This window comes from Apostichopus japonicus, chromosome 22 (genome assembly GCF_037975245.1).
Source record: "Apostichopus japonicus isolate 1M-3 chromosome 22, ASM3797524v1, whole genome shotgun sequence".
Classification (NCBI taxonomy): domain Eukaryota; kingdom Metazoa; phylum Echinodermata; class Holothuroidea; order Aspidochirotida; family Stichopodidae; genus Apostichopus; species Apostichopus japonicus.
The window spans coordinates 1658007-1802185 of record NC_092582.1 but is presented as its reverse complement, the minus strand read 5'-3'; the positions used below and the strand labels follow the sequence as shown (position 1 = coordinate 1802185).

Sequence of the window (144179 nt, the reverse complement as noted above, 5' to 3'; positions counted from 1 at the left end):
CAATCAATGGGGATGAGATTCGTATTTGAATAACACTCACATAGAGTTGTATAAAACTCTGTCTGAAATTGCCAAAATCATTTGGAACAAAATCGAGGATTTTAATTGCAAGTTGATCAGATAAAAATAACACACACATAGAAACACACAAATACAAACATAATTTTATTTTGAAATCTTAATGAATTTATAGGTTAAGGACTAAACGCGTAAACAAAAAGATGGGTTTATCAATTGATGATAACAACAAACAACAAATATGAAAGAAAAAATAGCAGTGAAATATTTGTCATAATTAAACTGAGGCCAAGAAAAGAGAGAGAAATAGTGGAACAAAACCCAATTAAGAAAACAATAGTGTGATATTCTTGTTACCTTATCGTAAGAACCGCCGACAAGAAATAGCATGTACACACTTCTGACAAAATAGGGTGTTTACGTTGTGTTTTACGCTTCCCCTATACAATCCTTTTAATAGCGCTTCTTTTCCTGTCTTTGAAAGTGAAGCTGTCAGACAAATTTATCCTATTGTATTTAAATTAAGACTTTATTCACAGACCTGTCCTGAATTATTGATTCCTTTTAGGTTATCTATCTTCCAGTGATAAACATCACATATTTGGAAGGGAGACTAAATATAGATCGCACCGCTACTTTCTTCAACCCACACCACACCACACCTTTAAATCTCTCACTTCAATCACCCACTGTGCAACTCCATTTAGTGCAATTAATTGATAAGTGATTTTAAAATTAGACTCAAATTTAGGTTAAAACATCTATTTAAAGGATTGATAAATCAAAGTTTCTATCATCGGATGGCCTTATTTACTAGTGGGTGGTAATTAAGAGGCCTATAAATACAGTTAAACAGGTAATGTGAGTCTCTTCGTGACATCGAGTGTGTGTAATGGTTAAAAACCGTACTGTATAGAAGTTACCACAAACAATATATATATATATATATATATATACATCAAAACTTGTACCAAACTTGTTCTTTAATACTTCGAAATTATAATACCTGAAGGTTGCAAAACAAGCTAGCTAAAAAGCAATTCCAGGGATTGGTGAAATGAGTATGTTGAATCGACTTTAAATTATAGATTACAATGGCAGGTAGTATATCGTTCAAAATAGGTTTGTAAGAACGATGCTTAAAAGTCAGCTTAAAACGTGCCAAATCGCTACAAATTGGTAAATAATTTAACACGACCGTTGTGAACAAAATGTTGGGAAAAGTTAAAAACATGATAAATCACTATAACTTGAGTAGATGGTTAAGTTTGAAATTCCTAGAATTGGACATTTCCCCCTTTCACTATCCGATTTACTCTTCAAAAGATACAATATTTCGTTTCTATAATCATTCATAAATCTCTCAATATTAATATATTGCGCATGTAACTTCTAAACGTTTTTTAATGTGATGACGACCTACTTAAACTTGAAACTAAATTCATTTATTTTCATTTTAATAGTAAAATCTGTTTTCGATTGACCTAAACTTTTTGACTATAATTAAAAACAAACTAAACCATCGAAGTGCATGTTTTCAACGTGAAACGACAGGACTATATTTTCAATATCGTCATCTCTTCTCCGAATTTACTACAAGATAGCATTAATTACTAATATCTTATTGAGGAACAAAATTTCACTATATTGTATGTATAATCCACTGTTGTGTATATTATGCAGGGGTTAATTCGACACTAATACAGAAGATCTCGCTAAGGCTGATCAACTTTCGAAGAACTCTCGCCCCCTCCGGATAGAAACCTCGGGGGGGGGGGGGCGGAGATTCCGCATTGTCGCACTGGGCATCGTTCTGCGCAATGGAATTGTTAAACGGAAATTTAACCACTTTACTCCTAAACAGCGTTTTGCCTTGGTCGATATAACGTTTATTAAAGCACCATCCATACAGAACAAAATAAATACATAGACACTGATGATTCGACAATTACCGTTTGATGATTAAAACAAAAACAGTAGTTATATATTACAACAGAAAAATGAAGAGGAGAAAAGCTGTGGGTGTCTAAATTAAATCAATTTCGATCAAATTGACAATTAAACTCGCTTCATTTTGGCCAAATATATGAAAGTACAAACTTAAGTCATGACCTCCTTTGCAAAGTCATGAGCTTGTCATGTTTGTTTTTTCTTCAAATATATAAACCTGCATGAATATTAAAATTGCTACAAATAATTGCAACCATCAGCTATTTCAGTAACAAGAGAAACCCATGCGCCTATAACCTCACGACATTAAAGTAGATATATTGGATTATTCCCAAAAAGAACCAAGGATTAAACTAAACAGCATCATGGTAATCCATTATGAAGAGCCTTCATACTGTTTATCAGTACCTTACCAATATATTAATCCCCACTAATCCCGCTGACTCAAATCCACTTTCAGAATACAAACCAGATCCCTCTCACAACTCACCAACATCTTTTTTTTAAATTCTTTTGTTGCTATTCCATTCCATCTATTTTTCTCTTTTCTTATAGGCCTATATTTTCTTTCCTTTGTTTCTGTTTTTGTTATTTTCTTGTGTATCAGAGTGACGTATCGATCGCTCTCCTTAGTAATCTTCCAGTTAAATTATTCATATGTAAATTTACCCATTACTGTGGTTAGATTCAAACACAAATGGTAAAGAAATGTAATATGTGGTTTAATTAATCTTTCAACTAGTATTATTAGTCTTGCATATTCAAATATACAGCCGTGGTATCTGTTTTACAGTATATGCATCATTGCATCCATTAATGTTATACTTTCATCTACATACAGAACAATTCTTTGCAGACTGGATTAAAATTTTGAAATATATTTATAGGAACATTTTGCGTGGAGTCGTGTAAGAGACTATACATTAACATTTGGTCATTTACAGCAATGTTACAAACAATGTACATTCAGCTGAACATGAAGCTATTGTCTAGGGCATTTTCTTACTCTGATATATCGATTGAAGTGTGATCTTGTTCAGGCTCTTTCACACACAGGGGCTTATTAGCCTAACGGTTTATCGACTCGGACCGGTGTACCGCTGGGTCAAACGCGGAGAAGGCCCCACCAGGTTAGAAAGCCAGAAGGAGCCAGTGTTATCTTGGTCACAAAAAAAGGTGAGTTTCGTCCAAAGCGCTTATACGCACCACTTGTTTTGATTCCCAAGCGCTTTCGGGTTGAATCAGTGGAACAATATAGTTAACCATGCCCCATTCCACTCCTGTTCACATGCATGTCATACAGAGCACTGGGTGAAATTTGTTAACTGCACATTTTATTTGTGAACTGTTTGGGCAGAAGTAGAGTCAGTGAAGATAAAGAATATATGAGACCTAGCACCACCCTGCATGTGCACCATTTCTGAACTTTTAAGTTAACGGCTTCCTTTTTCTTCAAAGAACAAAAAGAGAATGTAAAAATGATTGCAAGAAACTTTAATATAGACAGTGCTCTCAGTTAGCTATTTAGTTGTCAATAGTGAATAGTTTTTCTTCTTATAAGTTACATACGCAATTATTAATCTGGACTTACAAACAGAAGGATTGCTATCTATGATGCCAGGTACAAATAGCAAATATCTCTTTTATGCTTCTTGTTGTCCTTTCATATTCTGGTATATTACAGATGGTTCTTAGACAAGACTTTCGCATATTACACCTGTCAACAACACAAGGACATGTGCAATAATAAACGTCATCATTGCTAGATGTCCCAACAACTTTTATAATAAAATATGATATGTGATCAATATATCCATTTTCTTTTCATTGTCTGTTCATCGAGACTTGTTTATCGTTTCTCGTGATGGTTCAAATTACAACTTTACCAGTAACGAATGATATATACTTTACAATTGCTTTACCCTTCCCTCCCATGCGTGTGTTCACCCACGTATGTACTTCCCACAGGTCTCATTTCGTTACCTTATTTATACCCTATCCCCTTTGTTCGCTTTTTTAATCATTAAAAGTTTAATAAACTCTTATCGCCATAAGACACACCCCTTTTCATTCTTGCGTCATTGGTTGACTCCGCCCCTGTTTTGTATCTCATTCCATCTTCACCTGATTGACATTACCTTTAAGACTCCATCTCATTCTTTTCTTCTCAATCATTTCTCTCTTGCTCGCTCTCTGTCTCTCGCTCCCTCTCCCTGGCTCTTGCTACTACCTCACTCTTAACGACCGCACTTGCAATTCGTAACGCAAAACTTTGATAAGGTTATCGTGTGTGTCTGCTACGCGTTTTTTGGGAGACGTGTTGGCAATTTAATCTATATACTTCGATTTCTGGCAGCTATTGAGATTAGCCTGTGGTTATTTAGTAACGCGAGAAGCTCCTCCGGTAAATTGACTCGTTTTGTTTCAGTTAATCTATCCCTGCAACAACTGTTTCCAGATATCTGTCGAATTTGTTCATCTTCGTGAGTAAGCTATAGTGGAGACCAAGGTCCGGATCGAACGAACGGTAGGCAACCTTTAGTGCTTGAAATTCAGAACTACCAACACAGTAAGTATACGGGAAATATTTTTGATTTTTTTTTTTTTATTTCGATCTTCTTTGGAAATAAATAAATAGAACTGCTGTGTGGATAACATTAAAAATATGTTAAATTTTATGTAATGTAGGCTAAAAATGAAAAGAAAACGGGAACTTTTTATGGGGATTTACTCGAAGAATCTAAATTAACCCTTGTAGTGAAACATTAACCGTACAACTTTTTTTTTTGTCAATAAATAAACAGTACTTTTAATGTTTAGAATTCTAGAGTTTCAAAAGGTCTAATGCTTTGGACCTGTAGTTACGACTTTATAAGGTTGTTGAGTTTTCTATATTGGGGAATCGCCAAATTAACGAGTGTCCTATGATGTCCATTTTGATGTGTGTCCTGTTTTACAGCTTAGTTTGAATAAGTGTACCTATGTCAAGACCCTTAAAGAAGGATGCCAAATTGTAAAACATTTCGTCTGTTTTTGAAATAATCCAAATGCGACAAACATCAACTCGCATATTAACGTTGTATATAAATATTCATCAGTAGTATATAATTATTCATAATCTGTAGTTATAGTAAGTACTTCTTCACAAGATATATATATCTATTGCCTTGGTTAAAATTGAGAACACCGTATCATTTATCGTCCTGTACATAACCTTTTCCTACAAGCAAGAGGTTATGATACATGATATGCGCATGTGACTGTCCACATGGCGTATCTGACTTGTTACCAGGATGTCCGCATGGAGTATGTTACTTTTATCTGTAACAGTTAAGATATTTGTCGAAAATATTAGTAAGTTTGAGTTATTACGTTATCGCATGAAGTGATGATAACAGCCATTTACAAGTTATATCATCTCATAACAAATTAGAAGTTAAGTTGAAATTCAGATGCAGAAACAAGGATCTCAAACTTAACAAACGGAATCTTAACTTAAAACGCTTTGTTAGGCTGTCATAGACCTCCTATATGTTGATCAGAACTCTCAATGATGATTCGCTATAGATGAAATAATCTACATTCGCAGTATATTAATGTCATATATACTGGTGGTGTTTCTACCAGTTATATGGTCGAGTCGTTAACGCCGCTGGCATTGGATGTGATGCAACTAGATAGGACTAATCTTGGAAGGTCGTGGGTCATTGGTCGGCCAAAGTAAGGTGGGCTTTTCATTCAGGAAATATGAATGATTTTCTACATCTTAAATCGTCTTCCAAATATTGATAAATCCAAAAAGAGCTAAAACTATAATTTGGAGAGCCCCCCAACACCACACCACCCCGACATGAGGTCTAAGTAACAAGCCGTTCGGCTTCTCCCATGCGCATACACAAGTGACAGTTTACCGTTGTACAATAAACTGCCTCTCGGGCCGAGTATATTCCATATGCAATTAAAGTCTATACATATTATTTTAGCGTTCATTTATCGTTTCTTTTGTGTTCGTTCTATAGAGTTCTCTATTGTTCTATATTTGGTTTTCCGTTGTTATACTTCATTCTCCATTCTTCTCTATTGTTATATACACTGCGCTCTATTGTTTTCCTGTTGTATCGTGTCTGAGTTTAGTCGAAAAAATCACTGTCATTCTGTACATGAAATATCGATCTTATTCACAGCCGTTCAACTTCTAAATTGTGTTTCAGATGAAAGGAATCTGATTCTTGTGATATAGGGAACACGTATTTGGGGAAAATAGGTGTTTTCGTGAGATGAGAAAGATACATAGAATGTAAAATCCATTAAAAATGACATTTCAATTTTACGGTTTGCTAATATCAAACGGTTTTAAGCAACTATATTATGTCGTTGGAATAGGCGACGAATTATTTCGCTTTTATTGATTTTCTCTCGCTAAGCAGAAATCAAGGTGGTTATGATCACAACAGTCTTGCTCGTCACGGGATAATAATTTAACATTGAAATATATTGTACAGTTTTCATTTACTTGGCACAGTAGATATTACAAGAACTTGAAAACGTCGATAAATAATAATAATGATGATAACAATTTCACGACAGTTGTACAGAAAACCTTGGGGGGGGGGGTGGATTGGGTGATAAGGGGGTGAGTTGGGGTTTATATATTTGCTACCGTTATTGAAGTAATGCAATTTCCCGGTGATAGTCAGATTTTCAATTATTATCGATATGTTCTAAACGATGAAAATTAACAGAATTATGAAACATTTTTCTGTAAATGTTATATAATGTGTTCAGAACCTGTTCTTTCATTATGCGCGTGACATCGGTCCTTTGTTAAGTTCTCTTCCAATTGGTGATGTCTTGGGAATTTTCCTTTTGAGTTCATAACAATAAAACGTAGACTGCTTTTAATAAAGCAATCCATTTGTAAAGTTCCTGATATAATTCATTGTGCCATTTGACAACCGTTTGTCTCGAGTCGCGAACGAAATGTCATGAAATGAGACAACCCACTTGGCTCTGTGGAGGAGAGGATCAATACGGGAAGAGAAATGACTAGAATTAGCATTGCTTCGTAAATGTCAGCAATCCTCGAGGACTGAAATGTATTGTAAAGATTAGAACTTTCCACAAATCAAGTCTTTATGGAGAGGCATTGACCAGGGTGTAGTTAAGTCTCGTCCGGTTGTTACCATCATACCATTAATCTTTTAGACTTTAATTTTACTGTTTTACCCACTCCATGAAGATTCTGCCCCCACCCCCCCCCACCACCGCTTACACAAACACACACACACGCACACTCGTCCATTTTATTGCGCTCCTCTTCAACCCGTTCAGTGACGTCAATCCTTGATGCCTTATGGTTGATACGACAAACTCTTTATTTTTATAAGTTTAAGGAGGTTTTCATATCGAAGCATTGTAAATATTTTACAAGTCATGACATTCTATTCATTTTCTGACATAAATTAGTTATGCAAATTATTTATGCAAATTAAAGCTAACAAGAAGGACTTGAAGAGGGTAAGCCCTCCCATTGTCCGTGCTCTACCAATAACTTATTCAAACAGCTATGGAAAATCTTTTTCCTTGTCGGAGATCATGACAATTTTAATTTTCTTTCACACCAAAAACTGGGTATACTTGAGCAAGTGTAAATATGACCGAGCTACATATGATTGAATTCTTAACTCTATTTTTATTTATTGCAATGTTTATTTTCCGCACTGGTTTCAGAATCGAAATTGTTTACACACACGTTGAAAAATGCCAACAAGAAAATAGCGGGAGCGTAATAGTTTAAACCTCCAAGTGATACTATGACGTCACACTGCATTGACAAATGACAGTTTTCTAACATGACCTTTGAACCCCAAGATGTCTTCCTATAATGGAGCAAAACGGAGTTGTTCATCATGCAGATTTCTGTAATACAAACTAAACATGATAGTTACATGAGTTTGAGTTTGTACATGAGTACTTATTTTGTCTTAATAGTGACCGCGTTAAAGAAATGAAAAGAACTCTCCTTGATCAAAGTAAAAACCTCTTTTTTTTATAATTTATTATCATTACTTTTTTTGGGAGGGGGATGGGAGGAGGGGGGAGGGGAAGGGGGTACTTCAATAAATCTCATCCATGAGCCATCATCACGAAAACTCTTTGCGTGCGCCAGTTTCCACTTATAGAAATTTAGTGTGTACGCACTTTATATTATGTTACGGTGATGGTACACGTGAATATCCATCCACGGCTATATCGTTTTGCTAATTAATAAAATAATAAATATTAAACCTTTGCACAGAACTGCATGTCAATTTGGTATAGGATATGCCTATTTCGTGGCGATTTATAAGTATAGTACTTTAGTCACAAATAAAAGTAAGCCCTGCTATCATATGAGAATTGCGCGCAAGAACTTTATAGGGGCTACGGGGGGGGGGGGGGTAGGCTGAGCCCTTTCATCAGAAGGGCAAGATAATATAATGCCCTTGCATACAAATTGTCTCTGTGCCGTCTTTTTGTATTTTGGCCTATATAAATAGAATCTTATTTAGGAAAAATATCTTCCTGCAGGTTTTTCATCTCATTCTTTCACTTTCGTATCAGTCAAGATTCAGCACATGATTGACAAAAGTCAGGTGATCAAAATTTAGAAATTAGATTTTTTGAAGGATGCATACCTTAAAATCTAGTTATACAACACAACAACAGACCACGCATGTCTGAAAATGTGTTCAAATTATGAGGTACATCGAGATGATTTGACGCGAAAAGCTTGAATGAGTCAGGTTCATAAATTCATATGAGAAATGTTACAAAATTTACAACACCAATGAGTTCTATTTACAACGTAAATCATATTTAAATGCTTTCAGCGAAATTTTAATGATTCCAGGCTACCTTGAGATTTGATACAAACATTCTAACTTTCTCGAGGTTAAGGTGAAGTTGAATAAATTTTTAAAAAACAACGTAACGAAATTACTTTCCATTGCAAGTCAAGGCAATCGAATAAACTATATGCTATGCGTCCTTAAATCACATTAAAAAAGCTTGAAATAATGCGACTATTGATTCTGTTAGCCCTCTCATCGAGAAAAAAAGAACCAAATACCAGGCACTATGAAATAAGGGTAGCCTTGAAGAATTCCAACTGAATCACGCAAAAAAACAACTACTGAAAAACAGAAAATACTGCAGAAATATCAAATAAAATGAAGTCTTGAAGACTGAAAAGAAATTTTCTATGGAATAGTTAAGGGTAAATGCACTATTTTCAGGGATACAATATCTTCTTCCGGCCACCTTTGTGCAACGTGACTTGAATTGCAAATGAACAAATGAATACAAGTAGACTATTTCACATGTACGTGATCGTAAGAGAGGCCTTTGATTCTTCCATTTTTTTAAAAGGAAAGGATTGAATCCAAGACTTCTCAGAGGCAATTTTTTCTTATTTAGAGATCATCGGTGTTATCAGGAAACATTTCTATGTCAGATGAACCTAGTCTACTTTACATATAAGAGTAGGGTCGGAGGTTGTTATGGTTACTTACAGGTCAAGTTATTTAAAGTGAGTTTAATCTGGCGGTACGGTTTTAACAAGGCTGTCAATGGGTTTGATGTATAAGATATATATATATATATACCTATATATAACCTATATATATATATATATATAGGTATGAATCAAATACAGATAATTTACAGTGCATATTGAAGACTGTTCCCTTGAACGATTTTACGTAAGATTATTCACTGTTATGTTTAGTACCTGCAGTTAATGTGTACATGTATCTTATCAATAACTTAAAAGAGTTTCTATTGTCTTGATGCAAGTAGCCAATCACACGTCAGGAGAGATCATTAAACAGAAGATGATTCATTGTTTGTGTGAAAGTACATGAAAACTCATACTGGGTCGTTACATTAAGTAAAAGAATGATGCCCATTGTTTTGTATATAAGTATAACCATGAAGGAACATATCAATCTTCAAATTACAAAAACAAAGAAATAAAACTGTTTATTGTTTTGAAGACCGTGGCTATGAACACATACGGATTGTTTACATTAAACAGGAAATTGTCCGTTGTTTTGTTGTATAGTTTTATAGTAATGAACACATACGAATTGCCGTTACCTTACACAGAAAACTGTTAGTTATTTTGATATACGTAACCTCGCAAAAGCATTCATTATGTGTTTACATTTTGCCGACGGAGTTTAACTGTTGTGAAGTTGGTACATATATAAACACTTAAAAAATATTTACATTTAATTAACAACTTTTCATTGCCTTGATGTAAAAATCCAAGAACAAGTTCGGAATACTTACATCACAGAGAACAATATTCAGTATTATGGTGAAAGTAGCTATGAAACACATACTGGGTCTTAACGTTTAACAAAAGTTAACTGTTTTGATATAAGTACAATTGCAAGAACACATACAGATTCTTTGCACTGCACTGGAGACTTTAAAATTGTTTCATATAGACCTCTAACTACATATATCAAACTCATACCGGATCTTTGACATTACACAAATAAATGACCCGAAGATAGTTTATTATGTACGCTGCATCGCCGTTAGAGCTGTTTCAACCATACCCTGCAGCTCGTAAAAATAAGTTTCGTTGATTCTAAAATAAGTTAGTTTACAGGCAGAGATCTATAGATCATCTATAGATGTATGCCCCGACCTAATTTGCATATCCCGACTAAAGTTGTCATCGCAAATATGTGATTTAAGCAAAAGTATCAACTGTTTTTCTCAAATTAGAAGAGGGTGAATTACGTACGATGGACTGATGTAAAGTACTCATGTAAAAAATGATATAATGAAAGAAAACTTACCCAAGATAGATTCTGGACACAAAGACGTAGCAACTTGATCGGCTTACACTTACATTGAAACAAAAACCTTGTGACGATGAGGGTATTACGTCGAAGGGAAGTAACAAGAGTACACGTGATGTTGGTTAGAGGTCAATGAGAGGTCAATGAGAGATCTAATATGTGTATTGTGTATCTGAAAAGAACAATAGGAAGAATTAATTATATGATTATTTCAGTGCAATGGTTTAGTGGGAAATGTATTGTTGCTGCGTAATAGAAACATTGACACTGAAATAACAACGTTTACACCAATGTATCTCGGTATGTTTTCTTTTCGTCTACTGACTATACCCCCCCCCATCCCCCTCCCCTTCCGCACTTCCCTAGACCCAACCCATATTTTTGGACTGTCTTTCTAATTCCATATATAATACCCTTTGTATAATGATTGTATTAAATCTGAAAGTAGAGATACAATGTGGAGAAGACTTTCATCGCCTTACAAGAATTACTATTCTGGGTAACGACATTGTTATGAAAAGTGCTACAATAAATAATTCTTTGTCATTTGGTGTGCAGATGGAAATTAAATATGCTTTCTTAGGTAGGGAAGGGGAAGGAGAAGGTGTAGGGGAAGGGGATTGCCATCATACGATTCGTCCGTCTGACTGATTTGTCTGCCTATCGTGAAGTCTATAAGTCTATATGTGAAATATATATATATATATATATATATATATATACATACATACATATTTATATATTCTATTTTGATATCTTCCTGAAATTGTGTCTGTCGTTGATCTTGACTTTTTTTGAGAACAGAAATATGTACATTACCGTTTTATCTCTTCTGTTGATTTCTAAGCTATTTTACTGCCACTAGACTTAGCACTGTGTGATTATGCCAAAGGAATAGTAAGCAATCGCGTAGGTGTAACTGTCGTAAGTGGGTACCCATGAGAGAAAATTAATTACGGCATTCTATGAGCTACCAAGACACACAAACACTTGTTCCAGCACACCGACAGACGTAGATACATGAGTCTTCATAATTCATTGTTCGTAAATAACAATATATGAACGGCGGTGTTGTTACTCAGTAGACAGAGACAAATATCATTAAATGTATAGTTTATGGTTTTATCTCTCACTGTGACTTGAAATAAATGAATGAGTTGAAACGACATTAATTTTCAGAAGAAAACATTCCGAATTTGCATTGAAATAAGAGGGGAGAAAAATTTGAAGATACTCCCACACATCACGGGCTTTCCCGTATATTAACTTTTATGAGGTAAAACCTCCAGGAGAAACACTAAATGTTATTAAAAAGGGGCTTTCCGTTTGGGGAAATTAAACCAAATTAATAGCTCACCAAATTGAACATCGTAAGATAACACAGCTGTCATGTACGGTATGGTACATAAATTAATGAATTGTATTCTTGCTTTGTCAGCTCGAATAAACTTTTAGACCAAAGATTTTTTGACACAATCATGCATTTTTATAAATAATATTTGGACATTTTTGTTCACTTTCTGCTTGCACATGTACTTCAAAGATAGCTACAAACTAATATAAGAATAACATGAGCTGTAAAGTGACGTAAATAATGTGTGTATATCTTTTAATCCAAATCGAAAACATTTTTTAGATAAAATAACAACCATTTGCATAGTAGAAGAATTCTACCATCTACACTCACTTAAAAGAAAAAATCAGAAGAAGAATGCGGACTATATATATACAGATGAAATAGTAACTCAAACCATGTTTTAGACATTTTCGCTGAAAGTGGGCCTTATATACGTCGATAGAAATGTGATTAAAAGATTCTATTGATAAAATTGTCTGAAAACGTAAGTTTACGTTAGAGGCTTTCGAGAGTTGGGTGAAGTCTACAGTTTTGGTTCGAGACCCTGCAAAGGTTTATATGAACCTTCTAGATACATTCTAACAGGGTGACCGGCATAGGAATAGTTATAGGATTATATGTAGGTCTACTACTAGCAAAGGTTAATCAAAAAAGAATAAAAATATCCTGTTCAAATGGCGGTCACCTTATGTGTAGGTGAAAACTACCTGGCATCAAAGCATCAAAGCAAAATATGTGAAATATGTGAAATATAAATATATATATATATATATATATATATATATATATATATATATATATATATATATATATATATATATATATATATGTATATATATATATATGTATATATATATATATATATATATATATATATATATATATATATGTATATATATATGTATATATATATATGTATATATATATATATATATATATGTATATATATATATATATATATGTATATGTATATATATATATGTATATATATATATATATATATATATATATATATATATATATATATATATATATATATATATATATATATATATATATGTAGCCGTTAGATTTTTTTAAGCTATCGTTATGATAAATGCATTGTTGTATGTGTGTGTGCGAGTGTGTGTATAAGTGATGATACAATGAAAAGTATGACAAACAGTCGGCGTAACTTGAAATTACTAATCAGTAAAAATAATAATAAAAATCGGTTATGAAATCAGAAACTCCTTGAAGGCAAGGCTATAACATCCATCCGTGTACGTTAAACACCACGCTTCATGGCTTTGATATCTATGTTCACGGCTTGTAAAATCAATGCGTTAGAAACGTTATCAAAACATAGTTTTAATTAGAAAAACAGCCATAGAATGCAGAAGGCTAAGTCATTGATGCGCGATACACCTGCCAATACTTCAAAGTCACAATTCGCGCCGCATTATCGTATCCCTTTGGGGGAAGCAGCTCGATATTCGTAAAAACGTCTGAGATTACCTAGAATATATTGCCCTTTATGTAAGATTTATTTCCAAATAATAAAAAAACATCTGTTTCTTTCGTCTTAGGGCCTGCAATATTCTTCTGTTTTCATGCTTCTTAAAGAAAGTGAATGTTTTCAGCATGTCGTGAAAGTTGATTTATCATAAAAGATACAGCAACGGAATTTAGAGAGCCAATTATATCATTTCTATAAAACGATGTTCGAAGTAATGTACTTCTGGGTTCTCCATGTTGCCATGCAACAAAGGTACAGCAAGTAAAGTTAACGGAATTGCTTGTAAAAATTATTCGCATATTAAAATATATACACTGGAATTTGTCTGTGGTAATTCTGTTAAATGTTGTTTTTTACTGGAAATCATAAATTAAACGAATGTAACCACTGTAGGGTTTCAGCGTGGCTTCATGACAAATAACTCACGGGACTGAGGGGGGCAAGGGAGGGGGCAGGGGAGGGGAGTGAAGAAGACAAGTTGAGAGGGTCTAAAGAAGAACAACTGGAAATAGATGGCGCTCTTCACTGAGAGAAAGGTATAAAACATATAATATATTCCATTGCATATTAAAACAACTAATTGACAGCAAGGTATGTCACCACTCCTAATCAGATTGCCAATGCCTGTTTTGATTTTACTGATCTTATAATTTCATTTCCTTAAAATAGCTTAAATCTCTCATTGGGTGACAAATTGGTTCATCTAACGTCGACAAACGACTGCTTCAATGCCTGTTATTTACATTTTTGCAGGATCTGTGACAAACTTTCTAATTTCATTATTTACGGGGGGGGGGGGGGGTTGTAGTTTTTTGCCTTTATACTACCTTAAGGGATATTACCCCTTATTATTATTTAATTCTTTTGGGCAAATCGATTGAAATAACCATTTATTTGAAGTTTCAGATTAATATAATTGACTAAATGAAAAGCAGAGTAATCCAAGTATTACCAATCGGCCATTTTTTAAATTCAGAAGTGTCTATAATGCTGTTGCCTCTATGCCTCGTTAATTTCTCGCCACCTCGTTTCTCTGCCCAATAAATTAATGTTACTTAACACCTGTCTAACTGGAGACGAATCCACTTCATACAGTCCCTCACCGAATAGCCTAGAAAATTAAAAATCAAAAGTTACAAAACCATATTCTCTATCTCTACCTTATGGAATGTTCTTTTACTCTCTGTTTGTGGCCGGGAATGGTGGAGAATTTAAATAAGCATCAGATATCGTGTATCAATCAATACGTTATACAAGTTGAATGACCGCGATTTGAAATGGTGGACGTGATTTCATTACTTTTAAGTCCATGTACCCGGAAGATTCGAAATGTGTGTTTGATTTTTATTTTGTTTTGTGTTTTACATTTTGTAACATGTTTTGATATTTTGATTAACAGGATCACTTTGTTTTTGCCTCTCGGGCAATTATTACTGGAAAAGAGATTAATACATGTTTTGTGGAAGGGTAAAGGTAAATATCCTGGAGGTATGGTTGCTTTTCGGACTGGATGGATTAATTACAAATAGTCCAAAAACAAACAAACGTTTTTCTAAAGAAGGACAAAGAAGATTATCCCATATTGCCTCTCAGGCGTCTAGCAATTAGCTAGAATATATTACAATGACCCGTCTAGCAATTAGCTAGAATGTATCACAATGACCCGCTGTGCTCATATGGTTTAGGCAACGGACTTGCGATCTAAGGAATTAAAGATGCCAATCTTTTCCGGGCCATTACGTTGTGTCTTTGGGCAAGTCACTTAAATATCCAACACTTTTGAATTTTAACGGGAAAACGTTACGGGCTGCATAAGATGCTCCCTGGGGAGGCATAGGGCAGAGCCCAATGAGAGGGATTCTATTCTGTTAGAGACACGGCTTGGGCTTGGGCGTACGGCTGTAGCTACTTATACCAATGACTATACCAATTAACTGTTGTCAAGTCGTGTGAGAAGGCCTTGATAGAAGACTGTGAATTCATCAACTGGAGCCAAATATATTCACCAAGTGGGCTGTCTAAGTTTGAAGCAACGTTTGGGAGATTGGGGATTTAGGATTTTCGCAAGGATCATTTTTGCTTATAAAATTATAATATATATATATATATATATATATATATATACATATATATATATATATATATATACATATATATATATACATATATATATATATATCATAATATGTAACCGATATTGTGTATATATATATATATACATACATATTTATATATATATATCATAATATGTAACCGATATTGTGTATATCTGTTGTGTGTATGTATTATTGGTAATTATACATAAATATCACTAACTTTCCCATTTTAAATAACAGAAAAGCAATATAAAATATTTACACCATTCCATTGGTTTATAACAAACAACGAATCTAAGCTGCACCCTAGAGACAAGACAGTTCCTATATAGTATGGTTGGAGTGTAAATGAATTCATAGAAGAGGAGGGGAAAATATGGAATTGTGGTGATTAATCTCGAAATTACTTTTTGCATGAATGCAACGGCCTAGTGATTTTATCACACATTGATGAGTATTTGGTTCCTTGTTTTTTTTTTTAATTCACTTAATCTGAAAATGATATTTGACTCGACATGTAACAAAACCACATTTGCCACCTGGCATTATAATATCATTCATTTCGCACAGGTATCACCTACGACAGAACGAGAAGGAGAAAAAGAAATCTGCGTATTTACAAGGCGAGCATAAAACCAGAGTGAAGAACTATCTGGCTTAGGGGTCCTGTTTTTCTAAATGTCATGGATTTAATGAAATTGTTTCAGGAAAATATGCCTTTGGCTTTGAGATATCACGCAAGGTTTCATTAAATGGAAACTATAGCTTCTACAACAGCACTGCATAGTATCAGATTAAAGTTAGAGGGATTTGCATCTTTACTTGCGGCATCAGCGTTGCTAGAGGTTCTGTGAAGTCTTGCTACATTTTATGGCTGTATGTGCATCTTTTAAAAAGTAATGCTCATGCATTGGTACAAGATATGTACGCCTCCCTTCCCGCCAAAATATGTAGAAGTCATTATGCCAACCGCCTTAATATTAATACCCTCTGCGCCCCCCTCCCCCACTCTCTCTCTCTCTCTCTCTGCGCAATACCTTCAGCATCACCATCATGTCGTAGTCAGAAGAATCACAAAGAGATAAACGCTTTACACGTAGGATAGTTTAAGATCACTTCGTGAATGTCTCGAGTCAAAATGCTTGAAGCAACTTCAACGCGGTAAATGGGTGAAATAATTCATGAAAGTACCTCTAAATACAAAATTGATGTTTTCTTATTTCGTTGTAGCAATTGTAACAGCTTCCGTAAAGGCTTGGAAGGTTAAAATTGTGTTTGAAAAAATGGTTAAAATTCAAATTTGTAAACGCTGCAATGTCATAAGAGAAAGTTATACGTAAGTCAAACGCAGTATATGATAAGTTAGGGCGATCATATGCAATTACATGCACGTCTTGTATTTTATAATAAGGCTGATGATGATGTTTTACTACATAACAGATGTGTGTTTAGTACATGATCACATGAAATGACATCATTATTAGGTACATCGTCATGTGTATTTAGTACATCGTCATGTGTACATCGTCTTGTGTATTTAATACATCGTCTTGTGTAATTAGTACATCGTCTTGTGTAATTAGTACATCGTCATGTGTATTTAGTACATCCTCATGTGTATTTAGTACTTCCTCATGTGTAATTAGTACATCGTCATGTGTATTTAGTACATCATCATGTGTATTTAGTACATCGTCATGTGTATTTAGTACATCGTCATGTGTATTTAGTACATCCTCATGTGTAATTAGTACATCGTCATGTGTATTTAATACATCGTCATGTTTATTTAGTACATCCTCATGTGTAATTAGTACATCGTCATGTGTATTTAGTACATCCTCATGTGTATTTAGTACATCGTCATGTGTATTTAGTACATCGTCATGTGTATTTAGTACATCGTCATGTGTATTTAGTACATCGTCATGTGTATTTAGTACATCGTCATGTGTATTTAGTACATCCTCATGTGTATTAAGTACATCCTCATGTGTATTTAGTACATCGTCATGTGTATTAAGTACATCCTCATGTGTATTTAGTACATCGTCATGTGTATTTAGTACATCGTCATGTGTATTTAGTACATCCTCATGTGTATTTAGTACCTCCTCGTGTGTATGTAGTACATCGTCGTTAGTAATTAAAACACCATCATATATAATTAGTACATCGCCATTTGTTATTAGTAAATGATGGTAAAGTTTTTCTTGTTCATAATATTTGGTTTGTCCTTCTGGCGTTCCATACGATGTACTGTACGTTACTACATAGCCTAGTTGCTGCATTGACTTGTGAAGGAAACAAATATCATTCATACAATGTTACAATCACTAACGAAATCTGCGGTTTGTATTAAACAAAGTCCAGCATAGCTTCAACGAGACACTTGTTACTTTATTAACCCAATTTTTTCAACAATTAGTACCCCGGAAAAAAAGTTCCGATATATAGCAGTGTATTAAATATATTTCGACTAGTCTGAATTTTCTTCGATTTCTGCCTCATTTTGCTTATTTTCTGTCAGTGAAGTAAATAATACGTTCCCGGTAACAACTGTCAATGTTGTAGATGTATCTTGTCGTTGCTCTTGAAGTTGGCAGTTGGTTGAAGTCTTACTACTACATCAACTTCAACTCTGATATATTTTGGGGTGAAATGTTCAAAATTGGCAGGAATTGAAGATTACTGCTATTCAAAGGACGTGACGGTTTTTTTCTATCTTTCTTGCTATTTTTAGCCATAAAAACACCCTTTGCCGGAGACTTTATTATCGAGATGATCACTGTTCCTTCTAATCGAGAAAAGACGCAAACATTGCCTCTGACTATACATGTTTAGAATATTTTATTAATAATAATAATGAAGAATAATTATTCATATCCGATGTTATTAATATAAGAGCACGTGCCACCAAAATAACTTAGGAATAGACTAAACTGTCGAGTCTGGCTGGCACTTAATTATAAATTTCCAAAAAGAATTGAAAAATAATGACTTACACAAGATCGATTTTTTTACCTTTCTAAATTAATGTACCACCATATCGTGAAAGCAGATTATTTTGTCGCCATTCACGTTAAACATCACAAAATGAGATGGAAATATGAAAATGAACATTTCACATATTGGATACAGAAGTTGGTTTATGCGTTCACAATGATCGGCAACTGTTATTACATGAGCAAGCACCTTTTAAGATTAGCCTGTATGATACAAGGGTTTGTCATATTGTTTAAACTGCCTTTTCACAGCAATTAATTAATTAATTATAATAATTGATAGGACTATAGATATAATCATCATGTCAAATATAGCAAGCTAACCTACCGAGTAACCATACACAAGCCTTGGATGGACTTCTTATTGTCATTTAGTGGGTATAGGCTGATGGTTAAATGCTGGCCAACCATCCCACCGTTGTACTTTTTCTGCAGGGAAGAAATATCGCAAATCATTCGTCGAATCTCTCTGTTTCTCTATGTTTTATGATTTAGTGTGACAACAACGGGCTGTCTTGTTGTGTATTGGTCGTGTTATTAACACGGCTTTCAAATACAATGAATACCAATCAATGTAAACAATTTACGTAATGAGTGATTAAGACATAGGCCTACTATAAATAATTCAAGAGGACTTGTTCAAGTCTAAACTAGTCTAGTATATGAAGTAACATTGAAACTTGGTAGCTCCCTCATAATTTTCCTTTGTTGTTGGGTGTGTGTCGGGAGGGGGTGGGGGGTGGGGCTCGGTGCGTTGACACCGAGGATTTGCATGCATATTTTATGAAAGAACGATAAGATAAATTAACGTCCAATTCTTGCCACCGAGAAGATAACTTTGTAAATTAACACCCTCGAGAATGACTCACTTAAAGTTGTTGAGTGAGGGCAGCGGTAAGAAAGAAAATGGAAGATACTGAAGATCTAAGTTATCGAAAAGGTAGTGCCTCTTTAAAGAAAAAAGAAAACAAGGAATTGCCACCCGCGGAGAATGCTAATACTATCCCAAAATGTATGTAAATGATAGGGTCCAGTGAATCAAGTTGGCAAGTAGGGGGATTGGGGTAATGGGATCCGGGGAGGGGGAGGGGTTGATAGTGAGAGTATTAATATTACAACTCAAAGAAATATGCAGAAAATTTGGAAAACTTACTGACAAGTAAAACCTTTTTGTTCCTGCCCTCACAAATATAATATAGAACCATTCATTTAACTTGTGCCTGTTTTCCTATATCAGATTTTGCCTTCAAAAAGCTTTTGAATGACAAAAAAGAAAATATTTAATTTGATCTTGCGTTGTGAAGCTCTCACGATTCCCTTTTATTTATTAAATTTTCTACAGTTATTTATCACTCTTCATTACTCTATGTCTATAAAATGCTGGAATTTTGGCTCAAGTAAGGGTCAAGGACTGTCATTAAAAGTTCGACGTGCTTTGTTTTTTATCGATTTCTTCCCAATTTCCTTCCTTCCTAGTTTTTTTCTTTTAACTCTTGGATTTTTTTTCCAATAATATTCCTCCCCGCATTTCGAAAAAGTGCTCGCGATAGTACGTGACCATTTGAAACAGCGAATTATAGGTCAGTTTAAATCATCCTCCAAATCAGAAAAAAGCAGACAGTAGAAGTTAAACTGCAGTCGTTTTGAATTCTGCAGGGATAAATTAAAAACGAAGAAGAAAAATCCCAAGTGAAATGCGAATCGATGCAAAGTGATAAGTGATTACAAATAAATAAACTTTATCTAGAGCTTTTAACCGCTTATAGTAGAAAATGATTGAACGCGCAATCGTGTTCCTCAGACATTTATATATCTCTTACCTTTTAAATGAACAAAAAGGGAAGATTTTATTTATCTCTACTAATTTGATTAGCACACAAGCCATACGATATAAGACGTAGTATAGAAATAATAAGTGGGCTGCAAAGATTTACCTGAAACCATTTCCATCCAGAAATAGGGCGTTTATTGCACTATTAATAAATATTTTACATCTGCTTGCTTCAACTTGGGCATAATGTCAGCAGTTATGAAGAAAGAAACTATTCTAACCCGGGTGACGGGAGAGGGAGTACCGATATAGTACAACGGTTATTGCAACCACACAATGTCATTCTCTCACTTAGTTGTATTTTAGTTGTTTCAACTCACTTTTCACTCCGAAGAGTGGAAGTTCACTCTCTGAGAGTGTTCACAATGATCACTTTTTCGTGGAATTATTTCAATCCTAAGAGTGAGTTCCAGCGAACTAACAGCTCTTCACTTCAATTTGGTTTGCAACTACAAAGTTCTTAGTTTAATGAATTTCAACTATGATTGAAAGTTTATCCCGTAGGTTCAGTAAACTGAAAGCAAAATGGCGCTCAAACTTCAAAAACGTTGCTTTTATTGGTATCAAAATATTTCAGCGTTCTGCCGTACGCTCGGTAGCATATAGGTAGTTCATTTTCACCAAAAACGCAAGGACTTGCATCCTTCGTAGGTACATATATTTATTTCGTATAAAAGAACTTTTCGACTCTCTTTAATATAAAATTTCAATCTCTTGTATATGATGAAATTGTATGGTTAGGTAAGCTGCCGTACATAAACACTGCACATTACTTTATAACATGATTGTCTTCCTTTAAGATACTTTAAAACAGAGAGGAATTAACGTTATGTAGATTCATCTTCCGTGCTCTAATTTCAATTACAATGCAAGTCATAGGTCAACAGTTCTGTGGTATGTCAGGTTACTAAGACAAGCTATTGTTATTTAAATTAGCTTCTATACTTTACACTCTTATAGACAACACTCCAGTTAGTAGAATTATTTAGTACTGAATTTTCATGTCCTGCTTCCCCAAAGCACATATAATAGCAGTATGAATATTATGCGTCTGTCAAATACAGGTTAGGAATTGTTTATACTGTTAGTACGAGTGCTTTGAAGCATGCAATGGGAGGACAGTGCAGCGTGGTATTAGCATTAGAAATTTTCCCAACTGATTTTGAGACATGCACTGCCGGGTCTGTTATAGAAACTCCCATATTCTGCGTCCTTCCTACTCAAAGAATGCAAAACAGTTCCCTCTGACTCAAATCATCCGAATATATCCTTAAACTATAAAAGGAGAAGTCGATGTAAACCAGACAATTAACGTCGATAAATTGAAAGTTTCACGTTGCTATAGATGTTTATCTTATTATGTTATCTTGTATTCTTGGCCATATAAGTTGCAGCGCATAAAGATAATTCAATGTGCGCTAGCGTGATACTCAATACCATGAATCTTATAACTTAATCTTAAATTCAAAATATTTTTGTCTACTTTCAAGAAAACGTCTGTCACTCATAACCGATATGACAAGTACTTACCTTTCATCTTTCTTTCTCTCTCCACCTCCCCCCCCCCCTCCTCTCTCATCATCTTTCTCTTGCTCACTATCCACCTCTATTTCTCTCTGTCTCTCGCATATTATCAACTTTCCCGATTTTTTTTCTCATCTCTTACTCGTCAATCCGTGAAGTGTACTGTCACACAGATTCTAATCTACAAATTTGTGAAGTAATTGAGATCTGTTAAGGACATCCATTTCCGTCGAAATCAATTAAAAGCAAGTTTTTGTTTCTTTTACTCCAGCCTTCTTATTCTGTTTTTTTATTTCTATTTCCACCCTTCCCTCTCACTCTCTCTTTGTATCAGATTGTTAAATCAGCGAAAGATCTATAGAAGAAGCAAAGCTTCAGATTAAGTTGATGGAAATTCAATTAGGAATTCGGGATACTGGAAACAGGGCAATGTTTGCCACGATAAGACATTAATGGAGGTCACGTGATTCGAAACGATTAACAAGAAAGAAAGAAAGCAAGAAAAGAAAGAATGGAAAAAAAAGAAATAAATAAAGAAAGAAAGAAACGAACGGCGACGCCTTATAGGAAGTATGTCAAGTATTTAGGCTGTAGTTGGTATTTGTTCATGTATTAATTCACTCAAAAGTCAATATAGTACATATCTAGGAGAAAGACGATGGTTATACGTTTAACGTTTTTACCACCTGTGACTATTTGTAACATTATGTAGCAAGGGAAGGAATTTCCTTAACCTAGGTTACACAATTGATACATTTTCAAAATGATTTCATATAAGGTTTACCTACATCGAAATCGTCTGGAAATTTCCCATCTCCATAAAAAGACCTTGTTAAATTAAATGATAACTCAAGTTATATTGACAAATTATATAAGTTGTCGTATTTTGAATTATTTGCTGAATCGAGAAAGCAATATAGTAGTCATTAGGGAAATTATATTCCGGATCCCACAGGATCAAGACGGATAATTATTTGTATGTAAATGCATAGGTTATTGGTGTCACCGATGATCCACATATTCTACAATTTGTGGTAATTGTTCTGGGAAAACTGAGGACTCTATATGCCGGGGTTAATACCTCTCAATCAAAATTACGATTTGCTCCAGGGCCCCGTTGAGAACTCGAATAGTACTGAAATTACTGACAATAGACTCGAGTCAGAATTTTTGAATTTTTTATCTGCGCTGTGGAAAATATGTCCTACAAATTTGGTTATACAATAGAAAATGCTATAAAAACACAGATGCTTCATGGTACTGACATTGCGGACATTACATGCGGCACTGATATTACGGATAGCCATGTTAGATATCGGTTACATGAAAATATCGTAAGTATATATATATATATATATATATATATATATATATATATATATATATATATATATATATCGTAGGCCAAGCTGATCTATTCGGACTGTGGGCGTGATCAATTTTACTCTCTGAATCTGTAATCAAAATGGCTATCCTGAATGAAACGAAGAGATTTACGTCAAGTGAGATGAAATTCCTTTTAAGGGAAGCAAAACAGTCAAGATTCATCTAATCTGGATGACACGAGTAACCTCATCTTCAGAGATTTAATGATACTCCACTTACCGTGTCGGAGGGATCGACATTTCTGTCTCTCTTTATCCTGAGCAAACATCTCAAGCTATATCTCCCCACCACTTGTGGCTATTAGAAGGATCAGGTACCATTAAGTGTGTAACTATTCTATCACATGTCCTTACTGATATAGGGGAGTGGGATATAACTACCGAAAAACAGAACAGACGAAAGAGAAAGTATCGGACCTTTGGATGCTGCAGTATCTCACGTACACAACTAACGGTTTTTTTTATGTAAACTACGTAGTTATATCATGCCATTACATATAGTATATAATAACATGGTATGTATGTTATGTTTCCTTTAGTATATATAGCATGGTATGTTATGTTTCCTATAGTATATATAACATGGTATGTTATGTTTCCTATAGTATATATATAGCATGGTATGTATGCTATGTTTCCTGTTCCTTTCGTTAGTTCCCCTATAAGAAACTTATGCAATTGTGACGTATATGTTATTGATCGGTACCTCTTATTTGTATCCACGAGTCGGCTGAATATCATTACTAAGCTATCAACCCCCCCCCCCCCCCGCCCCACACCCTTCCACTCATTTCTCTACAAGTCAGGCTATTCTCCCGCGATGAAATACCTGGTTGGCATTTACCTTTAATTTCACAAATTACACAAATAATCCATTCTGAGGTTACCAATCGCAACATTCTCCTCCGCCAATAATTATACCCGATGGCAATTATGTTCACAGATGTATAATTGAAGCTCTTTCTTTAACCTCATGTATTTTTAATGATAAATAAGAATAAAAAAGTTTGCCAATGGTAGTATTAAGGTGTTAGATTGTACATTTCCTCATAAATGTTAACAAATGTATCCACATAAGGAACATTGAAATTTAAGTTCAATTGTCCGGAAAGAAAATTTCCTGACACCCATCGGTGTCCCTTAGGGCTTTCATAGCAGGTGCCTTAAGAAGTAAGGTTAAGTTTTACCGTAACTGCAATTGCAATATTAATCAGTGTGGTTAATTATCTATGGAACGCGGAAAGGGTAACGTTATTCGACGACGAGACCAATAGTGTGTGTCTGAAAGAAGGTAACAATTAAGAGTAGAGAAAAATAACCATGAGATAATAAATACTCAGTCAGCGTAGTTTTCAATTAGGTGGGATTTTAGTTTGCGCTTAAACGTTACAGAAACACTACTGTGGGACTATACGCAAACGTATGCTGTGATGACGTGAAATAAGTGACGATGTCAACATGTAAATGTGACGTGATCATTTAATGTGTTATTTAGAAAATATCCTGTGACAACCATAAAACAACCTTGTCATGCAGCTATAATTATCATGATATATCGAAGCTGAGATACGTTTAGTGACGTCAGTAAATCAACGGTCGATGTTGCGAACTGAAATAATATCTTCGTCATTTTACCTCCTAACATACATGAATATTCCAGTGATCGAAGAAAAGTAAACTAAAACAATTGCGAGACTTTTCTTCATCTTTATACAAAACCACTCTCTATAGCATATTGTATATTGCAAAGATATTATTTTTTTCTCCAAATATGCTGACACTTTTTGAATGCATCAGAAGAGTGATTGTCCATCATTGTAATTGAACCGTTTCTTTCTTTTTGTAATATCTATATAAAATTACAAAAAGTTGCATTTTGATGGAATTCTACAAAACAGAGGCAGCTAGGCTAGTTGTAAAAAATAAGAACAGAAAAAATTATGTTTGTAGTACTAGCCGACCGCCTCCCCCTCCCCGCCCCCTGAACTCACCCTTATATGTAGTATCAACATACTCCTCCTTTCCATTTTTTTTTAAAGTTGGCTACAGCTGATATACCATTAACTGATGAAGGGTGCGGCGTTGTCAATCTAAACTGAGAAAAAAATAATCAATTCTTTCTCTCCTCATATCGTGTTTATCGAAAGTTGTCAGTCTCATAATTTGATCACTTTTTGGAATAATTGATTCAAGTAACTCACTAATTTGACAAACTAACAAAAACTATGATAAGTTATACATTATGCATTAACTTACAAAAGAACTCAATGAATATTCATTCAAACTATTGTAATCATCGCCAGCAAACGATACCAATATTTCATTACTCTATGAAATAAGATTATAACTTTATGCTACTTTCTTTGGTTCTCTATAGTCTGTGTAATATATGTAAATCGGGTAAAGAGATATTAAAAAATAGGCATTAATTCATATGAACGTAATAAATATTCATTATAACTACTTAAATCACCGCCAGCAAAACGATTCAAAGATGTTATCACTCCATTTACACAAATTAGATTTTAACTTAAGGCTATACCCTCGTCGATTCTCTACACAGCCTGCATATAAAAATCGAGCAAATACTCGTGTGATAAAATTGTAAAGAAAAGAACTTTACAATATAGAATAATGTAAAATCAATAATAATAATTGATTTGGCCTGGTTTGATTAAATATCTGTAATAGCGATATGAATACTTGTTTACTAAACCTAATAGAAATATCCATAATCTAAAGTTTTGAATAAAGAAATTACTTCCTGCTTGTTATGGATTCGCTTATTCGCTGTTGGCCGCTTCTAATTGTAGAAAACGGCGAAAGCTAATAAACCTTTATAGGCTCAGGTCATTTTACTCTTGTGAAGAATATTAGTAATTTAGAGCTATAAAAGTGGTACCACCTTCGTTCTGTGGTAGGATTAAGTGCAAACGTACCTGCTATATAGCTGAAGGTTAAAGCACTTTTATGGCTGTTCTGGGGAACGCTGAAGCAACGCCGAGCAAAGTTTGAAATATGACACAATATCTTCTGCAATAAATGTGAAAAATATACAAATTAAAATCTGAAGCACTCTGGTGAGAAGCAATGAAATAAAATACATCAGATTGTTGGCATTTATAGTTCAAACTTATTGTTATGTGACATTTTACATTGGCAAATTAGCTCCAATTATGTGACATACATATATACACTCTCTGAATAGTATGTAATAAGGTTTGGCATTATTACTGTTTGTTATTGCTACTGTTAATTTGATTTTATCTTCAACATAAGTGGATTCGATTTTCCGTGGTTTCAACTTTCTTTTTGTGTATGAGTTGGAAAGGAGGGCTGGGGAAGGGGAAAGTATATTGGTTGTTATGATAACCTCAAATATTTATAAACACGTCCAAAGCATCAACTTTTGCCATTTACTACTAAACAAAAAGGAAAGAAAAACCAAAATCGGAAAACCATTGTCAAAAGATCGACAAGAGTTTTGATTACATGAACAACGTTAGAGTTCTGTTGTTGCGTATTTCATCTTATTTGAAGTTATTAGGATTTTTGTGTACCGAACAATACTGTGTAATAAATGGATCTATATGGCGGTTGGCAAGCTCATCGTGTATGTATTTCCATGGCAACGAGGTATCACATAGACGAGTCTCTGCAGCACTACAGTCCACTCTTAGCAAATCTGTATTAATATGTATCGCTGATGTGTATGACATAGGCTGTTTTGTATGGTGGCGCTAATACATTTTTTTTGTGTTTGGTGAAACTGATTTTGAATATAGGAAGACAATGGTCGTACTATGATCATGTTGCGTGCAGCTGTACACAGGTCACTGTGGATGTGCATGGTTGACGCTATGGTTGTATAACGAGGCTTGGTCAATAAGAAACTTCCCGCCACCGCCCCCCCCCCCTTACTGCTTCCAGTCGATAGTCAAAGGTTACAATAATTTATTTATCCACACTAGGCAACCACCCCCCCCCTCCTAATTACACTAGCCCCGCGTCCCGCCATCCGAGGTTTGTCCCTTACATTTTTATACATGTTTCCACTACGCAGTCTTTACATAATTGAACTTTATTGTTCATAGCTCGTGTCGTCGAATGTATTGCGTAAACATGTTGTATATAGATCTTCTATTTCTGTGGTTAGTGCAGGGCGGTAAGGGGGTAAAGTTGAGCATCGACTTTTACGAATCAAGAAGTCAACGTCTTTTTGGAGTTATGTTGTAAACAATAACAAATTAATATTATTAATAATTTGATCTTTTCCAGTTTTAATTTGATTTGCCAATGAAATAAGTCACGTTCTCTAAATTGTTTGCGCATTATTTGCAGACAAATAGTTGAGTGTAGGCAAATTATAGATTCCTCCAGCGCTTGATTTTCTCGAGTTTTTTTTCTACAGTTTTCTGCTTCTTGTTACTCTTCTTTGTATAATGAAATGAATAGATTCAAGTACATATAAATTTGTCACGTTATCTGGGTTAAATGATACTCTCCGCTCTTCATTACATTCGGTCTACTTTCCTTTAGCAAACAAGTATTTGGTTAATCTCCATCGTCAATAAAAAGAAAAACTGCCTCAATTCATGTTACTATAGTTTTCTTCTTGCCGTAGGCTGAACGTCTTATACGCTTTATGAGTTACAAAGCGCAAAATCACTTCGTTCGTTTCCCGTTAGTAATTTTCTCGCCTCTCTTTTGAATAGACAAACAAGAAAAAGGCGAAATCTCCGTGTCCAAAATGATTTGCAAGAAAGGACGTGATTGCAACGGCCGGTTTATTTACTTGATTAATAACCTAAGCTAAATGTCAGAGGCATAACATGTGTCACGTGACATAGTCTCATCCAGAGCCCTCCTCTTATTGCTTCTTTCTTGGTCTTTGTCTCTGTTCTTTTTTCATCATCTTTTGTTTAAAGGTTACTCCTCGATAAGGACATAAGAAGGAGGCGACCCCATATATCTTTCACTTTTACAAGAGTAACAACTAGACACTCCTTTTTGAGGAAATGTTTCTGTTGTACCTGACATTTCAAATTACACATTTACAAACAAAACCATCATAAATTGTGCGCCTTTAATGTTTTTACGATTTTCAGAGAAGATTCATAAAGAGTGAAATGTAACCGTTTTGTCTTCCTTGAAGCATTTAGGCATTCACACACACACGCGCGCGCGTACATACCAGTGGCGTAGGAAGGTACTTTTGAGTGGGGGGGGGGCTGAAGACTGATGGCCGGCCTGGGGGAGGGGTCTAAGGGGAGGGGTGGATTTTTTTGCATTTCCAGGTGGCCTCAGATGCAATTTGGTGCAATATAGCACACTCCAACACCCACTCCATTTTGTAAACTTAATTTTGTATTTTCACCTGGCCTTAGATGCAATTTGGTGCTCCAAATGAGATTTTTTTTTTCTCATTTGGAAATGAAAAAGGGGTTTTCTGACTTGCGAAGCGGGGGGGGGGGGGGCGGAATGATACTTCCGCCCTCCACATTTTTCACTGGGGGGGGGCTGGCGCCCCAGCCCCCCGGTTCCTACGCCCTTGGTACATACACACGCCCACGCCCACATTTTTTGATATAATTATTTTAGCTAAAACCGATGACATTTCCCTTTATTCTATCCCTTTGTCTGGACAACCGATGACTATTGTTCTCTATTGTTCGACAACTGGTGACAGAATTTTTGTTGTTGTCCCATGTCAATAGTTGTGAGGCCTAGACATCCCTCACTAAAATACGCGCATATACACACAAACAACCAAAAAATATAGGAAAAGTAAAATAAAATCAAGACACTTTTCGTGATTCATTAAAATAAACAAATAAATGCAATAATATGATGATATATCCGGAATAGAAGGGATAAAGAAAGAGATAGCATATTACCCATGAAGCATCAACCTTAGAGCTTGAAAAATTCCATCGATATTTCATGACCCTGCAGTCATAGCAGCTTGAATACTTTTCTAAACCAATACCAACGTTATACTGCTATACGAATACGATAACTTTGGAATGCAATTAGTACAAAATTATCAGAAAACAACGGTATATTTATTTTACAGTGAGTTCCCCACGACCTCCCTAAAGTTATGCTAACGATTTTCCAAGGTGTGCTGTGGTAGGCCTATACTTTATCCTTTCGTGTATATCATATATCATCGTTGACATTTTGTTTACAAATTACACAAAAATAGTATGCATTACCTGAAACTGTGGATCGCTTTTACGCATGCGCAATGATTTTGCTCACAATGACCACCAGTTTAAGCGGACTCAATAATAATATCGTTATATGTTATTTTCCAATGGACGTTCTCTCTTTGAGTCTGATAAAGGTGTCACGCCACAATTAATTGCTCCCATTGACTTACACACTAAACTCGTCACTTTCCAAGGCCCCTATAGAGCATAGATAGAAGTTGTAAACTGACATGTACTACCTACCATATGATAGCTGGTGGCTTGGGCTGTCACAACACAGTCAACTTTTGCCACCATGACCGTTTAGAGTTTGAGCTAAAAGCATAGTGCTCACCAACCCATCTGCCAGCTCTTATTTTGATCATAATAAGGTAAAAAGTGGACAACTTTTAGCACGTTCTTGCTTGCTTCCATTCCTTACTTTTTACTGAGGCTTTTTTACGCACCACTGATAGAAATTACAGTAGCTTCCTATACTCCCCACTACCCCTCCAAATTCCCCCTCCCAACTACCCTCCCCACTTCCCCTCCCCACTCCCCATTCCCTCTTCCCACCCTCTCCCCACTCCCCCACTCCCCTCTCAACTCCCCTACCCACTCCCTTCCCCTCCCTACTCCCCTTTCCCCACTCCCCTTTCCCCTCTCCCATTCCCCTCCCCCTTTCGAGAAATTCTTCACCCCACGGACTCCCGGTAACTTTATAAGTATATTTAGTCCAACATGCATGCACTATAGATTACAACACTCCTTACCCACACACGAAAACAAGTTTGCCAGGTTTTACAAGACTGTATGATTGCCGAGTGTCATATATCATATATAACCACGATATAAATACTTCATATAAATCCCACACGAAATAGGATCATGTAAACACGATGTTTGTCACAAAATGTCTTCTTATAATGATCAGGTCAATTGGTTTGGACCTGATGTATCTGTCATTCATGGAACGGATCTTCAAGTGAACGGCGATTGGAAACAATTTTAATATTGCAGTTTCCGTCTTGAGAGTATACTTATCAAAAATTAATTTGATTTATCCATTTCATTTTGACAATGACTTCAAGCAAAAATTTGACAAGTTATATATACGTACCGCATAAATTTATTATACTTTATATTTATGCTCTTCTAAGAATGAATTTATCCTTTTGGAATATGATTAAGTTGATTTATAAATTAGATCTTCCCACAGCGTAGAAATTACGCATTGACAGGAACCAAATGCTCAACAACATACATGTATATAAATCTTTCAGATGACTTTTTCTCAAATGAATGTTAATTAGCGAGTAAATTTAATTGTTTATGTTCACTTCTATACATTTCGGCGTACAGATATTACGTCCATCTTGTAATCAAACATATTTAAAGACTTTAACCAGAATTGAAAAGTTAGAGAATTTCGACTTTTAATTTAGCTTGTCAGATGAACAGAGAGGACTTAGCATTATTGATTTACATAACTTGAAATGTTGCATAACTTAAAAGCGCTGCTTTTCAATTACTTTGTCCCTTGTCCTAATAATTATATTTGTAAATTATTATACTGTTTTATTATTATTGTTGAAAAGTGGTTATTTTCGGGGGAAATTGTAGGTAACATTGGATACTTTCCATTAACTTGTAGTTATTAATTTGAAGCTTAAAAGATATCCATTAGGAACGATATATACCCTACACTATAGAAGAAAGCAATAAGTCTGCGTGCATGGTCCCCAGAGTTGAAATGGATGCCAAGATATCTACACAGCATTTTAAAAATAGGGAAGTAGATAATACTGTTAGTGACGTCACAATATTACGGTCTGATATATAATTTACAGCCACTTTGGGCCAGATAGTATATCAAACTTTTTACTCTCATGTGACGTCATCAATTACATAATAATGACATCAGTCACTTTTCTTATATACGTCCATTGTGTGTGTTATCGGTCTGTGTCAGCACATATAGGGTGTGTACTAATAGCAGGTGGCATTTCTAGTTCGAAATTCACGCAAGGTTTGCTGTATAAAGATAAGAGTTGGTGGGATTTGCTTTGAGACAAATGACACATGACAAGGATTGCATCAAAACATGACCTTGAAATAAAAACAGGGAGTTTATATAACGACAAGGCTAATGGCACGTTGAAACCATTGTATACCTGGACTCACCGCTGTATGTATATATGCATTAACGGTATAGGCCCATACGTATACAAAACGACCACTTTTCTTTGACTTTGACTATCTTGTATACTGTTGGTGGATTCATAAACCGTATAATAAGCCTGTGGCAGTATTTGTAAGTGTAACGTCCCCGGTTATCCTGTTGCATTAGTGTTGCTATATAGACATGCAGTATACCACAAAGAAGTATATAGTATTCTTACTATGTACCAACACTTACCCCATACTTAGAACACTTTCATAACAGATGAACACATAGGTGTATCTATTATGTATATAGACATATATATGTATAAATATAAACATATATATATGTATATATATACATATATATATAGTAAATAAGTAAAGAATAACACCAGAAAAATTCCATCTCACGACCGGTTTCGTCCTTTTGGGACTCATCAGGCGAAGGTAGGAATCGAACCCCGGATCTTGTGTCACAGACCAAATTCCGTACCACTGGACCACAGTGATTCTATGCTGGTGTGTAAATGCGTATATATTGGCATTGTATAACTGTTATTGAGGGCGTATTACCCAAGTGTTATGATTGCACAGAGTGCACCCCTGGTGCTTTGAATCTCACAATTTACACAGAATAACCACTCTTTAAAGGCAAGGCAAGCCGTAAATAAGAAATGAATGTGTAGCAAGTGTTATGAGAGATATATAGTAAATAAATAAAGAATAACACACCAGAAAAAAATCCCACTTCACGACCGGTTTCGTCCTTTTGGGACTCATCAGGCGAAGGTAAGAATCGAACCCCCGGATCTTGTGTCAAAGACCAAATTCCGTACCACTCGACCACAGTGATTCTACGATACAAAGATAAGTTGAACTGCGGATTAAGATTTATATTTCCCATAAACCCTGTAGTGAAATGTATTTTGCGTTTTTTCGTATTGTTGTCTGTTATATAACATTTGGTAACTTTGTTTGACCATACCTCAAATTGTTAAGATTCAGCTGCATAATTATTTGCTCATGTTTAAACGAGAACCTTGCGTAATTGGCTTGTTGAACCCTCGTGATTTATGTTATGTAATAGGTCCTTTTCAATGTCCTTTGATATATATTGTGCGCACACGGAAAAGGGACCACTGGCATTGGTTGCGTTTAGCCAGAACACATAACTTATATATTAAGATCTGAGATCCATGCGAAGCCAATGGAAAGTAATGCCACGTAAGCAGTTGGTGATAGTGGTTGCTGGAAGCCATCTCGACATTAAAGGGCTAAAGAGTTCTACGGGAGTTATAGTCATAAAACGAGTGCGGAGCCAATAAATTGCGGTGACTTTTACTTCTTGTTCGAAACCATCCGTCTTTTTGCGTCTTGCCACGACCGGTACAAACCCGAAACGGCAAAAGTTGCATTTCGAAAGCTTCTCATATTTCTTAATTTTTTCGGGCCTTAAAGCAACCAAAATATGAAGAAGATGTGTTACAAATTTGTTAAGGCCACGAAGGTTCTTTGTAGATTTTAATTTAATATTATCAGCAAGGACGTCTTCTTAACCGTCGGCAAGGTTTTTATGGTTTATGATAACATCTAAGGTATCAAAGATTATATTTATAATTAAATATTCACGACATATCTATCTTCCTAAATCAACACTTCTTGTTATATAATATCCGGAAATGATAATCTATTTATAAACAAACTGAAGGAAGAAATCAATGATGTCTTTTTAATTATTGTAATAGAAATTAAACAACGTTTCCACGATAGCTCTGACTATTTTTTAATAATAGATCAAGAATGTTTCTAAAATGAAGAGTAAAAACTAAGATACCTAAATATTTGAATATCTTCTTTGTTATTCAAAGACTTGCAAATGTAATCAAATACCTGAAACTATCCCAAACTTTTTTTTTTTTAACAATTCGATACTACCGTATTAAATTTTATTTAATGTGGTAATTTACAAAGTAACTTACAATAAACATACCTTTTGTGATTATGATATCAAATATCTCGAAATAATCTGATTTTGAATCTAATGCGGAGTGACGTAACCAAAACTTTTTTATTATTCTACTTTCTTTTTGCCAAAATCGTAAAAGAACTTTTTCGGAGTAATATCATTACTGAACCCTTTTTTTTAAATGATTATATTTGAGTTTCATTGACGCAATAAAGTGTTATTAAGTTTAGAATCTTATTTCAGAGCGGCATCTTAAATTTCCTTTGAGACATTTCGTTCGTGTCTTTTAATATATCGGAGATAATTGCTCCGGTAAACATGTTATAAATGTTACCAAATTATCAGAAATCTGTTCCTCATTATCCTCTCAGGTTTCTTCACGAGAGTCGTCACGTTAAGTAACATAAGACAACATTAAACTTTGAAATTTTTTCTTGTTTTTTCCATTTTGATCCATTTTTCAAACGTTTCTTTAGATAATTTGAAAATCAAACTGAGATAGTAGTAAATAAAGAAATGAATTGATGCTATGTACTGATGGCGTACTTGCAAATTAGGTAAAAAGTAATGTATACAACAACAGAACACAAAACGCCGAGCAGCGCTTTTGCGTTTCTAAAGCATCTTTTTAATTCTACATTTGCAGTCACGCTTAAAACATTAAACATAAGTTCACTTATATTATTCTTCCATTCAAGTATAGATATTTATCGATTAATTCACGATTTCATTGACTACGTCATTGATCGCCCAGACAATCTTCTTACAAGGAGCATTGATCTAAATAGAAACAAACTAATTATCAAGATACACAAATGAATATGAACAGTTAAGACATACAGTTAGCCTCATTGCAATGGGATTATCGTATTCAGAATTAGAACAGAGTTAAACATAGTAACAGCTTCCGGAATTAATGTGGTATGTTGTGACGTCATGGCACATTCAATAATTACTCAAACCAGATAATAATTTTATCACACACTGTCCAGAATAAAGCATAATAATATCACTTATTTCATGACGGTTTTCATTTCATTTTCATGCATCGTTTTAATAGTTGGATTCCCCTTATTAACTAAGCTCACTTTTGTGTTTGGGAGTCTGCGTAGTCGGTTAGACAAATCTCAGTATAAATTCAACTCATGGCGATACTATCATTTGCTTGAGATGTTTTAAGAACGTTCACTATTGTTTCCCTTATTATTTAATTCGTTATTATTATTCTACTCTTTCTAATTCTTTTCAGATAGTAACCAAAAATGAATTTGACAGTTAAACTATTACTTCTTGCCGTGGCCATTTGCTTGTTCATAATCTGTGCCGTGGAAACAGCAGAGCAAGTTAACGATTCGAGTGACTTGGATGGAGATCAAGAAGGTTATGAAGATGAATATCCACTCCTAAACCTCCTTGATAAGTTGGTCGCCTCCAGGCAAAGAGACACGCGTAACTGGAGATCGAACCCTAAATTCAGAAATTACAAGGCACACAGCGCAGGTTGGAAAAGAGGTACTGCTACGGGGCTCGTCCCTTGGGGAAAAAACATCCCATAATTAAAACGGGCACTTCAAAAAGTGTCCTGGGAAAGATTACACCTTCTTTGATACACAGTATGCTTCAAAACAAACACCAAAGATACCTAAAGCAATACATGAAAAAATATTCCTAAATCTTATCATAAGTGTGTAACCATATAATTACGTTTTGAGACAACTTCCATGTTTTTAAAGTTTCTTTTTCTTGTTTCCTTTTGTATTATGGACGTTTCGGTTTGCCGTCGGGGACCTGGGCGAGGGGAGGCTATAGGGAGGGATGGTTGGTAAGGTTGGGAGAAAAGGGACGCATGGAATTACAATATTGGCTCCTTCCAATATGTATGTATATATATATTTATATATATATATGTATATGTATATGTATATATATACATATATATATATATATATATATATATATATATATATATATATATATATATATATATATATATATATTGTGCACAGAGATTTCGTTGTATCCCTTTCATTATTTATTCTTTCAAAATTTATCGCCAGATTTTACAGACTTTGATATTTATAATTTGAATGTAGTAGAGACTGTATACAGTATTTATCATATATCATATATATCCCTTTGACGAGATGACATTTCAGTGTGACATCATTTTCTATTTACCTATTTCAGTTTTACTTCCCTTTTCATGGTAGGTCGTAATGTAACCCTATAACTCTTTAGTTTATAATCAAATTCTGGTGAACATGTTTCCGCGATGAGAATCTTCTACCGCTGCTCAAAAGTTTGGCTGCTTCTTCGAGGACTTTAGAAACAGAGAAATAGAAAGACGAAACTTGAAAAATAGTGACATAAGTATATCAAATTCTACAAATCGCCACATTTCAAACTTTAATTATCATTAAGCAAAGGAATTTGCAACAACTTCTTGGAAAAAGCATAATTGTGCCCTAATATTGCTTCCATGCAAAAGAGAGAAGCTCTTAGTTAAGCAGATATGTTATAGCCATGTGTTGACATCACACAAGTTATAGGTATAAATATAACTCTCCAAAGTAATCGTAAAACAGGTTTCAAAATAGTAACCGAGTTATGAAGACGCGAGTGGTATATTATAATTGTTTTTCTGAATTTCTTTATTTCATTACTACAATATATTTCTTACTTCGGACAAGAAATTATTATTACTTGAAATTATGGCAATTTAGAAGGTATACACTATTTGACATATATTGCTTAGCCGAATTGTCGCATAACTACGTCTTAGTTTTCCATTATATACTAATATTTCAACATCGGTTAAGATAGACACGAAGTTAACTTTATGTCCACTGTACTTTCTGGGCCACCGTACGTTATTCTTAAAGCGGATACAGACTATTAGTTTTTGTCTTGTTTTATTGTCTCTTTGCTTTGTTTATTGTCTTTTTGCTTAGCTCCATTGGCAGATGATACAGCTCACCAGGTAGACGAGAGGCGGTATAACAGTGGACGTTACAGCGGATATGGTTGCCAAGGAAACAGATGCTCTGCAGGATGGAAGAGGACATCTAAAACACAAGATTTATCTTAATTTATGAAATATAAACTAAGCGCTTCTTATTCCTACACACAGAGACATAACTGTATATAGCAGAAGAATAAGAGACAACGCGGGAAATTCAGTAACTGTAATTTTCTTAATTCAGTAGATTTAGTACAATGGGTGTTATTGAAGATTGCTAGCACTTGTTGTATTCATCTGAGTTTTCTCTCTTACTCTAGGCTCTGTCTTTTTATTTTAATCTAACAAGCGCGAAAGACTGTCCCAGTTTAAACACTTCGTTATGATTGTTTCTTGTTTCCAAAGATGCCAGAAAGGACTCAACTGGCTCTTATTGTTACCCGTAATTATCACCATCTTGATAGAAGAAGATTCGTCTTTCTGAAACATTTCCTTGTTGAACTTGAATGTCATCTATAATGCATGGTTGGGAATATTTGACGTTTAGAAGCACAAGTAGAACATTTTAGACAGCTACTTCATGTATATCGACAATTATCTTGATACAATTCGATTTTAAATTTATATTTATATTTGATTTAAATTAAATACGAGCTCTGAATGTGTAGCCGTTTCGATGACCATATGTTAACGTATATGCAAAACTCTTTAAAAAAAAATGTCCTTGCCAAAATAAAAATGTCGTCCAAGCGTTAGTGAACAAAAGAAGCACCCGTGGAGCAGGGTGGAAGTGTGGGGGGGGGGTATTAGGAGGACATTTTGTTATTTCTTTATCTGCAAGTATAAAGTATAAGTTACGTTTTATGGAAATAAGTAATATTTATTCATTTATCATAACGCTGGTTAAAACTTCACTAGTTTGAGCAGTTCCCAAATTGCCTTTAGGAACTTTTTACTATAAGTTAAAGCTTAATACATGGATGCTTTTCCAAGCCACGGCAAACTCTAAATACACCGATTTTCTTTAAACTAAGGAATTTTAATGTTTACGTGTTGGGGACTCAGATTATAATAATAGCTTATAATTGCAAAACAATAATCTATATCTTACCAGAGATGATTTAAATTGTAGAGCAAATACCAGATAGCTGTCATTCAAAAGGCAGTTCCATAAAAATACAATCTTGCCGTGCAAATATAGTTTAATAAATGGGTACAGTGGGCTCTATAGACAGTAAATTCAAGCTAAGTGATTAAACCTCATTCTGTAATCGTTTTTAGAATGACTTATTAGTCGCATCAGGATGTTCGTTTGAAAAAATTCTGGAGATTCCTACAACCCTACCCCCCCCCACCCCAATAATACCGGCCCTGTATATACCCCAAAAATAATACCGGTCATGCGTAAAGAAGCGAGATAAACTATTTAAGATCTACCCTATCTACTAAACTAGAGTCACGAAAGATTCAACCAGAGTTATTTATAAAGTGGAGGACAATATTTGTTCTACCCGTCATTATATTTTTCTTAAAACGTACTGTATTTTAGATAAAAAATAGTTGTAACTTAACGTTCACCAAGTTTATATTTGATAAACATAATCATAATTTTGATTATCGTGTGGACGACCAACCTTTAATGATCGTTTGCATGTAAATGTCCTTAATACATTGATTGGTATATTTTACTAATACGACAAATTTAAAGAAAATGCTTATAGTTATCATTAGGTTTATTTCTAAGATCTACGTATTTTGTGTTGAGAGGATTGTGGAGCGGGAGGGTAGGTAATGAGATGTAACAGAGACACCACACTTGCCACAGACATGATCCATTCAGTGCAAAATACTCTATTAGCATTTGATGGGAACCAATCAGAAGCCATCAGAAGATCCATGCAAATGAAAACTCAATCACGCATGAGCGGAAGTCTCGGATAGTCTCCCAACATGACATTCAGCCATGGTCACCCGACCTCTGAATGTAATTTTCTGTAATTTATTTGCAGTTACAGAATGTTAAGGTTTCTGTTGGAACTCATGACAATATACTTAAAGCACATGACTTATATATAAGTCATGTAACATATATGTTGATGTATGTATGGTTAAACTGAAACCCACTTATCCATTGAGTATTATGATAAATGTGATACAGTTCCGGATGAATTTACAATTGTTTTCATTGATTACGCGGTTGGTTGGTTGGATTAAGAAACGACTGCAGGCGCTTTCGTTATCAGAATAGTGTTTTGAGATCTCGTTGAGACCTATAGTGTAAATGGTAAATCGCTTTAGGTTCTAGACCTTTCACATATTAATAGTTCGGGGCCTACTGCATATGAAACGTCCAGGTACACAGGTGCATACAGTTATTATTATTAAGAAAAGTTAACTCCCATTGGCCAGCCGATTTTGAAACTTAGAAATTAACGAATTAAGTTAAACAGTGTTTGAACTCAGAATTCGCTTTATGCTATTTTTAGACAATGAGTCATTATCGTTAAAGCAACAAAATGGTTTTGTTCCGATTAGGGTTGTTATAAACATTTAAATACATTGACATGCATTGTCATACATTTAAAGTAATTCTTTAAAGCGAAAAACATAAGAAAATCTACTTATGATAATAGAGAGGTTTTGTTTTTTGCGATATTGCAATGTACTTGATAAAATATCATTAAATGATAAATGTTAAATATTACATCATTCTTGTCTTGTCTTATTTTGATATTGTCATTCATTTGTTAATTATGTTTCATTGTCTTCGAAAATAAAGCACTGTAAAATATAATAATGTAACTATAACTAAAATAGAGGGGGGAATTGTTCAGTACTACTGTGGCCGACGTTATATATCACCTTTCTCTTAATAATATACTGCAAATCGTTACTTTCGTTCCCAAGTATATACTTGGGTTATATTACAGACAAGGGCGATTTTAAATTTAATTTAAGGAGGCTGCGACGCAGTTTGGCAAAACTTATTTAGATTTACAGAAGAAGCAAACCATATGTTAGTAGTGAAGAAGTAATTAGGGCAAGAAACTAGACCCCCAACTGCAGAAAGTAAAAATCTTGTCCCCTGTGGGAGATATCATAGGTATAACCAGACATTCGCCCAAGTAAACCACCACAGTGACCACATATATAGAGATTCACTGACTTGAAAGATTAGCCGAGTTTACAATTAAAAACAAGCCATGCAAGGGGTAGGGTACCATTTTGTCAAAGTTTAAAGTCATTATATTCACTACCACTGTAGAAAGCAAAATCTCATACGCCTGCCTTCTCTCTCTATATTCATAGTGTCTTGATAAAAGTTCTAAATTCAAAACAACTAAAATTTGCATATTGTGTTACAGAATGCACACAAAGTCCCGTGGCGTAGGAAGGTACTTTTGAGTGGGGGGGGGGGGCTGAAGACTGATGGCAGGCCTGGTGGCCTCAGATGCAATTTGGTGCAATATAGCACACTTCAACCCACCCACTCCATTTTGTATATAATTTTGCATTTTCACCTGGCCTTAGATGCAATTTGGTGCTCCAAATAAGATTTTTTTCTCATTTGGAAATGAAAAAGGGGTTTTCTGACTTGCGAAGCGGGGGGGGGGGGGGCGGAATGATACTTCCGCCCCTCCACATTTTTCACTGGGGGGGGGGGGCTGGCGCCCCCAGCCCCCGGTTCCTACGCCCTTGACAGAGTCTATTTTGTCGGGACATTTTGAGGTGACTTTGAGGTAAAATTCCTCAAATCAAATCAACTACCCTTCCATTGTTCTTTCCCCTTCCCCAAATTGAAACCTCTTCCGTTACCTCTGGGTATCATAATAACACCATATTAGTATGTATAGCTTACAGAAGCGATGACTTAGCAAAACAAGAATGTGAAAGCGTGGCGTATAAGATAAAGACATAGAATGGGGGTGACGTAGGGGATAAACTTGTAGAAGGCGGGGGGGGGGGGGGCGGGGGGACGTACGGTAAACATATACTAGAAGGGTGACTTAGAGGATAAACACATAGAAGAGAGGCGTAGCGGATAAACATATATCGGGATGACGTAGAGGATAAACTTATAGAAGGGGGGTATAGTAAACATATAGACTAATGAGATAAACACATAATACAAGGATGTGTAGAGGATAAACACATAGAAGAGTGGCGTAGATGATAAACACATAGAAGAGTGGCGTAGATGATAAACATAGGCCTATATAAACGGGTGGCGTAGATGATAAACTTATGGAAGGGAGTGTAGAGGATAAACATATAGTCCAGTGGCGTAGAGGATAAATAATATGATAATAATAATAATAATCAGCAGTTATTTTAACGACGTTTAAGCGACCACAAATTTGGGAGAAGACCCGCATACAACTTTCACGTCGGGTGGCTTCCAATTCAACGTTTTAACTCAAATTTAGAATCTTTTCACTTGAGAGAGTAATTTCATATGCGAAAACCGTAGATTGCCCTTGGATGAAAAAACACCTTATATATGACCCGGTCGGATATCGAGCCCGGAACCTCCCGATTGCTAAGCCTCATTGCTAGGAACGCCAACGCCTTAATCCTATCCTATCCTGTCTAAACATATAGAAGGAGACGTAAGGTAAACATATAGACGGGTGACGTAGATGATAATTATAATGAAGAGGGCGTAGGGTATACATATAGAAGGGTGGCGTAGTTGATAAACAAATAACGGTGACGTAGAGGACAAGCATATTATACATAAGTATAGAAGGTGTGTTGTTGGGAAATTAGGGCTGGGGGGGGGGGTACAGGGGTAGCTCTAAAGAATAGTGGAATCCGCTCTGATGAGCAGATCAGATTTTAGTGCTAGTAAAACCTGTAAGAATGTACCGCCGGTGTGCTCCCACACTAAGTTAGACAACAATTCCTGTAACATTTCGTTCCGAGTACAGACAACAACCGGCCGAAAAAGAGTAGGATACAGATGTACTGTAGGACCACCCAATTCTTTACAGTACGAGAATGAATTAGTTATTGAATAAACATATGTGGTACGTCCTTTTAGAAATATTTGAGGAGGCGGGGGGGGGGGGGGGTTAAGGAAGCACTCTTTTCTTCACCCGCGTAGGGAATCTGGTTGAGAAGCACTAGAGTGTAGAGGATAAACATATGGACGTGTCGCGTAGAGGATATAAAATATGGATTGCTGGTGGCGTACGATAAACACGTATCGAAGTGTCATGTTGGGGATAAACTTATAGAATCAGTGGTGGCGTAGGTAAACATTAATTCCTTGTATGGCAAAACATTTTCATCTGAAGTCATATACCGACGTTTTGTTGTAAATACGACACATATAGGGTTATAAAGAGTTAAGCCAGAACTGTATAAAAGGACAAACAAGAGCCAATTTTTCCGTATCTGACACGTAGGCTTTCACAGTTAAGCCGTGGCTTTTGGTTGGGACCGGCGGGAAGTGTTTATGCCTACTGCTTATCTTATGAAATACCATGGCAATTTTAAGCAGGGAAAGTCCCTGTTGTAAATAGCCTAAGTTCAAACTAGGTCTAGGCCCACTTTCCATGTTGGGGAGGGACATGTATAGGTTGGGAGATGACAATTAAGAGTTTGGCCCCATCGGGACCTCCCTAGTAATGAGACTAACGGATCCTGAGTGATATATCTTCTAACGATCTTCTGTCATAGTTTCGTTGGCCCAAGATGGATATCAGCGGGACCCATGTATGTTAGTTTGTTACATATATAGTAATAAACCAAGCTGTATGATGCAACGCAAGCTGTAATGACACATGTACTACTATACATGGTCACTGAAAGCAAACACTTACTTCTGAGGTCTAACGTATGTTATTTCAGGATCAGGGTCACTCCGCAGTTAAAATACATCGCAATCCTTGTCGCAAAGATGGCAGACCAAGACTGGGATACCGTTACATATCTTCGAAAAACAGTGAGACCGAAAGATGCCAAGAAAACTCAGGTAGGATTTATAAAAAAGGTTGTCTTCGCTGCCGTACCCAGTTGTTGATTTGTTTACAGTCGCTGAACTACCTAGTTCATGGTTATACAGATACAAATAACACGATAGGCTACGATACTCAGCAGCCTAAGCTAAAATGCTTATAGAAATGTGATGAATATGCCTTATAGTAACTAGTAATATCATCGATGTCGTATAAACCAGTACATATCACTGTCAGTGCATGTGCAATTTGTTCTTGGTCATTCAAGACTACCAATTTCATTCTAACCTAGGCTAGGGGAAAATGAAGAGACATCTTGAACAGACTTCCACCCAGAGTGTTCACAATCACATGCATGGGAGACATGATTAGGCATGCATTTAAGGCCTACACTCCTAATGGCTAGCTGAATAGGTTAACTGAAGAGTAGTTCATATCACAAGTTACAAAACGCCCAAATATTTGTTTTCAAACATCCTTTACTCTTCTTTCTTTTCCCCCTTTTGTTACCCATTTTTCATGTAGGCATTAAATGCTGCAAGAAGAAAAGGTGAAGAATTGGATACGTCCATGAAGTGTAAGTTGATAGCGTCAGCTGTTTTGAAAGTTTGGGAAGAGGTGTTACAGTACAAACCTAGAGTGGGTCCTTTTGTCACCTCAGATTAGCTACAGAAGTGGTAATGCAATGACATGGATACAAAAAGCAACATGTACAATCTGTACAATCTTGGTTATCTCTTTAGGTTGTTCAAATGAGTCAATCCCAAGCTCAATTGTCCAACAAGTACAGTAAAATAAAAAACCTTTAGTATAGCATTCCTCGGTTGGTGTACTCAACTTAGACACAAAGTTTGGTCAGGATATGTTATATGATGTATTATAACACAACTGCATTGTTTGATGTAAACTGCTGATATCCAGCACTTGAGAAACACGTATGCAATGTACATTACTGGTAGTGCAGTACTGGTATTGCTTAAAAATGTTTTCACATGTATAGCAAATGATAAAACAAAACGAAAAAACCTCTCAAGAAAATTTTCAACTAAATTTTGCGAGGGTAAGATGTCAATGTGGTTATGGCCTGAAAGCCATGTAAATCAATTGCTCAAGAGGTTAGTGTCGTATTGCAGTCAATCATTTATCCACTTTCACATTGCAATTTACTATGCAAACTGTATAACTGACTATCTACACAAATCCAAAGCTGTTTATTTTACACAAAACCATAGTGCTTTCAGTATTTTAAAACTCACAAAATGTTGCTAACGATACTATACAAAATGTGATACCTCAAACACAATGTCATCAGCTTATGTTACAACTCTTTGCCTAGTTTAACAGACGTGTAGAACATTTTATCAACGATAAACAAATTAATTCCAGCTACTCGAATTGTAGTGTTCTGCATTCTTTAAAAAGCAAGTAACACCTGGGAGGGAAGTCTACGGCGGTAGTATTTATCACTTGCTCAGAAATGTTTCAAGAAAGTTGTTTAGTAGTCTCAATGTTTTTTATATTTACTTTGCTAAATGTCAGTCTTCACTGTCCGTAAAGACCATGAGACCCTCTAAATTGTTTTGGGAATAAATACATTTTCTATCATGATTTCTGTTTGTTTGTATTTTCAGTCAATGCTGGTTCTAACAAACAACATTCTACTTCAAAGGATACTGCCAAGCTTGATAGGGAAACCGAAGAGCTGCATCGTAAGTAGGAAATCAAGTAAAATATATTATTGCAATATCTACTCTGTTTAACAGTATTCCATGATGTTGCCCCCCCTCTCTCCCCCCTCTCTCATTGGCTATGCAGCAATCAGAGGAAAAGAGATCTTTCAACCAGTAATGTAAATTTGATTTTTAATGTGGCTTTAACTCTGAGTAAGCCTTCGTTGCCTTAAAAATTTACACATAACTGAAACTCCTTAATCTCAAAAACAGATCCTTGTAGTTAGAACCTGTCCATTAACCTGCTAGTACTTAAAATTTCAAAACAGAAAGTTTTTTCCCCTAAACATTTATTTTGGTTCATTCCCAAACCTTTAAAGTTTACAAATCGTTTCATTCCCTGTGCAAATGTGATGCGGCTAATGTTAACAGAGTAGGTTTTCCAGGTACGTAAGCTTTCATGCTGATGGCGTTTAATATCTCCATCTTGGGGCGAAACTTCTAGTTTACATTATTTTCTTGCCAACAATTGTATGTATTGGAAAACAGTTGAGGGAGAAAATCTATTTAGAAATAATGTGTCTACAGTAGAATTGCACAGCAATTTTGCTTGCCCTGCCTTCACTATTAGAGGCTATTAGAGACTATACTGAAATAGATAATATATACAGTCTCATTTGGGATTCTAATATTCTGTGATGTTGCTGAACATTCCATGTATTTTTACTATCCATCTCAATCCTATAACATATTCAAGACTTTAAGTGCATTTTTTTTAGTTTAAAGCAATCCTTATAGTCCCTCCCCTCCCCCCCCCCCCCCCCACCTACCTTCTGTGCACTCCTCCTCATGCATAGATGAAAAAAGAGAGAAATAATCCAATGTTTGTCATTCTGCATCCCTTCATCTAAGTTCTTCTCTCTTTGGTCTAGATAATCGTATCACCATCGATGTTGGCAAACTCATCCAGCAAGGAAGACAGGATAAGGGAATGACTCAAAAGGATTTGGCAACAGTATGTAAATATGTTAACAGAATTAACTGGCTGGCAGATTGTGAAACTCACATTTAAAGATTGATAAAACTGAATATTTTGTGTATTTGAAATCTTATTTTTTTCGCTGGGGGATCCACACTCCTGTTTATAACAAATCATCTATGCAACAAAATTTTCAGATGTTATTTTCTCTCAACCTGAGATTTGAAGGAGTATAGTTATATGCCATTTTTATATTATTTTTAGTGGTTATATGCGATAAATATGAAAGACCTCTGAACTATTCTTTTAAAGTTCACTTTATGAAACCATCCAGGATGTCTCTTAGCTTTTACCAATTTGCCAAATTGCTTTGAGTTTGGCAAAATCTGTGACCAAATTCAAATCTCTGGCTTTACATCCCAACCTATATTCATGCATAAAGAGAGGGTAGTTTTAAAGCTTCCATATAAAATTTAGGAAATGTTATTTTTCTTATTTGTCATTCTTCTTTAATACTTTAGGGAATAATTCTTCTCTATAATCTATGGGGCGGGGGGGGGAGGGAGGGAGGCAACCCGTAGCCCGAATGGCCTCGACATTTGACTGACCAGACCTCCCTGTTAATATAAAATATAGTACTTTGTTGTTTTTGTTCACTGATTCTAAAAAAGATCGCTAGCATTGCATTTTGCTGTGAAATTTTAATTTTTCTACTATTACTCAATGTCAAGTTCAAAATAACAATTTTTGTGATTATTTTGGTACATTTTGAACATAACATGGGATAAATCTGAGTTGAAATATTTTAAACCAACTTATTGAACTATGAGCATAACTCATGTGAACCTACCCCCACCTAAACTGCAAAATATACTGTAGCCCAAGGAATATTCACCTTGCATACTTGACTTGAAATTACATGTGTAAAAGGAAAGTGTTGGAGGACTTGCTTGAACACCCCCACCCCCTCCCCTCCTAACTTGTTGCATGTGTTTGTTTATAACATTATTTTCCATGATGTTTTTCTGTGATGCTTGTTTTCCAACACAGAAAATAAATGAAAAGCCACAGGTGATCAACGACTATGAAGGAGGCAGAGCAATTCCCAACAACCAGATCATGACAAAGATTGAAAAGGCTATCGGTAAGGTCAACTAAATTGTTTCCATCTCTATTTGTAAACAAGTATGTTGAATAAATGTTATCTATTTACTGCCTCAGACTTTAGTAAATCCATACTTGTACTTGTATTCTGGTATAGTAGCTTTTGCTCATGCAGTGCTAGCCCTCATTGATTTGTGTACAAATCTAGTATTGTGCAGGAATATTGAGTACTCAGTCTTGTCGCCCTGAGAGCCTTCCACTGTACACATCCTCATGCTGATAGCAACTGAGAGTCTGCTTGTAATCCAACTCCTGCTGTTGTTCTCATAAGGATACCAAGAGGGATTCTGCTTGTGTAATTGTACTCCTGCTGTTGTACTCGTAACGATACTAAGGGGAATTCTGCTTGTGTAATTGTACTCATGCTGCTGTACTCATACTAATACTGTTGTACTCCTACCACAGATCTGATGGGTTTTACCCCATTTTTAAATTTTCAGCATACAATACCTGGAATATCTTGACTGAACTGTTGTTAATTTCCCCCACATTTTGCAAAATGTCACTCTGCCATTTGAAGCACATACTGTGTGTTCGTCTTTGAACCTGTGTGTACTGTAGACCTAACTCATGGGGCTTTAGTCAACACTGATGCCTGCTTTCTCAGCATGTTCAAAAATATCTTATTTTTACATCTCTTACACCAAAAACAAACCGAAAGCCGACAATCTCAAATGATTGCACTCACCATAACCACCATTTGGTATTCAGAAATGCCAGTTTATGCCAAGAATTTTCAATCATAAGAAGTTGTAACTTTGGCCAGGAGCTGATGGCAGGTCACATCTTCTTCTAACACACAGATCTTTCTAATTTAAGAGAGTCTGTGTGATTTGCGTTAAACAGTTTAACTCTTTTCCACCTTGGTTCCTTCTCTTTTTCTTGTTTCTTATCTGCAGGGATGAAACTAAGAGGTAAAGAAAAAGGACAGCCGTTAACATTTGGGAAGAAAAAGTGATCAATATTGCCTCCACCGACATTTCACAATCATTTATTTACAAGCTGTTAGTTAATGGATGGTGACCGATGAGCAGAGTAATGCTTTAATCCACAGTGGGTGCACGGAATAACGGAAAAATGAGGGCATTCATTGTACAACCAGTTTGAAAACAGCAGGTAGACTTCAGATGGGAATCATTTGCTGGATGGACATTGAACGTGTAAAACTTTCTGGTGATGATTTTTCTTTTTAACCGATTGATCATCAATAAATCTGTCGTGAGGTGCTAATGTCAACTGATGATGTCTTATAAATTGTTGTATCTTGACAATGTGAGATAATTAAATTTCCCTTAAACAAAGTTTTTTTAGTTATGGAATGAAACATTTATGGTGTAGTAACAGCGCACAAAATTTACACAGGTTTTGATGCAAAAAGACCAGTTTTGGCTAATTCTAAACATGTTTAGAGGCAGTTCTGAGAAGCAGTAAACTTGGACCTATTAGATTTATTTTAATCACCTCTCGTAACCAGTCTTCCGATGCATACATTATTTGGTTTGAATGCACCCTCCCCCCCCCTCCCCCCTCCCAAAGCAAAAAAAAAGATGCACCTTCTCTTGGCAAGTTGTTTCATTGACAAAGCAAAACCAACTTTAATTATCATTAGGAATTTATTACGTAAATGTTTAAATGTTGTCATGACGTCAGGTGTTATATTTACTTATCCAGGTGTGAGCTCATAACATCCCCATAAACATTTGTTGTACTAGAAGTTATCAATATAGTGTATAAATATAAATGCTTACTGATCACATAATCCATTGTTAACATTAACCTCAGTTCATGCTTGCGCCATTCAACACATGATCCAGTGCATAATGTAACTGGCATGCCAACCATGTATATCAAGGACTCTTAACAGGAGGACCTGTTGGAAACTTTGGCTCATTGAAGATTTCCATTCTGTCTGCAGGGGAAAAAAAAGCCTTCCACAAACTTGCACTAACGGGGTTCGTGGGTCCTTAAGGCTTGAACAATGAACATGCTATTGTCCTACCCTGTAGTTTGATTCTATCCAGCCCAATGCTCCAACTACTGCTTGCCTTTGGCTCTTGTGGAAAAGAAATTGAAAACACCTGGTACTGTAGAGTTACACAGGGTGCTAGCATAGTCTGTTTCTTGTGGAAAAGAAATTGAAACACCTGGTATTGTAGAGTTACACAGGGTGGTGCCATAGTCTGTTTCTCCTTTTACAGAGTCATCACATTCAGTTGTACTGACACTTGAATCATGAATTGAATTGTACAAGTACTGTATGTTCTATGGTGAAGGTTTATAGAAGGTTCTTCCTCGCTGATCCAATTCACTATATATATATAGATACTTAAAATTGCAAAGCTCTTGATAGAAATATTCAAAATTGTGTTGATAAGGGTATTGACATATTGCTGAATAAGATGGTTTAATAAAATAAGTTTTTGTCTTTTGGAGTACGACGGAACTAGGATAATCAGTATGACCTATATTCCTTGGCAAAGATGGTCCCTTTTACCCTTATCCACTCGATGGATATCGGTAAAGGTTCAAGGTAAAGGAAAGTGTAATCATAGGTGAAAATAAGAACCTCTTTATCCCAGCTCTTGTCTTCATAGCTTGTTCCATTTTGTAAAGATGTAATTTTGCTTGACTTTTCATTTAATGTGGGGCAGTACTTTTGCACCAAAATCTGTAATGTCCTGTAGACATTACAATAACTGTTTTTTCTATTTTATTCTGTTTAAATTAGAAATGTTTATGTTAAGTTCAATTGTAAAAATAAACAACCATGGGCAACTTGGGAAGTAGATGAAAGTGACTTCATTAGAATTTAAAGGAATTTTTATGAGTGTAAAGTCTGACTTACCAAAACACAGAAACAATTAAAAGCATAATAGTTGTCATAGTTAGCAAGTCAATCTTCTCATTAATACCAAACAAATTGATTTCATTTTAATTGGAATACCATATAACAACATACAATGGTGGACTGAAGAATTCATGTTGTGGTTCACTTTGTCTTAGACCTTGTTCATTTTCCTCTGTTTTCCACTTTGACAATGCATCATTCTTCATATTTCACAAGGGAAAGCTGACCGACATTTCTCTCAAATATAAGAAAACCATGAAACCTAACAGAAAAGTGACGTGCAAAATCATAGTCCTTTTTTGTAGCTCTCATTATAAATATATCAACTTTTTGGGAAATAACTATGAAGAAGAGTTAAGTAGGATTGACATTTCACACTGTAATCTTCGTTCTTCAATCTATTTCTCTTGGTGTATCAATGGCTCTTTAATACTTTACCATCATTTTCTTTTTCTTGTGTGTGTGTGTGTGTGTGTAAATAAGTATGGAGTTGATAGTTGTAGGTATCATCAGCTACATCCTTAATATTATAAGACAAAGGTTCATGAAACCTACCAATGTATAAGTACATGTAGCAGGCATGAACCAATAGCAATGCTAACAATGCAACCATTGTACGGTGTGTCAATCTCTTTGAAGGAGTTGTTCTGTATTTCTTGTAAAGTGTGTGCGCTACAATTTTTCTCGAAATAGTTGTAGACAAAAAGTTAAATGTTAATGAGTTGCTTTTTGTGTATAAATAATGTTTCTAAACTCCTCCCAATCAAATGTTCCAAGACTGAGATATCTGCTGATACTCAAACTGAAATAGATTTTACATCTTAATGCTATTGAGTCATCTCAGCAGAATGTGAGATTATCTCTGCTAGATCCTTCAGTGACAATCAAATGTATGTTACCCTAATACGTACTGTAGGAGTGATCAGCATTGCCGCTAAATATGCTAGAATGGTCAGCCATGCTCAAAGTTATACAAGCATACCACTGCCACAATCAATGCATGTCAACTCATTGAGACATTTTATTGTCCAATTGAAATACTCAAGGGGGAAAAACAAACAAAATGTCCAAAGTTCTTAGACACAGAGTTAGCATGCTGCATTGATATTTAGGCCATAACTGACTAGCTTGAATCCTTCAAATTCTTGGCTAGTTCGTTGATTACCGTAAAAAGGTGGTAATATTGATTCTTGTTTCTGTTTGTACCTGTTCTGTAACCATTATGAAAATCCTTATTAAATCTTCACATCTCTCTTGTTTGTTGCTCTATTCTTTTGTCAGTATAAATGTTGATTCATCCATCATAACTGATTTTTACTTCCTTGGCTTTTCCATTTTGTTGAGATGTTGGCTTTTTGCTTTCCAGTATAAAGTTTATGATCATATTTGTTGTTTTTGTTGTTGTTTTAGGTGGGGTTTATATTATCTTTAAGGTTTGTTTTCTGTGAAAGATCAAATATATTACTAATATCATCTTAATTTTTTACAATGATTAAAGTTGTAATGTTTGGATTGTGAATTGCCTCCTCAAAATAATACCATTATTTTTATTTTCATTAGAACTGTTCAGGTAATTATCAGCTGATAAACCCTTTGGGGAAGGGGGGGGGGTGGTTGGGTTGTAGAGAGGAGGAGCGGTGCATTAACACTTCTTAGCCTTGCACTACTAACATGAATAAATCTGGTCAGAACATGTTTATGCTAGCTTAGTAAAATGAAGTGCTATCAATCCTTCAAAACATTATTTTCTGTTTATTCTGAACAGGTTGGGTGCAATCCTCATTCAAGTTTTAATCATACCTCTTTGCATGAAATTGAGTGAAATTATGAAATAAACTAGAAACAATGGGTAAAGCAGGTTCTTGGAAATGTAGTTTGTTAACTTACAGATAAGTGGTAAAAATTTGAATACCTGCATCTGGATAATTCTGATTTATTTTGTTCCTTTTTAAAAAAAAAAAACTACCTCACAGCAAGTGATTGTAAAGTGAAAATGATACTTGGGAATATTTGCTATATCCCACCCCCCCCCCCCTTATCTTTCCTTTGGTTTTGATGTCATCCAAAAGTGGGGCAGTTAGCATTTTAACTTCATAATCTCTTTCTAAGCTGAATTGATGCATGGCTTATTAAAGTAAAACTTTATTTCAAGTTGCTTTTATCTTTATCTGTGTGTTAATTCTGACTACAAGTTTTGTGAATAAATATTTTGAGGCAAATTGGTCACTGCAAATTTCAATTATCTTGTGTTTTTCTTGCTCTTCTTGGTGTGTTTCATTCGCATTGTTTGAATGAGAAGACAAACATGTGTAGCTCCATGGAGCTTTTACCAGAGAAATATTTCTATCTCTCTGTGTCTATTTATATGAAATGCAGTTGAAAGACTTGCTGGCAAGCCACTTACTCACACCTGACCAAATTGTCCAAGGTGTTGTCTATGACAGGTCTTCATTACTCTTTAAGTAAAACGAAGGTCAATGGTTATTTGCGGTCAAGCATTACTGTCCTTTAAATGCTTCTCTCTGAGATTTAATCTGATCTGGATAAAACTAAGAGATAGTAGTCAGTTGGTGAAGAGGTAGGAAAGGTATGCAAGGATGAAAAGTCTATTAAGATCATGTTGACCAAAATATTAAATATTTTTTAGTTAAACTACATGGGATTTGATTTTGACCAGCAGGTTGCAATCATCAGTTTGTAGTGGGGTAAAAGCGTCTGCACCGGAATGAGATTTCAAAGGTCATACGATGCCATTAACCAGTTAGCTGCCACAAGCTACATTCAAATCTACACTTTTCTGAGTCTTGCTCAAGCTGTCAGTGAACTTGGTTCACGTATAAATGTTAAACACATGAAATTGGTTGCAATACATGCATTCATTTTAGACTATACAACATCTCTTTAACAGACCTGGCTATCATCGTATTAGGTTGATCTCATGAAAGAGTCCAATGACATCATAGTGTATCTGTAGTGAGGGTGAGCAGTAGCTCTTGAAGTTCAAGTAACATTATGCACTAACTGTGAAGATGTGTGTAATACTCAGTACTACTACTATACATGTCCTGAGCTTAGATTGTTAAATATCTTTCCATATGATCTTTTTTCCTCGATTAATAATTATGAAAGAGAGGTTTCCATCAGTAAACCAATATCCTGCTATTGGTTTACTGATGGAAACCTCTCATTACCACATCTGTTATATTATAACAGAAGTGGCAATGCTGCAAACCTACATGAATAACTGTAAATTACAGGGTAGGTCTGTCGGCGTCCCATGTTATGTGATGCCTTCATTTGTGGAAATTCTGGCAACTTTTTCGGATTCACTTATAGTCGATCCGATAATTTCTTTCTGGTTGGAAAGAGTCAAACGTGGACCGAAAAACCACTTCAGATAACGATCACTATTTTCAAGTAAATAATTCTTCTCCTTTGTATTAATATTTGACAGAGTCCATTCTTTCGCCGCCCAGAACAATTCACTAGTCTAAATAGGAAGCATATCTCAGTTGCTGTGAAGTTTTGTATCCTAACGTCGGAACGAACTGTAGGAATAGCTTAGGCTTAAAATTTATCACGACAGAGCCAATAATAATACTATAGTAAACACAATGTTATTATTAACAAATACTTGGCTACTTTGGTTATACTCAGGCTAGGTGTCAATTGTTTTCCGCATACGTTACTTTCCGCAGATTACTTTCCGCTGAAAAAATTCTTGTGCGGAAAACACTTTTTTTTTTCCACTTACCTGTACACTATATTTTCCCTCAATTTTTGGATACCAAATTCAGGCAGGATGATTAAAATAACATGAGAAAGTATCAAAGAACGTGATAAAGGATGGTTAGACTGAGTTCATGTCAGAAAAGTTAAGCTGCTTATAATTTACAGTCCGGAGGCTTGGGGTGTTTGTAATTAGGGATTATTAAAGAAGTATGAGGCGGTCGGCGGATAAAAGGGCAAAGGGACGCCCGCGTTATGAAGGATTGAGTATCTAATAAAGTATTAAAACTGCGGTCCGCGTAATGATGGTTTGAAAAAAAGTTGTAAAATGCGGTATCTTTTTGATTTTCGCTGGAAATGGCTGTATAAGTAAGGGCTGTTTTAAGACCCGAACGCGCATTTTGCACCACCTTTCTTACGAGTTACATCTAAAATTATGGCCGATTTAAAAAATTAAACTTGGGATTAGGGCCTACAGCCTAAGCTAGTGCTTACAGCCTAAGCTACAACCTTAGCTATCCTAATAATAATCTAGTCTCAAAGCTACATTTTATCCTGTTACATCTATCTTCCTATCTTCTCCATCCTCCTAAATCCTTCCATGTGCCTAATCATTTCAGTAAGTCATTCTGTTCCTCCCAAAAAAACGGTACTTTCCGCTGAAAAAAAAAGTTGTTTTCCGCTGACAAATTTGTCAGCGGAAAACACCGTTTTGTTTCAGCGGAAAGTAACGTGTGCGGAAAATAACGGTACCCCTCAGGCTATACTAAGTGTACTACTACTAGTAGTAGTACAATATACAAGCTTAGTCAACTATAAGTGTCTTAAGTTTCGCGAATCAAAATCACAATGACTCCATGTTATTCGGAGATACAGTGGGTAACAGAGTACACAAGAATGTTCAAGTACAATGCGTTGGTAAATGTGTGAATATTTACTGCTCTGAACATGTCAATAACACTTAAATATACTTGTTTCTATTCTCCGCAGGCAAAGCAGATTTATCACGCAACATGATTGAAATTACCTGCAATGATAGGCTCGGGAAGAAGGTTCGAGTGAAGTGCGAGTATCCTTTAGGTTACATCTGGTTTCTTACAGTATAAGTACAACACTATATTATACCTACTGTGTGAAGGAGTGAATGAATGTGTTAACATGATAAAGGCATAAATTATTGGAATCACTTCCATGTTATACATGATTGTTCCAAGCTCTGCAAAAGTAATACAGTAGATCTGTTACATTTGTATACAAAGATGTTGTAATTTGAAAAAAGTAAGAGGATTTTCTCTATTTGCTGATCATGATATATTTAGCACATGTGGGTGACTGTCATTAGAAAATTAGTAAAGATTGAAATGCAATGTACTTTGGTGATTTCACTTCTTGAAACCTCTTCGGATCTTGTCTGATGTATGATTGCTAGAATTTTACAGTTCTTTAGTAGAGTTCAGATGATTAACACCTAAAGCCCAAGATAATCATCAAGCAATTAGGCTAAAGACCAATTGATTGCACCAGTATGATACATCTATAGTCTTCTTACACAGATGCTGTAGCCAAGTGGATGAAGGGGTGGGGTGGCATTGAAACAATAAGGCTTTGACTATCGGGAGGTTCAGGGTTCGATTCCTGGCAGGTTCATAGTAAGGTGGGTTTGCATCCAAGAGCAATCTACTGTTTTCCCATCTGAAATGACTTTCTAACTTGAAAAGATTTCAAATTTGGGTTAAAATATTGAATAGGAAGCCACCTGACATGTACGGTGTAATCCATAAGCCCTTGTGGGTTTCTCCCACATTTATAGTCGCTTTAGCATCGTAAAATTAACTGCTGATTATTATAGTTATTACATAACAGTGGACAGCTAGCTAATGTAAATAAGTCAATAAGTAGTTCGTACAAGTCAAGCTAATTTATTTACTTTTATTAGACCCAACGGGCTGGTTTCATGTACAATGTTTGCCTTTTTGTGGTTCAAACATTCATAGATATGACTTCCTTAACCAGTTTGTTTACACAGACCCGAAGACACTATTGGTGATTTAAAGAAGTTGATTGCAGCACAGACAGGAACAAAACCAGACAGAATCGTCTTAAAGAAGTGGTACACCATCTTCAAAGACACTATCACCGTTGGGGATTGTATCCTTTGTACATTACAGGATGGTCTGATTATTTGACTCTTTAACAGATGCTTTCACAGATATTCAGAAGTAAAGGCAATTCAATATTTCAGTGTAGATAACTTTGTAGAATGCCTGTTGAAATTGGATCATGGGTGACCATTATCTGTAGTTTGTTGTATGTTTTGGAGGAAATCCTGATAACTTTATACTTGAAGGTGGGGGGGGGGGTGTTTGGGACACAGGTACACTGGTTATTCGTTATTTATTATTATAAGGGCATTTCAATATTAACTTACGAATGATCGAGGCAAAAATCTTGTAAACAACTGAAAGTTAAGAACACCATAAATCAAAGATGAATATGTTTCTTATATTTGTGATCTAACTAGATCTCTGCATTGCAATGGGATTGTTGGAGAGAATGCTACTAGTTTGATGATTCCTTGTAATATCCTGTGCTCCTTAATTTGATTTTACTGCAGATGAAATTAAAGATGGGATGAACCTGGAACTGTATTACCAATGATCGATAGTAGAGGACCCTCCTGGATGGAATTCCTCAGAGGCAGAGTAGCACAGCAAGATAGATAAAGATATGACACCACAACTCTTGAAAGTAATCATCACAATTCATGGCAGTTCAGAAGACTTGTGTTGGTCGTTTTGACAGTTTCTCGATGTGAATTAAGCCACCCTGCCAGCGGCATTGTGAAGCAAAGAAAAGCTGTATGTTTGTACAGTGCTGTGTATTACGTGATGAAGACGTTGATAAAGACATCTGAATTTGCATATGAGATTATTGCATGATGAATGTGTTGCGGTAATTCTACGAGACTTTATCTGTTTCTTTTTTATACTCTCCTGATCATGTCAAGCAAACTAATCAGACTTCAGTTCAGGTGAGAAGATGGGTGCGATTCCAACATCCTTGTTACACCTCGAGGGTATGAAACACATCCATGGAAGTCTACGGCATCTCATTTTATTCCCTAATGATGTGTACTTGTTTATAAACTCTAAGAAGTTGTGTGGGCAGAGGGTTGGAGGAAGGGGGGGGGAAGGGTTGGAGGAGAGGTGAGAGTATTGCAACCACTTTTTGAGGGAACTCTCTCTTTTGAGCTATTGGAGAGGAAAGTGACAACCTGTAATCACCACCTCATGTGTTTAGCAGGATCTCATTAAGGCGTGTATAAAAGGATACTTGCTCAGAATTCTGTTGGACTAAAGAACTGAACATCTGAAGTTACTGTGACCCAAATATGTGGCAGCAAAGTAGTGCTGGAAATATAAAAAGACAATAAGCCATAGAAAATACATTTTTTTTCATTGAAATTTGGAAAGTTTCCTTCCTTTTTGAGAGCTTCCTTCTTGTGAGAGTTATAAGCATGCATAATTTTTCATTTTACCTCTGGATATTTCCAAACATTCCACAGTTCCTTGTTGATCAAAGAGAGAGAGAGAGTGAAATAATGACAGAAACACACATTTTTGACAATTGGTTGCTTTAAGCAAGATGTAAATAGATAGAACTGACACCATGTAAGCACCAACAACAACCACAACTATTAATTAAATTATTAAATATATTTCATAAGTTCCTTTAACCTTTTCACTGGTTTTAGATAGTAACATCACCAAAGACTAGTATCACATTACGTATGTATGGCATTACATTACATATCTGGGCTACTGCAATATGACCAAGATAAACTTGCTTCCACTTTTGACTAACAAATTTCTGGTCTAGAAATAATGTTTTAAGTTGAGTTATATATATATAGAGCTGGTCACCAAAAACTAAAATGATGTAAGCATCCTAAACAAGAATATAAGAAAGATATTTTAAACTGGAAAGAGCAATCTAGGAATTACTTAGGTGATACCACAATTTCTAATCAACTGAGTTGAACAAAAATCCAGGGTGCGTGGAACAATTAGTCAATCAAGTAACATGCTACTAATCGCATTATCGTACAGACAGGCACACCGCATCAGCCATGGAGACTGAAAACTGCCTTTAATAAAAGCATTGTTTGGATCCGGGGGGGGGGGGGGGGGCCTAACAACTCCCTGTCTGGATCTAGGTGGAAGTACAGAATTGATAAGGAGTAAGGTCGAACATGTGAGGAGCCAAATTTGTATCTTGTATTCACCTTCAGCATAGTTCAGCAATATCTAGGATATTCTAATGAGTTGTACTTTATGCATAACCATGACTGGATCTTTCTCAACAGTTTGTCATGTCTCTCGGAGTGAACCCCTTAATGATCCTGGAAAGGTTTCCCTGTCTCCCTCCCTCTACCAACCCCCCCCCCCCCCCAAACACTCCATACTGAAGGATAGCATTGCGCAGAACAACTATCACATGTAAAGGACTAAGTACTACTAGCAGCCTCTACGGTAGCTTTCAGATTACCAATTGTGTTAGATCAACCTCTATTTTTACAACTTTACAGAACTTTACAAGATATTAAAGCTAGATGTGAATATTGATTAATCACTCCATCATGATTATAATAAAGCCAACCAAATCCAGTAAGTATAAAAAGCAAAAGAAGAAAAAAAAGCAAAAACCAGCTACATTTAGCTCCCATTATTAATGCAACAACTGAAATTTAAAGATTCAATCTCAAATTGATAATATATGCAAAGAATGTCAAATGTATTATTTTACCACAATATTAAAACAAATTAAACCACAGTTAATTGCACCTATACACCTCTGTTTGGGGTTATAGACCCTGAAACTCAAAGATTTTACTAACACTAAATTGTCTGAACGGAGAAAATCAAAACATATTTGAATGGTAACTTCATTACAACATCTCGGTACATAAGCTGGAACGTACATACAGGCATTAACAAGTTTGATAAAACACCAGATTACTTTATAAGGTTTTATTATATATCGTCATACTAAAGCAGTACATATTTTTGTGGAGATCTCATTTATAGCAAGCAAAAGCATGTTAGCCCAATTAAAAGAGTTAATTCCAGTAATGAGAAGAAAATGGTCACTAATGAAAATTTAGGAATGTAGATTTAATATAGACAGTAAACTTTCACTTAACCTCAACTTCAATGGATGGCCACTTAAAAACCTAACTTCAGCCTACTGTGATTTCCTTGATTGGGAACAGCCATTGCACAAGTCTGGCAATTTTATTTGTCAAAATACCTTCCAAACACATGAACACAATCTTGAGTATTCTTTCTGATTTAGACTTTGCCAATGGCAAAAACATTCCAATTGAAGTCTCAACAAATGTGCAGTTCCATTTAAGTCTATAGCCTAGACTTCTGCCCATATCGATAGCCATCTTGGTTATTCCCTTTATTAAAAAGCCCAGCATCAGACGGACAATTTCTTTTTTAATTGATGTAATATCTGTCATACCCGCCAAGGTGCAATGAAAGTTGACACAGCAGACGAATCAATATTTAGCTTGAAACTTTTCACTTCAAAGTGAGGTGAATTGAATCCAAACTAAAATATTCACATTAGGCTGTTATATAAAGACTCTTCTGCATGTTACCTCATACAAGTGTCTGATGATAAATGTACCAAACACTGGAAACAACAATTCCAAAAGTCCATTACCTAACACAAGATGGAACTGAGGCATCACACAGCAGCCGTTTGAACATTTAAAGCAAAGTTATATGTCGTTACATCTTGCAGGATAATATTGCGGGATATATATATATCAAAGCTGAATAGAGTACAGCTATCCATCAAGTTTTCTGCAACTTTTTCTCCTTTTCAAGTTAAACTGAACACCACCAGATAAGATAAGGAAACATGAAAGAATCAATATGCCTTTACAATTGATTTAACAGAAATTATTCAGAATTCTCTCTTTGAATGGTAATCCGATGAATTAGAATCAATCGTATAACGCAGTTATCTTGAGTCCTCATTGACAAGCGCCTAGAGGTTTTATTCACTTCATGAAACACAATATTCCTAAAAACCTGCATTTTTGTCTCCTTTTGTTTGGAACGAAGAATTGTTATACATATCTTGATCTGTTTTTTTTTAAATATTTTTTTATTGTACTTAGATATATATATAGCGGGAGGCCCAGGTTCGAATCCCGGTGGAGGCTGGAAGTTTTTGCACTGTTCTTGATTTTCCAACTCATTACGATTTTCATATATATATATCTATATATATATATATTTTTTTTCTTCTTTTTTTTGGGGGGGGGGGGTGAAAGAGAATGTATAACAATTTTGAATTCTACAATACTACAAATACGTGACAAGTCTGAAATCACAAATTTCAAAAGTAAACCTTAGAAAACAAATTGATTTCTCAATATCATTATTTCTTTAAAATGACAAAGCAAGTCTAAGTGGCAACTTTTTATTCAGTTTAAGAATACTAGAGATACTGAGTTGGTCTAAATCTCTCCAAATGGCGTGAAGAATCAAACATTTATAGACACCGTCCCGGCACAAAGTCCAACAAATGACACTTAAAAATGAGATGTTATTTTTCTTAAATCATGACCAAAAGGTCATGCAATACTAATACTTAGAAGTTACAGAGAAATTACATGTGTTTGAACATTTTTACAGTAACAAGTATATCTGTGAATTTTTCCAAGCATGTTGATAAATTTTAACAATGCTGAGAAACTTGTCTTTGTTACGTGGTTAATTTCAATGTGTCCATACTTCAATTTTGGAAAGAAAACAAAGCAAGCAAAGAAGTTAATTCAAAAGGAGAATTAAAAATGATATTACACTAAAGGTCTAAAACCATGTTGCAAACTTTTTATTTAAATGTTTACCTTATGCCATCCTCATCCTCATAAATGAAAGTTAATTAAGCAACAACAAGTATCAAGGAAGCTAGTTCTTTGTTTAATTTTTTGCTTAATTTTACCTTATAATTTACCTTGTGGTTACTTATAGTTTGCTTCTTTTTTTAAATTTATATTTTCATTTCTTTTCTATTTATATATTCGCAAGCGACAACCCTGGCAAGAGATTATTAAATAATACACTATTATAAGAACAAGCCTTCTGGATGATAAAATATTTGATGGAAAGATCATTTTAAGCCCCTAGATTTGGGCCAGAAATTATTGCTAATAAACAACTTTAATAAGTAAAATAGGCCCTTTGTCTATTTCGGCAGAGACTTTGTTAAGATTCATCAAGAAAAATTGTATTCTAGCTTTCTTCCATTATGATGGTAGGTATTTATTTAACTTTGTGATTCAAGGAAATATTAACACTCATGTAAAGTATCTTTACACTTTGGTATGTTTGCCTCTGACTACTACAAAGGCATTGCTGTAAATTCCCATAGATGAGACGAGTTGCAACTGTAACTTTGGAGTTGAGTAAAATTTCGCGTAGCATAAAGCACAAATTTCTCCCATTTTGTGAATGCAGTAAAAATTGAATGCCAAATCTTGCAGAGGTTCCTTCAAAGAGCTTTACAACATTGCAAAATTTATTTGTTCTAGCACTGCAGCAATTAGTGTTTATCTAAAGATGTTAAAGTTCAAATAACAATCTACAACATTTTCCACATATCAACACCAAATCTGGCAAAACATGGGATACATGAAGTTTATAGGAAAACAGGCAAAACTTTGACAAACTACCAACAATATACCTTAAAGAAGCAATTCACCTATAATACTTCAGCTTTATTATTAGTTTTTAGACACTTAGGAAGAATTCATTTTTATTTATTTACTTTATATACTCAGCAAAGTTACAAGTTTCTTATCTTTTGCACTTTCAAAGACTCATTTTCTGAATTGAATTTTTTATTCACTTTCTGAGATAATTCAAAACTCTGAAGCGAATCTTGGAAGCTTAAAATGATCCATCAAAATATTCTCTTGCTTTATATAGATAGAACACGCAGCATTATGCTATGAATCAGGTAATTAATTTAAAGCATTTCTAAGTACGCGAAAGGCACCTTTCCTTCTTGCGTTCCCCGAACACCCATCATCCAATCAGAATCTATCCCGGGAGGACTGTACACTTGGATTACCTGCAAACCGAGAGAGAAAGAGACACATTATACAAATAAAATAAAATAATAATTCAAACATTTATAATGAAGAAAGGAATGGTCAGTACCCTTTCCCGATGTCTCTTAAAATAGGCAAACAATCTAAACAGTACAATGAGTTTACTCTTAGCAAAGAAAGATTCTTGGTGTAAAAGATATTTTCAACTTTGAGAGAATTATTACTATGAAACTTCTACCTACAAATGATATGTAGGGCAGCTCTGGTATGATTATGTCTTGCAAACAAGATCATCAGCCATATGGGATTATCTGTACTTGATATTATATCTTTAAATTCAGTCCTGCTGAGGGTTGGCAGGGAGCTCAAGCAGGGGAAAGGGGGGGGGGCGAGGGATGAAAGAATTAGTCAATGTTCCATGAAGGAGGATATTACAATAATTTTCAGTGACAGATTAGACTTGAAAAACCTCAGTGTGATTGAGAATATTGTTTATAAAGCATGTAGATGCCAACATGAAGCAGGGTCTATAAAGCAAGGAATTAGCCTCACTTTCCTACCCTCGGTAATCTGTAACAAGATAAACTTCAAGGTCTAAGTTAAGCCACTGAATTTTCTTCTTTGAGCATTGACAATTAATGAAGGTTTGTGAAGCCATATAATTCCAAGATTTAATTGGGTGATCAGGTCTATAATAGCCACAATATGAAAATGCATTGCTCAAATAAAATTACTTATCATAAGTTGGAACTGGTCTCTATCTTCCAGTTTACAAGATAGTTGTTAACCTTAGTTACAAGCTTCCAACTGAAGTACTACCTTTGGAGTTTACAGCAGCTCCTTGTCTCTGGAACTTTTAATACCATTGTTTATTAAAACAGCTCCTGATCTAAATTATTTCACTCCTGATCTAAATTATTTCAAACAACAACTTAAACTCATCTTTCCAGCTCCTATTTTGATTGTTCAGCACCATGACCAGATACTTTTTCTGAATTTTAGTACTTAAGGCATTAATAATTATTATTATTCACTAAATAGCTCCACTGAGATACCAACTGACATGTATGTATAGCAATAATCACATATGCACAACCAAAGCGAACTTGTAATGTTCTTTTATGCCTTTACTGGCCATTGATACGTTAATGTATTAAATTAATTGATTAATTAATTAATTAAGTTAGTTAGTTAGTTCCTTCCACCACTACATTACATTATCACAGCTTCAAGTTTCTGCTTAAGTGATAAATGCCAATAACCCATTTCAAAAAGTAATATAATGCAAAATAACAGTTGACCAATCACAATGCAACAATAATGATGTAATATCTATATATAGCATGCATGAAATGTGATGACATTCAAGCAGTCCTATTAACTAATTTAAGGACCTTTGATGATGAATATTCATATGCGCAAATGTGAATATTTAGAATAACAAAGGCTTGGCGCTCTCATTGTCTTGCGTAAATAGTTGCATAATTTGGCTTTCTTCTTAGGTTTTCTAGCTCAAGTATTTAAAGGCGCTAAAGTAACTACTAAAGAATGGTTTGGGGGTAAGTGGGGGGGGGGGGGAGGAGGGCATGGAGATAGATGAGGGTGAGGAGAGGAAGGAGATAGGATAATGAATTTCCATATATATTACACTGTATAAATGAAATTTTGAATGAAAAAAAACTGCTTTCAGGGCAGCATTTTACTTCAATATGTTTTCTAGCTCAAGTATTTAAAGGGGCTATAGTATTACTACTAAAGAATGGTTTGGGGGTAAGTGGGTGGGGCGGGGGAGGGGAGATGGGGATGGAAATAGATGATGGTGAGGAGAGGAAGGAGATAGGATAATGATTTTCCATATACTACACTGCATAAAAGAAATTTTAAATGGAAAAGAAACTGTGCTTTCAGTGCCGAATTTTACTTCAATATGTTTGCAACTTTTCAGGAAATACAGAGAGTAGAAAATATCTGCAACTAAGGATATAAATAACTGCAAAGCTGACAATTTAAATCGTAATAATATTGTGGCAATGACAATTCTTTTCTTAATATTCAGTAAATCAATCAATTTAAGTATTTTCTCTCTTGAAAATATGTATACATATACAGGACATGACACCTTTTATCTGATCAATTAGCTGTAATCGAATATTTCAAAGTTCTGCTCTGCAAGAATTCAATTCATCTTTTGTGCTACATTTTGCAACATTCCTGCAGATTAACCAATGAGGGAGCAGAGGGCTTACCTCATCGGCTAAAAGCGACAATTCTGAAGGATCAGAAGCATCATAGTCATAGAGAGCTTTGGCCTTTTTGCGGTCCCCTTGTGGCTGGCTTTCCTTTGAAGGCATGCTACCAGCAGAAGGAGTGGAGGAGTTTGGCGGCAGAATCCCGCCCAATGAACCGGGAAAGCTAGTGAAGAGGAGTAGAAATAGCCGTGTGGTGCGATGATCTGTACAGCAAGCATTTACACAGACAAGAAGGACCAGCTTCACGGAGATGTGTGATTCCATACAGATACAGACCAGCAATGGCTTAATACCATCCACGAATTTATATACTGTATTTTATATGGAAAAAAAAGTGTCCTTTTTGAAATCTTTTTTTTATACTTCTTGGTTCTTGCTCAGACAAGACTGCCATCTTGCCAAGCACACAAGACTGCCACCTTGCCCGGACTAGACTGCCATCTTGCCCAGACTAGACTGCCATCTTGCCCAGACAAGACTGCCATCTTGCCTAGCAGACATGACTGCCATTGCTGATAGATAAATGCATGGAATGACATTACAACAAGACTACTGGAGACAAGACCAACCAACAACACAGAATACAAACATATCACAACCCGGTGGATACTGTAACAACAAAGACCACTAATTCTATACAACACACCACCCAACCATACGGAACTTCTATTTTATCTACTGTTTACACTATTAATACACGAATAATGTTAATTCTCTTAATATATATCCATCTTGAGTCCTAACTGTTATCAGACTTTGTCAAGCTTTATTAATCATTAAACTTTATTTGTACCACCCTGAACTTTTAAACTGCACAAAACTTGTTTTATCTTTAGCTGATAGTTTTACAGAATGATGGGGTTCCAATCCACTATCTTAACATAACCTATTAATGTCACAGACAACTGCATTTTAAAAACGACTTGTATTCAATGACTTTAAAAGCGCTGATAAATCAATCCATTAGCTAAAAGATGAACATAAATTATGCAGTGACTGGGTTATATTGACATTTAAAATGTAACATGTGTGAAGTTTGATAAAATAAATGAAAGAGCTATATTGTTACCCTGGGAGTCAGATCAATTTAATATGCATAGGATTAGCATCTGCAATAAATCCCATTGCTTTGTTCCTCTGCAGACTGATTAATGCATCACTATAGTTTGGGCATTAATTTATGACTAAACATACACAGTGGTATTGTTGTTATGTTAAACTATTCCCAGAAATCATTGATTTGTACATGTTTACATTTTGGATATCAACAGAGGCAAATCAATTATAGATTTTTTTCATCCCCCCCAAAAAAAAGTCAACATAGGAATTTCTCTTCGCCCTTCAATATTCTGCATAACACAGTAGAGAAATTATTTGGTTTGGCTTTATCTCTTTGCTAAATTCATAACTGTTAATTTCAGTAGTGTATGCATTCACATCGGACTTTATATTACACTGTTTTATGGAAAGATACTGTCAATTTCTCAAAGTTAGGTTTGCAAAATGGAAAAGCAGCAGTTATAATTGCCTTTTTGGGAAGTAAATTTTGTCTTTAATGGATTGAATTTATAGTAAGGGACTCGCTACTCAATTAGGACTCACCAGGTGGTTACTTTAACCAAATAATTCTCCGTTAGATTTAAGAGGTACTCAAAAGTTTTACACGAATTAAATTGGCATTGTCAAAGTGAGGCAAAACTCCAAACTTCAACTCTGTGTAGAGGTATTATTTCCTTCATTCTATCTCAATTTATGATGATTTTGTTGTTACACATGTATCGCTGACAACTTGAAATGCCTTCTACCACCAAGCAATGACATTTAAAAGCTCTACTGATTAAATACATCAGGGCATGCGTTGGCAGCTGTTGTCTGGCCTGAAGCATTTTATATGAATACTTACGATTGTCAAAAGGGAGAGAAATTTAATTTCCCTCGGCACTGGGAGGATCGTCGGGCCTACAGAATGTTTCAAATAATGAAGGCTGACATACAGTATATACAAACGACAAATAGCTAGAGAGAATGCATACGATTGGTCAATTCTTTAAAGGTGACCAACCACTGACAAGATGGAAAGGAACCAATCATCATAATAACAAAACAAATGATTTGCACACTTCTCAACATGTTTTTTTGCACACTTCTCCACATTTGTTTGCACACTTTCTCCACATTGTTTTTGCACACTTCTCCACATCTGTTTTTGTACACTTCTCCACAACATAATTTGTAGATTGTATATAAATTTCAAATATAGTAAACAAATTTCCATCAAACATTTTGTAAGGTTAGGTTATGACATCATCTACAGTAATCACAGCCTTAGATACAAATTAAAGGACACTTTAGTAGTCACTCTTTTACATACATTACAGTATAGAGTGTAGGACCAGAGATCACATAGATTTACAGGCATGTGCTCCCTAACACGTTAGTGTACATACATTTCAGTATAGAGTGTAGGATCATCTAAATGTCTATCAACAAACGTTTCATACTGTTACCGATTGACCTTTGACCTATGGAGCAATTCTCCTCCATGGTATAAATCTCTGAACTAGTTCATTAGGTACTAATCCATATGCTAATTTCTGGCACTGAACTCTGATATCTGTAGCTATGATATTATTATTACTGTAGCTATGATATTATCTTATCTTATTATATTATCTTACTGTAGCTATGATATTATTATTATTTTTTTTAAATGTTTCAAGACCAAACTGAACCATGACTTACTACCTGATGGTAGTCACATTCCATGTCAGAGTTTGAACCCAACCTTGTCTTAACTATCTAACTTTTTTGAACATATGACTGCGAATATGTGACAAAGGTCACGAGAGAGTCAATATTTGTTGTTTTCATTTGTTCTGATCTTCAAATTTGAGAATTATCTGATAGGTTTGTAATGATTTATAAGAAATTTCTATATTAAACAAACAACAAACACCTTTGCAACTGAACGGAACTTTCAAGCATTTTACGTGGCAGAGGTTAGGCCACTACAGTATGTGCATTGAGGAGAGTAAATTTAAGTCTAACTTTCAAAGGTTCCTAGTAAAACTAGGTAGACAGTCTAATACACTTTCTGACATGTTCAGATTGAAACAGACAGATGAGAATAAGCAAAGCGTTCGAACAAACTGCCACTTTTCAGAAAATGAATTGTTGTTTAAATGGAAGTGCACACTGGGATGAATGTTCTATTTAGACTTAATGCAAATTCCTTACTTTTTTTTTCTTTCATTGGTATCACTTTTTCATGATTGATTTCCATTTTTTTGATTGATAATAATGACTTACTTTCCCATCTGTCTCTGCAAGTCAGAGCAGAGTTGATTGCACTGGGAGTAATAGCTCTGCTGTGCCTCGATGAATTCTTTCAAACGTTCCAGGTGAGAGGACTGCGTTTAAGGAAGTGAAGAGAACAAGAAAAAACAATGAACTGGATAACTTTCCTGGGATGTGCGATTGAAGGAAATCGATTACAAATGAAGATGAGGTTTTGTATTATGTGAAAAACTCTGTATGGTAGCAAATAGTGTAATCCAGTATTACTGTATAGCATAGCATAAACGCTGCTGAAGAGAGCTCATAAAGTTGGGACAAAAGACCACACATAACTCATAAAATATTACTAGTAGAAATCTCAACCATTGCAGATCCTTTCTTTGCTATTTCAAATGATATGTTTCTAACATTCTGCATTACATCACATGTTGATAAAACTGAAAAGATTTTAACCCGGCTTAAAACTGTTCTTTGAGCCCAACAATACCTTGCATTGTCTTACACTCCACCTTTAAGGAGAAGGAATGTATCTCAGAGAAACCAAATAATTTAGTATTCACATTTTACGCAGCAGATAAAAATACTACATGTTTCCTGTGTACACATATTGCTATGCATCTTTGCACTTGTACAGCAATTTTCCCATTTTACCGTGCATTTTGTTATGCAATACCAGGTAAATAAATCACTGAACTACAGTTCCACCGACATCACAAACCAGAAGGAAGACATTCAGCAAATACACTTTGGAGGATGGAAATAAAAAAAGACTGGATTATACCGATAAATAACTCACTATTACTACAGTAAGTACCAGCAGCCTGGGCAATAAAAACCACTGAAATGTCGCAAATTTATAATACTGATTGTTACGTATTCATATATATGGGTCAATAAATGCCAAATCAACAGTAGTCTCCACGTCGACCCTCTCAGAATCGCCTGAAATTGATATGGTGTCTTGCCATTATGTCTCAAAGGATGAAATTGGGCAAAAAAAATGTTGAAAACTTTTTGGTTGCTAGGATACGGCCATGCCTAGAAACCAAATCCAGATTGCATTTTAAGAGCCCTAAATTTGTGTCAAGTTTGGAGGCATCTTTTTCATAAATGTAAAGTATTTTATGTCAAATATTGTAGATATTGTGGAAGATATGGATTGACCCATAAACATATATGAATATATGTATATGCTACGGGGATTGGTCAGAAGGATAAAAAGTTGTGATCCGACGACCCAAACTGCATCTTTCAGATTATAAATATAAGAGTAGTTACATGTGCTGTGGTGATGCCCTCCAATAACAGCTTAGTAATCTCGTACTGACGGTCGAAGTCTGTCTGCGCCACACGTAGTTCTGCCTCGGCCTGAAAAAAATAATAACAAAAATAGGAACATTTCAAAAGTCGATTGTCTGGTAAAAATATATAATGAACAAATACTAGAGCTGCTAGATGGAAAACTTATTTCCCTCACATTTATTATCTTGCTCTGTACTAAAATTTTACTACTGTAGAATATAGTTGGGGAGTGAAGAATATTAAAATTACTCTCAATATCTTTACCCATAAAAAGAAAGCAACGAAAAGCAGAAAACCTCATGACTAAAGAACTATTTTACAAATAAAAACAATGGTCTAAAATCAGTTTTCTAAGCAATATAGACTTTGAAGCAGCAGACAGCTAACTGTGTGATTCAACTAAATTCAAGGAAAAGCAGACTATGAAGCAAGCATACGCAGTGACGCCAATCAAACAAGAACATTTTATGTTTACATACTGTACATATATGTTTGGTTGGTTGGCCTCTATCTTGTTCGGTGGACAGAGTGAAGTATAGGTGAGAATTAGTTGAGACAACTCATCAGATCATCAGAGTTGTCTGATGATCGCTCAATGCCTGAAACTCTGAGTAACAACTACTGTACTAGTGTTCCACTAGTCTCAACTAACTCTCACCTTTACATGTGTAAATTATTGTAGGCTAGTATTCCAACAATAAAATTTGGAATCTTTTGTGAAAAATTAAAGGAACTTCAGATGAGACAATAAGTACAGTAAAAGTATGTTTAAACCACAATGTTAATGATTGTTAAGGTCATCGAATATACACCTTTGGGTTTATTTACATTTAATCCCAATTTATGTCACAAACTAAAAGAAAAAGATGAATTTTGCTTCTCACTGTTCTCACATTAGACCTGAGAAACTTATGTAACAAATGCAACGGTACAGTATATACAGTATAACAGTATTAATAGCAGAATATCTGTTACGATGTTATTGTACAGTACATCACACAGGACATGCGAATTGCTAAGAAGTGTTCTATAAGTTTGAAAAAAATTACCCTAACCTGTTCTCTTCTAACCACTCTCACTCCCCCCACCCCCCCCCCCCCCCCCACATCCCTTCCTTCCATTTCTGAACATAAATGCCTTACATGTATGATTACATGTAAATTTCATTGTCCATTTTGAAATTACTCCATCTTGCCTGTGCAGTGCAGTCAGACTTTTTAACTACTTGTCATGTATTCATTTAATCATATGTACTGACATACTGTACATGTGTTTCCAGCTTAATTTCAAACTCTACAGCCATTGGGTTTTAAAAACAAAGCAACTATATATGGTATCTTTAACAAGAAAGGCATATTGGACATTGACAAATTATAGTTACAGTAGCTATTGTACTGACCCACTCAGGGAACTATAACCATATTATGAATTGCCACTTTTACTAAGCTTTCTCAGTAAGGCTGTATTTCTTCACCTCATTAATGAAATTAGTATGTAATACATGCCTACGGATGAAACAAAGAAAAGGGACTACATTTCCTATAATTGTAGCCTACTGTATCTAATGTACATCTCTCCAAACACTATACTCAAACATAAGTGCCCGTGCATGAAAATGAAATGGTTATTAAATTTTAGTTAGTACCAATGTTGCATTTCTGAATATTGCACATTTCTATATTTGTGTATGTGAGAATGAAGGTGTGTGCTGTGTACAGTTTGCAGCTACTCAATTGAATGAACAAAGAGTGCTTATGCTTCCCTATAGCTGCATATATGCCACTAACCATAACTCTTGAAGCCAAATGAGAATCGCATTATCCCTATACACACTGTAAGACTTCAATTAAAAATGATGGCCTTTCTGACAGTTAATAATGATTTCACAGACAATTTTACGCATCGTAAATCAAGCACTATTGAAAATCAAGTACCTACATAAATGCCAACACTAACTCTGTACACATTGTAAAGGTGAAGTGTCAAAGGTTGTTATAGTCTGTGATAGCTTCTAGGACCATATTAACATTACAAGGCAGAAGTGAAACAGAAAATGATCCTAACTATAGTATGCCAGATAAGGACGGCCTAATCACAATCCTGTTAGTTTCCCAATGTTGACTTTCAATTTTAACAAGAACAGAAACTATAGTCAAAGATAACATATATCATTTATGAAAGGAGACCTACTGCACTGCATTGCTATGACATTTAGTCATTCACGCCAGGTGTAATTAAAATGAAAATACCTTGAATGGATAGCTACTATACGTATGTCCTAGTGCAAGTTCTAACATGCTGGCAAATTGACAAGTTTATCAACCTCCCCTGACTTCTTTATTCAAAGTGTACCCTGTTGTGACATTGTTGGTAGAGTGACCTTCAGCAAGAATGGGCTTGAGAGATTTGACCAACCTCCTGACATTCCTCTCTCCCACCCTCATTTATCCTCCTCTATCCGTACATACTGTACGCACCTTCTAACCCTCCCCTACCTACCTTCATCGCCTACCCCCTCCCTCCTTTACCTTCCACTACATACAGTATATGCACCTGCAAACCCTCCCCCCACCCCCTCCCTCCCAACCTCACTATCCCTCCTTTACATATGCACCTAAAGTCCCAAAATAATATTGCTTTAAAAACAAATGACACAGTCGGGCAATAGTACAATATTCTATAATGAGGCACTGAATGCACGTAACAAGCTTATTTTCATCAACATTTGTCAGCTGTTACAACTACTGTAACTATGAACAAATACTGTAATTATAACTAAATTTACATAACTCTCTAAAAGATCAATTATTTTATTGAAAATTCACATTCCAAATTGTGCATTAAATACATACAGTAGAATACAAGAAAAGCAGAGATTTAACAAGTGACTGACAAACATGTAGGGAACAGCAAGCATACAATACATGACACCAGGAATTAGTTTCATCTCAGATGACATATATTCATGTCTGAATAGTGAATACTGACTGTATGTACAGTACACTCACTCACCACTTTTGATACGTTCAAATAGCACCAAATATCACAGGTCTGTGTCTACGATACAGTACTCTATGTACACTCAGTCAACACTCGTTTTGTCATACTGTAACAGCCAAGAAACTGTTCCATATTAACAGCAGACATGACAGGGAGCACCTACTGTACATTTCAGATTACTTTGTTAATCATTATACATACAGTATTGTACAACAAACTCCCTAAAACAGTTAACAAAATATATTTCTGTAGATCCTAGACACAGTTTATAGCCAAATATCAGAATCAAGTTTACCTTATTGGTCCATACTCTATTGTTCAAAGTGTTAGCTGGTTTGAAGTTGGAATCAGTTTAAAGATCAGACACTCTACCATCTTAGGGTTGTAACATGTCATTACAATTTTAGGCTGAGTCAAGTCAAAACCAGTAATTTTGTGGACCGACTATTTAAGTTGCTGATTCCTGTCACTTTGCACACATGTATGCATATTATTATTATTATTGTTGTTATTATTTTTATCATTATTATTATTATTATTATTATTGTTGTTATTATTGTTATTATTATTATTGTTGTTATTATTATGATTATTGTTATTATTATTATGGGGAAAGACAAGACGAACCTATTCAAGTCACAAATCTAGTGATTAAACTGTCATATATGCTACCACAGAGCTCATAATACTGTGCAAGTAATGTCTATATAGGTACAAGCATTTGTTCACACATGTATGAACGTTTTTGAAATCTCTCGAGCATATTTCTAATGTAATTGAATGCAGTATATTCAGTAATATCACTCTCAGTGTTGTTTCATCATACCCAGTTTGGAACTGCTATATGTATGCAAGGATATATTAATATGAAGCTTTGACCTACAGTACCAGCAACTTTACGAAAATCGTCAAATTTATTGATGCGAACACTATAGGAGGCTGTGCCATTCTCACTGTAGGTTAATGCCTGTTCCACACGTAAGCCATGCATAGGCAAAACTACATAGTCTTGCCTATATGCATCGCCTGTTTCATGGCTATAAAAACCCAGATCACATTGTTAAGATACAGCATGTGACACACCCAGCATAACCATACTGGCTTCCATTAACAGCATGTGAAGTGCCGCACAAACAGTATTGGTTACTGTGCCTTTCTGTCAACAGTACTGGGTTCCTGCATATGTTATCTTTATCATAATTTCAGTTGTATATATATGGAAACTGCTAGTCTGCTAAATGGGAAGTTGTTTAAACATTACTGACATAATTTGTGCATATCAAAAATTAGTAATTAAGAACTTCCTTCCCTTGGTAAGGCTAAAAATAAGAACATGACATCATGGCCTTGTTTTTGGTCAAGACATTTCTTTTCACCTTAAAAAATGGGACAGTTTCACTTTTTTCTAGATACATGTATGATATCTCTACATGTATGTTATGCTAAGATTATTGAGAAACAATGAATGTTCTTGTGTAACCATTTGCAGTACTATAGATCTACTAAATGGACCACAACAGGTAAGATTTACAAAACGTCAGGCCAGCTTACTTTTACATAAGATTTAAAATTATAAGAAACATACTTTCCAACTTCCCCTTCCTCCCTCCCCTCCTCCCCATCCCTCTCACCTTGATACCTTGTTCCATTACAGAGACTTAAATTTAAAGAACTGAACACTGTGCAGGGATATGTCATGTCATACATGTAGAATGTACACAAAACACCAAATTGTTGTGGTTTTCAAAGTTTGGTTGTGTACATTTATTTGTTATTAACTCATTTAGGACTCCTCCCAAACTGCAACCACTGTTGACTTATAATGAAGTCACATGATATACTGTGCCTTTTACCAAACATAAAATAGCATTTTATCAAACAGTTGAATTATTTTTCAAAAAACATCATTTCAATTTTCAAGAAAAAAAAAGCATGTTGAACATGAATAACATGACAGGTGGTTGTGATACATACACAGATGTATCTGTAGGAACTGTTTGGGCTTGCTATGGATATAGATGAGGAAATAAATTCTTTTTATTGATGGAAATGCAGAATTTTTGCTGTGTTTTTTTGTAAGTTTTTTTTGTAATTTTTTTTTTGGGGGGGGGGGGCGGGGAAATGTATGTCTTACTGTGATAATAAGGTGATACCTAACTCCCAATCATGCATATTCATCTCAGCATTATAGTTAACGTTCAAAAGCACAAATAGTTAATTATGTTGATATCTAAAATTCTGCAACTGAAACAACGTAACAAATGAGGTGCTGCTAATAATGGGAAGGAGCTTAAAAGATAGGCAACTCATAAATGAAAAAAAAAAGCTATTATTAAAATAAAAGAAGTCAGAGGGATCATTGTTAAGTTCCTTCTAGACAAAGAGGGATGGGAGGGGGGGGGGAACAGGAAGGGAAAGGGACACAAGACATTCAGCCTATAGAAGAAAGCAATTGCCAGAAGAAACCACAATTATCACAATCATCTGTTGTTATTAATCTCAGGCTAAAAAAAATACGTCCCATGTTCTCTTTGCAAACACTAATACACAAAGACACAATTTGGAAATCTTACTCCCAAAAATAACCAAACTTACCTCAACATGATACCATTACTCTCTGGGACCTGACCTGTCTGAGCCTAGAGGCTCAGAGCATGCAAACAGTATCCAGAGTCAATGAATGTATCCTAGCCCTAAAGTTAGTTAGCTTAACGACGAATGTGTCAATTTTGGGGTATGAAATCAATAACATTGTAACTATGGTATTTCTGTGCCATACATGATGTACATCTATAGACACATCATGTCAAAAGTTAACACCCTTAATAAAAGTGACAGAACTTTTCCCAAATTAGCTCAAGTTTGGGTTATGTATTCACATGCAACTTAACATGTTAGTAAATGAAATTAGTACCAATTAACACATGTATAACAAACACTTGAAGATTATCTGTCTTGTGCAGTTTATAGCCAAAAAACGATCATATCAAGTTCACATGCACTTTGGGTCACAAAAAGAAACAGAAGGGATAAAAAAATGCGACATGTGACATGAACCACCGAAGCCACTAAAATCTACTAAATGGTGACCAAAACAAAACCAGTGAAATCTGCTAGAGACTTACACTTCTGATAACTTCCTCTATGTTCACCTGGTGAGATGTTAGTATCCAAAGAAAAGCAAATTGAGAAGAAGATTTGAAACTGTGCAGTTAGAGAAAAGGTGACTGCCTCTAAATGAGGGAATTCTACAAAACCATGCATAGGGGTCATTCCAGCAATAATAATATTAATTTTTTAATAAGGGGGTCGGTCTAACGTTATCCTATGGTGTCCCAATGACAACCAGTAAAAGCATGGGCAGGATATTTCTTGTAAATACAGTATATAGTATTCTATAAAAACTCAAAAACTTGACTACTGTATTTTCGGATTTACAAAGGATGATGCTTCCCTGCCTTCATTCAATTTCATGTTCAAAACCATGTCAACTTTTGTCAGGAAACTTATCGAGCGACTAATTAATGGTAAGGTTGATCTATGTTATAATTCTTCAATTCAAATCCCTGTTTAATTCCGAAACAAATTTAAAAGCCAATGAGATCCTTAGCAAATAGGAATCACAGTAGAATTGAAGATGTAAGCCCAGAATGGTAGATTTGATTGGAAGTGACAGATGACATTGACCCTGCATGGGGTCAGTTTGGGTGCAGTACGTGCTAAATGTTGTAAGCTACAGTAGGTAGATTAGAGTGCATATGTTGGATGGAGACAGGTAAGAGAGGTGTGAAGTAACTAAAAAGAGTAAGGCAAAGTAGATACAAAATAAACAGTATTTAGCTAAACTTAACAAACTTGTTCATTTCTTCAAAGACCATGTGCAGTCAAATCCCTGTATGGTTTTTGTTTTTGTCAACCAGACACAAGAATGTCAGAACGTTTGACCCATATAAATGGAATGACCCACAAATGAAACTATGGGATGCTGGCTGAGGGGGGAGGGGGATAATTGCAAGCTAATTTTAACCAGAAAGATTTTTCAAGAAAGCTTGGATTAATGCTGCACACTGTAAGCATTGAAACTGTTAATTTTCTTTTAAGCACTTTTAAGATATGAAATTTGACATCCCCTAATATATAGAATGCACACTATATAACAACATCTACATGGCGAACTACAAACAAAGATAATTTATTTCAGTTTATTTCCAAACTTTTCTTTATCTACGAAAGGACATGCTGAAAATGGGTTGGTGAACTTGATGACCACAATGTCAAAGAGGAATCACCACTGTTCTATCCGGTTCTAATGAGAGTGTGACCGTGCAACCTTAGTCTCAATTGCTACCATATACTGTAAATAACTACAGCAGGCGATGTTCACACATAATACAACCAAGCAACACCCACAATGTAGTTTACAACCTTCACCTGATGAAAACTTCCCACGTCATTTACTTGGAAAATTAGAGCAAATAGATATTCCATTGCGCAGAAGTATTTGCACCCGCAGAAATAATCTCAAACTACTGTATGCGACAGCATGGTGAATATTCAACAAGGATCCAATTATAATAATAATAAGCATACAATACAATCTACAATATGTAGCTAATATCCCAAGAACAATAATAACATAAAAGTATTTAAGTAGCAGTTTAAAATGGCAAAATGGAAAGAAGGAGAATGAAGTAAAATATCTAACTTTATTTGTTCATGATGTATTAACTTTTTTCCCCTGAATATTGAATGATGTGGGGGGGGGGATGGAAAAGTTTATTTTCACAATTACAACTGTTTCCCTTAAATTTCAAGCCATTGCCAAAGATACACAAAAACCCTTGTAACTTCAATTTTTAACTATTATGCTACTTAAACAATCTGCAGGACATTATTTTCTTGCTGAAAGAGGGGTTACTTTCGGGACATTTCTGATGCTCCGTAGAATGATGTATCCCCCAAAAAAATTAATTTGAAGTTAAATAGAACCTATTTTAAAATTGAAGAAATTTTGAGTTTAACATTACTGTGACATAGATTTAGGTACTTTGAGATACTTACATTTCTCTGGGCTTCCATAGCTTTAGCACGTCTGAGTTTTCCTTTGCTAGCGTCCAAATCAAGCCGCTTAACTTCAAGACTCTTGCGTTCTTTCTGAAATTTGAGAGACAAAGCATTACAGTGAGCTCTATCATTTTCAAAACATGTGATGTGTATTAACATAATATGGGATAAGTTTAGAAAAGGCCAGGTTAAGGGCAATATGTATGGTACAGTACATGCTATGTCATATTCCATGTTACATCATTATTATTTACCAGTGTAAATGCATCCATCAGATCAATTACAGATAGGTTACCTTATGGCGTTATTACCCCGCATGAGTAGAAGGGGAAGCTTAAAATACATTTATCTAAATGGGTATATGTAGATGATGAGAGTCCTAACATGAATAAAACATAGGAGTGTTCATGGGAGTGTTCATGTGAGTGTTCATGTGAGTGTTCATGTGAGTGTTCATGTGAGTGTTCATGTGAGTGTTCATGTGAGTGTTCATGGGAGTGTTCGTGCCACCTGCTGATAAAAATGGATACAGATGGCAAGGAATACTATTGCAGCAACTTCCACTAACGGATAGTTACAGGAGAAGCTTTGGTTCAGCTTTGTTGACCTGATGTGCAGCAGCACATTGTGTAATGTATGTTGTTATGTCAGGTTGACCTGATGTGCAGCACATTGTGTATGTTGTTATGTCAGTTTGACCTGATGCACAGCACATTGTGTACGCTTTCAAGTTGATCTGATGTGAAGCACATTGTGTAATGTATTTGTTGTGTCAGGTTGACCTGATGTGCAGCACATTGTGTTGTTATGTCAGGTTGACCTGATGCGCAGCAAATTTTTTTTTTTGTCCTTCTGTAAGTTTCTTATCCAGAGGGTAAAGAACATATAGCATTTTGTGTGTGTTCACCTAAACAAAGTGAACGAGGAGAGCTTAATTTGTAAGATAACCAAATCATCGTTAGGAAAGTTCCATACATAAGCACCTCATCAATTCAAATAAACACTTTGCCTCGAATACAAAGTTTTCCATTACTACAGACTGTTGTCTTTATGCTATATCTACTCGTGTCAAGTTAATCATACCAATGGCCACAAGGCTTTGATTTCAGATTAGTACATTACCTGAATGGTTTTCATATCTTCTTCTAAAAACTTCCTCAGTGGAACCACAATGTTGGTGTAGCTGGTTTGAACAAACTCATGTTCAAATTGGGCCATTTTTCTCTGCGTGTCGCCACATTTGATCAAGGCAGCCCCTGATGATGGAACCAAGAAAGAAACAAAGTAGAGACGAATAAAGAATGACAAGACCTTATGTCGATGATATCGTACAGTGGGTACAACTGTAGCCTGAGATTTACGGCATACTGTAACACTGTTGATTGTGCACAGGTTAGTGAGTACAGTAACGAAATGCACATTATAATCAGCTTGGTAGGTTGTACCTTTTACAATATGTGCAGTGGAAACAAAACAAATTCTGTTTTCTTGTGGTGACATATTGTTCCACATTTCACAATTATGAATAAGAAAATTGCTATGGTACAGTATATACAGCACAGGTATACCCATTAAAGTGAGGTAGCACATTATTATGAGACAAGGAAGTGTTGGCTAAGTTTGAGGAGATTGTAGATAATCTAAGACAAAAGAAAACAAACGTATGCATTGAGCAATGACTTAGTGACATTGTCTATATAGCGATATTGAAATTTTTGAAATTTGCCAAAAAGTATGGAAAAATGGTTTTCTGTGTACAAACATTGCTATCATAGAGATTCACTTTGGTAAAGCAATTTATCAATTTCCATTGAATTTTGCTACTTTTATGGTCACATAAAATCATTCCCTTGGCATTTTAAATTATGTTATACAGTTTGAATTTGATCTGTTGATGTGTTGTAACACAACTGCACCAGAGAGGGACAACTTTAACTGAACATTTCAAATATATTGAAGTTGCTACAATACACTAATTAATTCCATTGACTTCATTTGAATTACTTTTACTGTACAATGACCTTTCCGCTGATTTGCATTTATTTTTAAGTAGGTTTGATCATGGACCATTGCCAATAGCACACTGCATCATGAATGACAGAAATCAAGTGACCTAATAGATTGCAAAGACATGAGTTGTACAGAATGTAGTACTCAACACCTGTACATTAGTATGTTCATCACATACTGTAAGTGAACAATGTTGTGAACACTTGCCTTAACATTCAGGCTGTATTCACACACTGGTGACTCAACTTCACTCCACTGACATTATGACAGTTCCTCTTTCAGTTTTGGACTTTGTGCTAAGTATTAAGGTTGTATATTTCCAATTTTCCATATACCTCTAATAAACACTGCATCACTACCTTACAAACATATATATTTTAAAGAGCAAACACAAATTTTGGCTAGAGCAAATAACCTTAAGTATACAAATTTATGATGTCCTGCACATTCTAAATACTCAATAAAAATCTCAAATCCAAGATTTGTTCAATAGTAAAGTATTATTAGCTCTCTAAGATTGCCGCTCGTAACATATTAAGCAAAGTCCCATTACTTATCATAAAAAAAAAAATTGGGCACCTCACATTGAGTTTTGTTTCCCAAGGATTAATATTAATCCTGGTAATATATCTCCATTATTCTTTGAAAACATTGCAAGAAATAAACAGCAAAACTGCACCAGTGATGCCCTTGGAAAGCTTTGCACCATTGTGCCCTTTAACAGGATTTCCTGGTAACAAACATTGTGAGACTATTTTTGAAAACTATTCCACACTGATACAAACTTGAAACCCCCATCTCAATATATTTCCCTAAGTACTGTAACTCGAGATATAGCTGATCAAATGTAATGTTGACTGGTTAAACCTTCAACTATTCAAGGAAGTTGGATCAGTGATGTCATGTGGGCAAATGCTCTTCAATAGCTTTACTAAAATAAAAGCCAATTATATTAAATCTTCTGATTTATCCTTGAAACCTGATACATTTGAAATGCTCGCTGAGTTGTCAAAGTTCTCTAGACTTAGCAGTTTCATCAAAATGTAGCTTTTTTCCCTCTGTGGATATTTCATTGAAAAATTCTAGAGAACAACAAAGATATTTTCAGCTGAATTGCCCTGATGAATATCATCCATTCTGCTGTTGCCAGATCTATGCAAAATATCACAAAATTTGAAAAATTCACATCTTTGCAATTTACAAAATGCTGGGATGTCATTTTCACCTAAAGATTCAAAGAAGCAAATATATAACTGCAGAAAATCCTTTTAAGTTTACTCACATGTGCCCATAATACAAGTAATACATATGACACATATCCTGCAACCCTTTTCAAGTTGATGTGAAGCCCGTATGTAGTTGGTGGTTTTATATGGCTGGCAGACAATTCTCACTTTGTATTCAAAGAGGATATCCTGTTCGTCATTCACATTAGCACTTACCATATTGTGTGCCGGGTCCGAGCTCATTACCACCCTCAAGTAAAGCCTGTGCAAGGAAGTCAAGATTGTTTTCTCGGCTTCTTGGTTGCCTGTCTAACTTGACATTTACATAATCTTCCAAACGGACATCTGAAATTGAATTTGATGTTGTTTTAGATTTGATAATAGCTTACAAAATGAAAGTAATTAGTAAATATATATGCAAAGTTAAATTAAACCTAACCACATTAATTACCATTGTGTTGGAAAGCATACTATTGGTTATATATTTTCATGACTGAGTATAAAACATTTAGTTTACGATGAAACATATGAGTAGAATTACAATATTACACAAAGTTCAGCGTAACCTTTATACAGTAAATGGATGTGACCATGCGTAAGGTGTACTATATATGAAGGAACTCTTCTCAATAAAAACAGATGTCTCAATCCAACATTTGTGTACTGCTACAATTTTACAGAAGTGTACAGTATAGTATGGATGAAAATACAAAACATAAAACTGGTTCAATGTCAATATTTTCAGTTCAAGATTTGCTTATTAAAAACAAAATATTCCAATTTTTTAAAATTCTTTTTCCAAGAACAATACATTAAGAAATGTCTTTGTCTTTTTCCTTTCTGTTACAGAATATTTACAAGTTGAACAACAAATGGTACGGTACAAAATTTAAACATACTTGGATTTGGTTGAAGAATTGCTTCAATTCTGGTCACAATCTTCTCGCTCCAAATTCTAGTCCGGTCTGCTCGTTGAAGAAGATTTTCAAAGTGAGCATCTAGTTCAGTCTTTTCAGCATTTCCAATCTTCTCTTCAGTATACTAGAGTAACAAAGAAAGGTTACAAGTGTTAAGAATTGCCTAATATTACAATAAAACATGAAGTTCAAATCCATCCATTATGCTACAAATACAACTACTGATATCACTCTCGTTCAGTGATCGAGGGAATGAAAACTTCAAACAAAACCATTGGTGTTCCATCGCAACAGTCCCATCAAAATATTACTCAGACAAATGCTCCTGATAATCGCTTTACTCAATATCTGCGAATAGGCCATCATTTTGTCATGATTACAGTGTGATTATTTAATAGGCCTTGTAATGTTACACAAATGATTATTACAGTACTGTTTTGGGCTTGGTTACCGTAGTTTATAATGGTATGCATCAATGTGGACAATACCGAGACACTACTAATTCATAATGTTTGTTTGCTGTATAGTAAAGGCTTCATAATTGACGCACTTCGTAATTGACGCACCTTCAAATATCACTAGCAAAGATACATGTAGCTGGCAACCTAAACTTTCTGCAGCGAAGCAGAGTTACATATTTCATGAGTTCGAATCCATTTCAGGTATGTGCTGATCAAATTAGATTTTATTGAAGCTTTTAACACCCTCCCCCCAGTTCTGCACATATTTTTGGCATTTGGAAAACTTACTCCCTAAAAATAACCAAAATTACCTCAATATGATAACACTACTCTCTGGGACCTGACCTGTCTGAGCTTAGAGGCTCAGAGCATGCAAACAGTATTCAGAGTCAATAGATGTATCCTTACCCTAAAGTTTCAGTAAGCTTAACGAAGAATGTGTCAATTTCAGGGTATGGAATAACTTGACACGGCAGACATTTTGTGGTCAAATTCTGCTCATTTGTACGTTGTGTAGGCACAGAACAATAAATATTTTGAGATCACTACATTTCTGAGGAACTACACATATTGAAAACGTATACAGCTGAGTGATTTGGATTTTTCCTTGATAGACATTGTTGATCAAATCTTTTAAGTGCGTCAATTATGAGCTCACCATGCTATAACATGACTCATGAAGCTTGACCATGATAAATCACTAAATTGCGTTACAATCATACACAACAACACACACACATACAGTAGGCATTAGGCCAGTGGGTAATTATGCACTCGCCCACAAGGTAAGAATAATTCTTGCTGATAGGTGGAAATATATACAACAATATCCTTTTTATATAAATAGTTCACCTGTTTTGCTCGATTAAAAAATGTTCCAGCTTGACCAGCAAACTTCTTGAATTCGTCCATGGCGGATATTATCTATTCCTCTCAGCTAATTTTAACTCGGTAGTCTCATACGTGGAGTTTTGTATATCAACATCACATGCAAAAATCTTCGTATTAATCTAAGAATAACTGACCAGAAGGGCGATGGTTTTATGCTAGTTACACATTGCTAGACCATAATACCTGAGTTAAATTGAGGTTGGGACAGGGGCGTAGGTTCTATTTGTGTGTGACTATCACGTCATACCTTGTTATAAACTTCCGTCGTCACTTATGATCCTAGGATAATGAATCACCCAGTTAATACAGTTAATAAACGTACCTGCTTTGTCCGTGACCATAATGTTTCGGCGTCAGAAGCGAGACCTTTCAACTTGTCCATACCTGTTGAATTTTGGTGTATTGTGTTTGTGTATAACGTAATACGTTGCTGAATTCGGATGGTTCTGTAACTCTACAGTTGACCGCCTATACAGAAAGAGTTTCGTAGCCTTTGATGCACACTGTAACAGTCTGATATATCCAGTCCAATGTTAAACCCGATAACAATTTCACTATTATCAAATAAACCTGGGTTTTTACAGAAATTGTATTCAATCAATACTGATGGCACCCTGGAATATGGTTGATATGGAAATGAGACTGTAAATAGTGGTTATGTGCAAAGACTGAGATTTATATCAGATGCCGCCACATTTGAAGGACTCTGGTTCGATGTGTGCAGGCTTCGTCATAGCCTGAATGCTTAACGACTACCAATGAGCTTTCAATCTGAGAACTAACAAACGTTGCAATCATTAGCCAGGTTGATTGATTGGCTAGTTATGTTTAAAACTGTTTCTAATCTAAAATATTGGTACAATCGTAAACAATTTATAATCACCCCACCTATATGAGGAACTAAGAACAATGAGCTCTCAAATAACTGACACGTGTTCGGCTTTGCAGTCATAGTGATTGATTGATTGACCGATTGATTGATTGATTGACTGAGTGAGGGAAAGATTGATTTATTAATATTTGAATGGTATGATAAGTCAACTCAGTCATGAATGTAGACACATAATTAAAATTAATATATAACTAACAATGTTTACCAACTCTTGACGTGTATGCAACGGCTGGGGTAGACTCAGCAAAGTGAGCACAAGAGGTGGCGAAAGAGGGTTCGATGATCTAGAGGGGGAGGGGTGGGTAACCTTTGAGGGGCACCAAGGCATGTGATTTGATTTGAGGGGGTAGACCACAAACTATCATACAGTCCATAGCCAAAAGACCTTCTGTTCATCATGTATCTTAAATTCCAGTGTTTGAATGTTCCCCTGCAGCTCCGCCTCCCCCCCCCCCCCCAAAAAAACGGTACTATTGAGTTACAATTGTGTGTTATTGTCCAGCAAAAAGACATTACTTAATTACATTTTTCTTAAGTTTACAATTTAACAATTGAATACTATGCCCTCTTTGAGTTTACCAAAATGACAAAAGAAAGTCCTTTTCATTAACAAATATGGACAGGCCTCTTACTTGTAAAAAAGGGGCACTTTGAGATTATCTTTACAAAACTATTGACAGTCACGGGTCCTCTTTTTCTTCGGGTCCGTGACCCCTAGTCCGAACTTCTCGCACAACAGAGTGAGTCACACGTCCCATAGTGAGTTGCTTGGGTATGGAGCTCAACAACGCCAAATTTGATTTCAAACCATTAACTTCCAGACTAAGGCTATATTGAAATATGTATTTATAAATAAGATTGTTAACAATGGAAAAAATAATAATAAAATATTTAGGACCATTTGTGTTGTGAAATTCATTGCAGTGAAACTTCTGCCACGTCTATTTTCATGAACACAAAAAAACAAGGACCTCTGTGCGTATATTATCGTAAATCTTTGTGTTGTTATTTATACCTGACTTCTTTCGAATAAATTGAGCTATCACCACATCGCATAATGACATGTGATTGCTAAATTTCTAATAAGGGATCGAAACATCTATATCTACCTAGCCAATAATTTGCATACCAATGTGGTCATTAATGGGCTGTTTTCGTCATTATGTAATTCTACTTACTACAAGCTAACTGCGGAAGAGCAGAGAGCGCCATTGAAAGGTGTACCTTACTACCATTAACTACTGAAGCCAACATGTATACGATTAAAAATATTCTTCTGGTAATATCGGTGCGTTAAAGCTTCGTTTGTGGAAAAAGAAATACAGATGCTGTACTAAAGGCGCAGTCGAAAGTGCCAAGTTTTTATTAAACATGCTGGTCGGATGGCCTAATAGTAATAGTTATCTATATATAATAGCAGACTCATCGTCATAGCCACGATATGCACAAACCATAATATGCATCCAGGGATTCAGAAAAGACAGTTTGATGCCAATAGAAGGTCAACAGGTGTTCCAGGATGACTTTAGTCAACAACTTAATTATTCATGTTGATATGACAGTGTTACATTGAGACTAAAACACAAAGGTGGATACATAGTATTGTTTTTACCTCTATTCCGATCAGTTTGAGATGTAAGTTATGTGAAATCAACATTGTATTGTAATATGATGATGACCTCACCTCAGCTCAACCCAGGTTTCATACTGATGTTAATATATTGTTTTAACATAATGTAACTACCGAAACCTATCCTGAGCTTTAGTCAGAGACTTCACACACACATGCACACGTACACACAAATACAAATACACACAGTGAAGACAACACCGGGCACCCACTGCCAGACAGTTAATTGATATCAGTACTGCTTCTGCCCGCCGTACAACTTCAGTGTTTATCAAACACAATTTGGTTTAAGAAACTAACTATTGTACACGCTCCTCCTTATCCTCCACCACAATCCTCCTAGTGGGAAAAAATTGCTAACAAAAAACTCCATTTGATAGTTTCAAGAGCGTAGACATGTAAGCGCGTAGCCAAGGGGGGGGGGGAGATTTTTTTAATATTTTTTTTTATGGTATCGCTAGTAATTTCAAATAGAAAATGCTAAGATACAACTTACAAGGCCTGGGAATTGCCATTTCCAGCGATCTGGGAGGCATTTTCGGCCAAAATTTTCTTGTACGTTTCGCGCCAACTTATGGTGGCACTACCCTTATGCTGCATTTACACTAGACCACGATTCCCACGATCGCCACGATTTTTCAAAAAGCGTGGAGCTCCACGATATATTAATGTTTTTTTTTCTTTTTCCACGCTTTCAGACGCTTGCAAACGTTTTGTTACGATTTATAACGCTTTGCTAGGAAACCAGTGCCTTCCGGTCAAGGCCTGCGACGATTTTCATTACGTTCCCTCAAGTTATCTTACGATCACCACGATAAGCTCTCGCGTTCTGCCACGTTCTGCTAAGTTCTGTTGAGGTCCCTCAGGTTCATCAAGTTCTGTTAAGATCTCCTAAGATTTATGTTCACGATTTGACTAAAATTACCACGCTTGAATCCCGATTGGGGTATAAAGAGGAGGCCGGGGCCACTCTCTCATTCGTTCCAGAGAAACAATGAGGAAGCATGCTTCCAAGAGATGAAGAAGATATTGAATTGGCAATTCTGGTTTATGCTTATATTGTCGCTAAAAAAAGAAGGCAGCGGCAAGAAGAAGAGGCAGAACGGAGCAGGGTGGAAAAGAGTGGAAGGCTGAGGAGGCCAAGGAGAAGACCTAGAAGGTGGTGGGTGAGACGGTGGTTAAGTGCAGAAAGAAGGAACCAGTTGGGGCACCATTCTCAACTTCTTAGCACAACCTGGGTCCTAAAACACAAGACAAATAAAAGAAACTAGGCTATAGCTGGTCTCAAAGGTCAGATGTTTTCGTGTGAAGCGCTCAAATGGCAATGAATCTTGGAGAGCGTGGGGGCCCTTTCATATGCAAAATAGGAATCGTGCGGGGACCTAACCTAACGTGTCAGATCGTGGGAGCCAAACGCGGCGACCGCAGCAGATCGTAACAGAGCGTGAATAAATTACTCACGCTTCTCAAAGCATCTTGACGAATCGTAGTAGAGCGTGTTCCTCACGTAGTGGATCGTAGTGAAACTTGAGGATATCGTGTTTCAAAATCCAGCAAGATCCCCTGCGATAGTGCACCAAGGTCTGTTTCGCTCTGTTACGCTCAGTTCAGCTGTACTACGATTCCCACGTTCTTTCACGCGCTTTCACGGTTTGGTCTCAGATCGGGACAATCGTGGGGAAATTTTTGACTGTCAAAAATTTTGTCACGTTCATGACGATCATCACGATTCAACCAAGTTCCCTCAAGACCACCACGATTCTGTCACACGACCTCCCACGCTCCTCACGATTCTCTCAAATTGTGGGAATCGTGGACAACGTGGCCTAGTGTAAATGCTGCATTAGATAGTTTATCCAACTTACAGGATTCGCCCGCACTTGGCAAATTCCTCGCTACGCGCCTGAGCGTATGCCTGATAAACAAATGTTCGCTTGAGGATATAGTTCCCATTCACACATAATGTGGACTTTAGAGCGTCAAATTACACACAATTCCCGAATATGTTCTTTAGTTTCCAAAGTACGATTATGTACACATAAAATATAGTTTGTCTCATAGCTGTTACTTTTTTAAGGAAAAGTCGCCCAGGAAAGAACCTGGGCACGAAAACCAAACTACCAAACGACTGATCCGCTCTCAACCCCAGTTCCCTTACATTGGGACTGTGACTGTTACTATAATACGTGCCTTGTGATGTATATACAGCTGTGAGTCTGTTGCGTCTCAGTGACGTATACATGTCAATACGGGGAACGGTTGTGTTGTAACGCAGAGTCGTGTGTTTTATATACGGCTCTGTTTTACCTTTATTAATAGCGTCCTCTATTCGTTCCTCCATACATTCATACCGTCACGAAGTATATGATTGTGTGTTAGAATCGCAGTATACACAAGTTATACAATCATGAAACGTACATTACTGTTGTAAGAGGCTGTATACGGTATAATGTTGTTCAATGCGAATGTATGTACTTCCATATTCCATAGCGCCTGTAGCTATACAGCTAGAAATGTAACGCTATTGTCACTATGCAAGCGGTGTCCACACGAATCCTAGATTAGTATTGTTGTGATTTCCCACGCTCCTTCTCACCCACTCGATATCGAAAAAAAACATACCGTGATTTGCTATATGCTAGTCAATATATATCTCTGTAGTCAACTCACGTCACCGGCCCCTCCCGCTCCCGCCTCATTCCTCCCCATCTTTACTTCGGTCGTTCCGTCATCCCAAGATGCACAAACTTTATAGCGTTTCTGCACTATTATATTAACTTACCGTGGAACAATTTCTCATTTTCATGATTATTCTTTCTTTATTATGTTCTTAATGCTAATAAATATGTACCACCACTTCTTCCGAGGCAGATGTACAAGTCCTCTACTTTTACTAACACAGTAAAGTCATTAAAATACTATACGTAGGCCTATACCTATGAAATCCAGCCTGTGAAAATCTAATGGCAATTCAAGCCCTTCAGAGCTCAACGGCTTTCAAAGTAAATCAACACACCCATTATGAAAGGATAACTAAAGACACCATGTAAGTCTTGATATTTCAACAATGTCCAAGACGAAATACGCTAGTAATGTTGCTATAGCAATCCCGGTTATTAAAATCTTTAACATGTTCTGGATTTTTCTGGATTGCTCCTTATAGCGGCTCAATTGATCTTGACGCAACCTCTTCAGTGCATGCCTTCATGTAATTTAAACCAGTGTTTCGTAAAATTATGCCATAACTCAATCCTTCAGAACATATTCGTCTATATATCATATGAAACAACATGGATGGCGATATTAAATGACATTTTCAATCCATTAAATTATTCTTGACAAATTTGTGTGCATAATTATGTAGTGTAAACATATTATTTGATGCAATAAGGTTAGTATGATTGTGGTTGATGTAGGGGTTACATTCTGAGAAACTGACCTTATGGTCTTTGTGTTAGAGCACGTTTTTAGTAACTCAACCATTTTAATTGATGAGCCTCGGATTTCTACGTGGTTGCTTTTTAAAAAAGGTAAACGTGGTAAGAAATGCAACCCCGAACTTATATTAAGACGTGTTTTTTTTAACGGTCAAAAAATATCAAATTAATTTTGTGTCTAAATAATGTTACCCTTTAATCTTTTTTTGTAAATATGTAAAGATAACCAGTTGGACCGATGTTAACGCACAATAATGATTTGGGGCAGATTGTGTTAAAACAAAAGAGATTTCCTATTTAAGCAGCGCGACAGAAAACCTTACAGACTTTTGTGTAAAGGAACTTCATATGGTTAGCAAAACTCGACAAGTACATCAGTAAATAATTTTAATTTTAGAATGTGGCGTCTATCATTTTCAAATTGATTTTGAAGATATCTTTATCCACGTTAGTGGTCAATGTTGTATTTTCCTTATTTTTTGCCTATACCAAATCGTGTGACATTTTACACTCTTCTGATGTAGGCATATGCTGTGTACAGTGCAAACACCGTCATTTACACAACCTTGGCAAATTAAATGTTGAATCACTTGACATTAAGCTGTATTTCACATCTCAAACTATACATGAAACACATGTTATATTAACTGACAATGGTAAACTCCACCATACAGAATAGGAAGCTAAATTATCCTGATTTTGAACCACACCCGGAAACCTATGATCCCAATTTATGCCGGTTATTCTGGTTTTTATATCCATTCAGCTGCTAATGTTCCCTGTTAATGTTCAAACAGAAATCCCTGTCGAGTAAATAGTTCCATAACATCATCCACGCATGCGCGTGCTGTTGTTTATTACCAGGCCACCCAGGTCATATGATACCGAAAGAAGGGCGCATTGCCATTTTGCGTTTATCAACTGGCTGCGTACCTAGGAAATCTATGTATCTACAGATCGATATGCTTGAGTTCATTCATGGTCGAATCAGTTATATCACCCAAGAGATACAAGAGGGACTTCAAACTATTTACTATTAAAAATTAAAGGTGTATATACCAGATGCGTTATTTTTGTTAGTCTCATGAAGAAAATGTCGCATTGCGCATGTGCATCATGTGATCAAACGTGAATCTTCCTATTGGCCGCATAATCTATAAACAAAGTCATCCCGTGTTGCCAACAAGTTGGTGGAATTACACTAAAAAAACTCGTTCTATTAGCCGACCTGAATCAAGTAAAGAATGACGTCAGTGTTAATTAATGACCATACTGATCTTGATTAGTGATATTAGTGGTGGACACACACAGTCCTTATTTCCCCCTTCCCCTTCCCCTTAGCTTTCACATTCCCTTTCCCCTCCTCTTCTCTATTAATTGGCTTCCATGCAAAGCCTATTGACAAAATTGAGTTTCAAGTGGCCGATCTCGGTATATTACAGCGCAGATTAGTGGCGATTTGTTATTATAGTTCCCGTATTATCTTTTAGCGACCAGAGCCTGATACATCAACCAGGACATATATATATATATATATATATATATATATATATATATATATATATATATATATATATATATATATATATATATATATATATATATATATATATATATATATATATATATATATATATATATATATATATATATATATATATATATATATATATATATATATATATATATATGTTGGCCTTCATAGGCCTACTACCGATATCGTTCATTCTGGTCAAACAGTCGTGCAGTTTATACCGATTTTATGTCACACAGGACGACCGCTATGTTGAAAGTATTCGGATTTCTGCTTTTAGGAAACTATACCAGCAAAAGTCATATGTAGATTAAATCTGTGTAAGTGCGTTGTTAGGTGGAGCTTTCAGCTGTGCTCTCTCTATCTTCTCTGTAAATACATATCATAACTATATGGAATAAGGATATGTCCTTACCGTGAACACGGAAGACTGGTGTCAAACGCCACAGTATATAAATAACCATGTGTGTGTGTACAAATGAAAAATAAAGTAGCTATAACAAACAGTGATACAGTCAAACATGCCTCTGCGCGGGTAGCCATGCTAAACACATTACCAATCTGGGTTTTGAATCATTGCAGGGTATAAAAGTCCATCAAACCAAATGAGTTAATTATTCGTTTCGCGAGAACGTGTATAGTTAACATCTGGTGGTATTTTGTCGTGAAAAACCAGGGTAATACGTGAATATTGTACGTACACGTTATATATAGGCCTATTCTCACTATAGTTGGTCGTACAGTGCAGACGGTAAACAAGCAATTGTCGTTTATGCCTTTTGGTTAAGCCGAGATGGACAAGTTCAAGGGAATTTTCAATGATGCTGGTGATTTATTCGACACCATAAAGGTAAGCTTATTTCCTTTCTCGCTTTCTGTCTTTAATATAGTTTAATATCATCCTGAATATTGTAAATGATGACAACATTTCGATGTCAAAAATCTTCTAGGTCGATCTAAAAATAGTAGTCAAATGAGATGTGAGGGGAAATCATATATGTCAACATTACATCGCTTGTATACAAACTTGAGTGTTTCTATTTAGTCGTTTCACAACATTGCCGAAATATTAACCTAAATGTCTCGACGCCTTATGAAGAATGTGTCTTTCGTCAAGCGGTATCATTAATGTTTAATGTTTCCTTTCTCTGTGATGCTCATATATAAATATATATATATATATATATATATATATATATATATATATATATATATATATATATATATATATATATATATATATATATATATATATATAATATAACGAAAATCAAAATTCCCAATGTTGACTTTAGTCTAAGACCCCCTTCCCTCTCTTGTGATTCTATTAATGTTATTTACATTTTCTACTGTGTACTTTGCAAAGAGGGCAATTATGTAGGCGAAACAGGTTCCCGGTTCCGCTTACGTTTTAATAATCACAAAAAATCTATTCCTGATAACTTTGCAGGATTCCCAGTTTCCGAACATTTCAACCTTCATAGTCATTCTCTCAAAAACTTAAAATGTATTTTAATTGCCTCGAACTTAAAATCAACTACTGAACGTAAACGTAAAGAAATCGATTGGATCTTTCGTATTAAGTCTCACATCACCGGCCTCAACAAAGACCTGGGACCCCTTAACATCTATCAGTTCTACAAACATATGTAATCCGTTCTTTGCTCCTTAATCCGCTTCCTGTATAGTCATGGTTTATTTGGTTTTAATTCCATCATTGCAACTTACACTTATCTAGCGTCATACTTTCATTGTGTCACATTTTGTACTTCTCATTCGACTGCCAAGTATTGCTGACGAAGGTCCCAGGGGGACCGAAAATTCCAATATATTTTCTAAAACTTACTCCTTATTTGTCAATTATGAGTCATATCTTATTTCTCTGGTTTTCTCTAATAATAATAATAATAATAATAATAATAATATATATATATATATATATATATATATATATATATATATATATATATATATATATATATATATATATATATTTATAGGATGCGGTTGGTATCACTCATTACATGATCACAAACAGCTAGTCTAGCACCTCGTTGCATTGTCAAGGTTATACTACCGGACATATTGAGTATTGTTTTAATAGTATTGTAATTGATCATGTTTTGAAATCGTTCAAGATTTCTGCGCAAAATGTAGATTACCGAGCTCGGTAATTATTAATTCATATTGATGAGTAACATTTCGTCATCCGTGGACACATGATTCATATTTTAAGACAATGCATAAGACTATAAAGGAAAAGGTAAAATTTCAAATCGTCCAGGTTATTATTATTATGAATTTTATTGTTTCATTAATTAAACTGAAATTTAATGAGTTGAGCTAATGACCTCCTTTGTTGCCATCGTGTTGGTATGATCAATTAGTCACAACTAACTCAATCAGTTGTTTTTGCAGGTACTATATTGTGTTATTGACTTCTTGAGGAGTGTTTGGTTAGAGGAATTAATTAGTTAAATGAAGAGTCAACATGCAAGTTGTTGACTAATGAGCAGATTCTTGAAAAAGACATAAAACCAATATGTCTTCAAAATTATGGTCTTCATTATGAAAACAAATACTACAGACAAATATCCATAATTGAAGTCAAGGAAGGATTCTTGACTGGAAAGAGATGTGAGCTCATTTACATATTCATGAAAACTGAACATTTTCCAAATAATACAACATCTGTGTAAAATACATGTCAAATAATTTACATAAAATACCAACATTGAGGTGTTAAAGCTGCCAGAGTTTACACCACATTTTAAAAACACTTGGTCAGTGTTATAAACCGCGTGATGACCGTTCCGAATTGTCTTTGTTGTCATGACAACATGAATTGATAACACCTTCATAGCATATAAAAACATCAAGGAAATTATTACCACCGTGTATTTCTTTGTTCTGTGAGATGAGTTGCAATGATATTGACTTATTTAATGAAAGTGTCACAGCATGTAGAGGAATATCAATTTCTTTGGGAACTGATAAACATTATAGGTAATTTTTTAAAATCTTTGTTTCAATTGTCGTCTTTGACAACTTGACGATCATTAAATAATTGTTTTCAAATCCATGCATCCAGTAAGTCTGGTAATTTACTGTGCATCACTTGAGCATGAAACAGGTCAAAAGGTCAAATATGGTTTATTGGGATATACGGCAACTATAATTTCATAATCTCTCATACGGATTTCAAGATTTATAATTTAACATCTTTGAAAAGGGAAAGAAATTAAACTCAAGTTATAAATCTCATCAATTGCTTATATCTGCCACGATTTATACTAAAGCAACCAACCAGTCACTTAAACGAAATTGTTGGCTTTGATGTCAGTAATATTTGTTATTCGGTAATAACATTCCCATAGAGAAAAGTGCAGACTTGCTGTGATCAAAGCCCCTCCCCCATCCCTTGGTAAAACAGTCATTGCGCCCTTCATCATGTGGTATATAGACAAACATAAGCAAAAGTGAAGGGTGATTGTGGGGGAGGGGTATTCTACCCCATACTCGGATGGATATGATTAGGAAGACATGAAGGTTAGTGGTCTCCATGCATGATTTCGATCCCCAAGCGCTGTCCGACTATTCAGTTCTTCTCTGCAAGACGTAACATGCATGCAGTTAACTTAACCTTGTGTATAGTTAGGTTTCACTTCAAACTGGCGATAAATTGAAAATAAATGGGGTGAAGGGGGGGGGGGTGAAATTCTTGTTATTGTTTGTATTTGATCAAAACTATATATGAAAATTTAAATGAATGATTACTTTAATTAATTTACGCTAATTCCATGATATTGTGTGACAATATCTGGGGAGGAGGGCTTAGTTTGACCAATTACAAGATTAGATTTAGAAATCTAACGATATTTGCCACAAAATTAGAATATCTGCCATTAAATTAATAAAATCCACGGAGCTACTTCGTAATAACACCAAGCAATGGTCTGGGATATGATGTTATATAGTAAATCAAAGGAATATATAATGAGGCCATTTTTTATGAGAAATGTATCTAGTTATACCGGCCAACTATGAAAAGCAATTTACCAAATATGTAATGTTAAACAATAATGGATCATTAATACGTATATATCTGTATCTGTTTATCTATTTAAATCAGAATTAATTATCATTTTCTTCTTTTCTGTAATCATGAAGGATAAAATCGCAACACCGAACAAAGCCGATTCAGATACAGACAGCCACAATTTGAGCGATGCGATTAAGAAGATAACGTTCTCAGATATGGCTAGTGTAGCCTCTTCGGCTGACACACAAGTTACAGACGCCAGTACGCATACGGTAACCGATGTACTGGTAGTGGGCGCCGGTTTGGCAGGCTTGGCAACTGCGTACATACTCTTACAAAAGAATCGAGACCTAAAGATCAACGTGATTGAAGCTTCAGGTAAAGACACACACGCAGACTTATTTATGGTCACATTGTATGTCGATTCCGTCTGTTAGTCCTATAATATTTATCACAGCTTACGATATACGATATAATATCTTAGTTGCTCGTATGCTAGTTTAATTAACACAGCTTTTAGGACATAACTTGATTCAATAACAATATGTTACAAAAAACAGCAAAGTAACAAAATGTAAAGGCCATGCAGTAACTTCAATTTAAAGCAATTTTTTTTGTCCAAGCATTTTTGGGATGTACGGTAATTGATAAACCATACATTTATTATACGCTAATTGTGAGTCATGTTGTAATTGTGCGCAAATAATGCATAATGCGTGCGTGATTACAACAAGCGGAAAGTCATGTCCACCGTCGAAGCACACTGTATAAACAGGTATTTATACTAAACACGCTTTCTAATTCCAAAAATTCTGTAAACCTATAGGCTATATATATAGGCTAAACTATATAAATAACTATATATAACTATAGTTATATATATAGGGATATATATAGTTTTATTTATAGTTATATATGTATAGTTATATATAAATATATATATAGTTTTACAGAATTTATTTATGGAGTTAGAAAACGTATCTCCTCTTTTGAAATTAATTCCTTTTTGGTTTCCATGCAATGGAAAGGGAATACTCTGTCGCATGATATCATTTCCTATACGGTTAATGACTGGCACACTTTGCAAATAAATTGTTAAAAGGGATCGTAATTAGCAATTTACATTGTGTCGTGCCATTACTACAACTGAGGTAAAGGCATACTGTAACCATAAACCACAAATTGAGTGATTTTCGGAGATAAAGCCACCTGCTATAGGTATGATAGATTTACCTAATTATGAACTTCTTGTGAGCTAATGAAGATAGATATTACCACAAAAACGTGCCTGTTACAACAATTTTTCACATTTTTGAAAAAATGATGCGTTGTAAAATTTAAAGTGGTAAACTTCATTTAGAACCACTGCTGAGGAGGGATTTGAACAAATCATTAAACACATGAGAATATGTTTCTCTGAATTTGACAAACATTTATAAGCGCTATGTAAACTTTACTATGTACAGTGAGTCAATAGAACCGATTTATATACAATTTAGTTTGACAGAACGAAACACACACACAAACTACATTTGGGCTTTGATATTTTATACTCATATACCGGAGCGTCCAGGAGTAAAATGTTTTAAAATGTTCGTTTTCTGTTTAGCATAAGTCGTCTGAGAGAGCTATGCAACAATTTCAATGTTAGAAGGCTTAACCTGTAGTATTGAATCAGGATGAGTGGAATAACTAGGGGAGCTAGAAGGTTAAAGGCAATTCCCGAGGAATTGTAATAAGTGCTACATTCCCTTCACTCGGCTACTTCAAGAGGCCCAACCTCACCCTCTGATGTAACCCGCACAGTAAACTAAGAATTATGCACAAATATAACATGTTTTTGATGTTTAAGGTAACATTGTTGTACCATTTATAGAAAAGCCTATCTTTAAATTTTAAATTTGGCAGCTTCCGTCAGTTAATAACGTAACCATTTAAGACCATCGTCAACCGATGTGTGACGTCACTTACCATGTAAAGATCACTCATAGCGCATCATAATATCAGTGACAATGTCTCAATTGATCTCATATATTACGTGGGAACCGTACACATGTATATTGGTAAAATATGCGAAACATGCTATACGGAGATGCTCGGTGTCCAACACATACATGCATGACATGCGGAATAGGCACAGAAGTGGACTTGAACACGCTTAAAACCTTCGTTTTTTTCCAGTATAGTGCTCCTCAATGGCGTCATAAAAACCTTAATAAATACAAATTTGTTCTGCACAACCTTCATTGGCCTTCATGTCACTGTTAGAGAGTTACTTCATACTGGATATGTTTCATTTTTAGTTGGTTTCTTATCTTTGGGTTCTTTATGTTATTTTACCTGAGTCCTTTTGGTATTTCTTTCACTCTTTATTTTCACAGCATGTCTTTACCTATATATGCTTTTTGGTTTATGTTGTGTGCAAGGGGCTCTTACATTTTCGGTACATTTATTGACTGAAAATTATTCTGCTTAACTTTGTTAACATATTAATCTGGTTTCTACCCTCAAAGCCACCATCCTATATGCTTACATTACAAGTATAAACACAATTGATCCCTGCAGTTTAGCACCGTTAGTGCCATATTACAAATATAAAGACGGTAGATCGATGCAGTTTAGCACCGCTGGTGCTATATTACAAATATAAACCCAGTCTATAGATCCCTGCAGTTTAGCACCGTTGGTGCTATACTACAAATATAAAGACGGTAGATCGATGCAGTTTAGCACCGCTGGTGTACTATACTTCTTTACCCACTATTGTACTTTGTCAGATGAGGCAAAGACGCCTTCCATAAAATTAGAAATTCCAGACTGTTGGTATATTCACATGACCTATGTCACTAACGTTTAGATTACTCCCCTTCTGGAAGTGTCCACGACAGAGGAATGTTAACACTACCGTCTACATTCTTATTTTTTCTATGGTAAGAGATTCTTTAGAATCTCATGAAAGTAGCTACACGTTTATGTTGTATGCCTATCAACCTTAAGTAGTTAATTAGCCCAGTTTCAGTATATGAAAAGGAGTGTCAAGAGTTCTAACTAGGTCCCTGCATTTATAAGCTAATTGTATTCTGATTATGTAAGTGTCCGCCTCTTGACATTACAAGTGATTTGATTTATGTCATCACTACTTAATTGAATACTTAGACTGTTTAAAGATCGCCTTATTGTCGTAGTTTTTATAATAGTAGAGGGTACATAGGAACCGGGTAATTAGGAGGTATTAACACGAGCCTGGCCGAGCCTATAGTCGGCGTCATAATCAATGAATGGGGCTGCTATGTATCATTACATGTGAAGAAAATGATAAACCAGCTTATTAATCGCTCGTTTGAGTCTGTTCTCTCAGTGGGTGGGGTGGGGTATGATAGGTTGTATAAGAATTATATATAGGCCTATATCAAACTCTTATACAAAACAGTTAACCATAGTTACTGATCAGAAGTGAATTTATTGGAGGTTGATTTTAATCTGACGAAGACTGGCAATTATTTCAGTCGTTAGATTGTTCATAAAGGCCCTTTGTACACTTCGCAACTAACTAACGCAAGTTCAACCGATATTGATTCATTTCTATACTTTAAGTCTATGCTGATAATTTATTGTCATCTTGAGAGGTTCCTCTACTTAATTTATGATGAAGACATGTTTATCAAGCTAATCTGTACGCTGTGCTGGTATATTCTTTGCGTACAAAACATTGGCTTGCCTCTGTGTATAGCACGTCCTAATGCACACTTTACACTAAACACATGAGTGATCACATCCCATTAAAACACAGACATGCTGGCTGAGTATACAGCCACGCTTACATTGTGTTCCCTTGGCGATTCATGTTGTGATTTTTCATATCTTATCACGACTCACATTTGTTTTTATGAAAAGGAGATGACTTCAGAAACTAGGGCTTGGTGATATAATTGTCCCCAGGGTTCAGCATTTTTAATTACATTTTTTGTAATAGCATTCTGCCAAAAGTGAAAAAAGAAATAAAGTGAACATTATTGTTGCTCTTTTTAAGTTTCCCTGCGTAGGGCGAAAGTTCAAAACAAAATACAATTATTCAGCATGCAATCTCATAACTATTCTGAAACAATCAATTCCACATGAATAAGGGTTCACATTTGACCTCGGGTCCCGGGAATATTAGCCCCTGACTCCTCTCTCGTCAGGCGTGTATAAAGACTATGTGATGGATCAATGGTGACGTAAGATTGCTTCATAACATTAAAATATCCTGAAATATGTAAACATTACATAAAAAACCCACTCTATACTATTTTTTTTTGTTTCATTTGAGTCTATTATTTTCTTATACAATAGTAATGTAGGTATAACTAAATCCCGTGAAAGAAAGAAAATGGAATGGGCTTAATTCAAAGTTCAATGGAGGGGATGATGGGGAAGGTGGGGGGGGGGTTGGGTTGTGATGTTATGTCGTTCAGGGGAGGAGTCTAAGGGGAGGGTTGGCCCTTCCCATTTGAGAAAAAATGGTAAAACTGGAGAGGGCTTTGGTGCAAAATGATGCTACATTTTGCAACATTTGAAACAGTGTTGAAAAATGTTCGATTGTTTAGGTTGTACCTCATCGTCTCCCCTCCCCACCCACCCCACCCCAAAAGTATACGTGTTTGCGTACCCTGGTTTGCAAACAATGAAGTTTATATCCCATATCTTCAACGACTTTTCAATGGTGGTTTCATTTCGCACACTGTGCGAAACTCGGCACTGTTTATGTATTGTAGTTAAACCTTAGGGTGGGGTTTTGGTTGTTGAGCTCCCAAAAACATGTATGTTACGCTTCCTTTCCGGTAACTTACTTTAAAACCAAACCTGTGAAGGTTATACCAAACATATCGTGTCGTTCTATATTATAACACCTTTATACATTATGTTATATACTAGACCATAGAACCTACAAACATACCAGTATGTTATGTAAACAAACATGTTTACGACTTTATCAGTCCTTCGTATTTTGTTAATATACAACCTTTAAATTTCTGATTTCTCAAACCATCCCTTCACACAATTCATACACATTCGATTGTGTGAAATCCGCAAATGCATGCATATTAAAAACCAAAACACTATAGCATCTCCTCTATAGGAAGTACAATTAAACTATTACATAGTAATGGTTCACCTTGACAAGAGCAAAATTATTCAGGGAAGGCCGTTGTGTTTCGCACCACTGCTTGTGTGTGAATATATAACACCACTTGTTGACTGGAACTGTCATCCTTCAACGTTGCAATAATTCGTATCCTAAATCCGAGTCTCTGTCTTTCATGATTTATACAGAGGACAAAATGTAACACAGTCGCCACTAATACACACAAAATAAACATTATTGCGCAACCATTTGCAAATTTTGTTCTTTTGTACATCGAATAAAGTAATATAAACCTATGTACCGATGAAACTTATTGATGATTTTTAGACTGTTTCTTTGGGGGAGAGATTGGGCGTAAGAGAGGACCAAGCCTTTAGAGGGGGGGGGGGGTTGGAGAAGTGGGAGGGTTACGTCGTTATCTGTCGTCTGGGATAAAATGATGAAAGCTGTCCTAACGTGTCCGGTTTGGACAAATCAACAACAGTGAGTAGATCAATGTTATATTGGGCAGAAATCTTCTTCCCCTTCCCGCCCGCCCGCCCCCCCCCCCCATTTCCACCCTTGTTGTGCCCACATTCACACTTAACTCCAGAAACCTATTTTGCGTGTCTGTCCATTAGTCTATCAAATAGTCATTTTAACTCGTTAATATTAAGTGTGTCATTTGAGGCTTGTACAATTAGTACGTTATTATACATATAATTGCTCCACATAATCATGAACTTAGCGATGTACCGTGTATACATATATAGCTTATAGTTGCATATATCGCCGCAGCTTTGTTAACCGTTATTGAGATTATAACGATAGTAGTTTTTGGCATTATGATGCTTGCTTTATGGATTACAGGACTGCTTCCAATCAAAGGCAAACGAAGGACGTGTCGTCACGCTCGGTGGAGCGCATGTATCTCTCCCGTTATCGTCAAAATATAAGGCGCTGATATTACTGCGCATAGGGATGATGTAAATACTTCATGGCGACTATAAATAATGAACTTTTGTTATTAACTATGCACGATCTTACTATAGCAGACAGACTCACAGTGAGTACGTATGCCTACTCGTACTATATAATATACTGAGTTGCTCGGACCGCGTACCTACTCACCCCGTCGATTTGTATACTCAGTGGGCGGGGCCTACTCGTACTCAGAGCATTTTGTAAATATTTAGTATAAATATATATATATATATATATACATTGAATCAGACGATTTACTTTTTTATTATTAAATATTACTTATCCCAGGCTGTGGAGCTAGGGATTCGAATATGGCTGTATGCCAAAGGTGCTGAGAAAGTGGTTGTTGTAACAACTTCATTACACTGCCGTACAAACAATGTCATCAAATTATTATCCTTAACCATAGCAGTTACATATGCACATATTTCCAATGTCAGACACCGCTATCGAAATTCCCCAGGGACTTAGCAGTCACGTGACAGAAGAAGTTATACAGTTGATGGTAGGCAGTATGTGTATATAACACGGGAGGCTCTGCATATTTGTCGATATGCAGTGCGTTATGATTTCACAACGACATGTGCTGATGGATTCATGTCAATAGTGTAAAAACTATAAGAAATCTGAAGTACTGTAATGTGGCGAATATCGCCTATAGCTCGGTAGAGATGGTTCTATCGTTACCCCTGGAGAAAATTATTTGGTAGGCCATTTCGGAAGCCTAGGTCCACATGTTGAATAAAATATTTGACTTTAGAAATATAACGGATCATAGTAAAGCAATTAGAGATGATGGAATTGACCTGAGTATTGAAATATATATATATAAATAAATATATACATATATATATATATATATATATATATATATATATATGTGAGTGTGTGCGTGGGGGATGTGTTTGTGTATATATATACATGTATATATATATTATCCACATATGTTGGAGAACAAGATTTGTTTCCATCAATATCTGAAACGTCATGACGTATTATTAATAATTTAACATATAGACTTACTAAAAGTCGGTTTACAAAGTGATTGATGAAGCATACACGATAGTTAAACCTTATTTATTCGATGATGCGGAATTGATGCTTTCCTATATTATTTCGACACTTATGACGTTCCTACCTGTAATTGGTTTATCTATAGACCGTGTTGGAGGAAGATTGCTCACCAAACAGGTTCGAACAGCAGAATCGGGAAAGGATCTGTTTGACCTGGGAGGAGAATGGCTAAGCAGGTTCGTTACCGAGGTTTTGTTCTAAACAAAATCATAATCTGTCATATTTTTATTATTTATTTTATAATAACAACTCAAGATTATATATTAGCTGGTGACGTAACAGGCGAGCGTAAGAACTCAAGAAAAGGTTTGCTGACTCTCTCAATATGGTTTCTATGTGTTTCTACCAATTTCTCAATAAATGTCCATTTTAAATTTTGATTTTATACAAGGAAGCAGAAGAGAATAATGGATTTGGTAGTTGAACTTGGACTGGAAACGTACGAACAAGACTACGCAGGTTTCAAAATGTTAATACCAGCCGAAGGAGCGCCAGTATCATTTGAAGGTTATAACTACCCGATTGGTATGATCGGAAGATACGACCTGAACTCCTTCATTGCTAGAGTAAGTATACTAATGTAAAACATAACGACGTAAAAGAAAGACTGGTTCACATACAGTAAGGTTGCGCATCTCAGTTGCAAAAAAACCCCTTTCGTATCTGGTTAAGGTCACGTGTTAGGTCTTTCCCGAGAATCTTGATACTGCATTATGACTATAACCTCGTCATGACAACCAGGCGGTATACCGACTACCAGGCGGTATACCGACCACCAGGCGGTACACTGACTACCAGGCGGTATACCGACTGCCAGGCGGTACACTGACTACCAGGCGGTACACCTATAGATATATACGTAAAGAACCAGGTCGGGTCACGGGGTCAGTCATGACATCGGACCACCTTTTTACCATCATATTTTCCTGATCCCCCATACTGAATCAGGGACCAGGGATCCCCTCCCCACACACACATACACTGGTCTGCCCATCTCGTTGGGACTGTGTTCCGATATAATAGATACCGGTATCGTGTGGGAATTTGGTGATTGTCCCACTATTTTTGGCTTTTTAGCTAGGTTCCTTCTACGAGTCATTTCAAACCTTCTTAAAATAGGCGTGGCCTCCAATAATTTCGCAGCAATGATTTTCATACATACATATATATTTGATGACGTCACAGGGGTAATTTTAACACCACTGTGCATTGATTTTGAATTTTGAAATTTTAATAATCGGAGAAATCGTCTATACCGTTGTCATTGACAGGAACAGTTTGAGCTGCAAATACCGCCTAGTAACCATGCAGCATCATAATCCATATTTCTTTCATTACCATTTTATTCCTTTCAATGTGAAGCTGTTCGACGTATTAATTATGTATCGACAACTGATGTCTTTTGTTCGAATTTCTATAAATGAGGCTTTTAATTTTATGGTGGTGACTCTTTTTACTTTTGTTTTTTGTTCTATAAAGCTGGAAATATTGAGAGACCTTGTACCTTTAGAAGATCCAACGAAATGCGAGGACGCCCTCGAATGGGATGCAACTACCCTAGAACAATTCAAGAGATCGCACACATGGACGGACGGTAAGAAATTAATTAAAGGCATTGAGGACTCGCCCAAAACCGCTTGCTGCCCTCTGAAAAAAAGTTAACTTTCCGTTGCTTGCAAGTGAAGTTTTCTTCTTGTCACTACAAAGTGCAGACAGTGAAACGTGAGACCTTGTTATCTTTTATCTAGACCTGAGATGTCCATCACTGCTATGTACACTGTGCTGTGGGTATTGACCGTAGCTGTATGTATTGATTGTACACTAGTGTCTAATTGCCAACGGTAGCAAGCTGTGTGTGTGTATTTTCTGGGATCGACGGTGGTGTCTAACACTACTGTTACGCCTCATTCGAAACTAGGTCAAATTACCGGCATGAGACGTTTCTTTGGGCGCGAGTCTTCACAACATTTAAAGGACGTTAGTATGAACTTGTCTCCACTTGAGGTAACACCGTCGTCATAATCACATGGTTACAGCCTAAATGTCACGGGAACTGGGTTGACAGGTGTTTCAAGCTGTTTAGTATTCGTGCCCAAGCTCTCTTTCGTGTGACTTGTGTTAAAAGTATCAAGTTTCGACTTGCTTGAAATGATTTTGGTAAATTTCCAAAGCTGTTTGATACTGAAATACCGCCCCACTCCATGGTATCAATATATATATATGTCCTTTCTTAGTAATAATAATGTTTTATTTCCATTCACGAAAGGTCAGTTGAACAAAAATATTATACTTGCAAAAGATTCTCGTCACCATTTGCTCTGTGCATTGATTACTACCCGATTGGAAAGGAAAGGAAAAGTGTATAGGGGGATCTTTTGTTTAGACTGATTAATACCTACTCACAAAAACATTCGAATGCACAATTTAAGTAACCACTCACTCTTGTTCATCTGATCAAGTAAGCTAACTCCATAAAATGGTGTCTTCTATAGCTGTTTCAGTTACAATCTGAGTTTGCGCAGTACCCGGTATTTATATTCATGTTAAACTGTTTGCATTTGATGACCAAATGCAACTGTAGTTGCTTAACACCGAATAATTGCGGCGACATAAAACTTTGATTTTATATTTCTGATAGTTGAATCCTAGCAGGATCTACTTCAGAGGCAGAAGTTAAACGAACACAGATTACACGGGAGTTAACTATATGGATGCACAGACGATTAACATATATAACTGCGCTATAATATAAACTATGATAGATACTCGTTCATCGGAGAAGAGGGGATGACCCGACACATTAATACATCTGATTCTACTTCAACACTGGTGACGGCGGCACTACACATCCTTCAACTACTCTTTTCTAATTATTCCAGTCAATTAAATCAAATTAATTTTTGATATCCCATTCTTTTTTTGTTTGGTTCACGATTAAAGGTGGGAGGCAAATCTTTGACGCCCTTGTCGTTCTCAGCCTTGGTGTCACTCCCAGAGAGATCTCATTACTCTTCTTCCTGTACCTTTTAAACACATACGGAGGATGGAATAATATGTGTAATATCGGCAAAGGATCTGGGAAAGAACTCAAAATTAAGGTAATAAATTATCATAATTAGAGAATTTCAACAGCGTGCAACTTTTTTTTTTATAAAGGCCGCAAACTATACTCCATTAACAACAATTACATAGTACTTCGCGTCTCCGCAGTTTCATTGCGTATTACATATTATGTACTACGAAAAGGTTAGAATTCCGACCTTACCGGTTTCGAACCTCTGGACATTCAATCAGCGTCCATATAGCCTTGTTGGTTAGGGTGTCCGCATACAAAGCGGAAGGCCCGGGTTCGAATCCTGGTGGAGGCTGGAAGCTTATTCACTGTTCTGGATTTTCCAACACGCTGCAACTTCAATTATATATATATTATATATATATATATATATATATATATTCTGTATAATATAATAGTATAACCCAGAGCCCCCCCCCTCCCCTCTCCCTTCTCCACAAACATGAGTCTGGCCCTAGGTCATGACCTACATTATGTAATATTAAGTTTCCTTCTTACAATACAGGGAGGAGCAGAGAGGTTGTGCGCCATCCTCGCCGATAGGATTGGCAGAGAGAATATAATATTTAGTGATCCAGTGACCGAGCTACACCAAGATGACGACGAACGATGCCAGGTCAGGTCTCGGGGAGGAAGAGTCTTCTGGGCTAGGAGAGTAGTCATGACCGTCCCACCAAAATGTATTGGTAAGAGAACTATGCTGGAAATACTTAGCAATCCTCCCATGGACAATTACGTCCATGTGACGTCACCTAATTTGCATAGGATGTAAAGCTCTCAAAGGAAATAATTTTGCTGGGCAAAAAGAAAATATGATGTATAGAAGACTATGAAGTCAAAAGTAAAAATAGAATGATGTAACATGTTGATATGTATGTAGGTAAGGAAGTTAATTTTAGCTTTGAAAAGGTATCGATTAGAATTTGTCAAGAATTTGTAACAGCTCTTTTAATTTGCTTCGTCAATTCTGACAATTTAACCAAACCTACCTAACTAAACTAAGATGTCTTCACCAAATGAAAAATTGTGGGTAATTAATTAAAGACGCTATACCAAACTGAAAATTTCGTCGCACAGACACTATAATTATCGAACACGAAGATCAATGGGGATTTTTCAAGATGTTGGCGATTTCCATCATAAGTTCAAATAAAACTCGACTGCCGTAACATTGTTATGGAAGTTTACAATCATCGTAAGATAGAAGAAGTATCAAAATCATGCCAGGTAGTTACTGGTCAGGTATACGTGACGGTGCGTGGGGGAGGGGGTTGGGGGGTTGGGGGTTGTTGTTATGGTGCACACGCAACAATTTACATTAGGTTGGTCCTATGTCACAATAGTATTATTTAAAGGGAAGGCTATGTAAAACTACATAGTTACTGGCATTCTGTGAGCTTCTTTCTATTCAATAACATTAATTTTTAACACTGATAACATTTCATCGTTTTTTCCCCTTATAGATCAAATGGATTTCCGACCAAAGCTGCCATTGGGGAAAGACACAATCATTAAACACTCATTTTCCGGAAAATGCTTAAAATATGTTGTGACTTTTGAAACGGTAAGTAAAGTAGCAATGACGTCACATCGGAAGATGGTAACGTCATAAGTCTATTTACTTATTGCTACCAAAATTTGTTAAACAAACCAAAAATGGTCACCATTTTTATATCAGTTAACAGAATATTTACAAGATTGTGCAAAACAAAGGGGGTTTTCTTGAATGCTTTAGAACGAAGCTGCAGATTAAAAAAGGACAATATTCTTGGGAACTAAGATTTGAGTAGGCCAGACGGTTTTGTTTTATATATTTTTTATTATTGAAAATAAAACATAAGAACTAAATGCATATTTCGCCTGTTGATATATGTGACTTTACAGTAATCGAATTATATTCAAAGACTACAAGTAGGAGAAAATTAATAACAAGTGACAAACTCTCTCTTTATCTTCGTTGTATATATGTGTCTGTCTATTTTTCAATCCCTTTGTTCACCTATTCAGTATGTCTATCATTCTGTCCGTCCGTGCTTTCTGTTCACACAGTTCCTGTTTTATGCATGCTACCCCATTGCATTTTCGATTACATGGTGTTACCCGGTAAATTAATGACAGTAACTGTTAGATTAAATATGGCTTACATTTTGACATCCGTAGGTATTTTGGCGGAATGACGTCATTGGCAAGAATGGAGTCGCTATTAAACTTGTCGATCAGCATAAGGAACTTGAGAGCCTTAAAATACACGGTGAGGGTGATATTATGGGGTACTCGTTCGTTTTCGATGCAACCACAGTCAACTCAATGCCTGCCTTGATGGGATATGCATTTTCACGGAAGTTAAGAGATGCTTACGAGGTAAGATAGTTACTCCTAAATAATTCATATGGTTTGAAACTACTAGATTTGACCACTTTATAAGATTAAAAAAAAAACTTGTGTTTGGCTCTGAATAAGATCCTGCCATAGGATTTAAACGTCAGGTTATCTAACTGTTTGATTTGTCATTAAGTTGGTGTAGTTTGGTATCGATATATATGAAAACACGCTATCATTCTCAGTCGTGCTGTGTGTGTGATTATCACAGTCATTTCATCGGCCGCCGTGTTTTCCCACAATCTTTTATAAGCTATTTGAACTGATGTTACTGCTTCTTCTTCTTGTTCTTCTTCTTCTTCGGGAATAGCCTAGTGAGAGGGAAGACGTAATCCTTAAAAATCTGCGAGAAGTCTTTGGAGATGAAGTGTATTCAAGAGTCGACTATACCGATAAGATCTGGGGCGATCTTGATTGTGAACCCGATATACCGTGTACCGTAATATCACCCGGTGTGTTTGCCTTGAATTACATGATGATACAGAGACCATTCATGAGGTTAGTTGTTTCTTGATCTCTGCTTCTTGTCGTTAGCCTAATACATACTCCTCCACACCATACAACACCATTCCCACACACATACACCCTCCCACACCCTCCCACACCATCCCCACACACGTACACCCTCCCACACCCTCCCACACCACCCCCATACACCTTCGCACACCATATAACACCACCCCACCCAAACACGCACACCCTCCCACACCATACAACATAATTCGCACACGCGTACACCCTCCCACACCATACAACACCATCCCCACACACGTACACCCTTTGTCTGGACAACCGATGACTATTGTTCTCTATTGTTCGACAACTGGTGACAGGAACGTCTTTTTCCCCATGTCACCAGTTGTGAGGACTAGACATACCCACACACCCCCTTGACACACCCATACACTTGGCACACATACATACCTGCCACATAAACACATACTTGACACAAGCACTGATACACAAACACTCTCTCCAAGCACATACCTGACACAAAAACGCATAGTTGGCACACGAACACATACACGACAAAAACACATACCTCATTAAGTTCTTCATTTTGGGTAAACGATCAGAGGTTATCAATAACATACGTTTGAAGTTTGAATCTAACTGACCATTAATGGACCTTCTAATATATTTGAGAGTAACTGACGAACTTAAACATTACACCCGATAGTATCACCACATTTACATCGTGTATGAGAAATAGTACTTTTTAATTGTTTTCGATGGTCTTCCCATGTTCCCTCTAATGGACCTTACCAAGATATAAGCAGCCAATCGAGAACCAGTATGAACATCACGTGTTTCATCTATTTGTAGTCTTACATGTTCATATATAATCATTCAGGATGCTTTTTTGTTTTGTTTTTGTGTAAAATTTTTCTTCTTCCATTCCGGAAACGCATTCTCCTTTTCACTAAATAGAGTGCACTGGGCGGGAACAGAAACCTCCACCAGTTGGTATGGACAGATGGAAGGAGCGCTCGAGTCTGCCGAAAGGGTAGCTACAGAAGTTGTCTACTACCTAAATCGTGTAGAGGGGGAGGACCTGGCTGTGTACACTGACGCAGAAGAAGTAAGAGAAAGAACATCATCAATTGTTAATGCAGATGAAGAAGATTCAGTGTCTACCAACACTCTGTAGACAAGAATTATTAAAGAACAATAATGCTTTGTTATCATTACAAAACAATACAACAATGTTACATTTACGACAAAATCTAGAATGAATTAGTGTCATGATGACGTCATAAAATGAACGTACAAACTTAAAATCGACACTTAGATTGAAATGTTGAATCTCAATTGGAGCAAGAGTGTTTTTAATAAGTTAACAACAATGGAACTTTGTTTACAAATTCGAGTTTAAAGAAAGCTAAACACTATAACTTTCAGCAAGCAACATACAGAGATTTGTAACTCATCTTATGACGCCACAGAATTTGCCGTGTAGCATTTCAATTGGATTTTCGATTGAACGTTGTATTTGCAGTGAAGGAAGAGCGTAAGTAATAATTCGAATGAACAACGATAGTGTACAGCCATCAGTCGATAATACCTAAATTATGTATATGCAAAAAAAAAAACTATTGTGAAATATTATTGATGGCGAAGTGAACTGTATGGAGGTTTTTTTTTAATTGTGTCTGGTACGTAATATTTCGAATGAACAACGATAGTGTACAGCCATTATACGATAATACCTAAATTATGAATATGCAAAATGTATTGTGAAATATTATGTTGTTGGCGAAGTTAATTGTATGGAAGTTTTTTAATTGTATCTGGCATAATTAAGTTTGCTATATTAAACTGCTCATATTTTATACTTGTGAAAAAGCGACTGTTCACGTTGAGTTTGCAGTTACAAAGAAGTTGAAGATAGCAAACTAAAACTCCCTTGTATATTTTCTTTACCGGTTGAACGTTATTGCATAAACATTGAAAGATTGGCTTTCATTTCAATCCTATAGCAGGAATTTCCGTAGCATGCAGACTTAAGCCAAAATATATGGAACACGTTAAGAACAGAGATAGGGGGGGTGGGGGAGGGGTGGGTGGGGGAGTGAGGACAGAGAAGTTACTTAGAACTTTAAACAATTAATAGTGTTGCAAAAGATAGAACAATTGGGTAATTAAAGACTTCATTCGATTCTGAAGATATCAACCAGATTGAAGTTAATTAATAGGAAACACATGATTTCGAATGTTGTAAATTTCCGAAGAATTTAATTATTTTATTGTTTAAATTCTTATATTAGAACTATGACCAGTTTGAAGCCTAGGAAATTTAAACATCGTGTAGTATCAAACTTCTCCAAAATCAACGCAAAACGCTACTTTAAGAATTTGAATACCATAAGTGTGTACTGTTTACGACAAATTTATTTTGTATATTTATTTATATTTATTTTATATAAGTTTGTATATCTTGCACGACTGGTAAGTTGAATGTAAATAATTTACAAGCATGTGAAAATATCCCCCCCCCCTTTTTTTGTCTTCTTATGAAATAGGAGCGTACTCAAGGTTTTGAGTATTCCGCGCAATGATGTATTAACATATTTCTTTCTAAATGTACGATGCTGTTTTTTTTTAAAGTGTGCTATGGAACAACGGTGGGGGCGGTGTTGCCCGTACGTGAGAGAGGGGAACAACACCCCTCTTTTGCCATTCAAATCAAACATTCCAACCAAAAGTTGAAAATATTTGCATGGGCATGCTCAAGTTCATCTTGATTGTTTTTAATGCGTTATTTATAAGTTAGGACATTGCTCGTTTTTTTCGTATAACTCGAATCTATAGGGTTTTAAATACGTATCAAGTTATTTTACATGTTTGTAACTTATTACAGTCACGATGCGCATGCGTGAGTTTAACTTATCGTACAATTTTTAACAACATGGAATAAAGGATTAGTCAGAGTCTGTTATTTCTGCTGCAGCCGCATTGCTATATTTGCCTCCGTTACGTACAAACATTGTTACAGGACATGGCGTACAAGCTTTCTGAAGCTTGGTCACCCATCCAATATACTGAGCTGATGAGAGATATTTGTGAAACAGTTCATATACAAGATTTATTATTAACCAACAACTTTTATCCAAACGATAAATTTGATGTTGTGTTTGATTGTTTCACTTGCCAACTATCCCTAATTTCAGCATTGTTGTGTGAGTTTTGCTAAACAATAGTACCAGAATGTATTTTCTGTTATCTTACCTTTCCTGTAACGGTTTGTGGAAGTGTGGAATACATATACCACTAGGCCTATAGTGTGACAAATTTAACAACGAATGAATTTATCTCTGGCTTTTTCGTAATCAGTAATCATTATTTGAGTTATTATGAGTGCCTTTCAATTATAAGGTCCCGAGGTCGAGTCACTCAAGATTAATGTATGTCGTCCAGGTACAGAGTTGTTGACAATTGACAATTCATAATCATGGACGTTAATTATGAATCTAAGAGACTGACTTCGATCAGCTTGCGGCTTTGGTAAGCCAATGATGGCAAGTAACTTGATTCTACAACAATATCACGTTGAATATACCGGTTCTCGTCCGATCACCGCGTGTGTGTGTCGTCAGTCAAAGGGTGGGAAGTATCATTAAGCTTCGTGGCTTAATAATATGGTGGCATATATGTAGCCTACACTAGGGCTGTATCATTCCGCATGCACGCACTCACGCACGAGTGTTCTCCCTCAGGAAAAGTGCCGAAAAGAAACAGGAGAACATCTTTCTTGATGTGTTCTCAAACAAACTCTGCTGTTTTTGTGGCTTGGATGTCGGAGTACACAACGGGAAGTAAATGTGATGCCCAAAAATGCGTCGATTGAGGCAATTTTAGACCACTTTTAGGCTTCCCAATGGCAGCGTACGAAAATTGTTTACTATACTGAGTAAAGAGGTTTGTTGACAAGTCGGGTTCTCAGCGTGTGTGCGTACGTCAGTCAATGGGGCAATCATGTGGCGTATATGCTACCGTATAGCTTCTCAAGTCAAACGTTGTTTGCGCTATATCGTCATATAACATTAGTTTAATGGGATAAGTAGCCATATAGGTGGTCAAGAGTTGAATGTCGTCCAACTTTGCAAAATTGTGAGAATGATCGCCGTACGTACTCCAGTGGCTATAGTCTCGGGGCGGGTATAAAAGGCTTAAATTCTATCCTTCCAATGTCTACGACCATATCACGTTGAATATACCGGTTCTCGTCCGATCACCGAAGTCAAGCAGCGTCGAGCCTAGTCAGTACTTGGATGGGTGACCGCCTGGGAATACTAGGTGCCGTAGACTTTTTCATTTTTTTCCTCACCCACAAGCGCACCCCAGTTTCTATCTCTGTCACTATTGTTGTGTCCTGTCATTTTCTGCCCCCCACTCCCCCCTCACGCATTCTACCCCCACCACCCTTGAAGACATTGACTTGCCATATCGAACTTTTATTCGAGACTATTTTAGTGTAACGTTGACCAGTGTCTCCCGAAGTCCAGCTGCTTGAACTAATAAAAAAAAAAAAAAAAAAAAATAGAATACAGGCGGTTCTCTCAGTTCTCTCTCCGCCAGGGGCCAATCTCGGAATACCTCGTGAGCGTGGTGAGCTAAAACTAATAAAACAATCTGCGCTACCACTAACAAGGGGAAACATCTCAAAATTCGGGTGCTGATTCAGCAAGATTTATAAACAAACAGGGGTACGATTTTCATTGGCTGTCCCCACCTGTAACTCGCAAAATCTATACACATTTTTGGAGAGGGGCCATCGACGGGTAGAACTGAGGGAACGCTCAATCCCAAAACGAATATTGCAATAACAATTTACTTAAAGGGATACATTTCCGTTACACTACTGAGTAGATATAGGTGGAGTACGTGCGGAAGCAAACTAGCCCCGACTTTTAAAGTGCGTCATATTTAGTTTTATGGTGGCATATATGTAGCCTACACTAGGGCTGTATCATTCCGCATGCACGCACTCACGCACGAGTGTTCTCCCTCAGGAAAAGTGCCGAAAAGAAACAGGAGAACATCTTTCTTGATGTGTTCTCAAACAAACTCTGCTGTTTTTGTGGCTTGGATGTCGGAGTACACAACGGGAAGTAAATGTGATGCCCAAAAATGCGTCGATTGAGGCAATTTTAGACCACTTTTAGGCTTCCCAATGGCAGCGTACGAAAATTGTTTACTATACTGAGTAAAGAGGTTTGTTGACAAGTCGGGTTCTCAGCGTGTGTGCGTACGTCAGTCAATGGGGCAATCATGTGGCGTATATGCTACCGTATAGCTTCTCAAGTCAAACGTTGTTTGCGCTATATCGTCATATAACATTAGTTTAATGGGATAAGTAGCCATATAGGTGGTCAAGAGTTGAATGTCGTCCAACTTTGCAAAATTGTGAGAATGATCGCCGTACGTACTCCAGTGGCTATAGTCTCGGGGCGGGTATAAAAGGCTTAAATTCTATCCTTCCAATGTCTACGACCATATCACGTTGAATATACCGGTTCTCGTCCGATCACCGAAGTCAAGCAGCGTCGAGCCTAGTCAGTACTTGGATGGGTGACCGCCTGGGAATACTAGGTGCCGTAGACTTTTTCATTTTTTTCCTCACCCACAAGCGCACCCCAGTTTCTATCTCTGTCACTATTGTTGTGTCCTGTCATTTTCTGCCCCCCACTCCCCCCTCACGCATTCTACCCCCACCACCCTTGAAGACATTGACTTGCCATATCGAACTTTTATTCGAGACTATTTTAGTGTAACGTTGACCAGTGTCTCCCGAAGTCCAGCTGCTTGAACTAATAAAAAAAAAAAAAAAAAAAAATAGAATACAGGCGGTTCTCTCAGTTCTCTCTCCGCCAGGGGCCAATCTCGGAATACCTCGTGAGCGTGGTGAGCTAAAACTAATAAAACAATCTGCGCTACCACTAACAAGGGGAAACATCTCAAAATTCGGGTGCTGATTCAGCAAGATTTATAAACAAACAGGGGTACGATTTTCATTGGCTGTCCCCACCTGTAACTCGCAAAATCTATACACATTTTTGGAGAGGGGCCATCGACGGGTAGAACTGAGGGAACGCTCAATCCCAAAACGAATATTGCAATAACAATTTACTTAAAGGGATACATTTCCGTTACACTACTGAGTAGATATAGGTGGAGTACGTGCGGAAGCAAACTAGCCCCGACTTTTAAAGTGCGTCATATTTAGTTTTATGGTGGCATATATGTAGCCTACACTAGGGCTGTATCATTCCGCATGCACGCACTCACGCACGAGTGTTCTCCCTCAGGAAAAGTGCCGAAAAGAAACAGGAGAACATCTTTCTTGATGTGTTCTCAAACAAACTCTGCTGTTTTTGTGGCTTGGATGTCGGAGTACACAACGGGAAGTAAATGTGATGCCCAAAAATGCGTCGATTGAGGCAATTTTAGACCACTTTTAGGCTTCCCAATGGCAGCGTACGAAAATTGTTTACTATACTGAGTAAAGAGGTTTGTTGACAAGTCGGGTTCTCAGCGTGTGTGCGTACGTCAGTCAATGGGGCAATCATGTGGCGTATATGCTACCGTATAGCTTCTCAAGTCAAACGTTGTTTGCGCTATATCGTCATATAACATTAGTTTAATGGGATAAGTAGCCATATAGGTGGTCAAGAGTTGAATGTCGTCCAACTTTGCAAAATTGTGAGAATGATCGCCGTACGTACTCCAGTGGCTATAGTCTCGGGGCGGGTATAAAAGGCTTAAATTCTATCCTTCCAATGTCTACGACCATATCACGTTGAATATACCGGTTCTCGTCCGATCACCGAAGTCAAGCAGCGTCGAGCCTAGTCAGTACTTGGATGGGTGACCGCCTGGGAATACTAGGTGCCGTAGACTTTTTCATTTTTTTCCTCACCCACAAGCGCACCCCAGTTTCTATCTCTGTCACTATTGTTGTGTCCTGTCATTTTCTGCCCCCCACTCCCCCCTCACGCATTCTACCCCCACCACCCTTGAAGACATTGACTTGCCATATCGAACTTTTATTCGAGACTATTTTAGTGTAACGTTGACCAGTGTCTCCCGAAGTCCAGCTGCTTGAACTAATAAAAAAAAAAAAAAAAAAAAATAGAATACAGGCGGTTCTCTCAGTTCTCTCTCCGCCAGGGGCCAATCTCGGAATACCTCGTGAGCGTGGTGAGCTAAAACTAATAAAACAATCTGCGCTACCACTAACAAGGGGAAACATCTCAAAATTCGGGTGCTGATTCAGCAAGATTTATAAACAAACAGGGGTACGATTTTCATTGGCTGTCCCCACCTGTAACTCGCAAAATCTATACACATTTTTGGAGAGGGGCCATCGACGGGTAGAACTGAGGGAACGCTCAATCCCAAAACGAATATTGCAATAACAATTTACTTAAAGGGATACATTTCCGTTACACTACTGAGTAGATATAGGTGGAGTACGTGCGGAAGCAAACTAGCCCCGACTTTTAAAGTGCGTCATATTTAGTTTTATGGTGGCATATATGTAGCCTACACTAGGGCTGTATCATTCCGCATGCACGCACTCACGCACGAGTGTTCTCCCTCAGGAAAAGTGCCGAAAAGAAACAGGAGAACATCTTTCTTGATGTGTTCTCAAACAAACTCTGCTGTTTTTGTGGCTTGGATGTCGGAGTACACAACGGGAAGTAAATGTGATGCCCAAAAATGCGTCGATTGAGGCAATTTTAGACCACTTTTAGGCTTCCCAATGGCAGCGTACGAAAATTGTTTACTATACTGAGTAAAGAGGTTTGTTGACAAGTCGGGTTCTCAGCGTGTGTGCGTACGTCAGTCAATGGGGCAATCATGTGGCGTATATGCTACCGTATAGCTTCTCAAGTCAAACGTTGTTTGCGCTATATCGTCATATAACATTAGTTTAATGGGATAAGTAGCCATATAGGTGGTCAAGAGTTGAATGTCGTCCAACTTTGCAAAATTGTGAGAATGATCGCCGTACGTACTCCAGTGGCTATAGTCTCGGGGCGGGTATAAAAGGCTTAAATTCTATCCTTCCAATGTCTACGACCATATCACGTTGAATATACCGGTTCTCGTCCGATCACCGAAGTCAAGCAGCGTCGAGCCTAGTCAGTACTTGGATGGGTGACCGCCTGGGAATACTAGGTGCCGTAGACTTTTTCATTTTTTTCCTCACCCACAAGCGCACCCCAGTTTCTATCTCTGTCACTATTGTTGTGTCCTGTCATTTTCTGCCCCCCACTCCCCCCTCACGCATTCTACCCCCACCACCCTTGAAGACATTGACTTGCCATATCGAACTTTTATTCGAGACTATTTTAGTGTAACGTTGACCAGTGTCTCCCGAAGTCCAGCTGCTTGAACTAATAAAAAAAAAAAAAAAAAAAAATAGAATACAGGCGGTTCTCTCAGTTCTCTCTCCGCCAGGGGCCAATCTCGGAATACCTCGTGAGCGTGGTGAGCTAAAACTAATAAAACAATCTGCGCTACCACTAACAAGGGGAAACATCTCAAAATTCGGGTGCTGATTCAGCAAGATTTATAAACAAACAGGGGTACGATTTTCATTGGCTGTCCCCACCTGTAACTCGCAAAATCTATACACATTTTTGGAGAGGGGCCATCGACGGGTAGAACTGAGGGAACGCTCAATCCCAAAACGAATATTGCAATAACAATTTACTTAAAGGGATACATTTCCGTTACACTACTGAGTAGATATAGGTGGAGTACGTGCGGAAGCAAACTAGCCCCGACTTTTAAAGTGCGTCATATTTAGTTTTATGGTGGCATATATGTAGCCTACACTAGGGCTGTATCATTCCGCATGCACGCACTCACGCACGAGTGTTCTCCCTCAGGAAAAGTGCCGAAAAGAAACAGGAGAACATCTTTCTTGATGTGTTCTCAAACAAACTCTGCTGTTTTTGTGGCTTGGATGTCGGAGTACACAACGGGAAGTAAATGTGATGCCCAAAAATGCGTCGATTGAGGCAATTTTAGACCACTTTTAGGCTTCCCAATGGCAGCGTACGAAAATTGTTTACTATACTGAGTAAAGAGGTTTGTTGACAAGTCGGGTTCTCAGCGTGTGTGCGTACGTCAGTCAATGGGGCAATCATGTGGCGTATATGCTACCGTATAGCTTCTCAAGTCAAACGTTGTTTGCGCTATATCGTCATATAACATTAGTTTAATGGGATAAGTAGCCATATAGGTGGTCAAGAGTTGAATGTCGTCCAACTTTGCAAAATTGTGAGAATGATCGCCGTACGTACTCCAGTGGCTATAGTCTCGGGGCGGGTATAAAAGGCTTAAATTCTATCCTTCCAATGTCTACGACCATATCACGTTGAATATACCGGTTCTCGTCCGATCACCGAAGTCAAGCAGCGTCGAGCCTAGTCAGTACTTGGATGGGTGACCGCCTGGGAATACTAGGTGCCGTAGACTTTTTCATTTTTTTCCTCACCCACAAGCGCACCCCAGTTTCTATCTCTGTCACTATTGTTGTGTCCTGTCATTTTCTGCCCCCCACTCCCCCCTCACGCATTCTACCCCCACCACCCTTGAAGACATTGACTTGCCATATCGAACTTTTATTCGAGACTATTTTAGTGTAACGTTGACCAGTGTCTCCCGAAGTCCAGCTGCTTGAACTAATAAAAAAAAAAAAAAAAAAAAATAGAATACAGGCGGTTCTCTCAGTTCTCTCTCCGCCAGGGGCCAATCTCGGAATACCTCGTGAGCGTGGTGAGCTAAAACTAATAAAACAATCTGCGCTACCACTAACAAGGGGAAACATCTCAAAATTCGGGTGCTGATTCAGCAAGATTTATAAACAAACAGGGGTACGATTTTCATTGGCTGTCCCCACCTGTAACTCGCAAAATCTATACACATTTTTGGAGAGGGGCCATCGACGGGTAGAACTGAGGGAACGCTCAATCCCAAAACGAATATTGCAATAACAATTTACTTAAAGGGATACATTTCCGTTACACTACTGAGTAGATATAGGTGGAGTACGTGCGGAAGCAAACTAGCCCCGACTTTTAAAGTGCGTCATATTTAGTTTTATGGTGGCATATATGTAGCCTACACTAGGGCTGTATCATTCCGCATGCACGCACTCACGCACGAGTGTTCTCCCTCAGGAAAAGTGCCGAAAAGAAACAGGAGAACATCTTTCTTGATGTGTTCTCAAACAAACTCTGCTGTTTTTGTGGCTTGGATGTCGGAGTACACAACGGGAAGTAAATGTGATGCCCAAAAATGCGTCGATTGAGGCAATTTTAGACCACTTTTAGGCTTCCCAATGGCAGCGTACGAAAATTGTTTACTATACTGAGTAAAGAGGTTTGTTGACAAGTCGGGTTCTCAGCGTGTGTGCGTACGTCAGTCAATGGGGCAATCATGTGGCGTATATGCTACCGTATAGCTTCTCAAGTCAAACGTTGTTTGCGCTATATCGTCATATAACATTAGTTTAATGGGATAAGTAGCCATATAGGTGGTCAAGAGTTGAATGTCGTCCAACTTTGCAAAATTGTGAGAATGATCGCCGTACGTACTCCAGTGGCTATAGTCTCGGGGCGGGTATAAAAGGCTTAAATTCTATCCTTCCAATGTCTACGACCATATCACGTTGAATATACCGGTTCTCGTCCGATCACCGAAGTCAAGCAGCGTCGAGCCTAGTCAGTACTTGGATGGGTGACCGCCTGGGAATACTAGGTGCCGTAGACTTTTTCATTTTTTTCCTCACCCACAAGCGCACCCCAGTTTCTATCTCTGTCACTATTGTTGTGTCCTGTCATTTTCTGCCCCCCACTCCCCCCTCACGCATTCTACCCCCACCACCCTTGAAGACATTGACTTGCCATATCGAACTTTTATTCGAGACTATTTTAGTGTAACGTTGACCAGTGTCTCCCGAAGTCCAGCTGCTTGAACTAATAAAAAAAAAAAAAAAAAAAAATAGAATACAGGCGGTTCTCTCAGTTCTCTCTCCGCCAGGGGCCAATCTCGGAATACCTCGTGAGCGTGGTGAGCTAAAACTAATAAAACAATCTGCGCTACCACTAACAAGGGGAAACATCTCAAAATTCGGGTGCTGATTCAGCAAGATTTATAAACAAACAGGGGTACGATTTTCATTGGCTGTCCCCACCTGTAACTCGCAAAATCTATACACATTTTTGGAGAGGGGCCATCGACGGGTAGAACTGAGGGAACGCTCAATCCCAAAACGAATATTGCAATAACAATTTACTTAAAGGGATACATTTCCGTTACACTACTGAGTAGATATAGGTGGAGTACGTGCGGAAGCAAACTAGCCCCGACTTTTAAAGTGCGTCATATTTAGTTTTATGGTGGCATATATGTAGCCTACACTAGGGCTGTATCATTCCGCATGCACGCACTCACGCACGAGTGTTCTCCCTCAGGAAAAGTGCCGAAAAGAAACAGGAGAACATCTTTCTTGATGTGTTCTCAAACAAACTCTGCTGTTTTTGTGGCTTGGATGTCGGAGTACACAACGGGAAGTAAATGTGATGCCCAAAAATGCGTCGATTGAGGCAATTTTAGACCACTTTTAGGCTTCCCAATGGCAGCGTACGAAAATTGTTTACTATACTGAGTAAAGAGGTTTGTTGACAAGTCGGGTTCTCAGCGTGTGTGCGTACGTCAGTCAATGGGGCAATCATGTGGCGTATATGCTACCGTATAGCTTCTCAAGTCAAACGTTGTTTGCGCTATATCGTCATATAACATTAGTTTAATGGGATAAGTAGCCATATAGGTGGTCAAGAGTTGAATGTCGTCCAACTTTGCAAAATTGTGAGAATGATCGCCGTACGTACTCCAGTGGCTATAGTCTCGGGGCGGGTATAAAAGGCTTAAATTCTATCCTTCCAATGTCTACGACCATATCACGTTGAATATACCGGTTCTCGTCCGATCACCGAAGTCAAGCAGCGTCGAGCCTAGTCAGTACTTGGATGGGTGACCGCCTGGGAATACTAGGTGCCGTAGACTTTTTCATTTTTTTCCTCACCCACAAGCGCACCCCAGTTTCTATCTCTGTCACTATTGTTGTGTCCTGTCATTTTCTGCCCCCCACTCCCCCCTCACGCATTCTACCCCCACCACCCTTGAAGACATTGACTTGCCATATCGAACTTTTATTCGAGACTATTTTAGTGTAACGTTGACCAGTGTCTCCCGAAGTCCAGCTGCTTGAACTAATAAAAAAAAAAAAAAAAAAAAATAGAATACAGGCGGTTCTCTCAGTTCTCTCTCCGCCAGGGGCCAATCTCGGAATACCTCGTGAGCGTGGTGAGCTAAAACTAATAAAACAATCTGCGCTACCACTAACAAGGGGAAACATCTCAAAATTCGGGTGCTGATTCAGCAAGATTTATAAACAAACAGGGGTACGATTTTCATTGGCTGTCCCCACCTGTAACTCGCAAAATCTATACACATTTTTGGAGAGGGGCCATCGACGGGTAGAACTGAGGGAACGCTCAATCCCAAAACGAATATTGCAATAACAATTTACTTAAAGGGATACATTTCCGTTACACTACTGAGTAGATATAGGTGGAGTACGTGCGGAAGCAAACTAGCCCCGACTTTTAAAGTGCGTCATATTTAGTTTTATGGTGGCATATATGTAGCCTACACTAGGGCTGTATCATTCCGCATGCACGCACTCACGCACGAGTGTTCTCCCTCAGGAAAAGTGCCGAAAAGAAACAGGAGAACATCTTTCTTGATGTGTTCTCAAACAAACTCTGCTGTTTTTGTGGCTTGGATGTCGGAGTACACAACGGGAAGTAAATGTGATGCCCAAAAATGCGTCGATTGAGGCAATTTTAGACCACTTTTAGGCTTCCCAATGGCAGCGTACGAAAATTGTTTACTATACTGAGTAAAGAGGTTTGTTGACAAGTCGGGTTCTCAGCGTGTGTGCGTACGTCAGTCAATGGGGCAATCATGTGGCGTATATGCTACCGTATAGCTTCTCAAGTCAAACGTTGTTTGCGCTATATCGTCATATAACATTAGTTTAATGGGATAAGTAGCCATATAGGTGGTCAAGAGTTGAATGTCGTCCAACTTTGCAAAATTGTGAGAATGATCGCCGTACGTACTCCAGTGGCTATAGTCTCGGGGCGGGTATAAAAGGCTTCTCGGGGCGGGTATAAAAGGCTTAAATTCAATCGTTCTAATGTCTACGACCATATCACGTTGAATATACCGGTTCTCGTCCGATCACCGAAGTCAAGCAGCGTCGAGCCTAGTCAGTACTTGGATGGGTGACCGCCTGGGAATACTAGGTGCCGTAGACTTTTTCATTTTTTTCCTCACCCACAACCGCAACCCAGTTTCTATCTCTGTCACCAGTGGCGGAGATTTCTTGTCAGAAGTGGGGGGGTTGCAGGCCATTGATGAAATAAAAAGTCATAACTGCTGGCTCACTATCTAAGTGGAGCGCGACCATAAGTTGGCGCGAAGTGCACAAGAATTTTTTGGCAAATATTGCCTCCCAGATTGCAGGAAATGGCACTGCCCAGGCCTTGAAAAGCTGCATTTAACCAGTGGCGTATGCAGGATTTTCTAACCCGGGGGGGGGGGGGCGCGTATTACTATCTAAGCGGAGCGCCACCATTGGTTGGCGCGCAGCGTACAAGCAAATTTCTGGTTTTGGTACCCCCAGATCACCGGAAATGGCACTTCTCGGGCTTGAAAATGACCAACCAGATGTACACTTTTGCCTGAGAACCAAGTTTTTCCAAATACTTATTTTCTCATCTATAACTTCGTCACCAGTCACACATCATGTTCGACTTCATCACATATCCTGTGGATCATTGCTTTTGTAGGTGATTCTTCATCGCGGCCCACAATATCCGTCAGCCCCACTGTTCAGAATTTGAAAATTCACAATTCTCGTGAATAAATTCACTTCAAAACATACCCATAATGTTGCACAAAATATCATCTATGGACAACCGATATAGCAAAACCTCCTTCAAACCCTAACAGACGGGTCAAAATTGCACGAGTATGATGAAGAATGTTGGTTAGGGAATTTTCGAAAATTCAGACGGCTACTAAAAAATTTCGTTGAAGGAAATAAAAATATACCAGATATTTCCGAAACCGAACACTACACACATCGACAGTTTTGAGCATGGGCGCAGATCAGTCTTGGATAATGGTGGGGACGCGTGTCTGTTCTATGACACTATCTAAGCGGAGCGCGACCATGGGTTCGCGCGTAGCGTACGATTTTTTTTAGGCAAATATACCTCCCAGATCGCCGGAAATAACACTTCCCAGACCTAATGATGCTCCTAAACCTCCTTAAGTTTTAGATCTCATGGCTTAGAAATTTAGTTTGGAGAAATACATGGGCGTCTGCAGAAAGAAAATCAGGGGACAAATAATCCAAGTAGACTTTTGTATATACGATGGGTCTGGGGTCCTCTCCCAGAAAACAAATATAGACTGCCGCAAAAGCGATTTCCGTCCTATATTTAACAACTGTGGATAAAATACAATAAAATGAGAACTGCTGCATGTCATTTGCACAATGCTGGATCAAACTGCGCCAAAGTTCAATACAGGGGAACTTGAAATGCAGCTATTGGTCAAGACAAATTGGTGGGGACGCGGTATATCATGTCCCCACTACTGAAAAAAGTTGGTGGGGACGCGCCCTGCTGTCCTCACCAGGATCTGCGCCCATGGTTTGGAGGCTGTTTATCGTGGAACGCCATTTTCATGCTCAATGATATGATGTGATATCTGCTGTTTGCTTTACAAATTCGAATAATTTTGTCACTGTTCCTCTTTCTCTTCCCGTTTTCTTGCCGTATTTTCTACTCCATCCTTTTCTCCTTTTCTCTCATTCTTCTTTTTCTTTTCCTTCCTTCACCTCGTTGAAGTTGGCAAGTGTATACAGTTCCAAAGCTATTCAACAGCAACAAAACGTTATTTTGTGTATGTCTGTTGTGGGGTGAAGTTGGCGCTATGAGCTACAAGTTCCAATGCGCAAGGTGGGGGACAGGGGCTAGAAATAATGTGTGGGTCAATTCTAACTCGGTTTTCGGTCGTTAATTGTTGATGTAGCCTACCAGGTACAAGGTTGAAATGACTTTAACAATTTCAAATTTAATAATTTGATTTATTACGCCATTTGGAGCACATAACATAGGCTATAACAGAACATTACTGGCAAAAACTAGGGGGGGTTGATTGTGTGGGCCAACCCCCCCTCTTCAAAAAGTGGGGGGGTTAAAACCCCCCCAACCCCCCCTGTTTCTCCGCCACTGTCTGTCACTATTGTTGTGTCCTGTCATTTTCTGCCCCCCCACCCCCCTCACGCATTCTACCCCCACCACCCTTGAAGACACTGACTTGCCATATCGAACTTTTATTCGAGACTATTGTAGTGTAACGTTGACCAGTGTCTCCCGAAGTCCAGCTGCTTGAACTAATAAAAAAAAAAAAAAAAAAATAGAATATAGGCGGTTCTCTCAGTTCTCTCTCCGCCAGGGGCCAATCTCGGAATACCTCGTGAGCGTGGTGAGCTAAAACTAATAAAACAATCTGCGCTACCACTAACAAGGGGAAACATCTCAAAATTCGGGTGCTGATTCAGCAAGATTTATAAACAAACAGGGGTACGATTTTCATTGGCTGTCCCCACCTGTAACTCGCAAAATCTATACACATTTTTGGAGAGGGGCCATCGACGGGTAGAACTGAGGGAACGCTCAATCCCAAAACGAATATTGCAATAACAATTTACTTAAAGGGATACATTTCCGTTACACTACTGAGTAGATATAGGTGGAGTACGTGCGGAAGCAAACTAGCCCCGACTTTTAAAGTGCGTCATATTTAGTTTTATGGTGGCATATATGTAGCCTACACTAGGGCTGTATCATTCCGCATGCACGCACTCACGCACGAGTGTTCTCCCTCAGGAAAAGTGCCGAAAAGAAACAGGAGAACATCTTTCTTGATGTGTTCTCAAACAAACTCTGCTGTTTTTGTGGCTTGGATGTCGGAGTACACAACGGGAAGTAAATGTGATGCCCAAAAATGCGTCGATTGAGGCAATTTTAGACCACTTTTAGGCTTCCCAATGGCAGCGTACGAAAATTGTTTACTATACTGAGTAAAGAGGTTTGTTGACAAGTCGGGTTCTCAGCGTGTGTGCGTACGTCAGTCAATGGGGCAATCATGTGGCGTATATGCTACCGTATAGCTTCTCAAGTCAAACGTCGTTTGCGCTATATCGTCATATAACATTAGTTTAATGGGATAAGTAGCCATATAGGTGGTCAAGAGTTGAATGTCGTCCAACTTTGCAAAATTGTGAGAATGATCGCCGTACGTACTCTAGTGGCTATAGTCTCGGGGCGGGTATAAAAGGCTTAAATTCAATCGTTCTAATGTCTACGACCATATCACGTTGAATATAAGCAGACTCTCGCGTACACATCAAAGAAAACTAAGGAAACAAATCAACCACGAAAGGGCGAAAGCGCAAAAATATCAAGACTACGACACTACAAGGCTACGGAATTTAGAATTTCAGCTAGACGAGACGACCCGCGCAGATATCAGAGGAGCCGCGCTTAGATCGAGAATCAAGTGGTTCGAAGAAGGAGAACGTTCGTCAAAATTTTTCCTCAATTTAGAAAAATCTCGACAAAGCAAAAAAGTAATGCGCCAGATTCTCACCGACGAGGGCGCGATCATTAACGATCAAGACGATATTATCCACGAACAGGCCAGATTTTACAAAACGCTGTACACCGCAGAACCGTCAGTGAGTATTCAGAGGGAGGTACTACTTAGTCAGCTTTCTAAAACGTTGTCCGAACCTGATTCTCAGTCATGTGAGGGGGACATTTCGGCTGCAGAACTCCAAAAATCACTTTTTGATATGGAGTCGAGTAAAAGCCCTGGTTTAGACGGACTCACTGTTGAGTTTTATAAGGAATTTTGGGATGTATTGGGGGAGGTTTTTCTCAAACTGACGAAAGAAATTTACAACACAAATGAAATGTGTAAATCTATGAAAACAGGCCTAATTACCTTGATACCCAAGAAAGGGGATTTGAGAAAACTTAAGAATTGGAGACCGATTAGTCTTTTGAACACAGACTACAAAATAATCACAAAGGCCCTGGCCAATAGAATCTCTAGGGTTATCAATTGCCTTGTCTCTAGTGATCAGACCTGTTGTGTTCCCGGCAGAGATATTGCCGACAATGTTCTGGCTATGAGAAATATTATTAATTATGTTAACGAAAACAAGCTGGAGGGCTATGTTCTTAAAATTGATCAATTAAAAGCCTTCGATCGAGTAAACCATGAATATCTTATTAATGTTTTACAAAGGATGGGTTTCGGTACTAATTTAATTAACTGGGTTAAAATCCTCTACAACGATATTCAAGGCTGTATTAAACACAATGGTTATATTTCAGATGCTTTTCATATTCAGAGAGGGGTTCGCCAGGGTTGTCCAATTTCTGCTATTTTATATGTATTATCTGCTGAACCATTTCATGACGCTATTTACAAAAGTAAGAGTATAGTTGGTATTAAGTTTATGCATCATGAAGCTAAAATGTTTCAACATGCAGATGATACCACTTTCTTTCTCTCTGATACTTCTAGTGTTAAGTCCGTACAAAATGTTATTAACCTGTATGAAGGCGCCTCTGGCTCTAAGTGTAATGTAGAGAAAACCGAGTTACTAGTGCTCGGAAAAGGCAAAGTACGAAAAGACGAGTTCAATTTTCCGATTAGGAACGATTTTATAGAAGTGCTTGGTGTTTGTATCGGCAATGATAAGGATGCTCTTGAAAGAGAAAACTGGAAAGCCAAGACTGCCTCTTGTTGCAATGTTCTCAAGAGGTGGAAAGGGCGGAACCTCTCCTTTAAAGGCAGAGCTCTTGTTGTAAATTCTCTAGTTGTCTCAAGACTGACATATCTTGCTACTATTATTCCGGTCCCTAAATGGGTAGGAGACTCTTTGAAAGAAAGTGTTATCGAATTTATGTGGGGAGGTAAGAAACCTGGCATATCCTACAATGTTCTTCTTCAACCTGTAGACAAAGGTGGCCTTAACCTTTGTGACATTTTTATAAAGAGAGACGCTTTACGTATGAAGTACATCTGTAAACTACTTAGCAACAGTATCAATCCGATGTTAAAAGATTTAATGCTCTATTTTCTGAACCATTATGAATATATGAAACTAGGTTTACACGTATTTCGTATTTTACCTCATAGCAATTCTATGAGAAAACTTTTACCGTATTATTATGAGTTGTTGAGTGCCTGGAAAAAGTTAACGGATAAAAAGTTATGCCCTCCAGTGAACAGGGAAGAAATTCTTATGCAACCGCTGTTCCATAATCCATTTATTGTAAATGAAACTGACGAAACCCTCTTTAATAGAGATTTCATTGAAGGTGGTATACTTTTTGTAGGCGATCTTATGTATGAAATGATCCCAAGACGGCTTCCCGCAGAGGGTATCCATGAAGCCATTACTATGGCCAACCCACATTGTAAACTTGATGTTGATGACGTATTTGATTACGTCACATCTATTTTGAACGCTTTTCCAAAAGATTGGCTCGAACAAATCTATTCGGGCGATAAAATTGTCAGTCAAAATGACAATGAGTCACTTTCACTCACCCTCTCTTGTGGTGACACCACGCTAGATGCGTCCACCGTTAGTGTCAGGAATGCAACTGATCTCCTAAGGGAGGCCGTCTCAACAATTCCAAAAGGCGAAATCCACTGGAAACACGTTTTTAACGATGTCTCTTTTGAACATAGGTGGACCAATGTCTACAAAGGTCTAAAAGCTTTTCACGATAGTGACCTCGATTTCCGTCTTCTTCATAATATTTTATTCTGTAACGATAAGTTGTATCTTTTTAAGCTAGTTGACTCTCCTTTATGTACCTTATGTAAGAACCATAATGAAACTGTCTTGCATCTTTTTGTCGATTGCAAAACCGTAAATCTTCTCTGGGGAGATATTATCAAGAAGCTTCAGAAAATCTGTAAAATCAACAACAATGATAAATGGAGGCAAATAACTCTCTTAGGTATGGAACTTAACCATAGGAGGCATGAGACAATTTCGATTGATCTTATTCTAAACACTTTCAAAAAAGTTGTTTGGACCACTCGTGTTAGCCTCCTGAACGGGGAAAAGCACATTAATATTCAAAACTTCTTTCATAATTCACTACGAAAGAAAATCGATTTCTTATTCCACTATTTTGTAAAGAAAAAAGAAATTTCTACATTTTGGGAGTTGTTTACTCAAGGTGACGTCATTCTCAATCCTCTTGAAGATGGCTCCTACGAGTACAAGTTTGACAGTTAATTTTCTCTTGCCTTCCCCAATCTAGGATTACTCTTTTATTGTTGTGCATGATTGTATCGATAGTGTTGTATTATTGTTATAGTTTTACATATATTCTCTTTCTTTATTTCTTGTAACCATGTTAATATCTGTACATTCAATCGGAGAACCAGTGGGTTTTTCCGTCAATAAAAAAAAAAAAAAAAAAAAAAAAAAAAAAACCGGTTCTCGTCCGATCACCGAAGTCAAGCAGCGTCGAGCCTAGTCAGTACTTGGATGGGTGACCGCCTGGGAATACTAGGTGCCGTAGACTTTTTCATTTTTTTCCTCACCCACAACCGCACCCCCAGTTTCTATCTCTGTCACTATTGTTGTGTCCTGTCATTTTCTGCCCCCCCCACCCCCCTCACGCATTCTACCCCCACCACCCTTGAAGACACTGACTTGCCATATCGAACTTTTATTCGAGACTATTGTAGTGTAACGTTGACCAGTGTCTCCCGAAGTCCAGCTGCTTGAACTAATAAAAAAAAAAAAAAAAAAAAAAAAAAAAAATAGAATATAGGCGGTTCTCTCAGTTCTCTCTCCGCCAGGGGCCAATCTCGGAATACCTCGTGAGCGTGGTGAGCTAAAACTAATAAAACAATCTGCGCTACCACTAACAAGGGGAAACATCTCAAAATTCGGGTGCTGATTCAGCAAGATTTATAAACAAACAGGGGTACGATTTTCATTGGCTGTCCCCACCTGTAACTCGCAAAATCTATACACATTTTTGGAGAGGGGCCATCGACGGGTAGAACTGAGGGAACGCTCAATCCCAAAACGAATATTGCAATAACAATTTACTTAAAGGGATACATTTCCGTTACACTACTGAGTAGATATAGGTGGAGTACGTGCGGAAGCAAACTAGCCCCGACTTTTAAAGTGCGTCATATTTAGTTTTATGGTGGCATATATGTAGCCTACACTAGGGCTGTATCATTCCGCATGCACGCACTCACGCACGAGTGTTCTCCCTCAGGAAAAGTGCCGAAAAGAAACAGGAGAACATCTTTCTTGATGTGTTCTCAAACAAACTCTGCTGTTTTTGTGGCTTGGATGTCGGAGTACACAACGGGAAGTAAATGTGATGCCCAAAAATGCGTCGATTGAGGCAATTTTAGACCACTATTAGGCTTCCCAATGGCAGCGTACGAAAATTGTTTACTATACTGAGTAAAGAGGTTTGTTGACAAGTCGGGTTCTCAGCGTGTGTGCGTACGTCAGTCAATGGGGCAATCATGTGGCGTATATGCTACCGTATAGCTTCTCAAGTCAAACGTCGTTTGCGCTATATCGTCATATAACATTAGTTTAATGGGATAAGTAGCCATATAGGTGGTCAAGAGTTGAATGTCGTCCAACTTTGCAAAATTGTGAGAATGATCGCCGTACGTACTCTAGTGGCTATAGTCTCGGGGCGGGTATAAAAGGCTTAAATTCAATCCTTCTAATGTCTACGACCATATCACGTTGAATATACCGGTTCTCGTCCGATCACCGAAGTCAAGCAGCGTCGAGCCTAGTCAGTACTTGGATGGGTGACCGCCTGGGAATACTAGGTGCCGTAGACTTTTTCATTTTTTTCCTCACCCACAACCGCAACCCAGTTTCTATCTCTGTCACCAGTGGCGGAGATTTCTTGTCAGAAGTGGGGGGGTTGCAGGCCATTGATGAAATAAAAAGTCATAACTGCTGGCTCACTATCTAAGTGGAGCGCGACCATAAGTTGGCGCGAAGTGCACAAGAATTTTTTGGCAAATATTGCCTCCCAGATTGCAGGAAATGGCACTGCCCAGGCCTTGAAAAGCTGCATTTAACCAGTGGCGTATGCAGGATTTTCTAACCCGGGGGGGGGGGGCGCGTATTACTATCTAAGCGGAGCGCCACCATTGGTTGGCGCGCAGCGTACAAGCAAATTTCTGGTTTTGGTACCCCCAGATCACCGGAAATGGCACTTCTCGGGCTTGAAAATGACCAACCAGATGTACACTTTTGCCTGAGAACCAAGTTTTTCCAAATACTTATTTTCTCATCTATAACTTCGTCACCAGTCACACATCATGTTCGACTTCATCACATATCCTGTGGATCATTGCTTTTGTAGGTGATTCTTCATCGCGGCCCACAATATCCGTCAGCCCCACTGTTCAGAATTTGAAAATTCACAATTCTCGTGAATAAATTCACTTCAAAACATACCCATAATGTTGCACAAAATATCATCTATGGACAACCGATATAGCAAAACCTCCTTCAAACCCTAACAGACGGGTCAAAATTGCACGAGTATGATGAAGAATGTTGGTTAGGGAATTTTCGAAAATTCAGACGGCTACTAAAAAATTTCGTTGAAGGAAATAAAAATATACCAGATATTTCCGAAACCGAACACTACACACATCGACAGTTTTGAGCATGGGCGCAGATCAGTCTTGGATAATGGTGGGGACGCGTGTCTGTTCTATGACACTATCTAAGCGGAGCGCGACCATGGGTTCGCGCGTAGCGTACGATTTTTTTTAGGCAAATATACCTCCCAGATCGCCGGAAATAACACTTCCCAGACCTAATGATGCTCCTAAACCTCCTTAAGTTTTAGATCTCATGGCTTAGAAATTTAGTTTGGAGAAATACATGGGCGTCTGCAGAAAGAAAATCAGGGGACAAATAATCCAAGTAGACTTTTGTATATACGATGGGTCTGGGGTCCTCTCCCAGAAAACAAATATAGACTGCCGCAAAAGCGATTTCCGTCCTATATTTAACAACTGTGGATAAAATACAATAAAATGAGAACTGCTGCATGTCATTTGCACAATGCTGGATCAAACTGCGCCAAAGTTCAATACAGGGGAACTTGAAATGCAGCTATTGGTCAAGACAAATTGGTGGGGACGCGGTATATCATGTCCCCACTACTGAAAAAAGTTGGTGGGGACGCGCCCTGCTGTCCTCACCAGGATCTGCGCCCATGGTTTGGAGGCTGTTTATCGTGGAACGCCATTTTCATGCTCAATGATATGATGTGATATCTGCTGTTTGCTTTACAAATTCGAATAATTTTGTCACTGTTCCTCTTTCTCTTCCCGTTTTCTTGCCGTATTTTCTACTCCATCCTTTTCTCCTTTTCTCTCATTCTTCTTTTTCTTTTCCTTCCTTCACCTCGTTGAAGTTGGCAAGTGTATACAGTTCCAAAGCTATTCAACAGCAACAAAACGTTATTTTGTGTATGTCTGTTGTGGGGTGAAGTTGGCGCTATGAGCTACAAGTTCCAATGCGCAAGGTGGGGGACAGGGGCTAGAAATAATGTGTGGGTCAATTCTAACTCGGTTTTCGGTCGTTAATTGTTGATGTAGCCTACCAGGTACAAGGTTGAAATGACTTTAACAATTTCAAATTTAATAATTTGATTTATTACGCCATTTGGAGCACATAACATAGGCTATAACAGAACATTACTGGCAAAAACTAGGGGGGGTTGATTGTGTGGGCCAACCCCCCCTCTTCAAAAAGTGGGGGGGTTAAAACCCCCCCAACCCCCCTGTTTCTCCGCCACTGTCTGTCACTATTGTTGTGTCCTGTCATTTTCTGCCCCCCACCCCCCTCACGCATTCTACCCCCACCACCCTTGAAGACACTGACTTGCCATATCGAACTTTTATTCGAGACTATTGTAGTGTAACGTTGACCAGTGTCTCCCGAAGTCCAGCTGCTTGAACTAATAAAAAAAAAAAAAAAAAAAAAATAGAATATAGGCGGTTCTCTCAGTTCTCTCTCCGCCAGGGGCCAATCTCGGAATACCTCGTGAGCGTGGTGAGCTAAAACTAATAAAACAATCTGCGCTACCACTAACAAGGGGAAACATCTCAAAATTCGGGTGCTGATTCAGCAAGATTTATAAACAAACAGGGGTACGATTTTCATTGGCTGTCCCCACCTGTAACTCGCAAAATCTATACACATTTTTGGAGAGGGGCCATCGACGGGTAGAACTGAGGGAACGCTCAATCCCAAAACGAATATTGCAATAACAATTTACTTAAAGGGATACATTTCCGTTACACTACTGAGTAGATATAGGTGGAGTACGTGCGGAAGCAAACTAGCCCCGACTTTTAAAGTGCGTCATATTTAGTTTTATGGTGGCATATATGTAGCCTACACTAGGGCTGTATCATTCCGCATGCACGCACTCACGCACGAGTGTTCTCCCTCAGGAAAAGTGCCGAAAAGAAACAGGAGAACATCTTTCTTGATGTGTTCTCAAACAAACTCTGCTGTTTTTGTGGCTTGGATGTCGGAGTACACAACGGGAAGTAAATGTGATGCCCAAAAATGCGTCGATTGAGGCAATTTTAGACCACTTTTAGGCTTCCCAATGGCAGCGTACGAAAATTGTTTACTATACTGAGTAAAGAGGTTTGTTGACAAGTCGGGTTCTCAGCGTGTGTGCGTACGTCAGTCAATGGGGCAATCATGTGGCGTATATGCTACCGTATAGCTTCTCAAGTCAAACGTCGTTTGCGCTATATCGTCATATAACATTAGTTTAATGGGATAAGTAGCCATATAGGTGGTCAAGAGTTGAATGTCGTCCAACTTTGCAAAATTGTGAGAATGATCGCCGTACGTACTCTAGTGGCTATAGTCTCGGGGCGGGTATAAAAGGCTTAAATTCAATCCTTCTAATGTCTACGACCATATCACGTTGAATATACCGGCCATTACTATGGCCAACCCAAATTGTAAACTTGATGTTGATGACGTATTTGATTACGTCACATCTATTTTGAACGCTTTTCCAAAAGATTGGCTCGAACAAATCTATTCGGGCGATAAAATTGTCAGTCAAAATGACAATGAGTCACTTTCACTCACCCTCTCTTGTGGTGACACCACGCTAGATGCGTCCACCGTTAGTGTCAGGAATGCAACTGATCTCCTAAGGGAGGCCGTCTCAACAATCCCAAAAGGAGAAATACACTGGAAACACGTTTTTAACGATATCTCTTTTGAACATAGGTGGACCAATGTCTACAAAGGTCTAAAAGCTTTTCACGATAGTGACCTCGATTTCCGTATTCTTCATAATATTTTATTCTGTAACGATAAGCTGTATCTTTTTAAGCTAGTTGATTCTCCTTTATGTACCTTATGTAAGAACCATAATGAAACTGTCTTGCATCTTTTTGTCGATTGCAAAACCGTAAATCTTCTCTGGAGAGATATTATCAAGAAGCTTCAGAAAATCTGTAAAATCAACAACAATGATAAATGGAGGCAAATAACTATCTTAGGTATGGAACTCAATCATAGGAGGCATGAGACAATTTCGATTGATTTTATTCTAAACACTTTCAAAAGAGTTGTTTGGACCACTCGTGTTAGCCTCCTGAACGGAGAAAAACACATTAATATTCAAAACTTCTTTCATAATTCACTACGAAAGAAAATCGATTTCTTATTCCACTATTTTGTAAAAAAAAAAGACATTTCTACATTTTGGGAGTTGTTTACTCAAGGTGACGTCATTCTCAATCCTCTTGAAGATGGCTCCTACGAGTACAAGTTTGACAGTTAATTTTCTCTTGCCTTCCCCATTCTAGGATTACTCTTTTATTGTTGTACATGATTGTATTGATAGTGTTGTATTATTGTTATAGTTTTATATATATTCTCTTTCTTTATTTCTTGTAACCATGTTAATATCTGTACATTCAATCGGAGAACCAGTGGGTTCTTCCGTCAATAAAAAAAAAAAAAAAAAAAAAAAAAACCGGTTCTCGTCCGATCACCGAAGTCAAGCAGCGTCGAGCCTAGTCAGTACTTGGATGGGTGACCGCCTGGGAATACTAGGTGCCGTAGACTTTTTCATTTTTTTCCTCACCCACAACCGCACCCCAGTTTCTATCTCTGTCACTATTGTTGTGTCCTGTCATTTTCTGCCCCCCACCCCCCTCACGCATTCTACCCCCACCACCCTTGAAGACACTGACTTGCCATATCGAACTTTTATTCGAGACTATTGTAGTGTAACGTTGACCAGTGTCTCCCGAAGTCCAGCTGCTTGAACTAATAAAAAAAAAAAAAAAAAAAAAAAAAAAATAGAATATAGGCGGTTCTCTCAGTTCTCTCTCCGCCAGGGGCCAATCTCGGAATACCTCGTGAGCGTGGTGAGCTAAAACTAATAAAACAATCTGCGCTACCACTAACAAGGGGAAACATCTCAAAATTCGGGTGCTGATTCAGCAAGATTTATAAACAAACAGGGGTACGATTTTCATTGGCTGTCCCCACCTGTAACTCGCAAAATCTATACACATTTTTGGAGAGGGGCCATCGACGGGTAGAACTGAGGGAACGCTCAATCCCAAAACGAATATTGCAATAACAATTTACTTAAAGGGATACATTTCCGTTACACTACTGAGTAGATATAGGTGGAGTACGTGCGGAAGCAAACTAGCCCCGACTTTTAAAGTGCGTCATATTTAGTTTTATGGTGGCATATATGTAGCCTACACTAGGGCTGTATCATTCCGCATGCACGCACTCACGCACGAGTGTTCTCCCTCAGGAAAAGTGCCGAAAAGAAACAGGAGAACATCTTTCTTGATGTGTTCTCAAACAAACTCTGCTGTTTTTGTGGCTTGGATGTCGGAGTACACAACGGGAAGTAAATGTGATGCCCAAAAATGCGTCGATTGAGGCAATTTTAGACCACTTTTAGGCTTCCCAATGGCAGCGTACGAAAATTGTTTACTATACTGAGTAAAGAGGTTTGTTGACAAGTCGGGTTCTCAGCGTGTGTGCGTACGTCAGTCAATGGGGCAATCATGTGGCGTATATGCTACCGTATAGCTTCTCAAGTCAAACGTTGTTTGCGCTATATCGTCATATAACATTAGTTTAATGGGATAAGTAGCCATATAGGTGGTCAAGAGTTGAATGTCGTCCAACTTTGCAAAATTGTGAGAATGATCGCCGTACGTACTCTAGTGGCTATAGTCTCGGGGCGGGTATAAAAGGCTTAAATTCAATCCTTCTAATGTCTACGACCATATCACGTTGAATATACCGTTTCACTCACCCTCTCTTGTGGTGACACCACTCTAGATGCGTCCACCGTTAGTGTCAGGAATGCAACTGATCTCCTAAGGGAGGCCGTCTCAACAATTCCAAAAGGCGAAATCCACTGGAAACACGTTTTTAACGATGTCTCTTTTGAACATAGGTGGACCAATGTCTACAAAGGTTTAAAAGCTTTTCACGATAGTGACCTCGATTTCCGTATTCTTCATAATATTTTATTCTGTAACGATAAGTTGTATCTTTTTAAGCTAGTTGATTCTCCTTTATGTACCTTATGTAAGAACCATAATGAAACTGTCTTGCATCTTTTTGTCGATTGCAAAACCGTAAATCTTCTCTGGAGAGATATTATCAAGAAGCTTCAGAAAATCTGTAAAATCAACAACAATGATAAATGGAGGCAAATAACTATCTTAGGTATGGAACTCAATCATAGGAGGCATGAGACAATTTTGATTGATTTTATTCTAAACACTTTCAAAAAAGTTGTTTGGACCACTCGTGTTAGCCTCCTGAACGGAGAAAAACACATTAATATTCAAAACTTCTTTCATAATTCACTACGAAAGAAAATCGATTTCTTATTCCACTATTTTGTAAAGAAAAAAGACATTTCTACATTTTGGGAGTTGTTTACTCAAGGTGACGTCATTCTCAATCCTCTTGAAGATGGCTCCTACGAGTACAAGTTTGACAGTTAATTTTCTCTTGCCTTCCCCATTCTAGGATTACTCTTTTATTGTTGTGCATGATTGTATTGATAGTGTTGTATTATTGTTATAGTTTTATATATATTCTCTTTCTTTATTTCTTGTAAACATGTTAATATCTGTACATTCAATCGGAGAACCAGTGGGTTCATCCGTCAATAAAAAAAAAAAAAAAAAAAAAAAAACCGGTTCTCGTCCGATCACCGAAGTCAAGCAGCGTCGAGCCTAGTCAGTACTTGGATGGGTGACCGCCTGGGAATACTAGGTGCCGTAGACTTTTTCATTTTTTTCCTCACCCACAACCGCACCCCAGTTTCTATCTCTGTCACTATTGTTGTGTCCTGTCATTTTCTGCCCCCCACCCCCCTCACGCATTCTACCCCCACCACCCTTGAAGACACTGACTTGCCATATCGAACTTTTATTCGAGACTATTGTAGTGTAACGTTGACCAGTGTCTCCCGAAGTCCAGCTGCTTGAACTAATAAAAAAAAAAAAAAAAAAATAGAATATAGGCGGTTCTCTCAGTTCTCTCTCCGCCAGGGGCCAATCTCGGAATACCTCGTGAGCGTGGTGAGCTAAAACTAATAAAACAATCTGCGCTACCACTAACAAGGGGAAACATCTCAAAATTCGGGTGCTGATTCAGCAAGATTTATAAACAAACAGGGGTACGATTTTCATTGGCTGTCCCCACCTGTAACTCGCAAAATCTATACACATTTTTGGAGAGGGGCCATCGACGGGTAGAACTGAGGGAACGCTCAATCCCAAAACGAATATTGCAATAACAATTTACTTAAAGGGATACATTTCCGTTACACTACTGAGTAGATATAGGTGGAGTACGTGCGGAAGCAAACTAGCCCCGACTTTTAAAGTGCGTCATATTTAGTTTTATGGTGGCATATATGTAGCCTACACTAGGGCTGTATCATTCCGCATGCACGCACTCACGCACGAGTGTTCTCCCTCAGGAAAAGTGCCGAAAAGAAACAGGAGAACATCTTTCTTGATGTGTTCTCAAACAAACTCTGCTGTTTTTGTGGCTTGGATGTCGGAGTACACAACGGGAAGTAAATGTGATGCCCAAAAATGCGTCGATTGAGGCAATTTTAGACCACTTTTAGGCTTCCCAATGGCAGCGTACGAAAATTGTTTACTATACTGAGTAAAGAGGTTTGTTGACAAGTCGGGTTCTCAGCGTGTGTGCGTACGTCAGTCAATGGGGCAATCATGTGGCGTATATGCTACCGTATAGCTTCTCAAGTCAAACGTTGTTTGCGCTATATCGTCATATAACATTAGTTTAATGGGATAAGTAGCCATATAGGTGGTCAAGAGTTGAATGTCGTCCAACTTTGCAAAATTGTGAGAATGATCGCCGTACGTACTCTAGTGGCTATAGTCTCGGGGCGGGTATAAAAGGCTTAAATTCAATCCTTCTAATGTCTACGACCATATCACGTTGAATATACCGGTTCTCGTCCGATCACCGAAGTCAAGCAGCACCGCTATATATTGTCATATATGAAAATATAATAAGAAAATGAAGAAATAATCAGAAAATGAAAAAACTTGTCTTTTTAGTTTTTATTGTTTTCTCCAATGTGATTAATTTATAACAGTTGAGTAAATATTCAAACAAATAGAAAGGAATACAACAAAAGAAAGAAAATTGGCTAATGAAATAAAAATGAAAGTTGTGCTTGAAGTAATGCATCCTGGGTAAACAATGGGTCTCTATAGGAAACACATATGATATTAAGGATATATATATATATGAATAATAAAGATAATAAAACCAATTTAACCAAATCCAATTTTAGATTAATCAATTTTTTTTATATCATGGAACATTTGTGATAAAGCCATAGCATTTATTAAAGTTAAATGTGGATTTAACTGTTCTTATTATTTTCCCTACCCTTTACATAGTGAACAGCAGAAAATTTACACAAGAAGAACAATGTTTAAGGTATAAATTTATTTTTTAATACTTGATTAGCATAAGGATGTTTAAATTATTTCAGTAATGTGATCGGATTGCTGTAGGCCTACTTATGGTTTTATTAAATATCCTATTCAGCGAGCCTAAGTGGATCGCAAATCATGAATTACTTCTATGGACCGAAGTTTTCTCAGGCGGTATAGTCTACCTAGTCCAATTATACTTACAGTATATGCATCAATCTGTCTAAATTAGATGATTAAATTAAAACTCCAAAGCGGCTAAAAGTGGATTTCATATGGCATTACAATTGACCCTTATTAGACAATCTGGAATCTTATGTCACTGGAGTTGAAGTGAAACCAACACACTTGAGAGTCATAAACCTCCATATCCCTCCTTAGCCCACTCCAAGCAGACAAAGGCAGTGTGGGCCAAAGTGGGCATGCTACTTTGATAAAGACAATAAACACGACAAATCCTCTCATCTTTGTGATACCAAAAATGAATGAAGACATTTAAGAAAGAACAAAGGAGTATAGAAAAATATGTTAATTATGGTAAAAGTCAGGAGTAATATTTGAATATCTTGAAAATTCCTGATCCATTGTAGTATCGCCCTTCTTTAAGAGTACATAGCTTAATATTTGTAGAAAGACATGTTTAAAAACACTCGGTAAGTTAAAGGAATATCATTACCTGTATTAGTTGTTAATTGAAAACAAATAGATATCCTCGGCATCTCTCAAATAAAATGGAATTGACCTTTAAAATTACTATATATGGTAACTATGAATTAACATATTTTTAGTCATGTTATGAGAAGATTTTTTTGCTTTTTTAAAGGATCACTGATTACATTTCTTTTGCAAACATGTTTTAGAAAAACATGGAAATTATTTCAATTATAGAAAATTATGGAAACTAATGAAACGATAGTGACATTATGAGCAATACATTAGCAATACATGACTAAAGTGTACCTAATACCTGCGCTTAAATAAATTCCTTTGTCACCAAGAAAAATATCACTTTATTATACATGTCAAATGCTTGTCTGTCCAAGTGTCTTATCCTTGGTAACAAATTATGCTTCATTAAATTATGATTTACAATGTGGTAAGGTATATATTCATGCCCATACAGTTTAACCGATAGATACAAAATATAACGAAAACGTTATTGTTCTCCGTGGGAGTGATTTTGTGCTTTTGAAATATAATAACCAAACTAGATTGGAAATAAATAAGTTAAAGAAAGAAGAATAGAAAGAGGAAACAATTGCACGATATACACAAAAGAAATTAGTTGAAATTGTGTTATACGCGTGATTAAAGGAATGGATTGTACATGGAATTCCTGATAATAAATATTGCGACGAATCGACCCCAACCAAAACAAACAAAAAACATTTGAATCAACGTAGATTTCCGTAAAACAAAAGATAAATAACACTAAATGTAAAAATGGGAGAAGAAAATTAATTCATTAGAACATACTAACTAATTACTGATGAAATCAGGTATAGGCAACATGCAAACTTCATTACATAAGTATAATAAACGTAAGAATAACTAATAGCCTAACATATTTCAGGTGTACCATATATATTGTAGATTTAAATGTCGTTCAATTTAGAAAATTTTAAAACGCCACCAAATTTACCCAAAACTAAATGAATAAATAAACACTAATGAGGACTTTTCAGTCATTTCTTAATTATCGTCACAATAATCATTAAAATTGATGGTTTTTTTATATAGATATTGCGCTTTTAGTGACCGAAAGATCTTCCCAAAACAGGGGATATGTCTAAATCTGATCCTGTCGAAAGGATTATAACTGAAATATTTATCAGCTGTTTTGACATGTATCTGAAAAGGCACTTAAGTAATATGGGTGATGACGTAGGAAAAGAACCTTTATGTGATTTCGCCTACCCAAAGAGAATGTAACAATGTATACTTGCACAGGCCTGCCGAGAGGGGTGGGTTAGAGGGGCTCGCCGCCCCCGTACTTGCATATAAGGTATTTTATAACGGGTTGAGTCTTGCAAGGTGTGTATTAATCCTGTAAAAAATATCCTGCCGAATCCTTGAAAAGGTGTTCAATAAAGTCAAACATCAAAACGAAAAATCACAAAATATGAAATAAAACTTTTCCTCATAATAAGGCAAAAAAAAAACCTACTTGAAGATGATAGGCTTTAAAGCACATCAGACCTCCAGCTTATTTTTTCAAAGGTAGGACATTATCCTCAAATTTTCTCATGACGTTACCAGGTGGTTTGTAGAAGCCTACAAGTATTACCTTTCCTGATTTCGTGATGGCCTTTCCAACTCCGAATTCTTTACTGTCTTTCCAAACCATCTGGGTAAAATGACCTGCAAGAATACAGTGACGTAACCAGTCAAACACTATAGTATTGACAACAAAAAAAACTTTATTATTAAGGAATTTTCATATTGACAGAATCACTTACAAAATAGGTTAAAACAAATGTAACACATGTTTAGAATCATGAGGTACAAATACGATATGCAATGAATCTGTTCAGGGTGTTAAATAATTTTATTTTAATTATAATTAATAATCTGGTCTTGCTACAGCCAATGCAGTAACTAACAGGATTGTGGTATGCACGTTGCAGAAATTGTATGCTTTCTTAACCAGCTGCACATGAACGCAACAATGAAATATAATATATTACATTTGTGGGACACAAATATTTCTGCATTAGATTGAACAGTTAATAACTAAGTAACTCCTCCTTCCTACCTTCACCCTCCACCCTCCTCCTTCCTCCTTCCTCCCTCCTTCCTCCTCACTCCTCACTCATACCTTCATCATCCTCCCTCCTCCCTCCTCCCTCCTCCCTCCTCCCTCCTCCCTCCTCCCTCCTCCCTCCTCCCTCCTCCCTCCTCCCTCCTCCCCCTCCCCCTCCCCTCCCCTCCCTCCTCCCTCCTCCCTTATTCTCCCTCCTCCCTTCTTCTCCATTCTCCTCCCTCCACCTACTCATTCTTTTCCTGTGATTCCAAATAAGATTTCACCATCATAGTGAGCCAATGTCATATACGTTTACTTACCGGCACCCTTGGCAAATCCCGGATTCTTGAAATCGTATTTTTCAGCTTGTTTGTACCACATATCTGCGCATGCCTGACCTGCAAGCGGAATAAAGAAGCATAAAGAAATGTGTACTTTAAGTAAAGGCATTCTAGAATCTAGGCTACTTGGATAGCCCCGGTAATCAAGAAGACAGTTTTGTAATACTATATAATGACATTGGCATTGACCGTATATAATTTAATTTATATAATAAGTGTACAAGACTATGACGTCAGTAAGCAGGAATATCGGAAGGTTTACTTTATATTATATTATAGAACTATGACTGTAAATGTATAGTACAGTGCTTCTAAAATGTCTGAAGTCATCACAATGTAGCTTCAATCCTACTTTTGGAATTAGTGTTTTCCTATTGTGGAAATGCAAGTACTTATATGCATTTTGCGTTGCTTTTGGTAAATTATAATATTTTGAGAGCAAGATTGCCTAAAACTCATACATTCATTAGCCAGAGCAGTCAACTTTTATTTCAACTGAATCGAAGATACGAAACGCTTAACATAGGAATTATGTGAATTTAGTAGACAATTTAGTAATAGTCTCAAATAACATTCTAAAATCGATCAAACGTTTACCGTAAATCAATATATAAATGGTAATGGAAATTAATCATTCATCAAAATGCTGCAAGTGTTTACCTGAAAACTCCGTCGAGGCACTGCTATAATGCATGGCAATGTTTTCCCCTACATCACTCTCACTACTATTCTGGAATAAATCTTTCTCTGCTAGGTAGGCCGCGAATTTCTGAGCTCTCTCCATCAAATCTGGAGATTCCTTTAGTTTATCCACTCCGTGATTCTTACGGTATTCATTCTGAGCCTTCACAGCGTCTTTTTGGAAAGATTTTAAATCTTTGGGACTCGTGTCAGCTTTGTCGAGTTTCGTTTGGCCAACCTATATCGTGAAGAATAAAAGAATAGATCAATGTAATAACAGCATTATTAAAAATACATGTAAGAAATATTAGACATTGAACTGGAACTTTGGAACAGCGAAAATAATGTTAGAAAGAACTTTAGAATGGATATACGATTGAACACCTCTCCACCAACCATCACCTCCCCCCCCCACCACCCCCCGTCCGCCTCCAACAAACACACACACAAACATATTACTGCATAAGAAGTTAATGAATATAATAGCAGTGTTGCACAATTAAAAAGAATACATGTATCTCCCGCTCACTCTTAAGCAATGTCATAAATTTGAACTTTGGTAGGTAAGGAAGACCGTCTGAAGGGATACAAGTTACTTTCTCGGCAAAACCATCCAAACTAATCATAAAGCTGATGAATGATGGATACGTTACCCATTGAATTCGACTGGCCCTCACCAACAGGTGCCATGCATTATGTTGGTGAAAGCTACCAGGAATCTTAGGAACCCTCATATCTTGCCAAAATATAGAATTCAACTTTATAAGAACTCTTTCATCTACCGTGCTGCAATATACATACAGTTTGGTAATTTGGAACCTTTCATTTAATTTTACTAATTGTTTCACCTAGTTCTAGTAATGTACATAGTTTTAACGCTTTCTTGATGTGCAATCTTTTGAACATCTTATCTATCACGGTTTTCATATTCTTTAATTGTTTCACCTAGTTCTAGTAATGTACATAGTTTTAACGCTTTCTTGTTGTGCAATCTTTTGAACATCTTATCTATCACGGTTTTCATATTCTTTAATTGTTTCACCTAGTTCTAGTAATGTACATAGTTTTAACGCTTTCTTGATGTGCAATCTTTTGAACATCTTATCTATCACGGTTTTCATATTCTTTAATTGTTTCACCTAGTTCTAGTAATGTACATAGTTTTAACGCTTTCTTGTTGTGCAATCTTTTGAACATCTTATCTATCACGGTTTTCATATTCTTTAATTGTTTCACCTAGTTCTAGTAATGTACATAGTTTTAACGCTTTCTTGTTGTGCAATCTTTTGAACATCTTATCTATCACGGTTTTCATATTCTTTAATTGTTTCACCTAGTTCTAGTAATGTACATAGTTTTAACGCTTTCTTGTTGTGCAATCTTTTGAACATCTTATCTATCACGGTTTTCATATTCTTTAATTGTTTCACCTAGTTCTAGTAATGTACATAGTTTTAACGCTTTCTTGTTGTGCAATCTGTTGAACATCTTATCTATCATGGTTTTCATATTCTTTAATTGTTTCACCTAGTTCTAGTAATGTACATAGTTTTAACGCTTTCTTGATGTGCAATCTTTTGAACATCTTATCTATCACGGTTTTCATATTCTTTAATTGTTTCACCTAGTTCTAGTAATGTACATAGTTTTAACGCTTTCTTGTTGTGCAATCTTTTGAACATCTTATCTATCACGGTTTTCATATTCTTTAATTGTTTCACCTAGTTCTAGTAATGTACATAGTTTTAACGCTTTCTTGTTGTGCAATCTTTTGAACATCTTATCTATCACGGTTTTCATATTCTTTAATTGTTTCACCTAGTTCTAGTAATGTACATAGTTTTAACGCTTTCTTGTTGTGCAATCTTTTGAACATCTTATCTATCACGGTTTTCATATTCTTTAATTGTTTCACCTAGTTCTAGTAATGTACATAGTTTTAACGCTTTCTTGTTGTGCAATCTTTTGAACATCTTATCTATCACGGTTTTCATATTCTTTAATTGTTTCACCTAGTTCTAGTAATGTACATAGTTTTAACGCTTTCTTGTTGTGCAATCTTTTGAACATCTTATCTATCACGGTTTTCATATTCTTTAATTGTTTCACCTAGTTCTAGTAATGTACATAGTTTTAACGCTTTCTTGTTGTGCAATCTTTTGAACATCTTATCTATCACGGTTTTCATATTCTTTAATTGTTTCACCTAGTTCTAGTAATGTACATAGTTTTAACGCTTTCTTGTTGTGCAATCTTTTGAACATCTTATCTATCACGGTTTTCATATTCTTTAATTGTTTCACCTAGTTCTAGTAATGTACATAGTTTTAACGCTTTCTTGTTGTGCAATCTTTTGAACATCTTATCTATCACGGTTTTCATATTCTTTAATTGTTTCACCTAGTTCTAGTAATGTACATAGTTTTAACGCTTTCTTGATGTGCAATCATTTAAACATCTTATCTATCACGGTTTTCATATTCTTTAATTGTTTCACCTAGTTCTAGTAATGTACATAGTTTTAACGCTTTCTTGATGTGCAATCTTTTGAATATCTTATCTATCACGGTTTTCATATTCTTTAATTGTTTCACCTAGTTCTAGTAATGTACATAGTTTTAACGCTTTCTTGATGTGCAATCTTTTGAACATCTTATCTATCACGGTTTTCATATTCTTTAATTGTTTCACCTAGTTCTAGTAATGTACATAGTTTTAACGCTTTCTTGTTGTGCAATCTTTTGAACATCTTATCTATCACGGTTTTCATATTCTTTAATTGTTTCACCTAGTTCTAGTAATGTACATAGTTTTAACGCTTTCTTGTTGTGCAATCTTTTGAACATCTTATCTATCACGGTTTTCATATTCTTTAATTGTTTCACCTAGTTCTAGTAATGTACATAGTTTTAACACTATCTTGATATGCAATCTTTTGAACATCTTATCTATCACGGTTTTCATATTCTTTAATTGTTTCACCTAGTTCTAGTAATGTACATAGTTTTAACGCTTTCTTGTTGTGCAATCTTTTGAACATCTTATCTATCACGGTTTTCATATTCTTTAATTGTTTCACCTAGTTCTAGTAATGTACATAGTTTTAACGCTTTCTTGTTGTGCAATCTTTTGAACATCTTATCTATCACGGTTTTCATATTCTTTAATTGTTTCACCTAGTTCTAGTAATGTACATAGTTTTAACGCTTTCTTGTTGTGCAATCTTTTGAACATCTTATCTATCACGGTTTTCATATTCTTTAATTGTTTCACCTAGTTCTAGTAATGTACATAGTTTTAACGCTTTCTTGATGTGCAATCATTTAAACATCTTATCTATCACGGTTTTCATATTCTTTAATTGTTTCACCTAGTTCTAGTAATGTACATAGTTTTAACGCTTTCTTGATGTGCAATCTTTTGAATATCTTATCTATCACGGTTTTCATATTCTTTAATTGTTTCACCTAGTTCTAGTAATGTACATAGTTTTAACGCTTTCTTGTTGTGCAATCTTTTGAACATCTTATCTATCACGGTTTTCATATTCTTTAATTGTTTCACCTAGTTCTAGTAATGTACATAGTTTTAACACTATCTTGATATGCAATCTTTTGAACATCTTATCTATCACGGTTTTCATATTCTTTAATTGTTTCACCTAGTTCTAGTAATGTACATAGTTTTAACGCTTTCTTGTTGTGCAATCTTTTGAACATCTTATCTATCACGGTTTTCATATTCTTTAATTGTTTCACCTAGTTCTAGTAATGTACATAGTTTTAACGCTTTCTTGTTGTGCAATCTTTTGAACATCTTATCTATCACGGTTTTCATATTCTTTAATTGTTTCACCTAGTTCTAGTAATGTAAATAGTTTTAACACTATCTTGATATGCAATCTTTTGAACATCTTATCTATCACGGTTTTCATATTCTTTAATTGTTTCACCTAGTTCTAGTAATGTACATAGTTTTAACGCTTTCTTGTTGTGCAATCTTTTGAACATCTTATCTATCACGGTTTTCATATTCTTTAATTGTTTCACCTAGTTCTAGTAATGTACATAGTTTTAACGCTTTCTTGTTGTGCAATCTTTTGAACATCTTATCTATCACGGTTTTCATATTCTTTAATTGTTTCACCTAGTTCTAGTAATGTACATAGTTTTAACGCTTTCTTGTTGTGCAATCTTTTGAACATCTTATCTATCACGGTTTTCATATTCTTTAATTGTTTCACCTAGTTCTAGTAATGTACATAGTTTTAACGCTTTCTTGATGTGCAATCATTTAAACATCTTATCTATCACGGTTTTCATATTCTTTAATTGTTTCACCTAGTTCTAGTAATGTACATAGTTTTAACGCTTTCTTGATGTGCAATCTTTTGAATATCTTATCTATCACGGTTTTCATATTCTTTAATTGTTTCACCTAGTTCTAGTAATGTACATAGTTTTAACGCTTTCTTGTTGTGCAATCTTTTGAACATCTTATCTATCACGGTTTTCATATTCTTTAATTGTTTCACCTAGTTCTAGTAATGTACATAGTTTTAACGCTTTCTTGTTGTGCAATCTTTTGAACATCTTATCTATCACGGTTTTCATATTCTTTAATTGTTTCACCTAGTTCTAGTAATGTACATAGTTTTAACACTATCTTGATATGCAATCTTTTGAACATCTTATCTATCACGGTTTTCATATTCTTTAATTGTTTCACCTAGTTCTAGTAATGTACATAGTTTTA

The 144179-nt window shown here is 36.7% G+C and overlaps 5 protein-coding genes and 9 non-coding genes across 21 annotated transcripts in view; 12 read left to right on the top strand and 2 right to left on the bottom strand.

Moving 5' to 3' along the window:
- The first annotated feature begins 4136 nt into the window (after nucleotides 1-4136).
- Nucleotides 4137-39511, top strand: LOC139963784 (uncharacterized). The gene is made up of 3 exons (XM_071964909.1): nucleotides 4137-4537; nucleotides 35098-35360; nucleotides 36800-39511. The coding sequence occupies exons 2-3, from the start codon at nucleotides 35111-35113 to the stop codon at nucleotides 36934-36936; spliced, it is 387 nt and encodes a 128-aa protein (XP_071821010.1). The 5' UTR covers nucleotides 4137-4537; nucleotides 35098-35110; the 3' UTR covers nucleotides 36937-39511.
- A 2880-nt stretch (nucleotides 39512-42391) lies between these two features.
- Nucleotides 42392-49901, top strand: LOC139963783 (endothelial differentiation-related factor 1-like). The gene is made up of 6 exons (XM_071964908.1): nucleotides 42392-42787; nucleotides 43296-43347; nucleotides 44402-44479; nucleotides 45373-45455; nucleotides 46470-46563; nucleotides 47483-49901. Exons 1-6 carry the CDS (start codon nucleotides 42590-42592, stop codon nucleotides 47539-47541), a joined length of 564 nt encoding a protein of 187 aa, XP_071821009.1. The 5' UTR covers nucleotides 42392-42589; the 3' UTR covers nucleotides 47542-49901.
- Nucleotides 49902-56777: 6876 nt separating this feature from the next.
- On the bottom strand, nucleotides 56778-82470 carry LOC139963778 (endophilin-B1-like). Of its 6 annotated transcripts, none has more exons than XM_071964899.1 (10): nucleotides 82037-82470; nucleotides 80345-80486; nucleotides 79662-79790; nucleotides 77332-77465; nucleotides 76207-76299; nucleotides 74271-74297; nucleotides 68122-68211; nucleotides 66856-66956; nucleotides 63544-63709; nucleotides 56778-61317 (listed from the first exon to the last, which is right to left on the bottom strand). In XM_071964899.1, the coding sequence occupies exons 1-10, from the start codon at nucleotides 82094-82096 to the stop codon at nucleotides 61213-61215; spliced, it is 1047 nt and encodes a 348-aa protein (XP_071821000.1). In that variant the 5' UTR covers nucleotides 82097-82470; the 3' UTR covers nucleotides 56778-61212. The 6 variants fall into 6 exon arrangements, with proteins under 6 accessions (XP_071821000.1, XP_071821003.1, XP_071820999.1 ...); XM_071964902.1 differs by lacking the exons at nucleotides 63544-63709; nucleotides 82037-82470 and adding exons at nucleotides 65450-65505; nucleotides 81676-81834; XM_071964898.1 differs by lacking the exon at nucleotides 82037-82470 and adding an exon at nucleotides 81676-81834.
- Nucleotides 82471-89437: 6967 nt separating this feature from the next.
- On the top strand, nucleotides 89438-109717 carry LOC139963897 (probable flavin-containing monoamine oxidase A). The gene is made up of 11 exons (XM_071965105.1): nucleotides 89438-90057; nucleotides 93378-93627; nucleotides 100497-100587; nucleotides 100803-100977; nucleotides 101891-102005; nucleotides 103352-103509; nucleotides 103990-104170; nucleotides 104948-105048; nucleotides 105645-105845; nucleotides 106174-106361; nucleotides 107295-109717. Exons 1-11 carry the CDS (start codon nucleotides 90001-90003, stop codon nucleotides 107512-107514), a joined length of 1737 nt encoding a protein of 578 aa, XP_071821206.1. The 5' UTR covers nucleotides 89438-90000; the 3' UTR covers nucleotides 107515-109717.
- An 836-nt stretch (nucleotides 109718-110553) lies between these two features.
- LOC139964393 (5S ribosomal RNA) lies at nucleotides 110554-110672 on the top strand. The gene has a single exon (XR_011791957.1). It is a non-coding gene; the product is annotated as a 5S ribosomal RNA (ribosomal RNA).
- A 1177-nt stretch (nucleotides 110673-111849) lies between these two features.
- On the top strand, nucleotides 111850-111968 carry LOC139964392 (5S ribosomal RNA). The gene has a single exon (XR_011791956.1). It is a non-coding gene; the product is annotated as a 5S ribosomal RNA (ribosomal RNA).
- Nucleotides 111969-113145: 1177 nt separating this feature from the next.
- Nucleotides 113146-113264, top strand: LOC139964391 (5S ribosomal RNA). Its single transcript, XR_011791955.1, has one exon. It is a non-coding gene; the product is annotated as a 5S ribosomal RNA (ribosomal RNA).
- A 1177-nt stretch (nucleotides 113265-114441) lies between these two features.
- Nucleotides 114442-114560, top strand: LOC139964390 (5S ribosomal RNA). The gene has a single exon (XR_011791954.1). It is a non-coding gene; the product is annotated as a 5S ribosomal RNA (ribosomal RNA).
- Nucleotides 114561-115737: 1177 nt separating this feature from the next.
- Nucleotides 115738-115856, top strand: LOC139964422 (5S ribosomal RNA). The gene has a single exon (XR_011791969.1). It is a non-coding gene; the product is annotated as a 5S ribosomal RNA (ribosomal RNA).
- A 1177-nt stretch (nucleotides 115857-117033) lies between these two features.
- On the top strand, nucleotides 117034-117152 carry LOC139964420 (5S ribosomal RNA). The gene has a single exon (XR_011791967.1). It is a non-coding gene; the product is annotated as a 5S ribosomal RNA (ribosomal RNA).
- A 1177-nt stretch (nucleotides 117153-118329) lies between these two features.
- On the top strand, nucleotides 118330-118448 carry LOC139964408 (5S ribosomal RNA). The gene has a single exon (XR_011791959.1). It is a non-coding gene; the product is annotated as a 5S ribosomal RNA (ribosomal RNA).
- Nucleotides 118449-119648: 1200 nt separating this feature from the next.
- LOC139964396 (5S ribosomal RNA) lies at nucleotides 119649-119767 on the top strand. The gene has a single exon (XR_011791958.1). It is a non-coding gene; the product is annotated as a 5S ribosomal RNA (ribosomal RNA).
- A 7568-nt stretch (nucleotides 119768-127335) lies between these two features.
- On the top strand, nucleotides 127336-127454 carry LOC139964389 (5S ribosomal RNA). The gene has a single exon (XR_011791953.1). It is a non-coding gene; the product is annotated as a 5S ribosomal RNA (ribosomal RNA).
- Nucleotides 127455-135263: 7809 nt separating this feature from the next.
- LOC139963813 (uncharacterized) overlaps nucleotides 135264-144179 on the bottom strand; it is a 29009-nt gene continuing 20093 nt past the window's right edge. For all 3 annotated transcript variants that reach the window (XM_071964995.1, XM_071964994.1, XM_071964996.1), the window contains exons 8-10: nucleotides 139404-139662; nucleotides 138723-138800; nucleotides 135264-138020 (exon numbers count right to left, since the gene is read on the bottom strand). In XM_071964995.1, the coding sequence (XP_071821096.1) occupies nucleotides 137866-138020; nucleotides 138723-138800; nucleotides 139404-139662 (492 nt within the window). In that variant the 3' untranslated portion in view covers nucleotides 135264-137865. The remainder of the gene's footprint in view (nucleotides 138021-138722; nucleotides 138801-139403; nucleotides 139663-144179) is intronic.

Excerpts from the sequence above, each read along its gene's own strand:
- LOC139963784 (XM_071964909.1), top strand. The coding sequence starts at position 35,111 with ATGAATTTGACAGTTAAACTATTACTTCTTGCCGTGGCCATTTGCTTG. Across the intron at positions 35,361-36,799 it reads CAGCGCAGGTTGGAAAAGAG|CTCCATTGGCAGATGATACA; the intron begins GTACTGCTACGG and ends CTTTTTGCTTAG.
- LOC139963783 (XM_071964908.1), top strand. The coding sequence starts at position 42,590 with ATGACACATGTACTACTATACATGGTCACTGAAAGCAAACACTTACTT. Across the intron at positions 44,480-45,372 it reads GGAAACCGAAGAGCTGCATC|ATAATCGTATCACCATCGAT; the intron begins GTAAGTAGGAAA and ends TCTTTGGTCTAG. Across the intron at positions 46,564-47,482 it reads AAAGATTGAAAAGGCTATCG|GGATGAAACTAAGAGGTAAA; the intron begins GTAAGGTCAACT and ends TCTTATCTGCAG.
- LOC139963778 (XM_071964899.1), bottom strand. The coding sequence starts at position 82,096 with ATGGACAAGTTGAAAGGTCTCGCTTCTGACGCCGAAACATTATGGTCA. Across the intron at positions 80,487-82,036 it reads TATGGTCACGGACAAAGCAG|TATACTGAAGAGAAGATTGG; the intron begins GTACGTTTATTA and ends TTGTTACTCTAG. Across the intron at positions 79,791-80,344 it reads AATTCTTCAACCAAATCCAA|ATGTCCGTTTGGAAGATTAT; the intron begins GTATGTTTAAAT and ends ATTCAATTTCAG.
- LOC139963897 (XM_071965105.1), top strand. The coding sequence starts at position 90,001 with ATGGACAAGTTCAAGGGAATTTTCAATGATGCTGGTGATTTATTCGAC. Across the intron at positions 90,058-93,377 it reads ATTTATTCGACACCATAAAG|GATAAAATCGCAACACCGAA; the intron begins GTAAGCTTATTT and ends GTAATCATGAAG. Across the intron at positions 100,978-101,890 it reads TGAACTCCTTCATTGCTAGA|CTGGAAATATTGAGAGACCT; the intron begins GTAAGTATACTA and ends TGTTCTATAAAG.